A 144,179-nucleotide genomic window follows, 5' to 3' on the forward strand; every position below is an offset into this window, starting at 1 on the left:
CTGCTCTTATGTTTGTAGCAATGTCCATGATTCAGCTCTGTATCACCTCCCAATGGCTAAGTCCCGAAGCACCTACCTTATTTAATTGGAGAGCTAGGATGCTCGCTGTCTATAATTTCCAGTCTTCCGTTTTTTTACTGAGGAGGAGGAGACATGAGTTGGCCCTTAAGATCTAGGGCGCATTAGCTGAATGGTTAAAGCACTGAATTCAATTTTTTGGAAAATGCCAAAGTTTATATCACATCTGTAAATGTTGCTATTTTCTGCATTTCGCTCCCTTGCTCTTTTGTATTCATACCGTCTATTTGGATGTATCTTCTTTTTTGTGTTCTAGGTGGTATTTCCTATGTATTATGTTTCTTTTGCTCTTGTTTTATTGTTTTTTTGTTGCTTTGTATATTTTTGTATATAGTACCTTCTATGACTGGTGTTGACTCTCAAAGCAAGAAAATAAAGTTTATAAATAAAAAAAAAGGAAGGGCCCCTGGTTGCTAAGTACAGGGATCCAGAGTCACAGAGTGCTCCATGAGAGTACGATACAGAGAACAGAGGTGAGCTTCAGAGAGGACGAGAGTAGGCAACGGGAAGGATGATGGAAAGGGACCCTGGTTGCGAAGTACAGGGGTCCAGGGTCGCACAGTGCTCCATGAGAGTACGTTTACGGTGAACAGGGTTCAGCTTCAGACAGGACGAATGTATGCAACGGGAAGGATGATGGAAAGTGACCCTTGTTGCTAAGGACAGGGGTCCAAAGTCGTAGAGTGCTCCATGAGAGTATGATATGGCGAAAATAGGTCAGCATCAGAGAGGACGAGCGAAGGAGAAGGAAAGGCTGATGGAAAGTGACCCTGGTTGCGAAGTACAGGGGTCCAGAGTGGTAGAATATAAATGTTCCTTGTTTGCGCATTGCCCTATGTGCGTTAGCATTCGCTGTGCCATTTTCTTTATCCTGCATCATTTTAGGCTGTTCAAAACTGATACAGTTCAATTCTGAGAAATGTTCCACTATAAGTTTTGTTTCTACTACTTTAGACTTGTCCTGTAATGAGTACACTGTTCCTGTTAGCTCATACCTTTCTCACTAGATAGAGGCCCCCTCCCACTAGTCTGGTGACGGGCCCGAATGGAACGACCTTGGAAATTAGATGCTTTGTAAACGATAGAAGCACAAAAAACGGGTTTTGCATTTCACGGTTTAGCTGCACCTGCCTGGAAAATTCAACTGTAGGCATGTTCTGGCCCAGTTACGAAAAGTACATAATGTATCTTTATGCTTGTCGATTTCAGTCCTCTCTTCGAATGAGCAGACTGGACTCCGCTCTGAGTGTATATTAATAAACAGTTATTGGTTTGTATTCTCTACTGTCTGACCGACTCTTAATTTGGTACAGAAGGCCGAGTGGTGGTCATTAGTGACCCGGGTGACCCTAATCGGGCCACTTTCGGCAGTTGGTGCCCAAACAGGGACTCCTTCGGGTGATTGATCCATCCCCTTCCGCAGACAGGGGTGGGTCAAGTCCATGCTCGGGTCAGACTGACGGTTCAGGGATTCCTGCATGAAGAGTATCAATTGCTTGTAGCTGCCCCATCCATCGTGCCGGACGATCCCTCGCCCAGTGGTCATCGCGACTGGAGTTCTAAACAGCGAAACCCTTGGATCTAACTGTTTGGTGTGAAGAGTCAGCAGTGGTTCGTTAGTACTACGGATATCCGGAGAGTTTGTTTTGGTTCTTTGTGGATATGGTACCTTTGTGGTTTGAGTTTAGTATGGTCTGAGGACTGTTTTGCTAAAAAGAACTTGCAACTACTTTGCCAGGTAAAAGTGACAAACTTGTTTTCCTTTTAGAATGCCTGGTTTCAGCAAAATATGGAATTTGTGTTGTCATTCTGCAGAAGCTTGATTGGAAGAAGTTCAGCAAGCGCCTCCCGAAGGCAGCCCTAATTTGATATGTATGTGAAACATGGTCTTGGCCCTATTATGTTTAGTACATTATGGCACAAATATATGAGGGACAATGCCAAGTTGCAGTGGCCGTTGACGGGCACTTTTGATGTGTAAAAGATTGGATTTTTACAGGAACAGTTGTTTAAATGAGAAAGTAGGCAGTTGATGTTTGATTCTCTTCGAACATGGCAGAAGGAGGCTAGACAGAGGAGGTTAAAGATGGAAAGAGATGCAAGGAAGGGGAAAATGCTAACATTAACGCAGAAAGCTGTGGCGTATGATAGAGAAAAACAAGATTCTAGAATTGAATATAAAGATAGGAGGTTTCGGTTGCATATTGATAAGTCTTATTTGGCCAAAGAGGAAGACAATACTTTCGTAGACGAGCTGTTAGATACTCGACCCCTGCCTCATTATGCCCCGCAGAGGATATATTCCACCGTTCCCTTACAATCCCAGCAGCCTGTTGTGTCTGCTTCAGCTGTTCCTGTATCTACGGCTGTTGTTTCGACAACTTTGGCTACGGCACCTCCTGCTCCTTCTTTGTCCTCGTCATCTTTGACAACTGTGACCCCTAGTACCTCTACTGTTTCAACTCCTGTATCTTCCGTTCGTTCTCCTCCGGTACAAGCATTGACAATGATTGTGCCTGTTAACCCTGTTGCTTCTCCCTCTATGGTTTTTCATTCTTCGACGCCTCAGAATGTTGAGACGCCAGTACGTGAGTTTGAGGAGAGAGATTGGGCGAAATTCAGGGAGCAAATGGGCCTGTCAGTGCAATCTGAGGTGGGGGATAAAGAGAAACAAGTAATAGCTGACCAGGCTGCGCAGTGGGCTTGTAATGTGATTTATGGTGTTGAGGGTGTTTGGGAAGTTATGCGAGATTTTGAACCCTTTATACAGCAACATGCCCTTAAACATATGTCTGCTACATTGATTGATTGATTTTTGGCAAACACACATTGAAACAGAAGTGCCTCAAATTTTATTTGATATTAGAGATCATGTATATGTTACTGATTTGGAGCCAGGCCAAGTGTTTGGGAATGTTACAACATTAGTTGCCTATAGGTGTAGATTACATGAGAGGAGCCCTACCCCGGAAACTCACTATCTGATGCGTGAGGTCAATCTCATATATCATCCAGAAACACCTGAGATAACGGATCAGTGTGGTAATGTTACTAGACCAGCTGTAGCAGCCCGTTTCCAGGAGCAAAGGAGTGAGGTTTTGGCCCTTAAGGCTAATTTGACTGACTGTAGGAAAAATCCTAAAGCTTATTATAAAGAATTAACAGAGGCTGCCTCTTCTACTGCAATGACCCTCGCTAACATTGAAAAGATTTTGGGTATTCTCATTCCGGTTGATGTTTGGAAACAGGTTCATACTCAAGATCATGTCGTGGAGTTGGGTGGTACACTGGATTTTATTAAACAATGGGATCAGGAGAGAAAGCCAGGTGATATTACGTATTCACATTCACTTATTCCACCTAAGAAGGTAAGCTGAAACAAATTGACAGCCTGTCAACAGAAGGATGAGAGCGTGTCTGATTTCTTTACCCGGTTTGAAGATACGTTTTTGGATTATAGTGGGCTGGATCGGTCTTTTGAGGGAGGAGTTTGATTGTTTGTTGACATGTTTGTTTTTAATCTTCTTCCTGAAATTACTACTCGTTTACAGGCGTCTGAGAGTACTTGGTCCACCTCCACCCCGTCTGTTATTTTGAATATGGCTCAGTACTATGAATATCGAGACCATGAAGAAAATGATAGAACGGATAAGAAACATAAGGATTTAAAAACGAAGGTGTTGTTGCAGCAAGCGTTTAGGGGAAATAGTAGGGGACAAGGTGGTACTTCTAGACAGCTTCTACGTACCAGCAGGCAGCCTAACACAACACCTTTAGGGCCAAATCAATGTGCGTATTGTAAGGAGGGTCATTGTCCTGTGCTTTTACAGAAAGTTGCAGCCCCTAGAGGGCGAGGTTCTGGTGGGAGAGGTCGTGAGACTGACAGAGCTCAGAATGCTATGGTTTCACAGGGTCACTCTGATAATTATTTTGATGACCCTCATGATGGACAGTATTAACATGATGATTACGATATGGATGAGGAGACAGGTTAGTCTTATAGCTATGACAGCCAGGGACAGGGTGAAGGAAAAGTTCAGAAACATGTAGATCAGCATGGTCCTTATGTCACAGCGGATTTGCAAGGCTCGACTAAGGAATTTTTGGTGGACAGAGGTGTGACAAAGAGTTCTGTTTCTCGACATATGGTCCCTGGGGCGGCTCTGTCTGGCCACCGTAATGTTTCGGTAGGTTTTTCAGTTGTACCGGTTGTATGCCCCATTTCGAGCCCCCTTGCATTAACTGTAGGTCCTTTCACTGTGAAATCTCCGTTTTTGTTGATATCAAGTTTTTGTGAGAATCTATTGGTGGTGGATTTGTTCAAAAAGTTGTATGCCTCCATCTATTGCTCTCCTGCAGGTGTCTATATTAGAATGGGTCCAGAGTACTAAACAATGTTTGTCTCAGGATGCGCCTCTTCCCGCTGACTATGCCGAAGTGCCACCTACTCTATGGGCAACAGGTGACACAGATGTAGGGATGTTGCATATACCACCAGTTTGGATACAGGTTAAAGATCATGCCATTTTGCCTCGCATTCCTCAGTATAAAATACCTCAGGCGGGAGAACGGGCCCTTCTCCAGATTATTCAGGATTTAATACTGAATGGAGTAGTTGAAGAAACATCTGCTAATATTTGCAATAGTCCTATTCTTCCGATTCTTAAAAGGACACAGTCAGGTTCCTCTGAAGACACTGATAATGTTTATCGTTTTGTGATTGATTTGTGCAAGGTTAATAAAATAGTAGTTACACAGTTCCTGGTGGTTCCTGATATCACCACGCTTTGGACGACGATTCCTTCTACTGCTAAATTATTTTCTGTTATTGATTTGAAAAATGCTTTCTTTATTTTACCTATTCATCCAGACAGTAGATATTTGTTTGGGTTCATACTGGCTGGTAGGAGCTTTAAATTCTGTTGCGCTCCTCAGGGCTCTACCGACTAGTATTGATAGTCAAGCATTAAAAGGTCAGTTGGATTCCTTATCGTTTCCCTCAGGTAATGTATTAGGGCAGTATGGTGATGATCTACTTATCGCTTCTGATACAGAACGGGGTTGCAAAGATATTACAGTAAAATAGTTGTTGCATTTAGCCCATCATGGACATAAGGTTTCCCTTTCTAAATTTCAGTATTGTCGACAGGAGGTCACCTATTTAGGTCACCTACCCTTAGGAGGTTGAACCCTGAGCGCATAGGTACTATTGTTAAAATCTCCATTCCACAAACTAAAAAAGATGTGCCCGCTTTCATATCTCACTTCCTACTATCACCAGTAGATACCCAACTATTTACTACTAATCAAACCTTTGCCTCAATTAACAACAAAAGAAGTGCATGAGCCTTTGGCTTGGACATCTGAATGTCAGCAGTCTTTTGGGCAATTGAAAACTGCACTTTGTTCAGCTCCAGTGCTCGGAACATTTAACTATGGCAAACCGTTTAGGCTCTATGTCCACAAGATGGCTGGTTGTGCACATTCTGTCCTAACACAAAAGTTTGGCGAGAAGCATAGGCCTTGTTTTTATTTTTCTGCTGTGCTTGACCCAGTTGCAAGAGCCCTTCTGAGCAGTCTGAGAGCAGTTGCGATAGTGGCCATTTCAATCAGACAATCAGCTAACTTTTACTTGAAACTGACCTCACAGTTATGGTACCACATGCTGTGGATACGCTTTTGAATAAGACGAAGACACAGCTCCTCACCAGTGCACATTTTACTGGCTATGAATTGACATTGTTTGCTAAGCATATTATAATCAAAAGATGTGCCACTCTGAATCCAGCCACATTACTACCCCCCTTCTGAGAATGATGCCGTCGATAAACATGATTATATCTTCCGGGCGGTTGAAGGGTGGCTGGGATAGGCCCAGTTTAAAACTTGAGGGTGTGACTAAGTTGCTTGGGCTAATTAAGAGTTTGTTTGCATTGCTTCGTAAAGGGAATCATGTGGAAAAGGAAGACACAGGCAGAGGTTGTGAAGGTACAAGCTCATGGAGCCATGATTTGAGGGTTAAAGAATGGGGAAAAAAAATAAGGAAATTTGAAGGGTGTGAGGATGGTTGACTAATCACGGGATGGGAAGGTTTTGGAAGGCAAGATCTAAATGAAGAGGGCAGGTGGTTGAATTGATGGTTTTCTTAAGCGAGATAGCGGTAGCATAGCTCTCCGCGTTTCGAGGGAAAACGCTGAGTAAGTGTTAACTTGAGAATATTGTATTGATGTGCTTGAGTAAAAATATGTAATGTTGAACATAGCCATTTGAGGCCACATTTTAATGATAATATTCTTTCATTTGTAGTGAAACCCCTGAGGAAGGGCTAAAATTAAGGCCCGAAATGCATTGGGTAACATCAATTTCGCAACTGAGGATGTTTTATGTTTTTGGCGTGTCCAAAGGCTCAGATGGGCATATCTGTGGCATGAGAAACTGGTGAAATGTAAATAACACACGAGTGAACTGAACAACAAAAATAAATAAAATTACAAAAAGTCTTTGGATTACATGGAACAATCATTGTTGAAATTGCAATATCAGTTGAAACATTTTGTGATAATTACAATGGATGCTCTCAAGGCTGGAGCAGTAAGGTTTCGATAAACTAGACAGTCGTAGATCACAAATATCCTAAGCAATTTTGGCTAGATGGACAATCAAAGGAAAGTGGGCGGAGGCGAAGACATCAACGAGGAAGAAATTATTACGACGGTGGCATTATAGTTGCTCATGATGCTTCCGACTAATTTACTGTGCATTATATCCTCAGGGTATTGAACACTATGTAACTGTAATAAATTAATACAATTTGTTTACAAAAAAAATAATTACAATAGATGCTATGCATCTGGTAATGGAGGGAAACTCCCCTCCATCTCTAAAGATGTATTGCTAACCATATGATATCAGGGCAATCGTGCTATCCAGGGAGCACACAAATGGAAGTCCGTTGAACGCAAAAATGGCAAAATTAAGGAAGATGTCTAAAACGGTGTGCACTGCAATTCTTGGAATGTTGTATCAATATCGAAGAACCTTGTTTGTAAGGTTTTTCGCCTCGCACCTAGACTTCACCTTTGACGTACTGACGAGGGATTGGAACCAACCCAGCTCTTTGTGCTTAGTGATGTAGAATTAGGGTTCCTGCTGTGTGGCGGCTTTGGGATGCAACAACTCTTTCCTTTCAGGACATAAAGTCATGTTTGGGGCTAAGACAGACATCTGCCTAATCTGTAATACACATCTGCTGCCAGCAAGCACAGCATGGCTGGAAGAATGTCTATTTAAAGGGGGAGACATCACTGCACAATGCCAAAAATGATTTACCTAATAGAAAAAAAATCTTCGCTGCAAGACCAACATCAGTAGGAGGTGCGCTCTAGATCCACTTCGAAAGGCACAGAAGGAGTAGTTTCTGTCCTGTAACTCAAGTTCTGTAGTAGGGGTATCTCTGTTATAGTCATAATCTAGTGAATAGTCCCGCCCATGTGCGTGGACCCCGGCCATCAAAAATAATCTCTTAAATTGTCAAAAAATGCAGAACTGCAAAGACACTTAAGAGAGAATTTAAAGACAAATAATGCAGCCTATATCCACAGGCTACACTGTCCAGTACTTCAACTAGAAATTCCACCAAAAACAACCACACAAACAGCACAGCCTGCCCAGTTTTTTCTACAGAAAAACCTGCCTCTACCAGCAAAAGCCTCTGGAATGATAGAGAGGAAGGCATGCACAGACAGGCTGCCATTATGTGGCTTAAATAGGATACTGTGCCTTTAAGAGAACTTTCCAGAACTTCTCCCAGTATCCCAGAATGCACAGCAGGTCCCATTTACTTTCAGTTCTTTTTGAAGGCGTAACACGCCAGACCTGTAGCATTCCTGACATGAAAATCTTTCTCCACCGGGGAGGAGGGCGGGCGCTTATGACTATAACAGAGATACCCCTACTACAGAACTGGAGTTACAGGACAGAAACTACTCCTTCTGTAGTAGGAGATCTCTGTGTATAGTCATAATCTAGTGAATAGCATGGCAAGCCCATCCCCCCCACACCAAAGCGGCGGTGGAGAAAAGAGAAATAACACCACTATTGTGCGAACAGATTTCGCAGCGAAGCCTGCCCAACCTGAGCGTCTGCCCTGGCATCAGTGTCCAGACAGTAATGCTTAGCAAAGGTATGGACCGACTTCCAAGTGGCCGCCTTGCAGATTTCAGCAATTGGAACATTACGGAGCAAAGCAGTCGTGGTAGCTTTGCCCCTGGTGGAATGAGCCTTAGGTTTACCCCCAAAGGTCTTATTAGCTTTTTGGTAACACAGCTGTATGCAGGACACAATCCACCTAGAGATGGACTGCTTCGAGGTCGCAAGACCCGTCCTGACCGATCCATAATTGATAAACAATTGGTCTGACCTACGAATATCTTTGGTTTTATCCAGATAAAATTTCAACCCCCTCCTAACATCCAGGGAATGTAAAGACCTTTCCGCTGGAGATGAAGGATTCTGAAAAAACGTAGGCAGTTATCGTCTGGTTGACATGAAAATCAGAAATAACCTTGGGAAGAAATTTAGGGTGAGTACGCATAACAACCTTAGCAGCATGAAATACAGTATAAGGTTCTTGGCAACACAACGCCTGAATTTCACTCACCCTGCGGGCCGATGTAATGGCCACGAGGAACGCCGCCTTCCAGGACAGGTGCTGCAACGAAGCCTTATGAATAGGTTCAAAAGGCTCCTTCATCAACCTGGACAGCACCACATTCAATTCCCATGAGGGCGAATGAAGCCGGACAGGAGGGAACACTTTCTTCAAGCCTTCCAGAAAATCTTTGATCACAGGGATCTGGAAGAAGGAAGTCTGTGAAGGGCATTTCCTGTAGGCAGTCAATGCAGCGAGATAAACCTTAATGGAATGAACATTAAGGCCAGATTGCGCCAAATGTAGAAGGTAAGGAAGAATGACATCCTCCTTGCACGTCGTCGGGTCATAGTTCTTGGACTTGCACCAGATACAGAACCTCTTCCACTTGTAAGCATAGGAAGTCCGAGTGGAAGGTCGTTTAGACTCCTTCAGTATGTCCATGCAATCTTCGGGCAGATTCAAATATTGCACTATCTCAGGAGCCATGCAGCCAAACTCAAAGACGAGAGGTTGGGGTGCAGCATCTGTCCCCCAAACTTCGTGAGAAGGTCCGGCCTGCGCGGCAGCCGCATGTGAGGAAGGAGAGACCGGTGAAGCAGGTCCGTGAACCACCACTGCCTGGGCCATTACGGAGCAATAAGTATCATCCACACCCTGGACCGGGCCAGCTTGATGAGTACCGCCGGAATCAGGGGAATGGGTGGAAAAGCGTACAGAAAGCTGTTCGACCAGTCGATCCATAACGCATTCCCCAGCGTCCCCCGCTGGTAGTACCTGGAGGCGAAGTCTCGGCATTTGCTGTTTTCTGCGGTGACGAACAGATCTACGTCTGGAGTCCCCCACCTTGCGAAGACTTCTCCTAGTACTTCGTCGTTTATGACCCATTCGTGGTTTTCCTGGAGCAGTCTGCTCAGTGCGTCCGCCTGAACATTTTGCACACCTGGCAGATGGGTAGCAGTTATTGTCAGTCCTCTGGCCAGAAGCCAATGCCAGATCGCCTGCGCCTCCTGTGACAGGGTGCGCGATCTCGAACCACCCTGCTTGTTGAGGTAATACATCGTGGTCGTATTGTCCGTCTGTACAAGCAGCGAGTTGGTATGAAAGGACGGATGAAAGGCCTTCAGTGCCAAGTGAACAGCTCTGAGTTCCAGGAAATTGATGGGATACGTGGCCTCCATCGGGGACCACGTTCCCTGAATCTGTAAGTCTCCGGAGTGCGCCCCCCATCCTTGGAGAGAAGCATCCTTCACGACAGTCTGAGTGGGAATGTCCTTGTGGAAAGGGACCCCTCTGAGGAGATTCTCCGCTGAACACCACCACTTCAGAGACTGAAGAGCATGCAGAGACAGTCTTATCTTGTCGTCCCAAGATCCTTTCCTCTGATCCCACTGGTCCTCCAAGCACTCCTGCAACGGTCTCATGTGCAGCTGTGCGTGTGGCGTTAGGAAGATACAAGAGGCCATCGATCCCAGTAGAGAAGACACCGTCCTCACTGTTGTAGATGGAGTGGTCATAAGAGCCTGAGCCTTCCGAAGGAGTGATAATCGACTCTCCTCCGAAGGAGACACGCTTGCTGACAGCGTATTGATGGAGGCTCCCAAGTACTTTATGCACTGAACCGGAGTCAGGAGAGACTTGGACATGTTGATGTGCAACCCCAGCTTGTTCAAGAGAACGCACGTCTTCTGGAAGTGGGCTTGCGCTTCCGAGAAGGAGGCCTTGATCAACCAATCGTCCAGGTACGGGTAGACGAACACCTTGTTCTTTCTCAGGTGCGCCGCTACCACCGCCATGCACTTCGAGAATGTTCTCGACGCAGACTTCAGTCCGAATGGCAGTACTGTGTATTGATAATGATTGGCGCCGACTTGGAATCGCAGGAACTTCCTGTGTTTGTGTGCAATGGGCACATGGAAGTACGCATCTTGCAGGTCTATAGCACACAGCCAGTCCCCCTGTTGCAACTGAGGATAAATCTGATGCAACGACAGCATGCAAAACTTTTCTCTGCAAATCCACTTGTTTGCCTGTCGCAAGTCCAGAATGGGCCTGAACTCGTTCTTGTCCTTCTTGCGAACCAGGAAGAACCGGGAGGACAGACCTCTTCCTATTTGAGACCGAGGTACGTCTTCTATCGCCCTTTTCCTTAACAGGATATCGGCCTCCGCCTGGAGCTCGCGCAGCTGAAACTGCGAGCTGACCGGTGGAATCGATGGAGGCGGACTGGTGAACCGAAGACTGTATCCATTGCAAACAATATTCAGCACCCACTTGTCCTGAGTAATTTTTCTCCACTCTGCCAGAAAAAATTGAACGCTTCCCCCCCACCGGAGTGGGTAACAGATGTAGGGGAAGTAAGCGCTCAGGGCCTAGACCCGGCCGGGCCTTTAGTCGCTGTTGCCGACTGTTGGCTGCCTCTTCCTCTCTGGCACTTCTGGAACGGCCTTCGGAACTGCTGCTGTTGTTGTTGCTGTTGCTGTCCCGAAGCCTGGCCACGCCCTCTGCCCTGTCCACCGAACTTTCTCTGGAACGGGCGGTACGATTTCTTGGTATCCTTGGGCTTTTCCAGGCCCACCGCCGTGAGCGTTTCGGCCTCCGCTTTCATGCGGCCATTTCGTCATCGGCGTGTTTTCCAAACAGGGTTTCGCCAGAGAATGGTAGATTGGCAACCCTTTGTTGTGAGTCAGGTTTTAGTGAAGTGAGGCGGAGCCAAGCGTGTCGTCGCTGGTTAATCCCATGGCAGAAGCCATGCGCCGCCAGTAAGGAAGAATCAGCAGGAGCACTGATGACCTGATTCGAAACCAGCATCCCCTCATTCAACACCTCCTGGAAATCTTCTCTCTTGTCACGAGGCAGGAGTTCCACAAACTACTGGAGGGATTCCCAGAGGGCTCGGTCATACCGCCCCAACAAGGCCGTGGCACTCGCAGCCTTCATGGACGTCGCCGATGTTCCACAAACCTTCCTCCCAGCAGAATCCAGCCATCTAGATTCCTTATCTGGTGGGACTGTAGATGTAGTGGTGGCATGCTGTTTCCGAGCCGCCGTCACTATCACAGAGTTTGGAGGGGGTTCCACCCTTAGAAAAGCCGGATCCGAGTCGGGAGCCCAGTATTTTTTCTGCAGTCTCGAGGGGGCCGCCTTAGTCACCGCCGGGGTGAGGAAAAGGTCCATGGCCGGCTCCCCCAGGCCCGGTACCAGTGGCAGTAAGGGCTGAGACAGATGTTTCTGGTGAAGCATCTCGAATATCACCGATGTCTTGGGCGTGAGTACCGTTAACGAAATGCCCAACTTCGCTGCACCTCGTAAAAGGACATCATGAAAGGACACCAGATCGTCAACCGGTGACACCCTTGTCCCCGGTGACTCCGACAACGTCGGAGAATAGTCGCTGGTCCCCGAGGACCTTGTCTGCAAACGAGACCTGCGCCTCCTGTGGCTTCGTCCCGACCATGTGGATGACCTGTTGCGCGATCGTTCCCTTCTCCTGGAGCGAGAGCGCGATCTCCCAGTACGTGGACGCTCCGCAGGCCTCCGTGGAGGCGTCTTCCTTGGCCTATCCTGGGGTAGAGGTTTTGGAGTCCCCTTAGGAGGTGTAGGTAGCGGAGGCAGAGACACCGACCTCAGAGGAGGAAAAGGCATCTCCGACCGAGGAGCAGGCCCACGTGGCGGGAGTGGTGGTGGTGGTGGTTGCCCTGCGGGCGGAAGAGGAGGATTGATGGGAGGATCCTCTCTAGGTAAAGGAGGAGGAGGGGTCTTAGGCCGAGGTGATGTATAGACCACCGAGTACACCGAGCCCGGTGACTTCTTCGGGGGAGGGGACCGCGACTCAGCCCCTCCAGTAGGTGACCTCCGTCTCCGGCGTCCTCCACCCGACCCAGCGTGACTTCTGGCGCCAGAACTCCTGCGCCGCTTAGGAGAGCTGGAAAGCCTCGAAGACGCCGACCTCTTCTGGACGTTGAGCGTCGCTTATTCGGCGTCGAACGCCGCCTCCGCGACGTTGAGCGCTTCTTCGACGCCGAACGTCGCTTCCGCGACGTCGAACGTGCAGACCTCGACGATGAGCGTCGATTCCTCCTCGGCGCGACCGCTTGTACGAGGTCTTCGACGTCGAGGAGCCCCTGGACGCCGACCGTTCCCTCGACGGCAACCGGCGGTGTCGCTTCGACGGCGAGCGCCGGTGCCTGTCAGTCCTTCTTCGACGTGGATGTCTCGACGTCGACGGCGGCCTACCCAGGCCTTTCGACGTCGACTTCTCACGCCGTCTCGACCCGGAGCCCCGGGGAGAAGGGGAACACACCGTCGTCATCCCTCTCGACGTTGTCGAAGCAATCGACATCGACGGAGACCGGGACCGTTTGCTGGGTTTCCTGCCTCTGGGGAGCCCCCCAGAGGCCTCAGCAGAGGCAGAGGGAGTCTTCCCAGCCTGCCCAGACCCACCTGCAGCCGTCTCTCTAGGCCTTGAAGCCTAATCTTCAGCCTGTCCCTCAGGGTCCTTGATGAAAAGGTCTGACAGATGTCACATTCTTCAGGGACATGTGCTTCAGGGAGACAGAGGATGCAGACATCGTGTGGATCAGTCTTGGCCTTCTTCCTTCCACATGCTGGGCACTTGTCGAATAGAGCAGGCATTTTAGAGCCCTAAAAAGCCTGAAAAAACACACAGGAGTGAAGGGAAACACCAAGTACACAAACTGAAAACGCCTTTAAGCCAAAAGTGCACAAAATTACAATAAACCCTTGAAAAAGGGAGAGCTCAATGCACCAGGGTCCTGTTAGCAGGCGCCGGAAAAAAGAACTGAAAGTAAATGGGACCTGCTGTGCATTCTGGGATACTGGGGAAAGTTCTGGAAAGTTCTCTTAAAGGCACAGTATCCTATTTAAGCCACATAATGGCAGCCTATGGGCTTGTCTGTCCATGCCTTCCTCTCTATCATTCCAGAGGCTTTTGCTGGTAGAGGCAAGTTTTTCTGTAGAAAAAACTTGGCAGGCTGTGCTGTTTGTGTGGTTGTTTTTGGTGGAATTTCTAGTTGAAGTACTGGACAGTGTAGCCTGTGGATATAGGCTGCATTATTTGTTTTTTAAATTCTCTCTTGTGTCTTTGCAGTTCTGCATTTTTTGACAACTTAAGAGATTATTTTTGATTGCCGGGGTCCACACACATGGGCGGGACTATTCACTAGATTATGACTATACACAGAGATCCCCTACTACAGAAGTAGAGGTACTGACTTTGGCACAAATGATGGCATTCGTACATTGCTTTGTGTCAACATGTGCGGGAGAAGAGACGGAGACTAATGGAGGCACGTTATGTCACACGGGAACTTTAGCAGACATTTTCCAGATCTAGTCTGGTGCCTAGAGTGATTCAAAAGGTGAAAAATCTGCAGTTAAAAGTATCTATTAGAAAGTAAGTATCAAGAAGATGGGGTGAGGAGGGATTGGAGAAATGGAAGACCATGAAAGGAGAAATTGAGAGGATGGAAGAAGGTGCTTTGACACTTCAATCTCCTGTGTTGGACTTTATAAGAGGCATGTGAAGAGAGAAGATAGATTTGACAAGCGGTGTGAAAGCAGAGAAGGTTGGCTCGGGAAGATGGTGGGCAACAGAAATGAGGCTAAGGGGAATTGAGCGTCAGTGCCGGTGGAATAATTAAAACATGGCAGAAGTTGGATGAGGTGAAGAAACAAGAAAGATGTGGCAAGGTGTAAAGTGGGAAATAGCAGGTTTTGAATGCGTCAGAGCAAGAGTCAAAGAGGCAAAAGCTGGAGGGTAAATAAGTAGGAGTGGGAGCAGGTAAAGGAGGGAAGGAAACATGCAATGAGATAAAGGTGGTGAGGTTTGAAAAGGAATTAGTATGATTGTAGCAAGGGTAGTTTCTCCTGAGAAGTGTGAGACACTGTGCAAGTCCACCCAGCAGTGACCGTGGTACAAGCCTGGGAAGATGCAGCTGCCCAACCCCAACAGGGATGAAAAAGAGCCAACGGGTTGACCCAGGGTTGTCAAAGGTTGAACCAAAGGAAGACAGCTTCCTATGCTACCAAATATATCAAAAGCTGGGGCGGCACGGGTCAGCAACATAAAAGGAGAGATTTCTTGGATGGTATGTGAAGGGAGAAACCGACAGACACACGCATGGTACTAACAGACCCCATAGACAAGTAACCCTTAACCGTGTCCTCCTCCCGAAGCAGGGGATCCTGGGAGGATGGTTTTAAGTAGAGGATTGAGGAAGGGTGATTGAGAGGCAAAACAAATGTTCAGCAGCAAGTGAGACAGGGAACAGTTAAAGAAGAGGGGGGGGGACATCTGTTAAAAGACAGACTACAATGAACTAACAAAGCCAAATTCAAGTGTATCGAACAGGACCAGGAAATAGTTTTTTTTAGCATCCTCTATAAAAAACGGGTAAACAGACGTGCATCAGCTATGATCAGACACCTATGGAAGGGCAGGGTAGTAGTACCGGTCACTCTATGGTGTTGGTGCCAGGCTCCAGCTGGACTTGAGAAGGTAGGAAGACAGTCCTCAAGAACCTGGCAGATGCATCTCATCACAGCGAGGGTACACGCGCCCAATCTATGAGGAACAGGTGGGCACAGCCATTAGTAGCGCAGATGGCCACAGCTCACAAAGAGAAGAAAAGTCCACACAGTCCACATAACATAACACACAATCTGTAGGGAGGAAAAAGCAGAGGATCCAAACTACAAAAAAACAACTGCAAACTAAAATCCACCAAGGAAAGACCACAATTTTAGGAGTTAAGTTTCTCCAGACAAAGTGCAGGAAGTCCATCTATGTGCCTCTCCGCCAGCACACTGTTGGTGTAGTCCTGTGCCCAAGTCTTATGAATCTGACAAATGAGTACAAAGTTTATAGTGCAGGGGTGCGGCTCGAGGCTGCCTGCATCATGCATCGCACAATGTTCCACAGAGAGGTAGAGGCACCTCTTGCCAAGGCGGAAAGACTCCATTCTGATAGACTGAAGAGCAGGAGAACCTCAGAGGGCTTGCCTAGTGCAGCATCTGTTCCAATTGCTCTTCCGGCTTTCTGTTATTTTAGGAGATGCTTCAACAAACGTCCACATTGGTGTGGTGATGCTCGTGCATCGCGCCAGTCACAGTCCAGAGGAATAACTTTAAGGCTTTTCTTTCTTTTCTTGGTGTGTGTGGCTGCAGCTCCACCAGGTAGGTTCGGATGGAGGTCGCCATCTTTTGAATACCAGCCTGGGCACTTTTGAACCCTGCCCCGTCAAACCTCCACTGAGGTCACCCCATTTGCTTCTGGGCAAGGATGTCATGGTACAGCACAAAACAGATCATAATTCTTCTGTATTTGGTACATGAGATTTGACCAAGTCAGTTGCAAAGGAGGTGATGGGGTCCCGCAGAATTTCAATAACTTCACTCCCACGTAAGAGAGCACTTACATTTTTAGGGCCACCTTGAAAATCCCTCCACCAATTTAGAATATTCCGTGAAAATAAGGATTGGGGAGAAAGAACACTGGGGATCAAAAACCCACACTGGTCAGGGATTGGAGCTATGGACCTGGAAACGTCAACATTTAAAGACCGAAAAATAGCACAGTTTTAGGGGAGCAAGAGCAATCAATAAACAGGTAATAGATGTTTCACTGTGGAGAGCAAGTCTGTGGGTATCTAGTGAGTATTTATGCATTGACATCGTTGCACCAACACCAATCAAAAACTTGTACGTGAATACACACTATCAGAAAGGATATTTGCATCTGCTGCACGGAGCAATGTCTGCCAGGTGTCTCTTAGAAGAGCCTTTTAATCAGCCCCTGTGCCAGGGATTATTGAAAAGGCTCCAGCAGCAGCTGGGGGTCAAGGGAGCTGCAGCACAAAACAGCAAGATCATTAGGCCTGGCAGCTTGAAGCTGGGGTCCATCGAGAGATTCAACCAATGCCCACATGCGGCAGGGCCTCCCACAAACCCATGCACGTGCAGTGGCAGCACTGGAAACCACAGCTCGCACATGCCGTGAAGCTGCTACATCAACAACAAAAATCAAGGGTGCAAAAAGAATGGGTTTATTGACAGTAATTCACAAATAACTCATACATTCCGAAGGAGCCAGTTTCTGAAAATTAAAAGATAAAAGGTTTAATTTGTTCTCATTGGCAAATGACTTCCAAAACGAAAACAATATTTAAATGCCCTAGGTTCCCAAGTGAATGTTAAACGATTTCCTAATTCATACATCTATATTTTTCTCTTATGATACATATTTGCAGTGTCGACGTATGTAAAACTAAATAGAGAACGCTTTGCAATATTGAGTTTTAAATATTCCTTCTGTTCAAGGACGATCAGACTTCATATGTAATGGAAGCTTCTCTCTGAACACATTAGCTGCCCATTTCAAGATGGACATAGCAGACAGTCGAAAGTATAACATAGCGCAACCTGGGCTCATTTTCTCAAGTATCTACTAAGAAAACGAAAATGTTTACACTCAAAAAGTATAGAGACATAACCAATTAAAAGTAAAAAGCTACAACCTCATTTTAAACTTCAGGTATGCAAAATTAAACTTTCAAAAAAGGGGGCAACTGTTGATGTAATATTTTAATAAAAATCTGTGATATTGTAGAGTGAATATTTATTGCTTCATATGAATACTGCTCTGAAAGCCCAGACATCCACGTTCACACAAATTACATATTGATTCACTGGTGAAGTGAGCACTCTTAACAAGCTACAAAATCTACTTTACAGAAATGTATAAACTCGAATTATAAAAAAAAAATTCAAGAAACTGGTATAAATTTGGCAGCCAGTAATTGTGTATTAAGGACTGCAGAATTTGAGTTTTAATATTGGAACATATAACCGTAAGAGCTGTATTTGTGCTTGTGTTGGGTTTGAAAAGGTTAACACCAGCTGCCCTAAAAAAAAGAAAAAGAAAATGTACTTCACTTCAAAATTCCACTTAAGTAATGGTGAGGCACCGTCAAAAGTTCTGGTACATATCCAAAGTAATATTCAGTGCAGTGGTAATTGCAAACTGTATAAATAACGGTGAGGCATTCAGTCTTTTCAATGATCTGTAAAGCTTGTGAAGAGGCAGGTCCCCTCCCAAATATGCAGAGAGGTACGAAAGTTTCCAAGTATTCATCGTAGAAAAATCCAAGCAAGTGCTTGGAATACGCCATTTTCAACGCAAAGTACGCACTCGGAAATACATGGAAACCTTTGGGTGCAGGCACCTAAGCAGTGTGTTCAAAAAGGTTAGCATTTGGGTAAGTTTCCTTGGAATGTGTTTAACCTACTACTGAAACAAATTTTGGCTCCATTGGGTTTCACAAGATTTTAGGGTATCCACCGACAAATGGAAAGTTTGACGTCACATGCAACAGGAGAAGATTAGACCACTTTTAAGTGGAAATATGCCAGTTCATATTTCATAGAACCAGAAAAATAGACATTTTTAGATCAGGGTGAAGGTACGTACATGGTAATTATGAAACTGGGATTTGGTAGAATACAAATGGATGATGCCATCCGGAGACCGAGCGACAAACCCGGCTGCTCACGTGTCGAATGCAGAAACTAGGACCAGAAAATGAAACTTGCTTCCTCAGCAGCCAGAAGCAAGACACACACATCGCATAAAAACATTAAATGTGATCATTTCCAAAAAGTTTTAATAATAACCTTCCAGTTTAAAAACGTTTTTTCTAAATTAAAAAAAAAATCTATACACAGACCACTGATTTGAAGAGACTGGAGTTTCAGCGGTAAGCAGGACTGGAGCAGACCTGGAGCAGGATCGGTTCACAGTTCTCATCAGGTAAGGCTCAGTCAGGTTTTTATTTTGTTTATTTTACAACCTGCTTTTCTCTTGTAAAACTAAAGGTCCACTTTATTACATACAAAATTTATACAGTGTAAAACCAGAGTCATATGGAAAATACTGCATGGAAAGGTATCTAAATGGGCTAGTCTTGTTCCATAGGTTCTTCCGCGACCTCGGAAGCATCGTCGCTGTTTTCCATAGACTCCGGAGGAACGTCAGAAGCTTCGCTAGCGAAGGCAACAAGTTCTTCAGTTCCGGTGCACTCGCTAGCTGTGCTAACGGTCAATGCTGGGTCGTCTGAGTTGGTCGAATGTACATCTTTCTTCGCTTCAGACTGATCAGATTCCTCCATCTCATTCTCCTCGCACGTTTCTTCACTCACGGAGACAAGATCATTTGAATCTTTGTCCTGGTCACTGGTGTCGGGGGCAACGTCTGTTGAGGTCATGTAAGATTCTGGAAAAAAAATAAAACGGAGTGAAAAACTAAGCAAAAAAAGGGCTTGGAACAGCTTCAACCAAATAGCTCAGACCACCACCGAGTCAGCTTAGATGAATACATTTTCAATTTTTACTGGCTCTCGAACACCTGAAGGATCACACATTTTGGTTGCTGTAACATTACACCTGCTCAAGTGCGAGACTATATTTTACGTCCCCAGATTCCCCTTTCCTTGAACATAATGGAGTGTCCTCCAGGTACAGAAGGCCATAGCCCTTAAGCAAAGCATAAAAAAGAAGATTCGAAGCAGACCATTGGTAACATAACCATCCAGCACTCTGGCATGGTTCTGCCTAAACTGCTGCCTATGCTAAGCTCACTTCATGGATCGGTCTATACGAGACGCACAAATCTACAAGGCACGCACAATAGGCTGAGAGTCTGGAGACGCAAGGCTGTAGGAGGCTTGCAGCGGTGAACAACCTGTGCCTACACCCACATTCCTTTCCTTGAATTCACAGGATAAGACTAATAATCTTGATGCTCCATCAGTGCCTAAGATCTGTCAACACTGCCTGACCCAACTGGAGAAAGCCAAAGGCACAAACACCACTGCCTGACCCAACTGGAGAAAGCCAAAGGCACAAACAATACTGCCTGACCCAACTGGAGAAAGCCAAAGGCACAAACACCACTGCCTGGCCCAACTGGAGAAAGCCAAAGGCACAAACAACACTGCCTGACCCAACTGGAGAAAGCCAAAGGCACAAACAACACTGCCTGACCCAACTGGAGAAAGCCAAAAGGCACAAACACCACTGCCTGACCCAACTGGAGAAAGCCAAAGGCACAAACAACACTGCCTGACCCTACTGGAGAAAGCCAAACACAAGTATTGCACAAAGCGTGAGGCGTAGGCCATACCTCCTTACAGATCACATTCAGCACAAGGTGCCACTGAAAGTCCACAAATGCTGCCTTGGCTCCAAGTACATGATCAATCACTGAAGCAAAACTTCCCAAACAAAGCTCTCAAAGCCTTCCATTGCTGTTTGCCCACACTAGGACCACCGTAGGTAGTGACGGGCTTCGGACAGAACAAACTGAACAGAAGAAATCAGGAATGGTTTGAATTCTTGTGATGTGATGAACATTAAGCATTTAACCCCTTCGTTGCGCGGGTTATTCCCCCGCAGCGCTGGGGGGGAGGGGGGCGCGCACAGCGCCCGCACATGCACGGCGCTCCTGTGCTCATGACGAGCTCAGCTCGTCACAGGTGCATTACTTGCCGTGGAACGCTTGCACAGCAGGGGAATTATCCCCGCATGCGAGCGTTCCACGGCTCATGACGAGCTCAGCTAGTCATGAGCATGGGAGGGGTTAGAGACGAATTTAGGGAGCAATGATGACATAGTTGGTTTATGTTTTATGAACAGCCATCAATATCAAGCCTTTCCAAGCAATAAATGCTGCTCACGGGAACTAGGTCAACCCAATGATGCGGACTTACATTAGTTGCAAGTCACAAAGCGCTAACAATTCAAAACTTAGCTAATCAAACAAAAAATCATATTCAAACCCCAAATAGTTTGGAGGTCTCTGAATTTGGTGTCTCAGCTTTCATGGTTCCCAAGAGGGCAGAGCTCACATCCGATAGGCACCCTTCATTCTCCAATTTCAACTGCACCATTCCGACGAGGCATCTAACTTCACATGGTGGGAACTAACAAGATCAGTAACAGCAGTGCAACAAGCAATGGCAATTTATTGGTAATCAAAATGACTTCTCTCCCCCCAACGACCGTCAATGCTCCCAGAGACAACGACTGGCTAACTCTTCTAATACAAGATGGACTATCACAACTGCTCAGCCAAAAGCCATTCGAGGCGGACTTGAAGAGGTCGAAAGAACATGGGTGTAGCCAGAGAGGGAAACAGAGCTAGCCATAAGACAGAGGGGCAAATGAGAGGGCAGTCGGAGAGATTGAAATGGTCTTTAGCCATGAGCGAGAAAGGCAGAGAAACACACAGACGCAACACAACAGGTAAATCAGCAGGAAAAGCACAGGAGTAAAATGGCTTGCCTCAGCGGGACAAATCATCTATTGGAAATCTGGGAACGAATTACTTAGAAACCTTTTGTTAATCTACATCTGAAAGTTACATCCTGCAATGTCTGCATCACCAGAAACAAGCAGAAGAGGCCCTCAAAGGAGAACAGGAGGGAAGAGCGTAAACACTTCAGCCAGAGGATTAAACAGCTCTTCTAATCCAACACAAGTTGGCATTTCAAGGCTTTCCGATTCAGGAACAGGGATGGATCTCTACCAACTGGACTACAGGTCCAAGCAAGCATCAACCATTGGCAAAGAAGAGTCATCTGGAACAGTAGCTACACCCAACCCCTCTTCAGCGTCCTAAGGAAAGCTATGTCCATTACATCACTGAAAGCAAGACAGTTAAGTCAGACCAGAATTGAACAAAAACAATTTGATTCAGACATTAGCCGAGATTCGAACGAACTAGCATAAGTCCGAGGAGACCGTACAGTGCTTCGTCTGTACGATGAGCTCAATCAACCGCAGAACCCTAACTGGAGACGCTGCCAGAGTCTCAAATGTCTCAATGAGAGCCGGACAGGTTGCAGCAAGACACTGGGAAAAGATTCTCCAAACTGGTAATGAGTTGCTTCTATGAAGGCAAATCCGACCTGTAACCATGCTGAAAAGCAGAGCTAGGCCCAAAATTGAGCTTTGGAAAAGGATTCTTTGAGTTGAGAAAACTACTCAAGAAATGCATAGCAGGTGCTTCAGACATGTTCACTGACCCACCCTTGGTCATCTTACTTATCCCCACTATATTTCACCACCATCGTCAATGACCGAGACAACTTTTGATTAAGACTATCTGAAGGCCTCACTCACTAGATATTTCCAGTTCAGGTTGGAGTGCTAAACACAAAGCTATGGTCAGCCATAAATCAAATTACTCAGATAAAAACCATGAAAAAGGTGGTGTCTTCACCCATGCATCATCGCATATTGGGGTCTTCTAGCTACACTAAGGCTGGGAAAGAACTCTGGAGTGGGTGAGCTGGAAGTTACTAAACATGTAACAAGTCTTCTGCACACCAAGGGAGTTTGGTGTACACACGGACATGATGCAGCAGGAAAAGTTAGACTGATACTCCGTTTCAAATCCTCTCCTTTTCGGTTTCCCAATTTGAGGTATGTCCAAAATTGTGTTATTGGTTTGCACTTTTGACAGTTCACACACTGATCTGACTTCAGGAGTTATATATAATCTGGCCCAAAGAATGATGGGAGTAAATAGAAAAACACACAATATTTTTCAATTCAATCTTAATAGAATGCAATTACTGTGTGGATGGAAGCACAATATTTTGATGTGTTGTAACCTACACAAAGAACAGTTCTTAATGTAACAAAAGAAGTTTGACTTAGAAAGACACTGGCAGGACTGAAATTGCAAAGGCTGTTGCAGACTGTAATTGAAAATATAATGATATGAGAGAAGCTCTTTTCCAACTATCTTTACACATAGGGACACACTCATCTGTGGGTACCAGCCTGAGGCCCAGTCTGAAGTCGCTTTCAGAAATGAAAAGCCAACAGTACCAATTCCAGAGGCTAAACTGTACACTAAACAATGCCCAATACTTAAATTTATCCGGCTGTACAGACCTTCATCCTCGTCACTGCTCGATCTTGTGCAGCTGATTTCATTATCTTTTTCTGGACTTCTTGAAGACGGCGCCGCCTCTTCGGCCATTTCAGACAAAGCCTCGCCGGCGCCCGGCGGGCTGGCAGCCTCGTGGTCCTCGTCATCCTCATCGTCCTCCTCCTGGTCAAACTTAAGCCTTTTGACTTCATGGCCCTCGGCCTCCACGGGGTCTTCTTCCGGGTGCTTGTTTTTGGTGGGGCTTACTTGAGGGCTGTTTGTTTCAGATGTCAACAAGTCACTACTGGGGAAAGAAGAGTCCAAGTTAGGGGAAAAAGTGCACTATTAACAGGAAAATGGAAACTTGCAATCCCAATTCATCACGCATAACCATGAAATCTCAAAGAATATCCCTGCCTATATCCATTCCAGAGACACATTTCCATAAATAAGATCTCCATTTTTTTAAATTGATCGAATAAAGATAACACGTTGAGCTGTGGCAGTCATCAGTTTGTCTTTTTAAAAACAGCAAACTGCAAGTAAACCTTTTGCACTATAATAGGTTTGACTCCAAAATCAGTACTCAAAATAGGTATTGGCAATGCCAATAGGCCTGGCTCATAAATGAAAGTGCCTCTTCAGTCACTTACGGGTTTAGGTATTCACTAAGACATCATACATGCACCCGGTCACCCATCCTCCCACACATACCCATTCTACTTTCTAGATTTACCAGTAACACAGCCGCAAAAAACACTCAACATGTGCAGCATTCAATAAAAGTAGGAAACAAAACGAAGCTATCATGGCATAGCCAACATATGTAGGTAATACAAAACATAACTGAACATAGCTGCAGATGGCCATCTTGGAATGGTATTATTTAGAAGCAATGTCTTGGCCATTCTAGAATGAAAAAAAACAATGATACACCATTCCATGATGGTCACCTAGTTAGAGGCAGTGGTTGTGCAGAAGGTCTTGCCCCCCCCCACTCCCACCAAAAATAATACAAGAAAAATGAATAAGGAAAAAATAAAAACACTGAGTGACAGATTTTTGGGCAGATGTCTCGTGATCAGACAAATGGCACGACTCTCAGGGCAAGAGAGTTGGCGGCTGAAGTGGGCGGACCCCATTGCCCCGTGCTGTACGCCGTCATGGGTGGAAGTAGAGTGTAAATTAAGCTCCTACATATCAATGACAGAAGAGGGCAGACCCAAAGCACCCACATTATTTTATACATTTTATTATACACACACAACGATAAAACCAAAGGTTAAATGGACATAGATAGGTCAAAATGTTAATTTAAACGTACCGTTTTCAGCTAACAAAACCACTTAAATGCACCAGTTCTCTCCAGTAAGTACAACTCCTGCCCGCCAGGCACAGTGGTATCAAATTAATCCACTTTAGATATTGGAGGGCTGTTATCAATTGTGTCACAGAACATGTCATGATTAATCCATTATGTGAGGTAATTAGCAGTCCATGGGGATGGGGCAGATTTCCCCCCCCCCCTCTTTTTTTTTTTAAAGTGGAAGAGATCTGCGGGTGCCCTACACGAGGCACAAAAAGGGCCTGTCGACACCAGGCAGTTGTTTACTTTTGAAGAGGGGGCTTGCATTCTTTCCCCCCAAGACACTTAAGGTCCCAGGTGATATGATGAGTTGGAAAGAAATGGTTACCAGCAGGAGTAGTTTTGCAGCTTGAAACGTTTCAGGATTCCCACGCGGTGCTTTATTCCACCATCTTGTGGTTGGGTTCCGAGTACGGTCTTTGTCCTTTTGTGTTCGCGTTTTTTTGTTCATTTCTATGTCTAGCATTTTGGCTCCTGGTCCCACCTTGATGAAATCAGGCGCTCCTCGTAGGATCCTCTCTGCATGGTCATTATCTTCAGGTTACAGCCCCTCCCCACACCCTCCCACCACCCTCATGTCTAAACTCATCTCTGGGAGGTGGGAGGGTCACATATGAATCCAGAAACTCTTCAAGCTGCAAAAGGACTCCTCCTGGTAAGTAACCATTTAGTTCATTTCTGGAACCATGAGCTGTGCATTGACTTCGCAGCTGTTTTCCATCTTGTTTCGTGAGGCTGGGTTATGGTGAGAATGTTTGCGAACAGATGTTTTAGGGGACTCGGTCCCACCTGGGCTTCTCTGTCAGCTTGAATGTCTACACAATAGTGTTTCATGAAGGTTTGTGTAAATAACCATGTGGCTGCCTTACATATGTAATGGACTCTTAGACCTCTCTTCTAGATTAACCCCTATGGTTGCATGGCATCTCTTTGCGCACATCTAGAGTATGAGGAGTCATTTTTGCTCTGGATTTTGGTAGAAAGCGGGTAGGAGTACACTTTGGCTGACATGGATAGCGGAGACCACCTTTGGAGTACAATGGCGATTTGTGACTCCTTGTCTGTCTGGATTTGGAGATAAGGCCCTTGTACAGCGAGTGCTTGTAATTTGCCGGCCAGGTGCGGCGAGAGCTCCTAGAAAGCCCGCTTCTAGTGATCAGAACCGGAGTTCTATGCTGTGCATTGGCTCAAAGGGAGGTTTCAGGAGCCGCCCAAGTACAACATTCAAGTTCCACGCAGGTGTAGGGGCTGATCTTGGTGGTGTATTCCTTTTTGCCCCTTCTAGGAATCTTTTGATAATTGGTGTTTGGAAGAAACCTCTGCCTATTAATCCTCTGGAGTGTGCCACAACAGCCGCTAGGCGTACCTTGAGTAAAGTGCATGACAGTCCCTCATCGAAGAGTTGGTGAGATGGTCTAAGATTGTTGCGTCAAGTGTCCAGTCACGATCGTATGCTGCTGTGGCATGCCACGGTTTAAAACATCTTACATTTTTCCGTATAGCACCACTTTGTGGACGGTCTTCTGGCCTCTCGTAACACCTCCATGGCCCTCTGGACCAAGTGCAGTTGCACAAATGTTAACTCCACAGGAGCCATGCAGCCAGGTTGAGTGCGTAGGGTTCATGGTGTAGCACGTGTCCCCCCTGTGGTTAGGTCTTGTGGTGCCTGTAGGGTTAACCTCCTGCCTTGCTCCAGTTCGATCACCTTTGAGTATAGGGTTTGGCTTGACCGCTGCGGGCAGATTAGAATTAATGTCATTATTGTTTGAACTTCTCCATCACATGTTGTACCAGGGGAATAGTTGGAAAGGCATATGCAAATGTCTCTGACCAGGATATTCAGATGGCATTCCCCTGCATTTGGAGGTTTGGGAATATGGCTGCAAAGCTTTGGCGATTTGCGTACTCGTGTTGCAAAAAGGTCTAGTTTTGGTGTCCCCCCACTTTGTGAATATCATGTCCAATACTTCCTGTTTTAGCTCCCACTCGTGGGAGACACTCTCTGCTCTCCCTATATGTTCTGTACACCCGGCAAGTGTACTGTAATGGAATTTTCTTCTGGATGGCCCATGTCGATATATCCTGTGCCAGAGTGGACAGCTTGTGTGATCGTGTCCCCCTCTCTGGTAGTTGAGGTAGAACATGGCTGTTGTGTTGCCTGTTTTCAACAGTAATGTCTTCCCTGTGACTGGAGTTTGGAATGCTCTCATTGCCAGGAAATCTCTCTTGAGTTCCAATAGGTCTATAGGTTTTACCTCGTCTCCTGGGCTCCATATGCCGCGGACCCTCAGTTGGTCCCCAGCCGGAGTGTGAGGCATCTGTCATGATCAGGATTCAGGGAGTTGGGTTCTGAAATGTTCGGCACATTCGTTGTTCTGACTGCTCCACCACTGGCGTACCCTGTGTATCTGTTACAACCCGTAGCTCTTCCCAACACCCAGTCGCTAGAGACTAATGTCTCTGAATCCATTCCTGAATTGGTCTCACTTGGAATCTCACATTTGGAATGATGGGAATTCCGGAAGCGATCATGCCCAACAGCCTTCTCGCCATCAGAGCTCTCCCCTTCTAGTAGAGATGCATCTGCACGGTTAGTAAGCCGATCCTTCTCGGAGTAGGAAAAACCTCTCTTGTAAGGAGTCTAATCATGCCCCTAAAAAGATTGGTTGCCTTTTGCTACTTTGGTGCTGATTTCTATTAGTTTATGGTGAACCCGTAGTTGTGTAGGGTTTGACTTGTGGTCCTTGTGTTCTCCGGACATCTTTTGAATGATCCTGCCTTTAGGAGTCAGTCGTCTATTTTTGGTATACGTATACTTCTTTCCTCAGTTGTGCTGCTACTGCAGCGAGGTACTTTGTGAATTCTCTTGGAGCAGACTATGCTGAATGGCTGCCCCTGCCCCCTTAAGTAGGGATGCTCTTCCCCTCGCTTTCCTCCAAAGGGCTGATGTTGCATGCTTGGATAGTGCCATAGTGGTGCCGTCCCCTGCGTTGATGTTCAGTCACTGATGATGTCGAAGCGCTGCCTTGGTTCTCCCCGTTGACTGAATCTTGATGGCGTTCTGCTGAACCTTCCCTTGAATTGCAGCACCCCATTGCTTTTGCTATCTTTGACCATTTTCCTGCCCTTGTGGGCCTCATCCACTGAGCTTCCAATTAGCGCGTCCCCGGTGAAAGGCATATTGATCAAAGCCGTATAAACCTCAGGTTCAAACCCCGACACCCTCAGCCACGCATGGCTTCTCAGGGGGATACCTGTTCCAAGCTGCCTGCTGGCAGTGTCCGCTGCACCCAAAGCTCATTTCACAGCAGTCTGCAATATTTTTCCCCTCTGCAATGACAGTTTGCTTTTTTATGTATTGATCTGGTAAGTGTTGTACCAGATCTTCAAATTCATCTCATTGCTGGTGTCCATATTAGTTTAGAAGCATGCTGGAATTGGCTTTGCGCCATTGTGTTGCCACTGACATCTCTATCTTCCTACCCACCATCTCGAGGCGCATACGTTCTGTCTGGGGGGGTTCCAATGACATTGGCTCTCCTTCAGGCTATGGTGACTATGATGGAGACTGAATTGACCATGCCCTTGATGTAAGCTGGGTCTTAGAACTGCTTAGGTTTCTTCTTGAACCTGGCGGTTACCACTTTTGCCGCACCTGGTTCTCTAAAGGCTTCTCTCTCCTGGTCTGTGTGTGGTAGCATGGGAAGGCACAGGTTCTTTCTGAAGGAAAGCACTCATCTGGTGAGTCTTTCACTGCCTTACCATTCTTCTTTCATTGCCTCTTCGATGCCGAATGTTTCAGCATTGTACTGTTTTTGGTCACACTCAGTGTAGACGTACACTCCCTACTCCTGTCCTTCCGCCGGTTCCAATGCCAGCAGTGGCCCCAGTTCCAGATCTTGCTCTGGTTCTGCCTGGTGTTTCACCAGACTACGTATTCTGTATCCCTTCAGGGCTTCCTCAAACTAGTTTCCTTTGAAGCAGGACCTTAATTTGAGCCTGGAGTCTCCTTTTTCCTTTCGGCATGGATGGCCTTTTGTTAGGAGTCGATGGCAGAGGTTCCCTTTTTCGGCGCTGATTATTCAGCGTCTAGGCTGGTTTTGAGGGCATGTTGTCATTGGTGAGCTTATGTTCGGAACAGTAAGGCTCATTCTCCCTTTTTTTCCCCCTAGGCAGCTGAGGCTTTCAGCAATGAGGTGGATTTGGAGTGTTTTAACTCAGTTATCCTAGTTTTGGCGCCGTGGTGGCAGTGTTGTTACCTGGCGCTTCTGTCCTGTGTGGGCATCTTGCTGTTTCACCCTTGATGGTCTCCTCAAAGTCGGATAATTCTGCTTGTGCCAATTTGGAACCCACTTAGGCATCCTCATCACTAGAGAGCTGTTGAATGGATATAGTCCCTGAGACTGCCACGCCGCGTGGGCTCACCTCTGATTTTAGAGTCTTAGGCTGGGACTCTGCGGATGCTCCACAGGCCTCCAGTTGGAGGTCTCTTGGCAGTAAGGGGGTCGCAGACTTTGTGTTTGTCTTTCTTGGTGAATTTGTGGTGGCACTTCAGGCAGAATTGGCAAGGGTTGTGTTCCACACGCACTTATTCTTCGACCCACCTGGTCGGTGCCCCATATGTGTCCTTCGAGGAAAAAGGGAGAAAAAACACCGGCCATTGTTGATCAGTGGCATCCCTCTGCAGCAGTTGGTGGTGGTGGTGGTGTTCTTTACCTTCTTGGGGTCTTTTCAAAATTTTTGTTCCCCTATCAAGAAAAAAGGTCTTCCCTCCTCCATAGAAAAGGAGCTCCTGTCCATGCATCCATACCCAGTGGCGTAAGTAAGAATCTGAAGATGGCGAACACACACACACGATTCTAGAAGCAGCGTCTGAAGTCATCAAGGTACGACCAAAAGCTAAATTGACATAAAAAATAAATTATTCATGCTTCAAAAGAAAAGGTTCCTCAATGGCCAGCTTAGGCTCTCCTTTAGCTCAACTGTCAATCTCCTGCAAAACCCTTCACAGCATGGACTTTTAAGAGAAAATGCTAGCTAATCTATCTGAAAACCTCTTCTTTCGTGCGACATGTCTATGAAGTCACAGTGACTTGGTGTGTACAGCGGTGAGTCTTGTCGCCAGAGTGAGGTCCACTTTCATTAATCGTCACGCCTGGGGCTGTTTTGCATCTATACTGAAGTGTCCTTGAGGCAGTGCTCAATTTGAACCGGTGAACGCAGGTGGGCCCACTAGCACTCATTTTTCAGGACCAGGGATAATTTGCCCCTCAACACACTGATTGAGAGCAAGACAGAGGAAAACACATGAGGGGCAAAAAAAGGAGGAAAAACAGTAGGAAAGAACATGCACTACTAAGATAAAAAGTCACAAAGTGTCTTTCAGATTAAAGATGCATAAGGTAGAATTGTAACTACGCAGCTGTGAGATTCAGCCTGTGGATATTCAATAGTCTGGCCGCGAGCGGACAAACTTTAGGTCCCACCACTTACTATTTTACAAATTAAGTACTGCCTTGATGTAGTTGAGAACACCAGGAGCTTAAGTGCCCAAAGAATGCCTACTTCAAGAGAGGCGGCTGGCATTTGGAGGGACTCTTCGGGAACCACCGTGTGCGCTGGTGGCAGCCCTCATGCTTCTTTTCACTCAATTCCAAGATCTCCCAATCCTAGTGCCTTGGTGCTGAAGTGGAGCTCTACGTCGAGGCGCGGTTTCCTCAGAATTGTCAACAAAGGGCATCTGAGCACAAAATGGTCACCGATGGCGAATGTTTTTCCACTGAGGCTCTACACCCAATATCTCAACACTATATGAAGGACTTGAGGGACGCCTCAAATGTACTCTGCCCTCCACCAAATCCTGAGGTCGGGTTATCACCATTTTGCTGGAATAATCCCTGAAGTAAATGTTTGTACTTTTTCAGAGAAGGCGTAGCTTAGCCATCAAATTAGCTTCTGTTAAGGTATAGTAAATTGTGCTATTCAGCAAAGTTCAACAGTGCAAAAAGTTTTATTAATTTCATCATACTGCTCTCCAACTAAAAAAAAAACCATTTTTCTTGATCAGATTTTTTTAAAAATTGTGAACATTAGAGACTGACCGACAAAATACTCTGCCAAAACAAGGTTTAAATCCTGTCTGACGTTCTACTATAATTCTAAGCGATAATGCACTCAATAAAGAGGCATAATATTGCTCAGCCGCTGTCTGACGTATTACTATAGCTATAAGCGATACAGCACCAGTAATACAGAGGCGAGATATCGACCATGTTTATGACGGTGTATCCGGTCAGTCAAACTCTAAAACAAGGCCCGGTTTGATCTATAAACAAGAGTTGAGAAACCCCTCACGCAAAGGGAGATATTAAAACGTTTAGAAATGGAAACGGCCACCCTTTCAAAGAGCCTTTCAAACTCAAGGAATTAGAGCCATTGCATGCTGAATTCCTGAATACAATTTCTGAACAGCTAACACAGGAATTTCATTAGGCGAATTAAGGAAAATATCATAGGATGTGTTTTATTGGGTTGATTAAGAAAACTCATTAATATAAAGATGTCTCCCAGTGTGGTTTGAAGAATCTCCAATCTCAGATGCATAGATTACAATTTGAGTCCCAGGACAAGCTCATTTCATGAAAAGACAGGGGAGAGTGTCTCGCCTTAATACTGTTTCCGTCCAGTGCCTCCCTACGCTCCCTTATCAGAGATCACACTCTGAGGGAGGAAGTGCCCGCCGACACTGGTTGGAGCCCGTGACTCCAAGATTTAGTCTCATTTTGCCTCTTCTGGTTGCCCCTTGTGATCCAAAACCCAACAAGTGTTTTAGGGTGCAGGTGTCAATTAGGCCCTTCATGCGTCACATCAGAGAGTTCTTAAAGGAACAGCAAGGGAGACTGCGAGCGCTACAAAGAAAAGTGCCAGAGAATGGGTGCTTGCAAATACCCCCCCAACTTCTGACAATAACTTTCCGTCCTCCTTCCAACATTCAAAAGGGCTTGATAATTGCTTATGTAGTTACAGGGCAGAACGGTTTTCCTTTATGAAGCAGTCTAAGCAAAACATGCCTTCTAAAAACATTTTCACTGGTCAACGGACCCCGGCAGGCTCCCAATAAAATATATTGTGATTGGTTAATTCAGTGCCCTGAGGTGTGCGTGATTCAAGGGTGCAAATTGCAGATATTTCAAACTATCTAGGACGCTATGAAATTAAGCCGGTCTGCTAGAATGTTAATGAGTTAAAAACGGTTTTGCACAATGTTATTAAAAAATGTAAATTTAATAACTATAAAGTTTGAAACAATTTCAGCAAACATGATAAGCACTGCGAGGATAAAATGAAACAAAAAGATAGACCTGTGGGACTTTTCGTCCGTTTGTTGCAAGTTTGAGTCCTTGTTTTCAGAGCTGTCAGGTAAACCATTTGTTGTCATGGGTGTTGAAAGGGAAAGTTTTGGTCGATTCAGGGGTCTTGGCGTTCCCGGACCATTTATATTCGACCTAGGAGGATAAAAAGACGAAAAGAATCAAAAACATACATTGAACGATTAAATGAGCAATGAACGAGCATTCTTCATGCAGCAAGGTGCTATAAGCAGGCAAAGGTCTAAAGCAGAAGCTTCTATTGAGGCGGTACGATAAGACGGTCCGGTACCAGAGTAGTCAAACTAAGGTCTCAGCTCGTGAGCGGAGTTCTTGATCAGAGTTCAATCCGTTCTCTAGAAGCACAAGCCAATGGAGAACCCTCAACATATTCAACTCGGGTGGTGCAACTATCGATGCCATGCACATCACCGACATTAGAAAAAGAAAAAATGGAAGAGCAAGACATCGAAGCAATATATCTTGAACACGCAATGAAGCCAACATAAGAATCAGGATGAGAAAACAGAAAAGGAAAAAGTACTTCAAGCACATGCCCCTCCATGGCTATGGTCATAAACGACCTCTACCTTTGGAAACCACTGAGGGTCATGCTACCAGAGGAGAAACTAAAGAATGTCCCTAGATCTCGGGTCTTGACAAAAACCCAAAAGGCAAAAGGAGGAATGTGTGCAAATACTTTTATCCACCGGTATTTACTCTGGGTATCATTCCAACTCATCATTTTTCACACACTTGACATTCTAGAGAGGAATGCTGTATGCAAATCAGTAATGACCCTGCTCCTCATGCGAACTGCCAGGCCCTGGCTGTGTTCTGGTTAAGAGGCGACCTGGCCAAGCCTTTCAGGCTAGACCTTTCCTATTGGAGCAAGACTAGGTCCAATTTGCAAATGGCTGGTTCTCATCTGAGGTGGCATGGAGGGCAAAGATTGACTGGAATGCTGTCCACAGTAATTACAGTGGCTGACATTAACTTAAGCATTCCACCCTTCACTTGAAGACATCCTAACTAGTATAACTAGATGTCCGTCAGGGTAACACAAACAGTGACTGCTCTGCAGCCCCCTCCAAGCTGGCTAAGGGATGCTCAGAGTTCAGATTCACATCTGTTCAGATCTTTGGTTCAACAAAACATACCTGTCAGTGTAACTCGGAGAGTTTCCTGGAAACATAACCCCATTCATCCTGTTCAAGCTATTGGAATTGGTTTTCCTGAAAGAAAAGATTTGAGAACTTTTACAGAAGCTAATAAAGGACACATTTGCATTTCTTCCTGCTGTCCACTTTACATGCCTGAATTATGTGAACAAGGGAAAACCATTATAATTCGGTATCACGAGAAGCTACAAAGAACACAACCATCTTGAAGTGCAGTCCCATTCTGTGATATACGAGGAGCAAAGTTTGTCTTGGTTGGACTACTGTAATGCGCCAAATGTATGCACTCATCAGCGCTCTTTAAAGAACCTTCAATGCCTACAGAATGCGGCAGTTCAACTCTAAAAAAATATCCTACATTTAAGCCAGTTTTCAGAGGCTGCATCAGGGCACCATTGGCTCCTGGTGAGGAAGAGAGGAACGTTGAAGGCCTTATAAATGAGACATAAGACCCTGCACCGTGACAGTCCAGCATAACTGAAGGAAAAACAATTCTCCGGATACTCCCCAGAAAAACCTTGCGTTTAACAAATTCTAAAATTGTTAATGTCCCACATGTCAGAAGAAAGAATCTGGGTAGCAGGAGCTTCATCCACATTACCTCACAACTCTGGAATAATCTGCCTGACCAGCTCAGTGGTCAGCCTAGTTTAACCAGCTTTAGGAAACACCTTAAAACTTGGTTATTCTCTCAAACACTGCTGCGGCCGCCAGGGCTGCAGGCTGTGCTCACCGTGCCGCAGGCTGCTCCCCGCGGCAGCCAGGGCCGCAGGCTGCTCCCCGCGGCAGCCAGGGCCGCAGGCTGCGCTCCCCGCGGCAGCCAGGGCCGCAGGCTGCGCTCCCCGCGGCAGCCAGGGCCGCAGGCTGCGCTCCCCGCGGCAGCCAGGGCCGCAGGCTGCGCTCCCCGCGGCAGCCAGGGCCGCAGGCTGCGCTCCCCGCGGCAGCCAGGGCCGCAGGCTGCGCTCCCCGCGGCAGCCAGGGCCGCAGGCTGCGCTCCCCGCGGCAGCCAGGGCCGCAGGCTGCGCTCCCCGCGGCAGCCAGGGCCGCAGGCTGCGCTCCCCGCGGCAGCCAGGGCCGCAGGCTGCTCTCCCCGCGGCAGCCAGGGCCGCAGGCTGCTCTCCCCGCGGCAGCCAGGGCCGCAGGCTGCTCCCCCCGCGGCAGCCAGGGCCGCAGGCTGCTCCCCGCGGCAGCCAGGGCCGCAGGCTGCTCCCCGCGGGAGCCAGGGCCGCAGGCTGCTCCCCGCGGCAGCCAGGGCCGCAGGCTGCTCCCCGCGGCAGCCAGGGCCGCAGGCTGCTCCCCGCGGCAGCCAGGGCCGCAGGCTGCTCCCCGCGGCAGCCAGGGCCGCAGGCTGCTCCCCGCGGCCGCCAGGGCCGCAGGCTGCTCCCCGCGGCCGCCAGGGCCGCAGGCTGCGCTCCCCGCAGCAGCCAGGGCCGCAGGCTGCGCTCCCCGCAGCAGCCAGGGCCGCAGGCTGCGCTCCCCGCAGCAGCCAGGGCCGCAGGCTGCGCTCCCCGCAGCAGCCAGGGCCGCAGGCTACGCTCCCCGCAGCAGCCAGGGCCGCAGGCTGCGCTCCCCGCAGCAGCCAGGGCCGCAGGCTGCGCTCCCCGCAGCAGCCAGGGCCGCAGGCTGCGCTCCCCGCGGCAGCCAGGGCCGCAGGCTGCTCACTTTTAGCCATCAATCCCCTCACTACGAATCACCCCTCCATGCCTAAAGGCATGACGCGAGGAACAATTCCTCAGCAGAAAAGTTCAACCTTACTGCATTTCCTACCTCTATCTCTGTGTCACTTTGCTTTCCATTTCATTCAAAATATTCAACACCTGACTTTCCTTTACTCGTAGAAGTCGCCCGGGCCACCGTCTCAGCCCCATATAACTCCCTCAGGGTCCAGTTAAATCTCAGACCTGGTGTACACCCCCAAGTATCTTCAGCGAGGACAGACGACACTGCCGCTAACAGAGGGGAACCTCAAAGCTCCACCCACAACTACAAAGCACTTGTGCGCTCGAGAATGGCCAAGGCAGGAAATAATTCCAAAGACCTCTTCAAGATATTTTCTTCCCTAACCTCGACCCCATTTCTCCATCTCAAGTGCTTTGCGACAGCCACTCAAACTTTTTCATGGCAGAGGGCGCGATGAACAAACAATCCAATTTGGAGTTTGTGACTGCAGAAATGTATTATCCAATGTATCCGTCTCATTTTAGGAGCCCTAGGGGCTGCTGCAGGTGTCAATTACAAATACTGATTCAGCCTCCATGTTTTGCAACCGTAATCCAGCCACAAAACATTTAAAAGTTACCAACTCCCAACAAGGGATGGTAAACCATTCACAAAAAGGGAAGTGGTTTCTCTAATGACCTTTTCTCAGTGTAAATGCCAAAACCTTTGTTGAGAAGTAGGCAGTGGTCCAGTGGAACATTGCTAATTAAACAAAACATTTTTCTTCAAGAAAAACAGGATGTATTTAAAAAATGTTTTTAAAGTTTGCTCAAATTAACAGTGATCACCGATAAGTTGGTCTGTTAACAAGACTCACTTTGATTGGCGGCCACCAGAGAGATGGTGGCCTGTTAACTTGCGACCTAATTCATTACTATTCATGAGGCAGGCCAGATTATGACCCACTTATAGGTTGTTCATAAAATGCTTTATTGGTTGCAAAAGTATTGGTCACAAAATGTAAGTAAAACCCTGAATCCAGCGTACAACTTGTACATGTGTGTGGAAAATTGTGCCCGGCTGTTTTGTTCATATTTGTTGTCTCGATTTCGTTCTCGCTTTTCCAACTCTCAGACTCCATATCATTAGAGTCCTGATTATGATCCCTTATGGTCTCTTGGGATCGAAACGTTGTCGATATCAAGCGCAGACTCTATACAGCACTGTAGAAAGTAGGTTCGTCACTTGCACCCTTTTTCTAGATGGTAAAATGTATACCTTCATTAAATGACAAATTTTTTTATATTTGTATGCTAGTAAATTAGGGAGCTCTGGTTTAGAAAGAATCCTAACCCCAGGTCCCTGGGGATTCTTGGGTTTGCCTCGTATTTTAAAACACTCCAGTTTGTAGCCACACTGGCACTCACAGCACGCAATCACTACTCAGCACTTGGCACATGCAAGGGGCAAGTGTGCAATGCAATATCAGCAAACTTGCGAGGGCTGAGAGGAGAGAGAGTTAGCATGCCACTCATTCACATATAGCAGAAAAAGCGTTGGGACACCAAGGTAAACCTGGAAATGAATGATTGGTACTCAGCCCAGAGTTAGACTTCAGCTGAATGTTAGTCAATTCACTTTAACCAACCCAAAACATATGCTCCCAGACCACTAGAACCCCACCACTGAATCGCAGTGCACGCTTATTTTACTCTGTGTATTAACCAAATACCTTTCACCTCATCCAGTGCTGTAAGTTTCGATGCACTGTGTTGTGTGTTAACACTATGCCAATACACAAATACTTGCATAACAGATCAAAGTAGTCCAACACCAGACTATCAACGAAGCACCAAAGGCCATAAAGATTCCGACGTGCTGCAACAGAGCATCAGTAATCGCAAACCGAACACCAACAACACCATTAGAGACACTACTATCCATGCCTCGGCACTAAAATCAGCCAACACCAAGCACACATGCAACCACCACAGCTTAAAATGTAATACGGATGACAATGTGCTGTAACAACACCAACAATACCAAATCAAAATACCACAACATCTACGCCAAAGACATAAGACATCACTAAACGTGCCCGGCACAAAAAAACAGCCAGGTCTTATTATAAATACTAAAAGCACCCTCAAACAATCAGCACAGCTGAAAAGGGCAGACAGATGCCACCCTACAATGAGAGAACACAACTCCGGCTACTAAAGCAGTTGTCACAAGACGCTTGTGGCATCAGGGGTGACCCATCAGAAGAAAATACTCCCATTGACACCAGGCACCTTTGAAGCGCACACCCAATCCACAACACACCGTGGGTAGCCCAGACCTCAAGAGCATGCCCAAGCAAAAAGCCATGCCAACAATCGCAGATGCACACATGTCTACAACAACTGCTCCCAGTAACAGACCCAAAGACTTGACTCAGTGGACGACCAGCCCAGCCAGGAAGATGCCAACCACAGAAACTATGTGCAAAACGGAACCCTCCGAAGCAACACTGCCCTGTACACCTTCTGAGTACGGATTCACATCCAGCCTCTGCAAACTTAATTTCAATCAGGATGAGATGCCACATGCCGCTAAGAGACTGCAGCACTCCGAGGCCCCATCGACAGCCACGAGAAGCTGCAGATAGGAACAGCTCAACACGACCTGGTCAGAGGGGACCGTCTGAAGCATCTCTCGGGAGACGAGGGTTTGTGCCATCCGTTAGTAAACAAGAGTCTCTAGAAGGGTGAACTGTCCCATTAAAGCATGCTCACGGCCCTGTTAAACCATCCAGGGCACTCCCTAGTGGATTCATTTGTACATTTAACATTTACAGGGCAAACAGGAAAGCATTTGTAGAGTTAATATACACAAGAAACTGTGTGCCTTTGTGATCAGAGGTTTGCTCATTTCTATAACATTTCATTGACTAAATCTCTGAATAAATGAATTACAGCTTCCTACTGTGCCATGTCCCAAACTCTTAGAAACTACACAAGGCAGAATGACACTATTTAACATTAAGACTCCTAAAGACATCTTCAAGGTGGTGATCAGCATGCGTCTGTTGAAAGTTATCAACTGCTCCATTCACAGGAAATAAACGTCAATGTGCATTTTCATCAAAGGATGGTGTTTATGACCAGCAATGTTAGGATAATATTTTGTCTTAGTTAATACTTTTACTGCGTGTAGTGGAATGCAGAGAAGGCGGCAACACTGATGCAGTCATTTTACATCAGGCAGTAGGTGTCACTGCTCTACTCTCAGTTGAGATATTACCTCACAGATGCCCTTGCTTCCTTCCTGCACACCTTCCTTTGCAGCTCTTGCTTCCCCACTACCCCCTTTCACCATATGATCCCCCAACCTCTACCAACCTCCGCTGCTCGTCTGCTTCCCCAGCTCCTTCGGCTCAGCGTTGGCAGCTTGGTGCCCCACCACCCACGGCCAGCTCGCCCACCACCCACGGCCAGCTCGCTGCCCCACCACCCACGGCCAGCTCGCTGCCCCGCCACCCACGGCCAGCTCGCTGCCCCGCCACCCACGGCCAGCTCGCTGCCCCGCCACCCACGGCCAGCTCGCTGCCCCGCCACCCACGGCCAGCTCGCTGCCCCGCCACCCACGGCCAGCTCGCTGCCCCGCCACCCACGGCCAGCTCGCTGCCCCGCCACCCACGGCCAGCTCGCTGCCCCGCCACCCACGGCCAGCTCGCTGCCCCGCCACCCACGGCCAGCTCGCTGCCCCGCCACCCACGGCCAGCTCGCTGCCCCGCCACCCACTGCCAGCTCGCTGCCCCGCCACCCACTGCCAGCTCGCTGCCCCGCCACCCACTGCCAGCTCGCTGCCCCGCCACCCACTGCCAGCTCGCTGCCCCGCCACCCATGGCCAGCTCGCTGCCCCGCCACCCATAAAAATGGTTGCCAAGGCCAAAAGGTCTCATTGGCGAGACCTACTGGCTTTCCCAATACTTGTTGAAAGGTGACATTCCTATATTAAGTATTGCATCTTTCACCGCTCACTGGCTGCTGCTGTCATGATCAGAATCCTCCTATGACTCTCCCCAGATTCACATTCTCTCCTACGCTTAGCATTACAAATGTACTGCTCCCAATATGAACTCCACTGACAGGCAGCTGTAACATGCACCACTACCTCCCTCTGTGGGTCAGCTAGGGTGTGCAGCAGAAAAGTAGAACAAAGTAAAGACAACAGTTTAGGAAAACATACAAATGTTTTAGTACTTACTCCGACGTTGGATGTACACAACTGACGACCATAACGTTCTGTGAGGACAAATGAAACCAATGTCATTTAAAATTTCAGGAGGAAATGCAGATTGCTATGAATACGAAAAAAATTATTAACAGTAGGAAAAATCAATTATTCACAGTGATATACAAGACAACAATTTATCGTGGGGGGAAACTAGGGCAGCCGCTGGTCTGGAACAGATTTTTGTCTTAATGTCTCATTTAGCTAACTGTGGGGTGGGTCGCACAAGCAGACAAAAGTAATGGTCATTTAACACAGAGAGGCAGGACTCGTCAAAGGCTTGTTTATCACCATCTCCCAGCAGGGTCAGCAATCACGGCTCCAATACCACATCTCCCAGCAGGGTCAGCAATCACGGCTCCAATACCACATCTACCAGCTGCGTCAGCAATTATAGCTCCAATACCACATCTACCAGCTGTGTCAGCAATCATGGCTCCAATGCCACATCTACAAGCTGTGTCGGCAATCACGGCTCCAATACCACATCTACAAGCTGTGTCAGCAATCATGGCTCCAATACCACATCTACCAGCTGTGTCAGCAATCATGGCTCCAATACCACATCTACAAGCTGTGTCAGCAATCATGGCTCCAATACCACATCTACCAGCTGCGTCTGCAATCATGGCTCCAATACCACATCTACAAGCTGCATCGGCAATCATGGCTCCAATACCACATCTACCAGCTGTGTCAGCAATCATGGCTCCAATACCACATCTACCAGCTGTGTCAGCAATCACGGCTCCAATACCACATCTACAAGCTGTGTCAGCAATCACGGCTCCAATACCACATCTACCAGCTGCGTCAGCAATTATAGCTCCAATACCACATCTACCAGCTGTGTCAGCAATCATGGCTCCAATGCCACATCTACAAGCTGTGTCGGCAATCACGGCTCCAATACCACATCTACCAGCTGTGTCAGCAATCATGGCTCCAATACCACATCTACAAGCTGTGTCAGCAATCATGGCTCCAATACCACATCTACCAGCTGCGTCTGCAATCATGGCTCCAATACCACATCTACAAGCTGTGTCGGCAATCATGGCTCCAATACCACATCTACAAGCTGTGTCGGCAATCACGGCTCCAATACCACATCTACAAGCTGTGTCGGCAATCACGGCTCCAATACCACATCTACCAGCTGCGTCAGCAATCATGGCTCCAATACCACATCTACAAGCTGTGTTGGCAATCATGGCTCCAATACCACATCTACAAGCTGTGTCGGCAATCACGGCTCCAATACCACATCTACAAGCTGTGTCGGCAATCACGGCTCCAATACCACATCTACAAGCTGTGTCGGCAATCACGGCTCCAATACCACATCTACCAGCTGCGTCAGCAATCATGGCTCCAATACCACATCTACAAGCTGTGTCGGCAATCATGGCTCACTCGCCGCTCTCTCCTGACTGGAACAGTAACCGTGGCACATGCAGGGCACTGCCAGCTGGGTCAGCAATCACACTCACATGCCACTATCAGCAAGCTGGGGCACCAATCATGCCTACCATATTACTAGGTAACAGCTGGGTCACCTGTGACTAAAAGGAGAGGTCGAGGCAGATGGCGAGGAAATAATTACACCTTTAACTGCTTCTGTGCGTGGGACGGCCCGCGGCCAACTGATGTCACGGTGCGCGTGTGCGGAGGACGGCTGGGGGCCGTGCAAACCACGCACGCGTCGAATTCTCCCGCACAGTGGGGGAATTCCGCCCGCAGGAAAGCGGATAACCAACAGCAATGGTGGCTTCCTCGGACCATGGAATTACCCAATGCCTCCATATCATCAACCAGTGACATTTCCAACCACCACCACATTTTCACAATTCCTCTTTTTTAGAGCAAGGATGATGACGATCCAGAGGCATAAGACTACAACTGTCCCAAGTACACTGGAATCTACCTCTTTCTCCACAACTAACACGGGGCATAAGTGAGACAACTCACCAAACGGGAAAAGCGGGGAAACAGCCCGATTGTCAATTTGATCCAACGCACCCTCACTACAGAATCAAGATTTTTGAACAAAGGAATCAGCTTTGTTCCAACCCACCAAGGAGATATGTTCCAGATAAATCAGGAGCATACACAATTTTTTAGGAAGTTCCATCTTAGTTTCTTCTCTGACAAAGAAGCAGCTACATAAACAGATCAACCCACCAACACAAGTCTTGGCAAGAGATCCACGTTCATGCCCCTCCACATTCCGTACCGCCGGAGGTGATTAGAAGGCTGTAATGAAAGATCTTACTCTTGGCCGCACAACTAATTCTCCGTACCGAAATCTGTCCAAAATTGAACAAGAAGCACTCCAGAACCGGAGCATGGATGGATCCATAACAATTAAACCAGCTGATCATTGTGGGGCAATTGTCATCCTGGAGACTTCCTCTTATAGAGATTAATGCTTAAGACAACTCTCAGTTATCAGTGCTTATCCACCTTTGAAACTGGATCCCACTATGAGACTTTTGGGCCCGAATAAAACATTAGTGCGCGATGCCAAGGAGCAGGGGGGGCTCACTACTAAGGAAGCTGACTTTTTGGTTAACAAAGAGCCTATCACCCTTTATTTCTATGTGCTGCCTAAAATTCATAAGAAGCAAAGACCTCCTCCGGGTCGCCTGATCATATCAGGAATAGGACCCCTCCTTGAACCACTTTCCAAATTTGTTGACTTTTTGTGACTCATGGTTCAAGAGATGCCGACCTACCTATAGGATACTAAAGATGTTTTATGTGCCCTGAAAGACGTGGAATTCAGTACAGAAACAGACGTCCTCGTATCCTTTGAGGTGGAGTCCCTTTGTACCCTCATTCCTCAGGACCACACCCTGGCCACGATTGACGCCTTATTGAGATCCAGAGAACTTGATACTATAACACCAGTTTCCTTCCGCATGCAATGTGCACCACTTGCAATTAAAGAACATTTCTTTCAATCTGAGGACAGTCTCTACTTGCAGATTTCAGGGACTTCATGGACAGCACATTCGCCCCCATTCTGGAGAATCTATATCTATATATCTCTATATATATATATATATATATATATATATATATATATATATATATATATATCTATCTCTATCTCTCTATATATTTATATATGAGAAACCATATATATATATATATATATATATATATATATATATATATATATATATATATATATATATATATATATATATATATATATATATATATTATTTTTTTTTTTTTTAGAGAGACAGACAATCCTAACTTCCACCAACCATTTTCGATCTAACATTGTCCTTTGGAAGCATTATATCGAGGATATTCTGGTAATATGGCGTGGCACTGCAAGAAAGAACTATTTTTCATCAGTGGCTCAATACTTGCAATGCTTATCTGAAATTCACCTACCAGTACAAGTAAGTCTCCCTTTCTTAGACCTTTTGATCTATGCTTCCCAAGGAACACCTGAGGGATGATAATCTGCCATTTGGCCAAATTTAACGGTTTAGACGTAATTGTACAGATCTGGACAAATACAAAAGTCATGCAGCAACCCTAGAACGCCAACTGACGGACCGTCAATATCCACGGACCCGGATTAAGAAATCTGCAAAAAGAGCCAGCAATAACAACCGTGAAGCTCTACTAGACGCTCGCCCTCAAAGAATTGATACAGACTGATTTCTGTCAGCACCTTTAGCAATTTGGTCCAGAAATCCATTACCAAAAACGGAAAAAGTTCTGAACAAAGGTTCGCGCTCGCTGCTCGAACCGATGTTTGCTTTCAAATGCAGTGCTAATTTGAAAGACAAGATGGTGCACACGAGAGCTCGGATACAATCCACCAGACAACCAAACACTCTCTGGGGTCTCCTGCCTGTAAAAGGACATTTCCCACGTGGTACATGTAGTGTCTGTGCCCAAACTTCGCATACAACACACATTGATATAGGCACAGATGGACCATGGGAGCAAAAGCAGCACGCTAACTAATTCTGAATACCTGATTTATCTGATCACTTGCCCATGTGGTTTGAGATGTGTGTATGACAACTAGAAAGATCAAAACCCGCATTCCGCAGCACTAGAGTACAATCCATTGGAAAAAACAGGTCACAAAACTTACTACACACTCAAGAGATGGGACATGACGCTAATGAACTTAAATGGACAGTGCTAGATAAACCGATCACTTCCCAACCGATTTCAAACAGGTCATAATATTGGTTTAGCAAAGAACAATGTTGGGTATACAGATTACGCAGTGATTGCTCAGGCCTTAATGATGCGATTCCTTGGTTGAGTCTATCCCGTCCGTAACCGTAGAATACAATTCGTCCTCACATAGGGTCGAATCTGAGCCTATCTCGACCTGAAACTATGAACATCGTTCTGACTGAGGGCCTAACATCAAGACAATACCAGACTGTATGCCCGTCAGTCCAGGTTATAACAAAATTATATATATGGGTTTTTATCTCCCATTTAGACACTAAGACATCACGCCAAAAGAGCATTACTGATTGATCTGCTCCATGAACCACAACACAGTATGCATTAAAATGGTTGTAACTAAACCTGCTTAGTGCAAGTAAAAACAGTTTGTGTTCCATATAATCTACTTCACACCCATATATTAAATACCCTGCATGCCCTCCTTGAGCAGCCATAGGACCCACATGGTGCAATAGGTATACATTTAGACTAAGATTAGTCTGCATATTTTTAACTCCGTCACTACACTTTAGTTGAGGCTATTTTCCTAGCCTATATATGATTTCTGACAGACATACAGAGAGGTTAAACTACATCTCCCAGAACTCCTTTGTTGAGCACAACCGCGTGCTAACAAAATTTGCTGCAGAGGTAGACAGTCTGTTTTCCTGACAGGTCTACGTCGGTGGTACCTGCTCGCAAACAGGAAAAGAAAAGATGGAACGCCGTCAGAGCGAGCCACCCTTCCGAGGCGCGAATCTACGCTCTGGGCATCTGTTCGCACAGGTATTTGTTATGCTCTTTTTGTTTTGTGTTTGGAAGTTCTTTCTAACTAGTCTCACTTTCTGTACTAGGTTATCGCTACGTTCCCCTCGCAGCAGCCTAGACCATATTATACTGTGCGAGGGAACCATTTGCCTCAAGAGTTTTGTAGCAAACCTATCTCCCGACTTAGGGACCTTTCCTGATATTCACATCTCATCTGTCGTCAACTTTGATAGGAGGGAGAATCCGCTTTCTCTGCATTCGTGTTCAGGCCCTTGTTTTTTGCCTGCCGTAACCTACATGGTTTATTGTCTGGCTTATTTTATATGTTGGCTGAATCATTGTTTCTGCCACCTTTATGAACATGACTTACCTTCCCTGAAGGGTCGTAACCGACGTTTGCAGCAGTTTATCTGAATTTACAAACAAGTCAATACTCCTGTTATTTTTTTATAAATGTACACCACGTTTTTTCTTAAATTTACACAGCATCTGCCCAGATAGAAATTTTTCTGAGCAGGTTCACCAACAGAGTATGTTTCTGCGTTTTAAGTAAACTGTGTACATTGTACCATTTTAGGACTGAGCAATACAGTCAAACCTTTAGCACCACTTATGTTTCCAAACAGGAATTGGATGCCACCTCGAGTTTCTGCGCCGAGGTTTAGGCGTCTTTGGTTCACCCGATACACAGGTAAGCTATAGTCACAAAATCATTTTATGGGTTGATTAAGCACATGGTCTAATAATGGGTTCAGTACTGACTCAGTTGTGAACGCTTTATGCTGAAGTCTTTTCTTTTGTCCTATGAGTGCGATAAGTTGATGTGTGAACAAAAGTAACACTGACTCTTTTTACGGCGCACCCTCACCAGTGGATACTACGCCAGAGTGACAAACCACTCCAGCCACTGGTTGTATAAACCTTTCCACTTACGGAGCCTGGTTTGGGTGGACATTTTTTACCTTTTTGCTAGTTTCATGTCGTTCCTGAAGAAAGCCGCTACACCTCTATGGAGGGTAAAAGGCTGAAACATGTCAACCCCCACGGTTCTATTACAGGTTGAATACCCTCCTGTCATAGCCATAATTACTTTTTAATCCTGACCTCTGGATGCCCTAATAAAGATTTTTCAGCAGACCAGAGAGTTAGTTTTAGCTCACATACACTCTTCTTTCCTTCTGCACACCACACCCTGCTCATCTATCTACAGGTTTTAGGATACCTCTACTTTCTTATAAATAAAACATCCCTGAGCTCCTCCCACTCAGTGCTGGGGTTGTAGCCAGCACTGTGACTAGGTTCGCAGTGCGAGAATACCCGATGATGAAGCATGTCACCTACGGGAGGGTGAGGGAAACCGTCCAACAAAACTCCAGCGCTCTCCTCTTCGCTATCTAGACCCAGGGGAGTCATCCCCTGCTGGTCTTAAAACCTCCTCAGGTCCTCCCCATTTTGTGTGTTGGTCACCAATCACGGCTACCATATCACTAGGTACCAGCTGTGTCAGCAATCAGACTCACATACCACTAACAGCCAAGCTGGGTCACAAATCATGCCTACCATATTACTAGGTGGCCGCTGGGTCAGCAATCAGACTCACATACCACTAACAGCCAAGCTGGGTCAGCAATCATGGCTAAATCTTAATCCAGAATTTGTAAAGCGCAAACTACTCACCCCTAAGGGTTTCGAGGTGCTGGGGGTCAACGGGGAGATTAAGTGAGCCATTTCCCAGAGCAAGAATAGTCCTGGCAGTGACCCAGACATTACTAATGCCGCTAGTAATTATTTGCTAAACGTCAAGTTGCAGTGCACTGGGGACGTAGGAGGGTGCCTTCGGTGAAGGAGTGGATCAGGGAACTTATGCCCCCTACTTCGAGGCCAGGTGATATCTGGGAACCGTTTATTGTTTGGGCTTGGGAGAAGCAGAGAACAGATGGGGGGAACATAGACGAGTGCAGATTCAGCTGAGGGGTTGTTGTGAACTGGCAATGTTTTTTATCATTCACTGGAGGTCGGCCTGAACGGTCTGCCACATCTAACGGGTTTCGGACTCTGAATGTACCTTCCTGAAATGTTTATTCCTACTGGACATCGTAAAGTGGTTATGAATGGCAATACTTTTTCTGAGTACAGACCGGTGGGACGCATGTTGAACAATGTCTTTTAATGTAATAACTCTGCTGATTTCAATCCTGGACAGGTACTGCCAATATGCTGGCTTGGTGTGTTGTAGGTTTTGAATTTTTCAAAATACCAATAATAAAATTGCCTTTAGTGATTTGTTCAATTGGATAGACTCCGCCGTGAAACAGCTGGAAACTGAAAAACAAGTGGCTATACACGGTCACCAACCCTCTGCTCCATGGTTTACCCCAGAACTAAAATGCCTTAAGCAAAAATGTCATCTAGAAGAACGAGTAAGGAGAAAGGAGTACAATCAAGCCGATAAAGACCAGTATGCTAGGACCTGTAAGGAGTATTACACCCTGATAAATAGTCCACTATTCTTCTCTTCTAAAATAAAATCAGAACTATTTAAAATGATCAAATCTCACATTTTAAGCAGGAACACCTCCCACCCTTACAGACTGGACCAAGATAGCTGTAATAATATGCAGACTTCTTTCAGAACAAAATACAGTATATTTATGACGGAACTGCGACGACCCCTTTGGTAATGGACAAGGGAGTTTCTGACCACGCCATGAATCTGTTTCAGATGGCCAATCCGGACAACACAGTTTCAGTGAGTGTATGCCATCAGGAACGTTTGTACAACTTCTTCCCTTTATCGGAGGAGGCAGATGAGCATCTTATAAGGACCACAAAGTCGGGTTCTCCAAATGATCCATGCCCCCGTTCATTTGCCATCTGGTACCTAATATATTGGGTTTACATCCTACAAAACTCTTGAACCAGATCTTAGAATCAGGAACTTTCCTAATAGCTTGGAAGGTGGGATCGGTTTTACCCAAAATGAAAACTTAATCTTGATCCAACCAATACTAAGAATTATCAACTGATTTCTCAATTGCCTTTTCCGGCTATAATCCTTGAAAAGGCACTGAATAAAGAGCTCACTATTTTTAGGAAACAAATAAAATCCTTAATCAGGTCCAACTTGGCTTCAGAGCTCAGCGCTCCACAGAACCTGCCTTAATGGAGGCCTCTGAAGAAATTTGTAGAGTCTAATGGCGTAGCAGCTCTGACCCTCCTCTGTTCATTCCTGAAAGATAGGGTTCAGAGTGGAAGTAAATGGATTTAAATCTGAACCATTCTCCCTGCCATCGGGGTTCCGCAGGGATCATCTCTATCGCGGGCTATGTTTAACATCTACATATTGCCTCTGCTAAAACTTATTGAGGCCTGTGGTCAGTACGCGGTCTCTTACGCCGACAACACACAAATTATCGTTGTTATTCCGGAAGAGGGTCCAACGGCCTCAAAGCTTAGAAACTGCTTAACCCAAGTATTAACCTGGATGCAAAATAATCTAAAACTGAACACCCAAAAAAAGGAAGCGATCCTTTTTTGGGGAAAAACACCAATTTATGGAATGCTATCTTGTGGCCAACCAATTTAGGCCCACTACCCACCCGTTCTTAAGGGTAAAAATCTTGGGGTGATTTTCGATGACCAACTTCGGGTTACTGAGCAAATTAATCACACCACATCCACATGCTATTTTATTATTAGACTACTCGAAGTGTTCCCTTTTATCCCACATGATCCTCAAAAAACTGTTGTCGTAGCACGCATCCTCTCTGGGATAGATTATTGTAACGCCCTGTTTCTAGGCGGTACGAAAGTTGCCATACAAAAGTTGCAATTGTTACAAAATGCGGCAGCGCTGCTCCTGTTGAAAGTGCCCAGATTTTGTTCAGTCAATAAACCTATACGGGACTGGCTTTGGTTACCAGTAGCAAACAGGATTAGGTTTATTTAAAGCTTTGTGTATTATTCAAAACGGCCATAAGACCATTGGAGAGGTGTGGTGCAGCGGCCAGGGCAGCTGACTTCGGAGCACAGGGTTCACGGTTCGATCCCTGGCTCCGGCAGCAGATCAGCTCAGCACCATGTGACTCTGGGCAATAGCTCACTTAATTTCCACAACGGCCCCCAGCGTCTTGAGACCCGTAAGGGTGAGTAGTTTGCGCTTTACAAATCCGGATTTACATTTTTACCATCTTTCGTAGATATTGCCCGCAACGGATGCTACGGTCGATAACAGCCCACTTGGTGAAAACTGCCAGGTTAAGAAAAACTAAATGGGGTGGAAGGAGCCTAGAACATCTGGGAGGTAGACTTTGGCACTTACGCTCTGGCCCAGAGAGTACAGTCAAATCTACAGCTTTTTAGAAAACAGATTAAGACTTGGCTTTTCAGATCCCAATTAGAGTAGATGACTTGAGCCTTATTAGTCTGTACCGCCTTTCTGGAGTTTTCCACTGTCAGCACCAATACACTGCGGTATTTGCACGCCTTGTAAACGTATTGTTTATTATTATTGAGCCTGGCTTCTCTTTCTGCCCATGGCCATAGTACTGTGGCGCAAGCGGCCCAGGATTAAAGCTGTTCCTGACACCGGAGCTCACCCACAACGGATCCGGCCACAAAGCCACCGGGGGTGGGGAGGGTGTGATGCACTGGGGGGTGGGGGTTATAAAATCCCAGCAATTCTGGCCACTTCCAAGACTGACAAGTTCACGGTGACCACCAGTGGTCAGAAGGGTGCAACGAGTAGAGTTCCCCAGGGGTGAGGGCACACCTCTATGATCCTGCAAACTATATAAGACTCTTGTTCAGCACTCAAATCTAAGATCGGAGAGGTCTTGGTAAATATGCCCTTTCTATGGCAAGAATTATGCAATACAACAGCCCGAGTTTCCAAAGCTGAAGGTTGCATCTCGCACTGGAGGATACTGTCAAATCTCAAGAAGTGTCCTGCCTGACTGAACTCCAAGACCTTTACTGAGCAGGCAGAAGACACCGAAAACTGAGCCCGTAGGAGTAATCTCCATTTTGTTGGCTTTAACAAGGGGGCAGAAGAATCTACACCTGAACTGTGTTTGGAGCAACAGGTTAAGTCACGGCTCAATACTGCCTTACTATCCCCTTGCTTTATCATTGAACGATCACATAGGTTGCCGGCCCAGAGGTCCCTCCCTCCCCCGGGCCCCACCTTGCCCCATGACTGTTAAAATACTAAACTATTGTGATAGGGACGTTATCCTCCGTGGGGCACAGACATAAGGACATCTAATGTACCAATCCGTACGTGTGATGTTATTCCTGGACTACACGCGAAAAGTTCCAAGTTCAGCGGAAACTTCAGGCCCTACACCTCCCAATATAAAGTATGGTTACCAACATAATTACTCACGAACCAAGGAGGAGGGGGGGGGGGGGGGGAGGAGGAGGGGGGGGGGGGGGAAACATTCTTTTTTTAATATTGCACTTCTGTGAGACACTGGTAGAGGCCTGGGACTGGCCGACTGTGCAAAGGCCACACTGATTAAATGAACAGCCTCCTGGCCCGAGACAAGGACAGGGTCCGATGCAAGGTGAAACCAAAGGCCTCCGGTGCAGGAAGAGATCCTGTAGGGGAAATGAAGACCGCCAAGAACATCCAGTCACACCAGACTCAGAGAAAGAGGAGAGAGAGGAGGCTGTCGCACCACATATGTCAGACACTGGGACAACAGGGGGGGGACACCTCACTTCTTGTTGCAATGGTATACTAACCCATGATGAGAGCCAGCTAAACCGGTCATGATGTTTCTTTGCACACCAGCACCAGTGTATCCTCACTAAAGTCCTCTGAAGCTGAGAGAGCCAGGAGGGGAGCCGGGGAAGTTTGTTTTTTTATACCGCCTAATTTGGAGTTCAATCAATCAATCAATCAAAGCATTTATATAGCGCACTACTCACCCGGAGGGTCTCAAGGCGCTGGGGGAGGGGGTGTCCGCTACTGCTCGAACAGCCAGGTCTTGAGTTGCTTCCTGAAGGCGAGGTGGTCATGGGTCAGGCAGAGGTGAGTCGGGAGGGAGTTCCATGTCTTGGCGGCGAGGTAGGAGAAGGACCGTCCCCCTGTGGTGGCTCTTAGGATGCGGGGGACGGCGGCAAGGGCGTGGCCGGTCGATCGAAGCTGGCGTTTGGGAGCGTAGAAGTTGAGGCGGCTGTTGAGGTATCCTGGGCCTTGGTTGTGTAGGGCTTTGTGTGCGTGGGTGAGGAGTCGGAAGGTGATTCTCTTGTTGACCGGGAGCCAGTGCAGGTCTCTCAGGTGTCCGGAGATGTGGCTGCGACGGGGGATGTCCAGGATGAGACGTGCTGAGGCGTTCTGGATCCGCTGGAGTTTCTTCTGGAGCTTGGCGGTGGTTCCGGCGTAGAGGGAGTTGCCGTAGTCCAGACGGCTGGTGACGAGGGCCTGGGTGACCGTCTTCCTGGTCTCGGTGGGGATCCACCGGAAGATCTTACGTAGCATGCGCAGGATGTTGAAGCACGACGAGGAGACGGCGTTGACTTGTCTGGTCATGGAGAGGGAGGAGTCCAGGATGAAGCCTAGGTTGCGTGCGTGGTCTGTTGGTTTGGGTGCGCTGCCTAGGGCGGGGGGGCACCAGGAGTCGTCCCAGGCGGAGGGTGAGGATCCCAGGATGAGGACTTCCGTCTTGTCAGAGTTCAGTTTCAGGCGGCTGTTCTTCATCCATTCGGATACCTCTTTCATCCCTTCGTGAAGGTTGGCTCTGGCGGTGGCGGGGTCGTTGGTGAGGGAGAGAATCAGCTGGGTGTCGTCGGCGTAGGAGATGATGTTGAGGTTGTGCTGGCGTGCGATGTCTGCGAGGGGGCTCATGTAGACGTTGAAGAGGGTAGGACTGAGCGAGGAGCCTTGAGGAACGCCGCAGATGACTTCGCTGGCTTCAGATCTGAACCGGGGGAGGCGGACTCTCTGTGTCCTTCCGGCGAGGAAGGAGATGATCCACTCCAGTGCCTTCTCCTGGATTCCGACGTTGCTGAGTCGTTGCACTAGTGTACGGTGGCAGACAGTGTCGAAGGCCGCGGAGAGGTCTAGGAGGATGAGGGCTGCTGTTTCTCCGCTGTCAAGTAGTGCTCGGATGTCATTGGTGGCTGCGATCAGGGCGGTCTCGGTGCTGTGGTTGGCCCGGAAGCCGGACTGCGAGGGGTCGAGGGATCCGTTCGTCTCGAGGAAGGCGGCCAGCTGCTTGTTGACGGTCTTCTCGGCGACTTTAGCAGGGAACGGGAGCAGCGAGATGGGGCGGTAGTTCTTGAGGTCGGTGGGGTCGGCTGATGGTTTCTTTAGTAGAGCGCTGAGTTCGGCGTGCTTCCAGCTCTCCGGGAAGGTAGCGGTGTCGAAGGAGGTGTTGATGATGTCCCGCAGGTGGGGTGCGATGACAGCGTCGGCCTTGTTGAAGACGTGGTGAGGGCAAGGGTCGGTCGGAGATCCGGAGTGGATGGAGTTCATCGTGCGGACGGTGTCTTCGATGCTGATCGGGGTCCAGGCGCGGAGGGTGGTGGTGGGGGGCGGTGGTTCGGTCGTGGCGTGCGTCGGTTGGGTGCTGAAGCTGTTGTGTATGTCCGCGATCTTGTTGTGAAAGTAGGAGGCGAGGGAGTTGCAGAGGTCTTGCGAAGGGGTGATGTCGTTGTTTCCGGCGTTGGGGTTGGAGAGCTCTTTAACAATGTTGAAGAGTTCCTTGCTGTTGTGTGCGTTGTTGTCCAGTCGTTCCTTGAATGCGGTTTTCTTGGTGGCGTGGATGAGTTGGTGGTGTTTTCGGGTGGCGAGCTTGAGGGCAGTCATGTTGTCCGGTGTAGGGTCTCTGCGCCATGTTCTCTCGAGGGCTCGGCAGTTCTTCTTGGAGCTCTTGAGTTCGTCGGTGAACCATGGGGCTTTCTTGCTACCGGGTCTGCTAGGCGGGGTCTTCAGAGGGGCGAGGTCGTCTGCGCAGTTGCTGATCCACGAGGTTGGTGGCCGCCTGGCTTGGGTTCGTTGCGCTGGTGGGTGGGTTCTTGCTCAGGGAAGTCGCGAGCTGGTCGGCTGTGATCTTGTTCCAGCTTCTGCGTGCGGCCTGTTGCTGGTGGTGGTAGATCGTGGTCCTTCTGAAGCTGAAGTGGACGCAGCTGTGGTCCGTCCAGTTGAGTCCGGTGGCGTGGCTGAAGGCGATGTCCTTGCAGGATGAGAAGACGGGGTCGAGTGTGTGTCCGGCGTAGTGGGTGGGGGTGTTAACCAGTTGCTTGAGTCCGAGGTTGGCGAGGTTGTCCAGCAGGGTGGTGGTGTTGCGGTCGTTGTTGTTCTCCAGGTGGAAGTTGAGGTCCCCGAGGAGGATGTAGTCGGCGGAGAGGAGGGCGTGCGGGCTTCGCTGAATTGTGTGCGTGGTCCCGGGGGTCTGTAGATGAGGGTGCCTCTGAGGGTGGTCTTGGGGTTGATGTGGACCTGGAAGTGCAGGTGCTCGGCGGGTGCAAGGGTGTCGTCGGTGTTGGTCGTGATGCGGATGGTGTTCCTGTGGATGATGGCGATGCCTCCTCCGGTTTGGTTGATGCGGTCCCTTCGGATGATCTTGTAGCCGTCTGGGATGGCGATGGCGATGTCGGGTGCTGAAGAGGCGTTCATCCAGGTTTCCGTGAGGAAGGCGACGTCTGGTGAGGTTGTGTCGAGCAGGTTCCAGAGCTCGATGGCGTGTCTGTGGATGGAGCGGGTGTTGAGCAGGATGCATTTCAGGTGGCTGCTGCTGTTGCTCGTCTTGGTTGGTGCAGGAGTATTGCTGGTCCGGATGCAGGTGAACTTGCAGACGTTGCAGCAGAAGGGTCCGTGGGTGCGTCTCGGGGTGGCTCGGTAGCATCCTGGGATTCGTCCGGCGTTGAGGGTGGCGGCGTCGTACGTCCGGCGGGTGGGCTGGGGTCCAGGGGTTCAGGGGTCCTGGCGCTGGGCGCGGTCCAGGCACGGACGGGCGTAGACGGGCTTACCTTTGGCGCACCTTCGGCGCTCAATCGGTGCTCCCGCTGCGCGCGTCCGCTGCGCGGTCGCTCTGGGGGCGTCATAAGAAGGGGGACGAGAGGGCGGGTCAGCTGGGCGGCGGGAGCGGCTCGGCCAATGGGCCGGTGGTGGGCGGGGCCTGTGGCGAGCTGCGGCGGGAAACTGGCGAGCGGGCGGCTCTGCTGAGGCTGGGCCGCTCGGGGGGACAGGGGGGCGTCTGCGGCGAAAAAAGGCGGCAAGGCTGGCAAGGCTGGCAGGCAGGAGCAGGAGGCGGCAGGAGGAGCAAGGGGGTGACCAGGCCTGGTGAGAGGCGCAGTGGTCACTCCCGAGCACTCCTTGCTGTCCCCTTAAGAAGGGGGACGAGAGGGCGGGTCAGCTGGGCGGCGGGAGCGGCTCGGCCAATGGGCCGGTGGTGGGCGGGGCCTGTGGCGAGCTGCGGCGGGAAACTGGCGAGCGGGCGGCTCTGCTGAGGCTGGGCCGCTCGGGGGGACGGGGGGCGTCTGCGGCGAAAAAAGGCGGCAAGGCTGGCAGGCAGGAGCAGGAGGCGGCAGGAGGAGCAAGGGGGTGACCAGGCCTGGTGAGAGGTGCAGTGGTGACTCCCGAGCACTCCTTGCTGTCCCCTTAAGAAGGGGGACGAGAGGGCGGGTCAGCTGGGCGGCGGGAGCGGCTCGGCCAATGGGCCGGTGGTGGGCGGGGCCTGTGGCGAGCTGCGGCGGGAAACTGGCGAGCGGGCGGCTTTGCTGAGGCTGGGCCGCTCGGGGGGACAGGGGGGCGTCTGTGGCGAAAAAAGGCAGCAAGGCTGGCAAGGCTGGCAGGCAGGAGCAGGAGGCGGCAGGAGGAGCAAGGGGGTGACCAGGCCTGGTGAGAGGCGCAGTGGTATTAGGGAGACAGATGCTTCCAAGGGGGAGGGGTGTTTGGAGGGGATGGAAAGTTGATTGTTTGGTTGACTTTTGTTTTTGTTTTACTTGGCACATTTTACAGCATACACATCTTGCATTAGCTCATGCACTCGGCTCCTCTCAGCTGAGAACATGCTCCCCAGGTGCCCAATGAAAACGACCCACTGGCTGGGTGCGTGCTTGAGACACATCCTACCCTTCATACCACATAAAATCGCTATGGCTAAAAGTACAGCTTTGACATGGAATGTCAGTGGCCTTGTAGATCACAAACGTGGGGCAGTCCTACAATTCATCCATCGTCATGCTCCCTAGATTGGGGACCAATTGTGCTTTCTTGGCCAGGTATGGCTACAATATAATTTGCCATACAGGATTTACCAGAGGATCTAGGTGAGTGGCTGTCATGCTTCATAAATCCCTGCCATTAGTGGGCTCGAAGATCCATTGGGTGGGTGCGGGGGGGGAGAGCGAGATGAAAGTCGGCGGAAAATTCTATGGAGATCACTCACTACAATTTACTTAGTGCATAGGTCTCTTTCCAAATGGCCTCATCCACACTGCAGACAATCAGGGACGAACATTGTCCCTCCACCGTGGCACGATGCTCATGGGGGGGTGGGATTTTAATGACATCCTGAGCTGTAGAGACTCCGAAATTAATTCAGGGGCCATCTACAGGGCTGGGAAGGGATTGGTTACTTGGGCCTAGAGCTATGTGATGTTTGGAGGGTGTTGAATATACACTGGCCTCGGCAGCCCACAGTTCCATATGGACTTTCTTGTTACCATCTGCTGACTTCTTACACACACGGGACTCCCACATTCTTGCGAGGGGTATCTCCGACCATGCTCCCGTCATGATCCACTTAGGAATCTGGGGTCAGAAAAGGGTGAAATACATGTGGCAACTCAATGCCTGGCTTCTATCTGATCAATTGTTCACCTGGATATTAGAGGCCCAGCTGAAGGCTTTTTGTGATGTCAATTAGGGGACATCGCCTGGGACACTCGGAGGCTTGTGAGGCTACTATGAAAGGGGAAGTATAGTCCTATATTAGTAGCAAATCTTTACTACATGACCCACCAGCTGCACCCCCACAATCAGCAGCATGCAACACCTCACAACTTCACTTCTCCACATCTACTGCACAACAATGTTGTAATTCAAAAATAACAGCGCACCAACTCACTCTCAACCACGTATTACAAACCACGCCCCCACCACCTACACATGCAGACTCATCAAAATGCCTTCTTAGCTGGATGAGGAACACGATACAGAACAGCTATACGATTCCTATTCGCATACAGCTAATGCCAACACTAAAGACGGACCTGCTACAAGCCCACAAGAAAATGCTCTTCTACAAAACAGTCACACTATCACCAAAGCACATTCTTTAAACTGTCTACTAATAAATGCTTCATCTCTCTCTAAAAACAACATCACATGCATGACCTCACTGACACAAAACCTGACAGTTCATAACTGAATCATGGTTGGGAGATATGGCTCCAGTGCTGCATGAAGCAGTTCCTCTAAGCTATCAAATTATCACACATAATCATATAGGCAAAAGAGGAGGTGGCCTAGCTGTGTGTTCAGACAAACATTACATATCACTAAAATGACAACGTCTCCATAAAAGATTGTGAGGCCCTTTTAACCTGATGCAATCCCATACAGTCTTCCTCCTGTAACTTCCTGCTCCTTTATAGACCTCCACCTAGCAATGCAACTTGCCCACACACTTCTAGACACAGTTTCAAACCGAATAACAAAATACTCCAACCTATGCGTTCTGGGTGACCTCAACATTTGGTATGCTAAACTCAATGTGCCCCATACGAAAACAATCATCGCTGACCCAGGCGCACTGAACCTGCATCAGATCGACCACAAACATCGCTGGACACATCCTACATGTAATTTTTGCAAAGACATAACTAGTTACCTTTCAAACAATGAATCCGGTCATATGGTCAGACCACGATTTGCTTGCTTTCCAACATAAAATAACACAAAGCCAGCGAACATAACAGATCACCACATGGGTATTTTAAGAATTTCAAGAAGATGTATGAAGATGGAGACTTCTTCCACTGACAATAATGGGCAGCGCAGCCACGTAAAAAATGATCACTCTTCCAAAGCTGCTATACAGGTTACAAAATATATACAGTAAGACACCTGAGACAATCTTCACACTTAATAATGAACTGCGCACACTTCTATGGGACGAAGCACACCCAAGAGTGGCATTGAAAACATTACAGCGTACCCAATACAACGGGGGCCTTGCACTACTAGACATGCGAGTGTAGTACAGGGCGGGCCACCTCATAGTCCTTAATGATTGGAGACGCGCGGCAGGAGACCACCCCACATATGCATTGGAACGGCTTCAATTTAACAATCACACCCACCTACACTATCTATAAGGAGGCAGGGGAGGCAGCCAACTGATGCCAGCCACGCAGAGAGTAATAGAAGCCTCAAAAGGGGCGGAAAGACAAATGAGGTGGGATGCCAACATTTTGAGGAAGACTCCCCTGTGGGAAGGAAGTAGGCTTCGAGAATTTAGTAAACTCCAGGGTTTCAGAAAATGGGACAGGATTGGAATCTCCAAATTGGGAGATCTCCTAGAAGGGGGCACCCTCGCCTCCTTTGAAGTGCCACAGGCTACATACCAGCTTCATAATAAATCAGCGCTATGCATACCTCAGGCTGAAACATGCATGGAGGGTAGAGGGACTAGAGGCGGCAAATATTCCAGAATTTGCCCCTCTTGAGGGCAGGGTTCTACAAGACGAGATCTCTAACAAGGCCATCTCCTGGACATATAAAACACTACTGAACAATATTCCAAATAAACTGGGACCTCTCAGAGCCAAATGGGAGGACACCACAGGGCCACTGGAGGACATCGACTGGGAGGCGGCCCTGATGCACCCAAGGGAGGTAGATATAAAATAGAGACTCCGACTAATACAGTTTGAAATCCTTCATAGGGTCTACTAGGATAGATCACGACTTTGTAATATGGGAAGAGCGAACACACCCAATTGCCTGCACTGTAAAACCTCCCATGGCACGTACATACGCTCTGGGAATGTAGCCACATTAGAGAATATTGGTCGCGGATAATGAGAGAACTGAATGCAATACTTGATGTGCAGTTCGCATTAGACCCCCGATATGTTTTACTGGGTATCCTCACTGAAATTTACTTGCCATGTAGCAAACTCCTCCTTTGTAACCTGGGACCAGTAGTGGTGAAAAGAGACATAGCCAACCATTGGGGAGCCCCAACACTCCCCCCCTCCCTCTTGCAAAGTGGAAAGTCAGTATGGACATGTACATGGGGGCAGAAAGAGTGACCTACAAAGCAAGAGGCTGTCCTCAGAAGTTCAATAAGATCTGGTCCCCCTGGATGGCCTATTATGGGTTGGAAATGGGAGATGATGAAGATGTAACAGAGGGTAGGGTGGGACCAAAGGGCAGACAGAAATCGGATCTCCCCTCCTTTTTGTTCAGATCCTTCATGACCCGCCTTCAAACTACGGTTCCTTTCCTCATTGATGATAATTTTACATTGATCAAACAGACTGTGATTGCCACTGGTGTTAAGGCTGCTTCACCCTGTACTATGTGTAATTTTATAATGTTGAGTACTACTCCTCACAATTCGTGTATCCATGCTATATGTTGTAATAAATCAATAAAAACAGTTTTAAAAAACCCACACACACACAAAGCAACGCACCTAAAACCCCCTTACGTGCATCCACCTATTGAGCATGGAACAAACTCAATTTGGAACACTTGGAAATACAACTAACATCCACTAGAGATCTAGACACAAATTATGTTCAAATACTATAAGAGTGGCTATAGGAAGCTTTAGATATCCTAATACCACTAAGAACGACAACAGAACAAAAGAAGCAAGCAACTTGGAGAAACACAGAGATAAGAGAGATAAAACAAATTAGAAAGCTGCAACGTGCCTGGCTCAAAACAAACACCAATAAAGACAAACTTCACCTACAGAAACTTAACAGATTATGTAGGTCAACTATCACATAAAAGCTAAGAAAAAGAACAATTCGGACAAAATTCAAAATGCTAAATGTGCAAAAAAAGAATTCTATAAAATTCTCAATACATTTCGTAAACCAACTTGTCTAGAATGAGCTCATCCCGTTACTCAAGACAAACTGGCAAATCATTACACTGACAAAGCAGACACGTTGGACTAATTTAAGACAAAGCACGAGCACGGACCCTTTTACAAAACAATCCAAGAATACCCTAACTCAGCCTCTCCGTTCCTTCCAACACATTTCACACAATGAATTTATGGAGCTGGTCAAAGTACGCAGTCCTGCTGGCAGCCCTTAAGACCTGTGTCCAATGCAAACCTTCAAGACAATTCTTTTAACAACCACTGCTGCCACGCTAGTAAGCAGAATCCTAAACAAGCATTAGAAATGCAATCGGGCTCGGATTTGTTTGAGCTAATGGCATTGTAAATGCCAATGTATTGTTGCTATGTGTTATGGAGTGTGTTCATGTGGTGTGTACTGCCAGTGATTTCATTGTGAGTGTGAGAATATTGCACCGTTACTGCCTGTGTTGTCCTTCTTGTGAGTGTGAGAAGCTTGCACCTCTGCTGCCTGTGGTCTCCTTGTGAGTGTGAGAAGCTTGCACCACTGCTGTTTGTGATGTCCTTTTTGTGACTGGGAGAAGATTGCACCTCAGCTGGCTGTGGTCTCCTTGTGATCGTGAGAAGATTGCACTGCTGCTGCCTGTGATGTCCTTCTTGTGACTGTGAGAAGCTTGCACCACTGCTGCTTGTGATGTGTTTTTTGTGAGTGGGAGAAGATGGCATCTCAGCTGCCTGTGGTCTCCTAGTGGATGTGAGAATTTTGCACTGCTGCTGCCTGATCTATTCTGCAGTGCACTCCCTTGCACCACTGCTGTTTTTTATGTCTTTCTTGCGAGTGTGAGAAGCTTGCACCTCTGCTGCCTGTGAGTATGAGAATATAGCATTGTGCATCTCTGTGCTATTCCTGTTTTTCATTGTTGCAAATGTGGAAGTTTGCACCTCTGCTGCCTGTAGTCTCCTTGTGATTGTGAAAAGCTAGCACTGCTGCTGTTTGTAATGTCGTTCTTGTGAGTGTGAGAAGATTGCACCTCAGCTGCCTGTGGTCTCCTTGTGAGTGTAAGAAGCTTGCACAGCTGCTGCCTGTGATGTCCTACTCACTACTCTGCACTCACTACTCACTACTCTGCACTCACTACTCTGCACTCACTACTCACTACTCTGCACTCACTACTCTGCACTCACTACTCTGCACTCACTACTCTGCACTCACTACTCTGCACTCACTACTCTGCACTCACTACTCTGCACTCACTACTCTGCACTCACTACTCTGCACTCACTACTCTGCACTCACTACTCTGCACTCACTACTCTGCACTCACTACTCTGCACTCACTACTCTGCACTCACTACTCTGCACTCACTACTCTGCACTCACTACTCACTACTCTGCACTCACTACTCACTACTCTGCACTCACTACTCACTACTCTGCACTCACTACTCTGCACTCACTACTCACTACTCTACTCACTACTCACTACTCTACTCACTACTCACTACTCTACTCACTACTCACTACTCACTACTCTACTCACTACTCTACTCACTACTCTACTCACTACTCTACTCACTACTCTACTCACTACTCTACTCACTACTCTACTCACTACTCTACTCACTACTCTACTCACTACTCTACTCACTACTCTACTCACTACTCTACTCACTACTCTACTCACTACTCTACTCACTACTCTACTCACTACTCTACTCACTACTCTACTCACTACTCTACTCACTACTCTACTCACTACTCTACTCACTACTCTACTCACTACTCTACTCACTACTCTACTCACTACTCTACTCACTACTCTACTCACTACTCTACTCACTACTCTACTCACTACTCTACTCACTACTCTACTCACTACTCTACTCACTACTCTACTCACTACTCTACTCACTACTCTACTCACTACTCTACTCACTACTCTACTCACTACTCTACTCACTACTCTACTCACTACTCTACTCACTACTCTACTCACTACTCTACTCGAAATACCACACACACACACACTCAGCAGCAAGCAGAGCGTGGACATAAAATTAAAAACTAACGGCAGGCCCAATAAACAAATCGTCACACACTCCAACACGCTAAATGTCACATACATATTAAATGGTATAAAGGACAACTGGCACAAACACACACACATGTACCGTCTGTAATATAAAGATAAGCAGCAAACACAATAAATGCTATACGTACAAACGAAACTGTACACATCTACCCAAATGACAACACCCATGCACCAAAAACTCAAACGTACTACATAAAACCAAAGAGGAGACAGAAACTAGTTAACAGATATACAAGTAAATTAAATAAACTCCAAAGAGCACAAAATAAGTGCAAGACATACAAACCAAAAGGCACACAAGCGACACAATTAGCAAATGAACCTACCAACAGAGATTTGTTAAAAGTCGCCTAAATGCACATTATATGTACATAATCAAATGGTATTCAAATGCAGCTGAAATGCCCACTCCGATCATTAATCTGTGAATGAAGCACAAATGATGAAACACACAGGGCCTGGGTAACTATCTGCCCACCAGCTCTGAAACGTTTACTTTGTTCCAGGCAGAAGGGATTTATTCAGTTTTCAATGTGAACAAGGCCCGAATTCTATTCCTCTCAGAAAAGTGCAGCTACCTCTGTCACATTACAAGGTAAAAATCTGTTTCTCATTAGAATATAAATGCAAATAAAAATTCCTGTTGTCAAGAAATATTTTCCAACTGGGTGGGCCTGCCCACTTCCCTCCGGCTCGATTTCACACTTCTGTTTCTGCAAAGAACTTGATAAATCTTCTTTCCAATTGGTGATGGAAAAACGTAAAACCCCCAAATACTAATTTAAACATACAAACGTTCGAAATGTGCAGCAAAAACGAAACTAGACCGAGAGAGCGGAACTAAAGTGAAAAAAAAAAAACATGTCTGCAAGAGCCAAACATACACATGGGCCGCTTGAAGTCACATTATTATGTCAGTCACATCATAGCGCTTTAGGGCTTTCACCTTATTCACAACCACTTTCACTTCCCTTACTTTTCTGAGGCACATTCAGGTTCTCTATCTATTCTAGACTCTCTGTATTTCTCTCTATCCCATCTCTCTGTGTCTCTCCCGCTCCTGCAAATACTGGGCAAATACTGGTATTAGGCGCTACAAACTACTCCTGCCCTTCCCTCCTAGACATTTTGCACCTCGAGGCACTGTCCCTGGGCCAGTCTTTGGGGTACTCGTTTGCTGAGAACCTTGACCTTCTGCGCTTAAAGGCTCTGTGTCCAGGACCTGTGGCTCACTATGCAGCCTACTGCACCCCCCTCATGCTCCGGCACACTCGGGCTGATGACTCTTCTAAACTAGCGTTCATGGGCAGCTGAGAGTGCCTCGAGGCGCACCGCGCGTGGCATGGACAGTAATCCCTAGTGCCCTGTGCAGGTGGTGGTCAGTAGGCTGGAGGAAGTGGTCTGCGTGGAGAATGGCATCCAAGCTCTGGGGTACAGCTATCAATACAGGGGCCTGTTCTCAGTCTTTGGCTCCTTTCTGATAAGGCAGCTCAGTTGGCTTATGCAATGCCTGAAGCGATCTGCTTTTAAAGTGAGAGTCACGATATCAGTTTAGCAGGGCCCCCCAATCCTGCTAACCTGACTGCCTCGGGTTCAGCAGCTTAGGGAGAACTGGTGATGCGTGCAATAAAGGAACGGTCGTTGCTCATACACTTAACTATCCCTGAATAGGAGATATAAACACATGTAGGACTTAGAGGGGGATTTTCTTGCACTGTCAGTGACCTAGTCAAAGAGGTCACAAACGAGCCGAAACTATCAGAACTCCAACTTTCCGCACAAGGACCCCATAAATACATTTGCCCAGGGCGCCCCAAATGCATGAAACTACCGGCATGTTATTAAAGCGTTACAGCGTAACAAGGTTCTATAAAATTAATTACCTTGGCCCCGGGGAGGAATGCACGCCTCGAGTCATTAGAGAATACTGCATTTAGTAGATTCTTGCTGCGCTGTAATGGAACCCCAAGAGGTACGACACTCTCGGTTGGCACGAGTTCGGGGAATAATAGAGGTAGAGATAGCGCTGCAATGGATTTCATTCGGCCCCTCGAAATATAGGAGTTGGCCGTGCTCACTTCACTCGCTCCACACGGCGAGCACACAACTGACACCGAACCTCACAGGAACCTTTAAAAATTGCTGTAAACAACGCATTCCACAGAAACTGTATTACCCTATTATACAAGGCGGCAAAACCCAACATGCATTTAGAGGTAACTCCGCAGCATCAGCGTGGGGGCAGGTTTAGGTCCCTTGACAGATGAAATATTGGCCCATTGCTGTCCACAAACGGATGAGCTCCCGCCCAAGCAGTCAGTGGCGTCTAATCTACTACGGCCACACTCAGTGTATATTGGACTCCCTAATACATAGACTGGGGCTGAAGGAAGACCGGGTGTGTCTGTTGTGGGGAGGAGGGTGCAGAGTTTCTCCACCAGGACTGGAGTTCTGCAGTGGCTTGTAGGTTTTCGTGTGAAGTCTTCGCTTCTCTACAAGAAATCACGGAGGTCCGTTTTTTTTTTGCCGAGTTTTATATAGCGCTAACTTGACCCAAATCGGGTATCAGAGCACTTTACAGAGCACCAGTTACGTTACATGAGGAGTCAGGACACAACACTCACCTTTAAAGTTGCTGGGGACGGCCGCCGGTGCAATCTGCAGACTCCAGAGTTCACAGGAGAGGAGGGGCTGGGGCCGGGAGGAGCAGCTCAGGCTCGCAGTCCGCAGTCGCAGGCTCCGCTCAGCTCAGCTCGAAAGGAATTTGAAAAGGAGGAAGTGGCAATGGCTGCATTTTAGGAACGTACTTGCAGTGATCCGGATGAGTGAGGCTGATGAAGCCCTTTCCCGGCCTGGCATGCAGCAGCTGCGCGCTGAGCGCTGCTGAATGGTGAACGCGCCCGGCCATCTGGATTCACTTACGGAGGCACCCTGACAGCTCCTAATTATAATTAATGTACTTCTTTGCGCGAGCACGAACGAAATATGCCCAAGATGGCGGAACAAAACTAAATTTACCCTATCACTTCAAGCCTATTAAAACGACAACACAACGAAGACGAATCACTGGATGATGACAGAACACGCTAAGGAATGTGTGGAATTTGTCTCGGCCAAAGCCCTAGGAGATACTTCTTTTTTTTCTTCTTTAACATTAGGATCTCGAAACTCCTCCCCCACTTACAGTGGGGAGGAGTCCGAGCCCTAAAAATACCGTAACTACTGGAATATTTCCATAAGAACTCAAAACATAATCCATACACCCATTACTGAAGACAACTACAGACCAATTACAAATGGATCTTTCCTGGGTAAACTGAAAGAAATGGGAGCATTCGCCCAGATGTCACAATTCATTGAAGATGTCATACATTCAGACTTCCAAACAGGATTCAATCAGGGAAGAGGCACAGAATCTGTCCTTCATGCCATCTCGGATGACCTGAAGAACACAGTTGACCGCAACGGGATTGATGCACTACTTCGCTTGAACCTATCGGCTGCCTTTTTACACAGTTGACCATAACACTCTGATACAAAGACAAGCTGGCATAAAGGGGACTGCTCTAGACTGGATCACATCCTACCTTCGCCACAGAACTCACGTCATCCATACCCCCTCCTTCTCGTCCCAACCGTACTTCACGAAACAGAGGTTCCTCAACCCTATCATCTCACCCATGCTTTTCAACATCTACATGAAGTTATTACCAACACTGATCAAATTCACCTCACATGCTATAACTATGCAGTTGACACGCAAATACTCCTTCAACTGGAATGCCCTAAAGACATTGAAAAGTTGCCAATTTTCAGTCGTCTCAGGCCCCCCCTCCCCTAATGATATGAACCAAAAAGAAAAAAAGATTCTAGACCCTTCCTTCTGCTATCCATCCACTGTTTCTTTCAAAATCCGCAAACCAGAAGAGGTCTACCACTCAAAGTAATTTCATATGCTCCTATACTAACTCCCCCTTTCTCAACCCAAACCCCCTTCTACGGCTATAAACTCTAAAAAAAAAAAAAAATAATTCTAGAGCCTTTCCTCTTCCTTCTTTATCCAAATAACTAACATATCCACATCCACCACTCAAATCACTTTCGCATTTCACTATACTAATTCACCACTAATCCTTTATGGGTTCAGGAGTAGCGTGCTACTTGCCGAAAATGCACTTGGACTTCTAGTTAGGGGGTAGTAATTGCTATATAAATGCAATTACTATACAATATGAAAAAACCATCATCTTGCCTCTCCCTTGCATTTATCATCTGCATAAATCTTTAAACGTCAGGGCTGGCCCAGTGTGAAGAGGGACGTCTTAGTATTCAAGGACCTGCAGCCATGGAATAAACGTTGATGTTGGTCTTTTCTTGCCCATTCTACCCAAACAACCAAAGAGATCCTCAAGAAGCTGAAAGGGGAGAAATCCAGGGAATAGGTAGAAAATATTTTTTTTACCCAATCATTAGCAGCAAAAGTCAAACAAAGTAAGACAATATTCTAAAAAGCTGGAATCTCAAGAGGATTCCTTTCGCACAATGCGACATAGAAAATCTGAGGGTATGTTGGCATCTGTTGCAGGATTGATTGAACACATTAGTTGCTAAACAGACCTTCCACTGAGGTGGATGGGCCACAAGACATTTGACAGATTGTGCTAACGTGCATTAATTCCCCTTTGTTTAATAGTTTACCAGGACACTTAACCGAACAGTGAATTATTCATGCATAATAATAATAATCATCCACATTTGTAAAGCGCACAATCACCCGTAAGGGTCTCTAGGCGCTGGGGGCCGTCGGGAAGATTAAGCGAGCTATTGCCCAGAGTCACACGGTGCTGGGCTAACCTGCCGCCGGAGCCGGGGATCGAACCGTGAGCCCCAGATTCCGGAGTCAGTCACCCTGGCCGCGGCACCACACCTCTTGCATGTGAAAGACAGTCCAATGCCAGACAAATATTTGCAAAAATTTAAAATAGGAAAAAAAATTGTGGTCAAACATTAAATCAGTATCAATTTATTTTGCACAATACATTCAGAATATCAATACCTTTTCAACGCCTCTCAGAAACTTGTCTGTTCCACTATAGTTTCGTCTGGGTTCCGTAAGTAACTCGCAAAGTCGCTGAATGGTGAAGGGAATACTGTAAAAGCAACCAAAACATGGCAGAAGGTGAGTGGCACTACAGAAACAGACAAACTTTCAGAAGCTACCACACCTTGCGCAACACAATCAGAATTTCGAATTCAAAGTACCTCATTTTAGGTGAGCAGACATTAGTGCCTTTGGATATATTGGACCATATTACGCACTGAAACAGAAATGCACAAACCCACTGGGGAACTCCTACAAAAGAGGACTCGCCTAAAGCGTAAGCTCATCAGGGACTAGGTCGCAATCAAGTCTCCGGACAATTCCACAAAATACGTTTTTAAGATAGTCCAAGGTTTTATGAAACCACAAGCCCTGAAGAGTACTTTTCCCCCCATCAATGGCTCTCAGTGAAGACCCAGCTACTTTCTTCCAGAATAAAATTTTAATCATCATCTACTCCTTCCCATCATTGGAATGACCCGATTTGGTAACTCATTCCCCACTGACTACATGGTCGGCTTTCCACCCTTCTGGGCTTTAAGCGTCACTGGGGGAATTAAATTAAATAAAATCAGGCTCTCCGCTGGATCCATGCCAGGCCTGATTTTTTAAGTGATGAGCCCCCTGGCTCAACTCTACATTGAACCCAATCTAGAAATCCTCGCCAGAGACTGGGGTTTATCCAACCAGCTGGAAAAAAGCTTATGTCCAGCCTATCCTCACGAAAGAGGACGCTGACGCAGCAGAGCAAAAAAATGTAGGCCCATATCTCTTCTCCCAGCCCCGGCCAAAATTCTTAGCAAGAGTGTGTGTAGCTGCCTTACATGTGTCAGCTAAGGGAATGTTGCACAAAAAGGCCTTAGATCATCCAATTTTGTGAGTAGAATGTGCACTAGGAGGTATAGTTAAGTTCTTTTAGCTTTAACATAGCAAGGTTGAATACATTTAACAATCCATCTAGAAATACTGGATTTGGATCTAGGATTTCTTTCATGTGATGGAGAAAATACAACAAAAATTTATTTAAAGTATAATACTGCTCTTTTGACATCAAGTGTGTGTAGAGCTCTTTCTGCTACTGAATTTGGATATAGAAGGAGAATACAGGTAACAACTCATTGGTTAATATGAAAAGCAGAAACTACTTTTTGAAGAAATTTTGTGTTTGTACGAAGAACCACTCTGTCTTTATGAAGTTGAAAGAAAGGTTCTCTATGGCTAATGCCTGTAGCTCGCCAACACATCTTAGTGAAGTGATAGCAATTAAAAAGGCAACCTTCCATGAAAGAGACTGTAATGAACAATTATAAAATGGCTCAAAAGGTGGACTCAAAAGCAATGTTCCCTCTGTGTGCGGCAGAGTAAGGTCTCTCTGTTCTGCAACCAAGGCTATGTGCACCAAGAACCCGACCGCACGAGTAGACCAGGGCATTAGTGGGATGTAAAAACTAGGGAGTCTCTCAAAGGTGCGTTTCCGATGCATTTAAGGGCGTGGCTTATAAGCAAGTAATCTAAACATCTGTGCTTGGCATAGTGTGCCACCCAAATTATATTTTGCGTCTTCTGTCATTGCATTCAGATATACAACACAAGTAACATTGCACCTACAAGAAGCCAGGATTATTGGCTTTGTCAATGGTTGTTTGTTGCATAAAGTTGTATATTATACTGAAAATGCTTCCGCTCGTGTTAGAGGATCTGGCTTAATGCTGGAGCGGTCGACTTAGGAGATGGGTTTTGAGTCTCGGGTCAGGTTAACATCCTGTGATTCTCGGCAAATCAATGAATCTCCCCATGCATACAAAAAAATAATCAATAAATAAATCATGTAAATCGCTCCAATACTTTTGAAAGAATTTATGTTCATGCAGCCCATGACTGATGCTGTGATCAGGGGAGCAACTAGACCCGAACTTTGGGGGTTGGGTGACTAACACTCCCAGCCAGGGCTGGCCCTAGCCCTGGCCGCACACTGTGCAACAGTCTTTTTTGGCACCCCTACCCCATTTCTTCCTTCTCGGTGAATTCCCTCACTACCACTTTCCAACAATGCAACTCATCTCTCTATACCACCTTTCTGACAAACATTTCATTTTTAGGTCTCGCCTGTCGATGCGCATGCGCATCGAGCAAGCGAGACTATAGGGGCTCATCGACTATCTAACTTGCAAGGAATCGTGGCGATTCCTTGCAGTGCCCGTGACTTTTAAGCTCAATGCGCATGTGCATTGAGCTTAAAAGCGCGTGCACAGCCGCCCGCATTCCTCCGACACCTTTGAAGTGAAGCTTAGCTTCACTTCAAAGGCCCGGCTTCTTCACACCCACATGCCGCTCTGCCCCGCTCCGCCCCCTCCCCTGAGTCATCCTGCCTGCCCAGACTTCTCCTCCCCCCTACTTACATCCCGCTTTCACTTGTTTTTTTGACTCGACGTTCCCCCCGCCCCCTCCCGCCACGCAATGCCGAGAGCTTGTTGACAATGAAAACAGTTTTAGTGATAGTCCCGTGGCATTGTCGTGTGTAATCTGACACTGAACTTTACCGGACCAGAAAGTATGCTTGTCTTTCATTGCAGCTTTGCTTTTTCTGACTGCCTCGGCAAGCTCCCATCCTATCGTGGCTCCTATCTTTCTAACATGATTTGGCCATGCCAATCTGCCTCATTTGTTTGTAATAGGAAGGAGGGGTTTGGTGTATATACTGTGATATATAACGAAGGCATTTCTATTCCCGGCCGTACTTTTTTTTCTACTCCCCCCCTAATTATTCACGGCCGCGTTGCCAAGAGCTGCCACTTCTCTTTTTTTGTGCACACCTTTTTTCTTTTTTTTCTTCTTCTTTTTGCTTGCATTTTTTATCACCTCTCTCTTTCCACTCACCATCTACCTCCCTCCGCGATCTTTCTCGCTCTCTCCCTCCCTGTCTCACCCCCTCTCTTCTTCTCCACCGAGTCCTCCCCTGCCCCCCCCTGCCCTCCCCACTGCCTCTTTTCACGCCGCTCTCTTCTCTTTCTCCCCTCCGTTATGTCACAGGTTGTTACCCGCGGAGTGAGACCGGCCGGGTGAGACCCGGTTGAATCAGCGTCTCTCGCCTGTCAGCCTCTCACCCCATCCCTCCCACCCCTCCGGTCCCTTCCCAGCTTCTCCCCGTCTCTCCCTTTCATCGTCCCCGCAGCATCTTCCCCATGGACCCCACACTTCCGGTCCGATTCCGCTCCACATCTACCTTTCCTCCCCTTCCTGCCCCCCTATTCCCTTTCAGTATTTCTCTTTTCATCCCCTCTCTTGCGTTCCCTCGTGCCGCCCTTCCACCCCCTCTCTCCCCACCTCTCCAATTATGCTTCTGCCACTGTTCTCCCTTCCTGTCTCGTCTTCTCTCCCTTCGCTTCTTCCCAGTCTTTCCCACCCTCTTTCCCTCCAGCTCCCATTTTACCATTATCTTTCTTCCTATCTTCCCCTCTCGCTCTCTTTCACTGCCCTTCCACTCTCTCTCATTTTCCTCTCTTACCATCTCTCTCTTCTCCGTTCCCGTGGACTCTTTATTTTTCCCCCCTCTTTATTCACTTTCCTTTTCCCATCCACCCCTGCTCTCTGCCACTCCTCTCTCCCATGCCACCAGCCTTGTGGAGTGCTGGTACGCTCCCATTCAATGTAATATTACACCTCTACTGAGAAATTAAGGTACTCTCCCTCATGAGTTCTAGAGTCGCAGGCACTGAGTACCGGACAGTACCTGTCCACTCATGTCACTATGCTCAACCGGAAGCTATATGGAAATGCACGTGCGTGTGTTCTTTCACATATGAAGAAGAGCTTTGGTGACTGTAGCGCCTCGCCTTCTTCTCGGTATCAACTTTAAAATGGGTGCAATATTGTGATTTCGCCTCTCTCTCTCCCCACCTCTCCACTGACGCTGCTTCTGCCACTGTTCTCCCTCCCTGTCTCGTCTTCTCTCCCTTCGCTTCTTCCCAGTCTTTCCCGCCCTCTTTCCCTCCAGCTCCAATTTTACCATTATCTTTCTTCCTATCTTCCCCTCTCGCTCTCTTTCACTGCCCTTCCACTCTCTCTCATTTTCCTCTCTTACCATCTCTCTCTTCTCCGTTCCCGTGCACTCTTTATTTTTCCCCCTCTTTATTCACTTTCCTTTTCCCATCCACCCCTGCATTCTGCCACTCCTCTCTCCCATGCCACCAGCCATGTTGAGTGCTGGTAAGCTTCCATTCAAAGTATTATTACACCTCTACTGAGAAATTAAGGTACTCTCCCTTATGAGTTCTAGAGTCGCAGGCACTGAGTACCGGACAGTACCTGTCCACTCATGTCACTATGCTCAACCGGAAGCTATATGGAAATGCACGTGCGTGTGTTCTTTCACATATGAAGCAGAGCTTTGGTGACTGTAGCGCCTCGCCTTCTTCTCGGTATCAACTTTAAAATGGGTGCAATATTGTGATTTCGTTATTTTGTGTTTAATGGCTGAAACAGAAATGTCGAAAACGGCAATGGATTAATGTGTACTACAGCGCACTTCGCCAACATAGTGGCATATATATTTTTTCGGTTTACACATTGTCATGTCCGTTGACAAGAATTTGACCGAAATTACAAAAACATACAGAGGGATTTGCATGCAGACCGCTTTCAAATTAACTCTTTCAACAGAGTGTTTATGATTTTCTACACATTTTTTTTAGCGTGAACTTGACCCGAATGCACTGGAGCAGTGTACAGGAGCACCAGTTACATTACACAAGGGCACACATTCATGTGTTTTTTTTGTTAAGTATCGAGACTTTAAGTGATTTGCCCAGAATCACAGGATGTTGAGCTGCGGAGAATCGAGCCTATCTCACCACTTCTAAAATCAGCACCGCTGGCCGTAAGCCCACATTTCTGGCCATTTTCTACAAACTTTTTTTTGGGCCAGTGAACTATATCGAAATATTCCATTTCAGCAGACTTTGCACTTATCCTCCCATAGTAATCAAAAACGTAAATAAGTGTGATTAAAAACTCACTTCTACACTTTATATCAATGGTTTCCAGCCACCATAAATGATTGTCAATAAATGGCCGACATTGAGAATACAAAGATATTGTGTCTGGTGAACAAAGGGACTTTTTTGCCCCGTTTTTTCTAGGTGCCCTCACCTATCTATCTATCTATCTCCCTCACTCTATCTCTCTATCGCCCTCACTCTATCTCTCTATCGCCCTCACTCTATCTCTCTATCGCCCTCACTCTATCTATCTATCGCCCTCACTCTATCTATCTATCGCCCTCACTCTATCTATCTATCGCCCTCACTCACCCTCACTCACCCTCACTCACCCTCACTCACCCTCACTCACCCTCACTCACCCTCACTCACCCTCACTCACCCTCACTCACCCTCACTCACCCTCACTCACCCTCACTCACCCTCACTCACCCTCACTCACCCTCACTCACCCTCACTCACCCTCACTCACCCTCAACCCCTCACCCTCACTCACCCTCAACCCCTCACTCACCCACCCTCAACCCCTCACTCACCCTCACTCACCCTCAACCCCTCACCCTCACACAGTGCAATAGGTCTCGGAGCATTTGAGTTAGAGCTTTTAGAAATGTTTATGGCTTTTTTTTTTTTAATTCTTTAGCATTGGCTACAGGAAACAAAAATGCTAAAGATTTACAAAAAAACCCATAAACAATTCTAAAAGCACTAACTCTAATGCTGCGAGACCTATTGCATTTCCAATGCTTGTTTAATAGCGCTGCTCATAGTTTACTCACACTCAGTTCTGTGATCTACATGGTACACGTTCTTTGTAGCAGGCACATTAACCCTCTGTGCTGCGTGGGTGGCAGGAGTGCCCATTTGAGTGCACGGCGAGCGATGCAACAGTGTGAGAGTAGAGAGTGTGAGAGTAGGGTAAGAGGAGTGACTGCAGGGTGAGTGAGGTGACCATATGAATTTGGGTGCGGATGTAAGTGCAGAGAGGGACGAATGAACGCATGGTTAGTGATGGGCTTGTTTGAGTGAGATGGCAGATTGAGCAGTGGGGGGACAGGTGAGTATCACATGAGTGCAGGGTGAGTGGGAAAGCGAAGGGCGAGAATGAGGAGTGAGTTGTCTGAATGCAGGGTGCATTCCCAGACACTTGAAGTAACTCAGCTTGCTATTGACTGCGGCGTAGGGTTTCACATAGAACTTAAACTATTGCTATTATGGCATTAATCTGGGATAAAGGGTGGAGGAAATAAATAATGTACAGAGCCTGCTACAAACTTCCAGTCTTATGATTAGGGTTGCCAGCTCTTTATTTTGATGTCCCAGATGATACAGAATAAGCAACACCTCAGCTAGGCAACATACTGATCACTTAGGGGCACATGGGAGCTTATCGCGCATAGACTCTTTGGTACGGCGGAACAACTTCCCACGTTCGACGAGGTGGCACACCTCCCATGGGGCATCTCCGATCACTCACCGGTCGTGGCGTTTTATGGGAGAAACTACCATTTGAAATGCAATAGGCCTCACATTCACAGGAGGTTGAGCTATTGGCATTGTAAAGGACAATGCCTTTTATTTATGTTTTCATTTTTAAAACAAAGAAAAGGCATTGTCATTTACAATGCCAATAGCTTAAACTTGCATAAATAAAAAGACCTATTGCATTGCACATGCTTGTTATAGCTTTGGGGACCTGGAATTGTCACAGGTTCAACGGAGTGATGATTAGTAGTGTATACGTGCTGTCACTGTCCCAGCAAGAAACTCTAAGATCTTAAAACTGCTGCATAGCACCAGAAACGGATGGCCACTGTGGCATCAGACTCTACCTAACAGGGTTTGATGAATTGCTTAATAGTTTACAATATTTTCTTACATGGCAGCAGTGGAGTACAGCTGTGAGCTTGAAGTAGAAGAAGCTCTTGACCATATGTGCTAATAGGCTCGACCTCAAACACATTCACAAAGGAAGCATTGGTAAAGGCAAAAGATCCACAGCCAACACCAGACCCATTGGCTTGGTCAGTGCTTGCTTTACAGCCTTGACATTAGGTTACACAGCTGCCCTGTAAGGTATGAGCTCAAGTCCGCTAGGTATGCACGTCTGAATTCATAAAATACATTTGTGGGTACACTTCTGAAGCCTGGGAGCGCACCCGGCTCCTACTTGTTTATTTGGGAGCTGGCCACACTTAGCTGACCCATTACAGTGCGCAGGACACCTTTATGAACCAGGGACCTGAGCACTAATAGTCAAAGGAAGCAGACAGGCACAGCACAGATCTGTGCATCTCTTCAATTCTGTTTTGTAAATGACCGCTCACAGAAATATTACGTCACAGAATCAAAGAATTTAAGCTATTTAGGGATTTATAAGATGCCTTTAAAGAGAAGCAAGATGAACCGTTGATTAAGAGAACTACAGAATGAGAACTGCTCACTTGCTTTTCTTTAGTCAGTGGAAGCCTGAGACTTGAAGTAGTTCTGTAACTTGAAATGGCATTAGGGGCCTTTTGATATAAATCACTTCTTAGCTCCTATGCTAATGAGAAACACAAAACAAACAGTGCTTGCCACTCGCTCTGCAAGCACCACGACACTTTAGAGTGGAAAACCAGGTACAGCAGACCTAGAGCACAGTGGGCAAAATGAACTCCTCGACCTTGCCCGTTCACGATGTCCAGCCTGAAATACATTTAATGTTGACTAAAAACAATGCTGGGTGCTAGATGGAAATATTTTAAAGGGGCCAGCCCAATTACCTGAAGGGCTTTAATGGACACTTATTAATGCCACATTAGAGATCAGTATTATAAATATATTAAACATGTACCTAAAAGACGCCATGTGTGACTCGCTGAGTTACAGTGGAAAATTCTCAGTTCCTCATCGTCTTCACCCCAGGCTTATGGTGTTACTTGAGCCACGTCCTAACTCTTTCAGTGAAGGCAACCTAATATGAAAGAAGACTATGGACTACTTCGGAGCCACCATAGAAATAGAAAACGGTGCTGCAGCGAGCGGTATGTAAAGTGAACGTCATATTGTAATATGCAAATTCAAATAGTTAACCAAGCTCACAGCCTGGGCAGGTGAACAACAGAAGCTAAAAATGTGCGACAATGCATTTTACTGCAGTGATGAGGACCACCACATTAAAATGCATGTATAACGCTTGATGAATGGTACTTGACAGAGCTGAGCACTTAACCCTTTGTAATGCTGCGACAGCAGCGTGTTGTCCTGCTCGCTCTTCAACCACAGAAACAAGTATGCAAGCGATTGGGATTAAATGAATTAAAGTCAAGGAAGCCCACTCTCCTCTTGTCTCTGGCACCACTGCGAATGTGGAATCCAGGAGCAGTATAATGCGACTGGGTGGGAACGTTCAGCTTGCAAAAAATCGGTTGTGTGTCTCCTGTCCGAGCAGGCACAGAACTTCGGGCTCTGAGCAGCACTGGAACACAATGGAAGAAGGAGGGGCCCAATGAGGGAGGGAGGGAGAGAAAGCTAAAGCGCGCGTTGTGCTGAAACGCCGTAACCTGTACGCGAGCACATCTCCTGTCCTTCATGCGTGCACATCTCCTGTCCGTCATGCGTGCACATCTCCTGTCCGTCATGCGTGCACATCTCCTGTCCCCCTTCGGAAGAAAAAAAAAAATCGACAATAGATCTCATCAAGCGAGGAGCCCATGCGCTGCGTTGCTAGGTGAGACCTAAAAAGGGCGAGATGGCACTTAACCACTGGTACTTAAAAATACAGTCCATACGGGATGACCTAATTGAGGCCACTATCAACTATTGCGCTGAAAATAAAGGGTCAGTGGACTCTGCCCAACGCTCTGGGAAGCATACAAAACGGTGGTCAGAGGACAGAGTCTCTCAGCAATAGCAGGTCACAAGAAGGAAAAGAAAAGACAAATACAAGAAGTAGAAATCAAAATCAGCCAACTAGAAAATGGTTTAGCAACCTCAGCCGCCCCAGATATTCAACACAGACTAACATTAAAACAAAAACAGTATAGCGATCTGGATGAAGATGCAGTAACAGCCCATTATCGGGCTACTCAGCATTGTATATACGAGATAGGGGATAAGACAAGCACACTGCTAGCATGGTTAGATACGCGGAAAAAAAGCTTCTAGATGAGTATTCAAGATTGAGGCGAGGGATGTCGCACAGCTTTAAGATAGGCGGAGTATAGCGGAAGCGTTTGGAGAGCACTTTAAGCAGGTTTATACATCCACAGGGGCTTCCACTTCTAAAGAAGCACAAGAGTTGCTGGCCACACTTAACATTCCTACACTTGACAGTGCTGATATTGAGGAACTGGATACAGCCTTAACAAAAGAAGAGGTGACCAAGGCGATAGGAGCGCTGCAATCCGGAAAAGCGATTGGCCACAGTGGTTTGCCAATTGAACTACATAGAGCGTGCGCTTCCACAATTACTCCCTACTTGACATACGTGTATGACGAGCGCGTTGTTGATGGGATACTACTGGACTCAAAGATTAGCTAACATTGTAGTGATCCACAAAAAGGGATAACCACATGAACAGTGTGGCTCGGACCGACCCATCTCCCTCGTAATCAAGAGTTTAAAATATTAGCCAAAATACTGGCCGTACGGTTGACACCTTTACTACGTAAATTGATCCACCCTGACCAATCCGGCTTTGTGCCTGGCAGAAATACTGCCCTAAACTTAAGGCGACTTAATGGTGTCTTGGGCAGAGCAGGGACTGTATGGGAGGCGGTGGTGATAGTGTCCCTCAACGCCAAAATAGCATTCGATATGATTGAGTGGCCCTTATTTGCGGTGCTTGAAAGATACAAATTTGGAGAATAAAATTCTGTCATGGGTGTGGCTACTCTATGCAGAGCCCCTGGAGCGTGTGACGGTCAATGGAGGCAGATCTAAGACTTTTCAGTTGCAAAAAGGGAAGAGGCAGGGCTGTCTGTGGTCTCCGTTGATATTCGGACTGGTACCCGAACTGGTGGCAATCTGGATCAGAGGTGACCCTTTGATAAGGGGCTTAAATTGGACGGCAGAGTGGGAAGACAGAATCTCCCTCTACGCCGATGATATCCTGCTTTACTTGGCTAAACCATATTCCTCATTGCTCAGAAGTTTGCATATATTCACACTCTTCCAAAAATACTCTGGTTACATCATTACCTGGGATAATTTGTTGATCTATGTTTTATATGGAGGGAGCCCCAGACTGCCCAACCATTGTGAATTCAATATTGTGACAGAAGGCTTCCGGTATTTAGAGATATAGGTGACAAAAAACCCCGCTGTATTCTACAAGAGCAATCTGGTCCCCCGGCTTCGTAGTTTGCAAACCGACATGCAGCACTGGAAGATCCTGCCCCTTACACTGCTACGGAGAGCCTCTCTATACAAAATGATGGCACTACCTCATTTTGTTTATGCACTACAAAATACACCATCCCTGGTCCCAGATAAGTATTTGAAGGATTTAGAGTCAGAAGTCCTGGCACTTCTCTGGAAGGATGGTATTCCACGTATAGCCCTGACCAAGCTGGTAAAAGCTGGTATGACGGAGGAATTGCCCTCCCAGCAATCAAAAGTTATTATTGGGCCTCAATTGATCGTCACCAATCACTGGACGCATTGGTCAGGTACAGAACCTGCCTATAGAATGGATATGGTATGAGAAAAAGGGTAAACCCAAAAGAGTCACTGGGACCTGGGTATTTAGCGTTGAAAGGAAGGGGTCCCAGTAAGAAGGACGTATGAATAAGGAGATTTTAGGACAAAGTAAAAAAAGAGATAAATACATCTATAATGTTTTATTCACATTATAGGGAAAGAAGTTGACCAAATCAAATATACAATACAAAGTCGTATTAGTGCCCCTGGGGGAAAGGGAGACGTGCAGTCGTGAGGGTAGTGTGAGGGGGGGAATTAGTGACAATAAAAGCACGTATTATTCAAACATTATCATAGGTTCAGTGTCAATTGGACAGCATACAGATATTGAATCAGCTTGAAAGTTCATAATACACATGCCCCTAAATCTGTATTTATACAAAATTGGGGTAGGAGGAGGCTGTGTCGGAGCTGAGAAAGTCGACGTTTCGACCCAAGGGAAGCAGGATGCATTACAATCCTTGCAGGAGGGTCTTCATCAGGACGGGAGGAGGGTGGCGGGGCAAACAACCTGAATTCAAGTAAATATTTAGGATTTAGTGAATAATCGGGTACTCGTTGAGTTACATAAAGGTATGCACAAAAGGCCGGACTAACCTGTATGAATCAGTGTTGCTGGGTTAAATTAATTTGTTAGGGTCGATAAGTATTTCATCCTAAGTAAAGAAATAAATTAAAAAAGCCCATTAGTATTAAAAGGGCGTTCTCATGGCAAGAGCTAGTGAGGAGAAAATATCTCGGGACTTACTTGGAAGAGTAAAATACATATCCCACATGGGTAATGAGGAACGAAACGATCCGGGCGCTGGGTTGGGGACCACTCCAAAAATCTGAATAGAGGAGGACATATTTCAGGTTTGAAATGGGACCGTTATAAAATTAAAAAATTACAACTAAGGTCAAAAATTACATAATGGCGGAAATCGGTAATGCTTACCGATTTAGAGGGAGTTCGATCTCGTGTCCCCGTGGAAAGGCTGGATTAGTCAGGGGCGGGCGGGAAGAGACATGCAATTATTTTCTTAAATTCAATTAGACCGTGGTGGATTAACAGATACACCTGCCAATAATCCTGTCGTCAATATTTCAAATTACACACTGAATGAACATGAGATACGGGCTTTGAGCAAAGGGCTATCCTATGTCCCTACCAGCAGACCCGACCCCTTTACAGTGAAGAATATTTCAGCACTGCTCTGACAAACCTGCATGTCATCAATGTTAATACGCGAAATGTATACCTGGTCCAATTTACAAATGAGATCACCGTTTGGTACGTGATTATGTTGACACGTTGAAATCTTCCGGAACATGTACTTTACTATTCCTACAATACGGCTTATATTAAATCCACCACGGTCTAATTGAATTTAAGAAAATAATTGCATGTCTCTTCCCGCCCGCCCCTCGCCACGCTAATCGGTTACCTAGACGACCAAGGACTCCTCAGTCTTTCCTTGTTGTCGACTATCACGTGACCTCCCCGCTGTCATGACAACGGAGAAACCAGGAAGCCCGGCGTTCTCCTCGAGACAGCCGAGGTAGAGGTTTCGCTCCGAGTGAACTGCGCTAGACCGGTAAGCCTTTCCTCTCTCACTTAGCTCTGGATACAGTCTCCCTGATCTATGCGAGCCTGCCCTTCTAACAACCGGTTAATTAACACGCTCCCCGTTCTCTGTGCATTAGGTTACGGATTCTGACTAATCCAGCCTTTCCACGGGGACACGAGATCGAACTCCCTCTAAATCGGTAAGCATTACCGATTTCCGCCATTATGTAATTTTTGACCTTAGTTGTAATTTTTTAATTTTATAACGGTCCCATTTCAAACCTGAAATATGTCCTCCTCTATTCAGATTTTTGGAGTGGTCCCCAACCCAGCGCCCGGATCGTTTCATTACCCATGTGGGATATGTATTTTACTCTTCCAAGTAAGTCCCGAGATATTTTCTCCTCACTAGCTCTTGCCATGAGAACGCCCTTTTAATACTAATGGGCTTTTTTAATTTATTTCTTTACTTAGGATGAAATACTTATCGACCCTAACAAATTAATTTAACCCAGCAACACTGATTCATACAGGTTAGTCCGGCCTTTTGTGCATACCTTTATGTAACTCAACGAGTACCCGATTATTCACTAAATCCTAAATATTTACTTGAATTCAGGTTGTTTGCCCCGCCACCCTCCTCCCGTCCTGATGAAGACCCTCCTGCAAGGATTGTAATGCATCCTGCTTCCCTTGGGTCGAAACGTCGACTTTCTCAGCTCCGACACAGCCTCCTCCTACCCCAATTTTGTATAAATACGGATTTAGGGGCATGTGTATTATGAACTTTCAAGCTGATTCAATATCTGTATGCTGTCCAATTGACACTGAACCTATGATAATGTTTGAATAATACGTGCTTTTATTGTCACCAATTCCCCCCTCACACTACCCTCACGACTGCACGTCTCCCTTTCCCCCAGGGGCACTAATACGACTTCGTATTGTATATTTGATTTGGTCAACTTCTTTCCCTATAATGTGAATAAAACATTATAGATGTATTTATCTCTTTTTACTTTGTCCTAAAATCTCCTTATTCATACGTCCTTCTTACTGGGACCCCTTCCTATAGAATGGATAGGCATAATACATCCCCAGGGACCTACTTAAGAGCTATTTATGGAGGGAGAAAACACAGGCAGACTTGCATACATCAGTGGTGGGAGTGCCCTATCGTCCAGGCATACTGGGAAAGAACAACCCTATAAATGTTGGTAACCTGTGGAAGACAATGGAGATCTCTCCCCGATGGCGTCTCCTTAATATATGGGACACAACAGATTTGACGATTAGTGAGAAAACCTGGGTCACTCTGGGATGTGTGGTGGCAAAGCGCAATACAGCTAGAACCTGGAGAGGTGAATCTAGGCCCAAGGTGCGAGTGGGAAGCAGATATGGCCCAAAATTTGGGGGGGGGGGGGCATGGAATAGAATTAGGGTATGATTTGCACACCGTTTGGTGATTCTTCCCTGCAGGCTCTTGCAGATTCGAGCGCTCTACGTTCACATCAGGATTGAAATTGTTACCACCAATCTAGCTATGTTGACTTACTGCAAATATAGTATTATGCGTGCACACATGCACTGTGCCCGCCTACTGCTGTATGTTATTTGTATTTATTATTTCATTAAAAAAATGCAAAAAAAAATCTTCAGTTACACTCACAACACAGAGCAACCAAGTAAAAGAATTGCTTATAAGGCCCCAAAAAAAAAAAACACTTCCCAAAACGCCTTGGTTACTTGATAGGCTCACAGGGCCACAGTCGGTGTCTGGGTCACTGGACACTGGAAGGGGGATACCTACTGGTGCTGAAGCTGGACTACTACCCAAAAATTACCCCGGAATACTACCACACATTGGATGACTATCCCCAACCAATATGGCCTTACTTTCACTACAACAAAGAAAACGAGCATTTGCAATGCAATAGGTCTCACATTTACGCAAGTTTAACCTAATGGCATTGTAAATGACACTGGCTTTTTTTTTTTAAACAAAAACAAAAAGGCATTCTTATTTGCTATGTCAATAGCTCAAACTTCTGTAAATGAGACACCTATTGCATTGTAAATGCTTGTTGGAAAGTGTTTTTTCCCGCAAGCTCAAGTTGCGAGGAGGACTGAAAGGGGGAAGGATTGGATAGGGGATGGTTTTAGCATGTAGCGAAATTGAAACAGCCTTTTATTCTCAAGTTCCCCTGTTGCACACATGAAACATCACTACCAGAACTGACATTGTGCCGTACATTAGTGAACGATGTTATTTGAATATTTTGCCATAAGTAGGCAATATGTCAGCCTGCTGTATCAGCAATGAAGTAGGAACATGCGTATCACCCGTATGCAGTAAGTTAAATGAAACAATGAAAAAAAACACTTTTCCAGGAACTTTCCATCAGTGGAGGCGTGACTTGTGTACATTTTCGATGTTAAATTTAACCCCTTCAGTGCTGCGCGAATTTCGATGCAGTGCTGAAGGGTTTAAAACGCTATTGACTCATGACGGAAATGTTCCGTCATCAGCACCGGAGCACCGACGCTGATGACGGAACCATTCCGTCATGAGCATGCAAGGGGTTAACAAGCGATTGCGCAAAAGCAGCCGCTTGTTTAGATTTGCATCGCGATGCAAAAAGTAAACATACGGTCGCCCTTGCCAAAGTTGACTAAAATAACATAGTACTCCACTAATAAAAGAGACTGTGTTACACTGCAAATAATTGATCGAGTCCGGATGGGCCGTCCAAAAAGGAGACAGGGCGGTAACAAAGAAGCCTTATTTTCAATTACAAGCCAGCGTTTACCATAAACAATGACGCCAGACAATAAAAAGATGGGCAGGGCTTAAACTTCACTTCTGAAATGTCCTCCAAGACAATGCGTCTCGCAGAGCAAGCAGCACCTGCGTGCTGCAATGCTAGGCGAGACCTAAAAAAGCAAGCCTCTCTAAAATCTAGAATGGGTTGACACAAAGCTCTTTGTGATGCAGGGTGGAGCAGAGGCAATGGATGCTCACCAACTCTTTCCAGGATTCTGGAGTCAAATTTATGTGAGTGTTCTTTGTAGAGCGCAAACGCAGCCAATAGACAGTGGCGAGCTGCAGAGTGTAAAGGGCAAAGATACAGTCAGCAGTAGCTGGGTTCTAGGAGCAGAAGTGGGCAGGTGCTGCATTGCGATGTAGTGCTCTTTAAAGAAGAGTTTTCCGCTCTGTCCTAATTTGGAGCAGGACTGGGGCAGTCTTGAATGCTATAAGGATATTGTACTGTTCGGCCATGGACAGCTGGATTGCAAACCCATCTGGCTCACTTCCTTGAGACCATCTCCAGGCACTGTTCAGACCAGTAGGCCTTGCTTTGTCCTTTGGCAGCTATAAAACGAGATTACCAGCCGTCTACAAAATGCTAAATCAGATACCACGGCGCCATCTACAGGACAAACCCGGACCACAACAGTGCCACACCTGATTAGGAACAGGCCTGCAGGTCCACAGTTCACTCTGCCACATAACTAGCTCCTCATAAATAAAAAGGTTTCCAAACATTACCCAACACACATGGAAATCTCGTCCAAACCAACCGCCATACCACTTTTAGACATGATCTTACCTTTAGGTCACAACATAGCAAATAATGCAGGTGACGAGGACTCCTTACACAGAAGGAGTCGCTCACAATATAAACCCATTCAACTTCCCAGTCTTCCAGTGCCTCAGGGTGGAATTTACTAACAATGCCAAAGCCTCATTTACTAAGCACTCCATGTGGCCCACCTGGCAAACACACTTCACCAAGGACATCCTTGATTACAGCCAGAATCATCTCTTCTTAAGTGACCAGAGATACCATCCTCTGCTGGGAAGGGACAAACAGGATTTTCTCTCGACATCCTTTAGCTCCTGATCTCACAGAAACAATCAGATCCCACAGAAAACGGAATGGGATACTCTTGCCCACCAAGTCTTTAACAAAGTCATGGGAATCAGGGGGAATATCCAACATACAATTTTAAGGTAAAATACCTTGATTTCAAACTCTACAATCTTTCATTTAAAAAGTAACTAACCTCAAGTCCTTTCTTCTGAAGCAAGATGTAAACTGGCCATTTCGCCTTTATTGATTGCACATGTATGATATGATAATGCTCAGACTGTTACGTCCGGGTGTAACCTAGCTCGCCTCAAAGGAGCAGCTCACCTGGTCCCAAACACACAAAGATTTCAGTGCGTTATACCTAGGCTTACTTTGCTGGGTTGGACTCCCTTGTTATGTTGCTCAGCATGAGATTCCATGCATCACCTATGATCGATTCAAAGAAACTAATATCCAACAAGATTATCCAAAGAAGCCGATCTCTGGTCAAAGTGGACACTCCCAGGTTTGGAAAAACGTCCAAGCTCAATCTTTCGTTGGCAATGCACAAAATATTTGGACTGCATTCGTTGCACACATCAGTCACACAATACATCTGTGTCTACTAAAGGGACATCAAACAGTACTTTCTAAATTAACTTTCACAAATCGCATTCCATTGCCTTAACTGAACTACTGAAACAAGAGTTATGGATGCCTCGTCATCCTGTAGGACTGTACTGTAATTCCAGTTTATAATGTGTGCCTTGTGCCACTTTTGCCTGCTGGCCACTCTGTAAACTGCCGTCACCCTGTGCTCAAGGTCTTAATAAATAAATCTACAAGACCCTTGCCAAATGGCCATTGACAGGGTGACATTGCATTCCATTGATTTATCTGTAAAATACTACCTCGCACTCTAATCAGGCATCATTAAAATACCACATCGAAACCTGATCAAATATATAATTAAGTATCGAAGCCAGTAATGGGGGTCTGGTGGCCGGGCACCTGTTCCTTGTGGAGGCCAGTAATGGGGGTCTGGTGGCCGGGCACCTGTTCCTTGTGGAGGGATTTTGCTTACCTGGCTTAAACATGGAGAAACATCAATCAAGATAAGATTAAACGATTATGAAGAGACGCTAACCAACATTCGAGTTAAAATATCTTCTTAAAAAAATAAATAAAATCACCTGAAGCTAGACAAGCAATACATTTTAAAAACAAGTGATACATACCCGTTAAACCCGCCGACAATCTTCAAAATCCGCTCCTTCATTTCTTCATACGGAATGTACTCCACATTTGGATTTGTGGGGCCCCGGGCGTCAGGAGCCGAGGACTTGAAATCTTCCATCACTTTTTCAAGTTTGAAAATAAAGTAGGCTTTAATCTGAGACCACTGAAACCTAAGGAGAATAAGTAAAATAATAGGTTAAAATATGAACGCAAAAACAATATTCATACTGAATTGAACAAACAAGTGCCACATCCACTACACACTGGCATGGCATTCTTGCCGGTCTAAATGAAAGACAAGCATTGGCAACCCCAATAGGTTTCGCCTATGCAAGAGATATTGGCTTTGCCAATGTGTTTCAGCCATGTTGGCGCAGAACGGTGGTACAGGGGAGTAGCGTGGCATACAGTAAAGTATCCGTAGAGTGGTGCATAGAATGGCATTGAGCAGAGTGGCTTACAGTAGAGTGTTTTTGTGACGTGTGGGGGAAAAAAAAAAAAGGTTACAGGGACGAGATTGTTAGGAAATAGATTTTTTTTAAAACCATAGAAAATTCACAGACAAAACCATAGGTTATAGGGGCGATATAGTTAGGCTGACATTTCACTCATACAAAACCAGAGAAATTCAGCAATTATAGTTAGCTGAGCTAACTAACTCACACCTCCACAATGCACTGCTTATGACCTCTCATATTACATCACTCATGACATGGTCAGTGACATCACTGATGACATCACTGATGGCGGAGTGTTTTAAAAAGGTTTATGAGTGTTAAATATATGTACCACGCACGGTGTATTGAGGAATCTGTGGGTGTAGGAGTGCCTGTATGGATGATTCAGTGGGTGTGTGGCTCCTTCCCTGGATCCCTCACAGAACGGCTTTCGAGCCAAACACAGCACCGAAACCGCCCTCATTGCGGCGACCGACGACATCCGAGCACTCCTGGACAACGGAGAAACAGTGGCCCTCATCCTACTCGACCTCTCCGCCGCCTTCGACACGGTCTGTCATAACACCCTCATACAACGCCTCAACAACATCGGCATTCAAGGTAAAGCCTTGGACTGGATCATCTCATTCCTAGCCGGGAGAACCCAGAGAGTCAGACTCCCCCCTTTCTACTCAGAGCCCACCGAAGTCATCTGCGGCGTACCTCAAGGCTCCTCACTCAGTCCCACCCTCTTCAACGTCTACATGAGTCCCCTCGCCTCCATCGCACGTCAACACAACCTCAACATCATCTCCTACGCCGACGACACCCAGCTAATCCTTTCCCCCACCAAAGACCCCAACACCGCCAAAAACAACCTTCACGAAGGTATGAAAGAAGTAGCCGAATGGATGAAACAGAGCCGCTTAAAACTCAACTCAGACAAAACGGAGGTGCTCATCCTAGGATCCTTCCCCTCAGCTTGGGACGACTCCTGGTGGCCTTCCGCTTTGGGATCAGCGCCCTCACCCACAGACCATGCACGTAACCGTGGCTTCATTCTAGACTCCTCTCTCTCAATGTCCAGACAAGTCAACGCTGTATCGTCCTCCTGCTTTAACGTCCTTCGCAGTCTCAAAAAGATCTTCCGCTGGATCCCCATCGAAACGAGAAAAACTGTCACCCATGCACTGGTCACGAGCCGACTGGACTATGGCAACACACTACGCCGGAATCACAACAAAATTGCAGAAAAAGCTCCAGCGCATCCAAAACGCATCAGCGAGACTCATATTAGACATCCCGCGCCAAGAGCACATCACCGGTCACTTAAAAAACCTCCACTGGCTTCCCGTCAACAAAAGAATTACTTTCCGCCTTCTTACCCACGCACACAAGGCCCTTTATAATCTAGGACCCGAATGCCTCAACTCCCGACTGTCCTTCTACCGGACGACAAGGGCAGCATCTGCCAACTTCACATAATATACCACCCTCCGAGTGACAATCTGAAGTTCATTGATGAGCTAATGGAAGTCATTACAGCCAACGCCAACTCACAAGTGCCGCAGATCTTTCTGGGAGACTTCAATCTCCATTGGAACTATAGCAGCGATCATGATGTAAGCGGTCTCAATTCTGTGACAGCCCAACCCATAACAAGGGGGAGACATTAGACCTCATCATAGCAGAAAGAAACACAATATCTCTAGAATCCAACTCCCCATGTGACTGGACTGATCATTACAGCATCTTCTTTTCCATCAACAATGAGGTAACTCCAAAACGATACCAACCTACAACAAGCATTTGCAATGCAATAGGTCTCGCATTTACACGAGTTTTAAATATTGGCATAGTACATGACTGCCTTTTATTTAAGTTTTAAAAACAAAGAAAAGGCAGTCATTTACAATGTCAATAGCTCAAACTTGCATAAATGCGAGACCTATTGCATTGCAAATGCTTGTTATAGGTGCTTCTGGGATGAGTTTACATTACAGGACACCCTCTTTGTTGCAGCTCATATCTTTTTCTCATCTTGTAAAGAAAACACCGACCACTCGTCGGAAAAGCGGAACATTTTGCGGACTACATGGCAGACTTTCAAAAAGTGTCACAATTGATGGAGCACGATTTTAGTAAATAAAATAAAATCTGCTCAGAGAAAATCCACCCGTGTGTGTTTTAATAAAGTACTATTGTGTGTGAAATCCCAAGAATACTAAAAACGTGTAAATTCTGGAAATACAACTGGAAAATGTGCAAATGTTCACGAATTTAAAAGTCAGAAAAACACATGTAGTGCAGATGACAGAGAATACTATCCTGTCTGTTCATTTGTTTTTATGTTTCCCGAAATGCAGGAATAAACAACTGCAAACACGAGAGAACTTTTATTCTTCTTGAAAGTTATGGAGGCCTTAGAAAATGACTTTTCTAAGAAGAAGAAGGGAGGGGAGGCAAAGCGGCGGGTAGAAGAGAGAGGGCATGAAGGGATCGAAGGCAAGGGAAAGAAAGGGAAGATGGACGAGATTAAGAGGAGCCACAGATGGACTTTAGAACAAAGCAGCGCTGGGAGGGGGGCTGGGCACGAAGGAAGGAGAAATGCGACTGATGGCCTGGCGGCCGTGAAGTGTGAAGTGTGAAGCAGTGGGCGGGGAAGCAGATCCCTTTGAAGCTCTTGGAGGCAGGAGCAAATGGTAAGGGGAGGAGAAATGCTGCTGGAAGGCTCGGGCAAGCTCGTGCACGAGGACGTGCACTTGATGAAAACGCTTTGCTTTAGTTTAGCTCTTGGTTTCACCCCAATAGGGCTCGCCTATTATATCCCTGCGGGATATTAATAGGCGAGCCCTAAAAACAAAACAATGGAAAAGGAATATCCAGAATATCGATCCCAATGCCTTGGTGTCCCAATGCAACTCCGCCCTGCCACTATCAGCAGACATGGCCGACATCCATGACCTTACGGACTTCTACAACGCCACTATGCTTGAAATCATGGATTCCACAGCGCCCCTTCAAGAAAAAAATGTCTCCACCAAAATCTCCAAACCTTGGTTCAACAAGAATCTTCATTCAGACCGGCGCAAATTAAGACTAGCTGATCGAGCATGGAAATCAGCTCCCTCTACTGATCTATACCAACTTAGGGCACTGAAAAACACTTACAACAGAAAAATCCTAAAAGCTAAAGCAGACTTCTTCAAAGCACAGCTGAACCAAGCCATCAACCGCCTTAAAAAACTATTCGAAATCGTAAAACAACAATCACATAACTACAAACGTAGTGGAGCTAGGCAACCCGGCTACCCCTAACTGCGATGAGCTTGCCAAATTCTTCCTTGAAAAGACTAGAACCATTGAAAATAACATTCAGTTCAAGAAAAAAAACCAACTATCTACTGACCAAGAAAAAACTATTCACAGATCAAGGACCTTTTCACCCTACCGAACGGAGTTCCAAAGAACAATGCCAACTGGCACTCCTCCTCGCCCATCACTGAACACGAAATATATAGCACCCTGCTAGCGATCAACCCTGCCAAGCATTTCTCCGACCCTCTACCCCCATCTGTATTCAAAATGATAAAAGTCCTCTATTCTCCCATCCTGGGCAAAAATTGTCAACGCCTCTCTGAGGAAAGGTTCCATAACGGACTGTCTGAAAATAGGACAGGTCACAACTATACTAAAGAAAGCCAACTCCCTCCCCACAGACCTCAACAACTGTCGCCCCATATCCAGCATCCCCACTCTGGCAAAGTTATTGGAAAATGTGTACAAATTAAACTTTGCCATCACATCGAGAACTTCAACCTCCTAGATAAGCACCAATCCGGTTTCCTTCAAGTTCACAGTACTGAATCAGCCCTCACTCATAATGGATGACATTGTAAAAATGTTAGATCACAACGAATCGTGCCTATTGATACTTCTTGACCTATCTTCCGCTTTCGATACGGTTAAACACGACAATCTACTGTCCCTACTTGAACGGAGGATGGGCTTAACCGATCCAGTGTTACAATGGTTTACCTCCTTCCTAAGCAACAGAACCCAAAGAATCAAGTTGAAGCAATCATTCTCTCAACCTTCCATGGTCACACTAGGAGTTCCACAGGGATCAGTACTATCACCTATACTGTGTAATCTACTCATGGAACCCCTTGCTAATGCGCTTAGTTCTGCAAACATTCTATATCACCTATACGTGGACGACAACTATATATGAAAATCTCCTCACCAGATGACTTCATCTCCCTCAACGCCATTCTTCATAATACCCAAAGTTGGCTCAACGGCAACCACCTCATGCTTAATACCAAGAAAACTGAGTTCCTCCTCATCTCCCCTCCCAATCACACACCCAAGATAGACTTATGGCTGAAGCATCTTACTTCCTTTGATTGCACCCCCCACATCATTGACTCCGCAAAATCCCTGGGAGTTACCCGTGACAAACATTCAAATATGCAGGAACAAATCTACAATGCCACCAAGGGAGCCAACTTTCAGCTGAGTATCTTAAGGAAACTTAAACCCTTCCTCCCACAGTCTGATCTAAAAATGGCGGTCCAAGCTCTAGTACTGCCAAGACTGGACTATGAAAGTACCACTTTTTGCGATCTTCCAAAATATTAAGTAGCACTGATCAGAACATAACTTAAAGCTGCGGCCAGGCCGGTCTCCGGAATAAAAAGACATAACCACATCACCCCGGCCCTGAAGGCTTTGAACTGGCTACCATATGAGTCGAGAATACAACTAAAGATAGCCTGCATGACACATAAAGCCCTACATAGAAACACCCCCAGCTACTTAGCACAAAAAAGCTAGAGCGATCGGGAGGTTGTAGACATTCGCAAAGTGCAAGCTCACTACTACTAAAACCTCAATCCTTCCACAAAACGAGAACTGGGTGCAGAGCTTTCTCGGGTATCGCTCTGAAGAATTGCAACAACCTTCCCCCAGACGTACGCAGAATCTCATCTTTTACAGTCTTCAAAAAAGAAGCGAAAATGTTTTCATGAACAAATTATCATCCTAAACCATTAACTCTCTGATTCCTACTTGCCACCGATTTCACTCAAACAGCAATGTGTACCTTATTTGTATTATATGTGATTCCCGATTGTATGTATAATATGTGAAAATGTACTGTAAAGCGCTCTGATACCCCGTGGGTCATGTTCGGGCAATATATAAAACTTTATAAATAAATACTAAAAATATTTTTCCACTATTCACGATGGCGTATGTAGTCGTGACATCCCTACGACGGTACATGGGGGCATCACTATTGGCACTGTTCTGAACATCGCACAAGATTTTAAAAATCCATTTTGGACACAACTTGTGTTACTAAAACACCCATTTCTCAAACATGGGGTCAGAGTATCTCCACCCTGACCCCTTATGTTAGATTCACACAAAGTTTCAGCCCCGGGAACCGTTCCCTTATGATGAAATAGCGTCTGCCACTTTCTGTTCAAGTTGTATCCAGCCAATCAGAGCATTCATGTTGGTGCGTGCATTCGCGATTAATTTCAAAACCACTTCGAAATATCAGCGGCCAGAGATACAACTATCATTTTTGACAAATTACTCAAAAACTACTGGACGGATTTGCACCAAATACCAAAATTTGCGTAACATCTAACTTTCTACCAAATTTGGTGCAATTCCGTCCAGCGGTTCAGGCTGTAGGTTCGACAACGCACTCCTACTCGCTACTGTCAATCAATCAATCAGGTCATTTATAGAGCGCACTACTCACCCGTAGGGTCTCAAGGCGCTAGGAGGGGGGGGTGCCGTTACTGCTCGAACAGCCAGGTCTTGAGCTTCTTCCTGAAGGAGAGGTGGTCTTGGGTCAGGCGCAGGTCGGTCGGGAGTGAGTTCCAGGTCTTGGCGGCCAGGTAGGAGAAGGACCTTCCTCCTGTTGTCGCTCTTCGGATGCGGGGGACGGCGGCGAGGGCGTGGCTGGTTGATCTGAGGTGGCGCTTGGGAGCGTAGAAGTTGATTCGGTTGTTGAGGTAGCTCGGGCCTTGGTCGTGTAGGGCTTTGTGTGCGTGGGTGAGGAGACGGAAGGTGATTCTTTTGTTGACGGGGAGCCAGTGCAGGTCTCTCAGATGTCCGGAGATGTGGCTGTTTCGTGGGATGTCGAGGATGAGTCTGGCTGAGGCGTTCTGGATCCGCTGGAGTCTCTGTCCGCTGGAGTCTCTGTCAGGGGGGCAGCACTCCTACTCGCTACTGTCAGGGGGGCAGCACTCCTACTCGCTACTGTCAGGGGGGCAGCACTCCTACTGGCTACTGTCAGGGGGGCAGCACTCCTACTGGCTACTGTCAGGGGGGCAGCACTCCTACTGGCTACTGTCAGGGGGGCAGCACTCCTACTGGCTACTGTCAGGGGGGCAGCACTCCTACTGGCTACTGTCAGGAGGGTTGAAACCTAGAGGTAACATCTGAGGATTTTGTGCCATCTGAGCCACAAATGAATCATGAGGCTCGCATTTTCTGGTGCCCTCTACTGTATTAACTGCTTTAAACTGCTAATGCCAACTGGTGAAGCTGGGCTAGATCAAGAACCGACACCTACGTTTAGAGCCAGAAAACTACAGCCTTGCTCTATTCACACTTGCGGTACAGAAGTCCTGAAACACGTGAAAACAAGTTAGTGGGAGTAATCCTGGAACTGTTAAGAGAACCTGCAAGCATCTATAAGCTGGTGTTATGTTTGACGCACTTTGTCGATTTAACTAACGAGTTTCTGGAACCGGGATAGAGACCTTCGCTGACGCTTCTGAAACTTAAATGTTCAAAGACACCCTCCTCTTGAAAACAGCATTCTCATCAAACTAAACATTTTGTAGTCAGTGGAATATAAACATGTCCCATGCCATTGATGGAGTCAAGGAAACAAGATTGGTGGAAACATCCATAGAACCGTCACCCTCTCCCTTCCAGACACCCCTCCCCCGTATCCGCTGAAGCAACAGCGGAGGATGCTCCTTCTCACACTTGGGGGCCAACGCTTGAACAACCACCCTCTGCACCTCATCACTCAGGCAATTCAGGAAGACTCAGGGCCTGGGTGTTCGAATGAGCAGAGGTCCACCGGCAGTCAACTACTTCAGCGCCTTGAGATCCTCATGGGTAATTTGCTGCACTTTACAAATTCTCGACTGAAATTTGTGTGGCAGAAAAAAAAGGAGTGCTGATGACAGTTACACAAGTAAACAGCAAAAGGAGTGGCAATCTCAGGGAGGCGGTATCAGGAAAACCAGACAGCTGAGTATTGCAACCATATAATTAGTCAAGAGATACTACAAGTTCTGACAAAGTCGTCCACATAGAACGAGAGACGTGGGTACAACCAAACCTCTTCTCTGATATGGTATTTTGGGAAACCTTGTCTGGGAACCGTTCTAATCTTTCTCCAGAATGCAAATATGTAAGGGTTCCCAGTATAAGGCTATAAAGCCTCTTTTTCGCTGAATCATTCCTTACGTACCCAGCCCAATTATAAACAAATTACTAGCCGACATCAGAGCGCACGCAGCTTATACATTCTGGGTTTAGCTCTCACAATCTTGACTCAAGGAGTGAGGCTAGAACTATGGTTGACACTGTGGCTTTACCAACCTGGGTTTAAGAAAGGGATGCACCTAAAATGAATGACCAGGTTGTGGAAATTCAGTCCTGAGCAAAATGAAATTTGTTAGCCGTAAATATCAATTAGAAACTGAGTCAATGCAAAGTATCAAGCACTAACTAAAAGCGTTTCAGAGCCGGGCAGCATTCAGACTTGAAGCCACATTGACTATTCAAATCAGAGCTTGATAATGCCAGGTTGAAAATTACTCGCTGTACTAGCAGCGTTTTTCGATTTTCTTCCAAGCTCGGTTCGAGAAGCATCCGTGATATGATTAACATCTATAATATTCGCTGTGTTCCCTCGGCATTGCACGGGGCTGGGGTGTGGGGCCACACAGACGGCACCTCTCTCCAAAAAGAGGAGAACAAGTTCCTAAGAAAAGTGCTATGTGTTCCCCACTCCGCTTCCATTCAATTAATTCATGACGAGGTTGGGGTCGAGTTTATCTCGGACTTAGCAGCCGTTCGTCCACTCTTATTGTGGCGTTCTATTTGGGCTAAGCCAGAAACTCGATTCACTCTTGAAATTATTCTTGACTGTATAGGCCTGGATTTTTCTTTACGTATTCTTTGGCAGAAATATATTAGTTTTTGGTTTAAGACTTTGTTTGATATTGATGTTCTTACCGACCCCGAACTCGCGGTAGAAATACCCAAAAAAGAGATCAAACAAACTTTTCTGATGTACAAAAAGAAAGGGCGAGTTGAGGTATATGGTAAGCTAACTACTGTGAAGTTCTATAGAGAACTTAACTTACCATCGGGGTTCCAAGCCTATCTCCTATATGTCTGCCGCCCATCTCATCAATATGTTTTAACCCGCGTCAGGTTGGGTATTGTACACCATCTAGTTGCGTTCCCAGTACAGAAACAGAAATCTGAAACCCCCTGCCCTTGTGACAATGTTTCACGCCAGAGTTGCTGCCATTTCTTACTTTTTTGTAAATTTTATCACTTTTTAAGATTAAGGTATTTAAAACCTATATTTATTAAATATAATATACGGTCTTTTAAGAAAGCCCTTGTGTTACTATCAGCTTTAGAAAATGCGGACATATGTTTTTTTGTTGCCACTTATATTTTGAAATGTACAGCTGCCAGGAAAAGTATTGTATTGCTATGATTTCTATATTCCTGTCTGTACTTCCTCAAAATGTACAGCTGCCAGGGTGAGCACTTGTTTAGCAGTGTTCAACTTATTTTCAATCCTGTCTGTACATGCTTTCTTCCTTTTTGATTTTTCATACTTTTATTTATACAGCTGCCAGGAAATGTTTAGTGCTGCTATATTTCCATACTTTCCTGTCTGTATCAAAATTTTAAATCAAAAATTTTCTTGTCCCATGATTTAGGCAGGGGCTTGTTATTCAACGTACAGCTGCCAGGATAAGCATTTTGTGCCAATTTATTTATTCCTGTCTGTACGATTTTAACTTCTATACCTTTTTGTCATCTTCATGTTTTTTAATTGAGATCCAATGTTTAAACGCTTGTTAGTATGTGTCCTATTCCTATATGAACTATTTTGGATTCCCCTGTAGAAACTTTGTAACAATTTTTTATTGCAATGGATTGATTTCATGTTTTGCTTGTATGATTTGTTTGCAAATCGAATAAAAGCTTTGAAATTGAATTGAATTGACTATTCAAATGTATCATTCTTGCCAGATGCCTAGAACTTGCATCCATATATTACCAAGATGAAAGTGCCAAGATTGATGGATGCCACTTTCCAGACAACAAACGCTGGCCAAGTGGCAGCTTTTTTTTTCTTCAATATTTAAATCAGGTAAGCAGCTCTTAGCCATCTCACCAGATTATGCATTAAAACCGGAGGCCTGGCAAGCTCTCCGAGCTAAACATGGGTACCACCCACCACCATTAAGTTCACTGCGAACACCGTTACATTTCTGCATAGATCTTCTCATGAGAGTGGTCAAAGTAAGGGGATCAAATGAGTCCGGGTCGTCTATAGAAATTTCCCAATTTGTGTGAATTAGGAAGCTGCCCTTGTTCATGTATTTTGTTATACAGTTACTTTTCTACTATACTTAGGTACGTCATGGTCCCAATTTTCCCCAACTTTCTGGGGCACCCTCTCGCTTTATAGACCACTTCCTCTGCCACCAGTCAATACCAGCTTTCCACTCTGCCATCGACAGGGGACCCCCTTGCTATCTTTTGTTTTGCCACCCCTGTCACCAATACCAAACAGATTTCTTTATGTCGAGGCCTGTCTTAATCACCCTGGCTCATCAGAAGCAACCACTTTGCATTCATGGGTACCCTCACCCCACGGGCCCAGGCCATCACAGCGGTTACCTCCCACCAGAACTTGTGGATCACGGGGCTCAGAGGATATGGTAAAAAGACCCTTCCTGTGTACATCCTCTTGCACATCGGGATGTCTCCACTGCCCCAGTCAGTGAAGCAGGGTTTGTGCATAGTACGAGCGGTGTAGGACTTTCAGCTGTATTAACCGGAATCTGGCTCAGATCGCTATGTCTCGGAGACTCACAATAACATGGTTATCAAATTCATTTACTAATAGGTTCTAATTGGAGTGTCTCCTAGAACTGACTTTTTAATTCTCTTCCCCAACTTAAATTGATGTAACAATTTTTTCAGCTACTCTCCCACCCCCCCCCCCTCCAAAATTAGGCCTTTCCAGTAAATATTAATAAACGCCTAAATGGTGAATTTATTAGGTTCGTTAAAAAAACCTTAGTGCAATAGTGACAGGCATATAATACAGATCATAAACGAAGTGCACTACAAACACAGAAATTTGCTTTAAAAGAAAATGTACACAGATAATAAAGACGATTAAAATATAGGTTAAAAATAAGAAATACCCAGATAACTATAATTAACAGATTAAAAGGGATAATCAATATATCTCATATGACATGCATACACAAGCATTCAAGCGTATGTCAACTACTGTAAATTTCATACATATCTTAGGTCCTCTAAACCTACTACAATAAAACTATAACAAATCTCCCCTCCCCCCCGATGACCCCAATGGTTTGTTTTTGAAATCATGGGGATAGACTGGACAATCAGGAATTTCTGTGGTTCCAGGCATGGTGTGTTGGTGGTTTAGTTCAAATTTGTCAAAGCTTAACTCCCAGAAATACATAACTCAGTTACATTTCAACATTCCCAATTGTTGGGACTCTAGTTACTGGGATCTTGACCTGCTCCTGTAATCATAGTAAGAAACTTAAATATTCAATTAAATTCCAACGCATTGCTCCAATTTCCCAGATTGCAAAACCTTGTTCTTTGTATCCTGCCTCCTGTTCCCTTTTAACATGCAGTGCATTATTCCCCAATCCAGGGCCTGAAGAACATTTACATAATTTTTTGGGTGTCGACCAGAAGCCTGCGTAATGACTATGTTTAGATTTGATTTTCCTAGAGGGTCATATGTTGGAACGAGGCGTCACAATAGGTTTTATATTTGATGTGTCTGCACCACTCTTATTCACCAGTGATTTGCCATGTCAATCTATCCTCACAAATTGCACAATTACAGTTAGAAGCAAGTACTGTTTTCCTTTTCCGTGTGAACCTACTCTAGACTCATCAGTCGTGCCCCAGCTGGAAAGCAGTAGCTATTCCTCTTGGGTGGGTCAGACGTTTGAAATGTTGAAAACCTTGGTCTACATTGGTATGAACTCAAGGTTGTGATGCACTTGCATACATTGCTCTTCAACAGCAAGGGCCCGCACTTCAATATTGTGAAATGAGAAGTGAATAGCTGCTAAACAGGCCACTTTCAACCCCCACAAAATGTAAAAGAAGCATTCGCATAGGTTTGCTTTAAATTAATGCGAACTCTGATACAACATAGTCAAAATGCTTTACAGATCCCATCAACCAATCCTGCTAGATGCAATAGGAGAGGTGTATATAAATTATTCAACACGTTTACAAGGTGTGTCATTGAGTGAAGACAAAGAAAAACCGTATGTTAATCACAAGATTCCCTACGTGTCACAACCAAATGTGTCAAAGCCCATCACAACAATGCACATTTGTATCCAATGGACTACCTGAAATAATTCAGTATTACATATTTGGACTCCACAAATTATTTCCAAAACGTTCCAAGAAACCATGAAGCAGCTCTAATAAACCATATAACGCTGAAATGGTAAATAACCACACCATCCTGTTTAAACTGTTTAGAATCATACGCTCTAGGTATTACTGTCCCCTAAACACAGGCAAACACGAGAGCCCTACAGGTTGTCCACCAATGGTAACACAAATCCAATATGTTAAAGAAGCTCAACTTCACAAACCCCGCACATTTCTGAAGTAGATGATGTTAGAGGTGAAATATAATGAATCTCTCTGCCTCCAAGAAACAAGCAGTTTAAGGTAGGAACACCCATGAGAAGGCATGAAAACTCACATGGTCTCTCCCGTCTTGGCAACATGACAAAGGAATTCGTCCAGCACAGGACACACTTCCTTCTTCACCCGCTTGTCAAAATCTAAGAGAAAAGAAAATGATTTCAGAACACAAAACAAGAGGCACACAGGCTGAGAAGCAGTTTCAGCAACAGCTATTGCAAACAACATGCAATTAATTTGGGATGGGTGGGGGCAACCGGGAGGGGAGTACAGAAATCCAGATCGTCCATTGTCCATTAAATAAATAAAAAGACAAATGCAGATGGTAACATGCCCATGTTTGTGTTGGATCAAAAAAGGGCCTGCATAATCTGTTGCACTTTCTGCCCCCAGCACAAATGTTTAGCAGAGGCTTGAGAGAGTGGTGAACTTTGATACAGTCAGAGTATGTGGGGACAAAGTGACCTTTATTTGCACTGCAGTCACCAATGGTTTCCAGCAGATGCCAATGCACGCAAACAGTAAATGAAATGATTGAAAATAATAAACCTTCAAGGTAGATAGTACATGAAGAGCCCCTCCATTCCAAGAACCACTGTTGCTAACCCCCATGTGCACAGCAATCAAAACACCTGGAAGCCTTTACTCCACCTGAACCACCATTGGCCCCACCCAAGTTTATTTGTGATTTTATACGGCACACATGTGGCTTAAAGAGCAGTGTACAGTAAGTACATAAACAACTTTATGACAGACATTGAACTATGCGAAAAGAGGATATGTAATATTTAATTACATTTAAAAAAAATCCGAACAGTAAAAAGTCATGGACTGGAAAATAAGAACATTTTACATAATTAGAAAGTAACATCTAAAAGGAGACAGTTTAATGTTAAGGATTTGTGAGAAAGAAAGGTAAGTCAAAACGTCACCTGCCATGGCCCTGCCCAAACCAGAACATACACTCTTCATCGTAGTGCAAGTCTTGTGATGAACAAGAAGCGAATTGAAGGGAAAGAAAGATGGGGCACCTGTAGAGGGCCACATGAATGTTGTGATCATGAGAACAGAAGATAAAGAGAAAGGAAATAAAAACGTCTCCCAACTCTTATAAAGGTGGCGGTAACACTTTCCCCGCCTCAAAAGGGGGAGCCAAGCTGCCCACCCCACTGTTCTCTACGGAACAGGGACGGCAATCACCCACAATGGAGAAGTAAAGCTACCTGCATCACGCCTCCACAGGCAGGGCCAGTTTCTGCGCGGACAAAATTGCCCCATTATTGGCAGATGCATGACAAGGACTTCCGAAAGCCTGAGATTTGTGAAAATGTGCAGCATCCCGAATAACCACATCGAGATTTCAGACCATCTAACAATATTTCTAACATTATTAACTACAGTTAACCAAGAAGGACAATGGAGCGTCTGGACAGCGCGAACTAGGGTTCCCATCATCATAAATAGTGTTACTATCGCTCTGCAATTGGAATCCCGGATTGAGGAGCAATGTTATCGTATTTAGTAGCAAAAGCCACTGCGACTACTCCAACAAACTTCAGAAATGACAGATGAGAGTCCAGAGCCAGCGGCAGCCTTTTCAGGAGAGCTCAATCAGGCTAGGACACTTGATCTCCAGTGTATCGGCTTTTCTGTATTTCTTTGCCTTCCTCTTTGTTCATTTATAGTAGTGTATTAACAAAAAAGATTACTTGGCCAAACATACTTTAAAAATCCATCAGATCAATAATACTGAAATAAAACGAGCCTATATTCCAGAACGAGTTGCAACGACCAGACTCCTAAGCAACAGCTAATTAATTCATCAAAGGGTGATCAGAAGACCATTTCCGCCCAGTTGAAGATCTACCTTAACTGAACGATTCTGGATAGGCACATTTACAATGCGGATTATGATCATGCATTAGCAATGTTGATAGTTCTTGCTTTTGATCGTGATAAATCAATAGTTGAGGAACGTGCTATTTGCCCACGACTGTCCTAGAAAGAAAATCTAATAAAGCAGCAATTTCTTAAACTAGAAAAATATTGAAGCTGCGAGTAGGACCCCTCTTCTGAACACAATGTATTAGAGTTCCCTGAAAAACAAGTGATGAATAGAATTACATTTGCACTGTCCTCAAAAGTCATGAGCAGCAAAATGCTGCCCAGTAGATACTTTTGAAAAGTTCTAGCATTCTCATTACAACCTTAAGAAAGAATCAATCGTTAACAGGGTCTGCGGTGATCTGATTGGCAGGTTATACAAAAGCCAGACGATCAAAAAAGCAACTACTCAACATCAAGGGCAATATTGCCATAGGTCAGCAAGTTAGCGGAGGAAATTTATAGAGACGTTCGGATCACTTCCAGTTAGCAACCCAAGTTAGAGGCATATAGGGTGAAATTCATGGGCCACTATTCCAGCAATCCTCACCTTAAGACCAGAATATATGGCAGGGATGAACATCATGCCTTAGGAAGGACCCCACAGAAGAAGAGCACCTCCACAAAAAAATCCTAGGTCATACTTCATCAAGGTGCAGAAGAGAAAGTGGAGTCACTGGACCCCAGTCCCCACAATCCCTGAATCAGCTCCAAGTAGGTGTGCACTGCAAGTCATTGGCTACCGACCCATGAGTGTATTGAGGACATCGAGTAGGATCCAATTTGACAGCCAAAGGGGCAGGACTTGCTCACAAAACATAGTCCACACACACTGCCACAAGGCTCACGCTTTACATTCAGGAATTTAAAGTCTTGCCGGTAAGGTGGACCTAGCGGACGGGCCTAAAAGCTACTGATGACCGACAATTTCTTACGCTGCCTTTCCAGAACAAGCTTAGGTCACCACTGGGTAGTGGGTACCAAAGAAGGGAGGAGGTGCACCCAGCCCATAATGGAAAAGTGAGGGTACATAACCTCACATGTCTAAGACAGGGCCGCGAGAGCGTGTGTGGGAGAGGCACTGGGTGATTACATGGTGATCTGACTAATGCAGAACAATAGCCGGCCTTAAGGTGATGCAGGGTCGGTCAATAGATGGGTCTGACCAGCTGTTCAATGATACTTGTAAACAAGCTTCAAAAGTAGGATCCACAATCATCCCTGAACGTGATCGAGTTAGCAATGTAATGTGATGGTCTTCAATAAAATAAAAAATAAAAAAAGGACACCTCATGGGGTATGTAATCAGTTACACGAACCACACAGTGACCTTTGGTAAGATGCAGGTTTAAAATATGAAGGGTTTACCGCTAGGGCGCTCTTTGCAATTAAAGTTCCGTAACAGATGTGTAATTCTAAAAGACATAACAAATGGCGGATATCAAGCCAAAGATAATTTTTACCTGGTGAGTGTTGCCCAGTAGATGCATACGGTTAGTGTTTTCCTAACAGTAAGTGCAGAACGTATTTGCAATCCGCATTGAGAGGTTTAACACCCCAACCAACTCATTTTTAGGTCTCGGCTAGCGTAGGCTGTGCACATTCGCAGTCTCGCTGGCGAGATTTAATGACCGAGTAGCGAGGTTAAGCCCTGCCCCTCTTCTCCATTTGCTGGCCTCCTAAACGGCAGCCAGCCGTTAGAGAAGAGGGCTCAGTGACGTTCTCTTTTCGCTCTAAGCCCCGTCTTTTTCGGATTGGGGGCGTGTTTTTGACATTCTTTCTACCTAGTGACGTTTTCAGTCAAAAACATGCTCCCCAGTTTGAAAAGGACGGCGCTTTGAGAGAAAGAAATACGTCCTCGCAGTGCAGGCATCCACCGATTAGCGCCGGTCGGAGGTAATCAGAGGTAGGCGCCAAGACATGGCGTGCGGCGTTTCCCAACCGTTGTTGATGTTTTACGGCACTTTCCGATGGCGAATTAGTAAATTGAAGTGTAGGTTTACCCTTTTAATTCTTTCTCACTCAAACCCCGAGAAGTGGAACTACGAAGTGGAACTCCCGTAAAAAGTCTGGAAACCTTGAAGGGCTGATTTTGTACACTATAAAGGACTCTGCCCCTGATTGGTTCGCACATGTGACACTGACTTTTTCCTAAATCCGATAGAGTCATAATGTCCTTTTGGTGAAAATCCATTAAAAAAATGTATCATAAAGTAGCGCGCGCAGGCACGCACTCGCTGTAACCAATTTAAACACACAGAAGCAAACGCGCTCATAGCTAGCACAGGCTCCTTGGCAGAATGCCACGCGGACACTTGTCGAGCATGCAGCTTTTGCAACACCTGATATGCTTCTTACTTGCAGTGACTTGTGCTGCTGGCAGTAGGGTTTTGTTCCCCGGGAGATAAAGCCCACATTCGGGGCAGGGGTGTCACTCAGGGCACTTGCTTATCTTTGCTCAAACGCTTTATCGGCCCCCTCAGCCCATGACCGAGTCTCCTCGGCCCGGAGCGCTCGTGAGGTCATTTCACGGCGCTCGCTCCCCACGCTGTGTAATTCCCTCAGCGCAGTGATGGGACAGCATCTGAACAACCAAGATGACGGATATGGGGGTGAACCATGATGGACTGGCGTCCTTGGGGTGGGGCGGACATCACCGACTGCCCCCCCCCCTCGCGGATGTCCAACGCCTCAATGCCCTCTCTTACGAGTATGTGCGATTTCCCTCACCCCCCTCCTCTCACTCCTGCGTCTCGCATTGGAGGAGAGGTGTTGAGTGGAGGCTTTTATTCATATCTGGGCTGCGGCCCCCCCGTTGCTCGCACCGAGGGCTGCCTGGCGGTGCTGCGGGGGCGGGAGGAGGATGGCAGTGAAGCAAGGCGGAGCAGGCTGACACCGGGCAGCGAGAGATCCGGGGAGGGAGCAAGGCTGGAGACGGAGGGTGGGGGACAAGAGCGGAGAGTCGTGTGTGAGACACTGTGCGTGTGGGGGGCTCTGTGCGTGTGTGTGGCATTTGCGAGAGATTAAGCTATTGGCATTGTAAATGACAATGCCATTTATTTATCTGTTTTCAAAATCAACACAAATTAAAATGTTGTCATTTACAATGCCAATAGCTCTAACTTTTGCAAAGGCGAGACCGTTGCATTGTAAATGCTTGTTACATTTTTCTTGAAAGGATGCCATTTGTGGCTAGTTCTTATTTATAGAGAAAAGGCTAACTTCTGAGTTAGTTTAGTTCGTCTGAGACTGAACCAAACAACCGAAAAACGGAGTCCTACACTTACATATCAGAATGAGTCATTCTTACTAAGAAAGTCTAATCCAGATGCTGAAAAATACCTGTTTGGGATACCACAGAAGGAACAGTTTAAGTACAGGCCGACTTCTATTATGGTAGTTCAGTACTCTGCGGGCATGACATCACCCGATGGGGACAGGGTGTCTGCCCTGCCCCTTCTCTTCATGGAGCAAAACTATTGAGCATCCTTTCGAAGTGTCGACCATCAATACACCCTACTCGTCGCCTTCTGTCCCCTCAAAGTAACAAACTGTCAGCCCCCTCGTTGGGCAGCAGTAGCCCCTCCTCTCTTTACTGATGGGGTCAATTACCCATCCTCCAATCACTGGACAGGACTGTAAGCCCACCCACAAACAACTAGATCAGTATGTCAACACTCCCCTCCCACCATGGATCAGTACCGTCACTCTACTACTCAAAAGTAGTCATCGGTGTCATGGGCAGCAGCAGTCGCCCCCCCCCCCCCATGCAATGTCAATCCATCAAAATAGTTGAACTGTCGCAGATGCATCCCTCCCACCCCGACAGGGCAGTGTTGGTGGCGCCCCTTATTGATCAACAAGGCCAGCTCCACCTGTCCACTCACAGGGCAGTAGCATCAAACTTCTGATTGCCCCCCTAACCCTAAGCACTATTCAGCGATGTTGACCCTCTATAAAGGAGCAGTGCCCCCCACCCCTGGGCCAGTGGTTTCACTACCTCTCCCCTGGCAGACCTGTCACACCCCAATCTTAACCATGGGACAGTGGTGTCAGACCCCCGCACACACACTAATTCACAGGGTGTCAGCCCCCTCCCATATACACACATTCACAGGGTGTCAGCCCCCCCATATACACACTCATTTACAGGGTGTCAGCCCCCCCCATATACACACATTCACAGGGTGTCAGCCCCCCCCCCATATACACACTCATTTACAGGGTGTCAGCCCCCCCATATACACACTCATTCACAGGGTGTCAGCACCCCCATACACACTCATTCACAGGGTGTCACCCCCCCCATACACACTCATTCACAGGGTGTCAGCCCCCCATATACACACTCATTCACAGGGTGCCAGCCCCCCCCCCATATACACACTCATTCACAGGGTGTCAGACCCCCCCCCATATACACACTCATTTACAGGGTGTCACCACCCCCCATATACACACATTCACAGGGTGTCAGCCCCCCCATATACACACTCATTCACAGGGTGCCAGCCCCCCCCCCCCCATATACACACTCATTCACAGGGTGTCAGACGCCCCCCCCCATATACACACTCATTTACAGGGTGTCACCACCCCCCATATACACACATTCACAGGGTGTCAGCCCCCCCATATACACACTCATTCACAGGGTGCCAGCCCCCCCCCCCATATACACACTCATTCACAGGGTGTCAGACCCCCCCCCCCCCATATACACACTCATTCACAGGGTGTCAGCCCCCCCATATACACACTCATTTACAGGGTGTCACCACCCCCCATATACACACATTCACAGGGTGTCAGCCCCCCCATATACACACTCATTCACAGGGTGCCAGCCCCCCCCCCCCATATACACACTCATTCACAGGGTGTCAGACGCCCCCCCCCATATACACACTCATTTACAGGGTGTCACCACCCCCCATATACACACATTCACAGGGTGTCAGACCCCCCCCCCCCCATATACACACTCATTCACAGGGTGCCAGCCCCCCCCCCCCCCCCATATACACACTCATTCACAGGGTGTCAGACGCCCCCCCCCCATATACACACTCATTTACAGGGTGTCACCACCCCCCATATACACACATTCACAGGGTGTCAGCCCCCCCATATACACACTCATTCACAGGGTGCCAGCCCCCCCCCCCCATATACACACTCATTCACAGGGTGTCAGACCCCCCCCCCCATATACACACTCATTCACAGGGTGTCAGCCCCCCCATATACACACTCATTTACAGGGTGTCACCACCCCCCATATACACACATTCACAGGGTGTCAGCCCCCCCATATACACACTCATTCACAGGGTGCCAGCCCCCCCCCCCCCATATACACACTCATTCACAGGGTGTCAGACGCCCCCCCCCCCCATATACACACTCATTTACAGGGTGTCACCACCCCCCATATACACACATTCACAGGGTGTCAGCCCCCCCATATACACACTCATTCACAGGGTGCCAGCCCCCCCCCCCCATATACACACTCATTCACAGGGTGTCAGACCCCCCCCCCCCCATATACACACTCATTCACAGGGTGTCAGCCCCCCCATATACACACTCATTTACAGGGTGTCACCACCCCCCATATACACACACATTCACAGGGTGTCAGACCCCCCCCCCCCATATACACACTCATTTACAGGGTGTCACCACCCCCCATATACACACTCATTCACAGGGTGTCAGCCCCCCCATACACACTCATTTACAGGGTGTCACCACCCCCCATATACACACACATTCACAGGGTGTCAGCGCCCCCCCCATATAGACACTAATTCACAGGTGTCAGTCCCCCCCCCTAATCTCCTTAATTCACCCTGTCACTGATCACTAGTCAGCTTCGCCCCCTCTCATGAGGGGGGGGCCTTTGACACCCCGACCCCCCCTCTCTCCTGGGGCAATAGCCCCCCTGCCCCTCCCACACATTGACAGGGTGTCAGAGCCCACCCATCTCCACGGGGCACCCTGTCAATGATCACTAGTGTCACCCACGGGGGGGGGGGGCATTTACACCCGCCCCCCCCTTTACCCTCTCCTGGGGCAGGATGTCACCCCCCCCCCCTCCAGGGGGCAGTAGTATCGCAGCCCCCTCCCAGCAGGACAGCTGCCCCCTCCACCCCCCCATGGGACAGCTGGGGGACACCCCCCCCCAGAGATCATCATCGCCCCCTCCCCCAGATCAGCCCCCCCGCGCGCCTGAGACCTTTGAGCGCCTCCTGCAGCCGGTCCAGGTCCATGGTCATCGCTGGGGGGGCGGCGCCGGGCTCCTCTCGTCACCCTCACCGGACGCACCGACACCGGGACAAGCTCAGCCCCGCCGCCGCCGAGGCCCTTCACAATAACCAGCCCCCAACATGGCGGCCGTGACGTCACGCAGGGGGAGGGCCATAGAGAGGCGGGGGACGGGCCAGCGCGCCGCGGCTCCGCCCACCAGACGAACGCGACACTGGAGCCGGAAGTGGGGGAGATGGCCTAGCCCCGCCCATGTCTCCACCCACTGGGCCGTCTTCACTGGTAGACAGTGGAGAGGGGCACGGCCCCTGACGTCATCTACGGAGGAACGAGAAAAACAGAGCCAATGACGCCACGCCCGTCTAGAACTAGAGCGCCAACCACGCTAAGTCAGGTACCCTGAACCAGGGACGGCTGCACAGCGGCCATGTTGGAACCCTCCAGCTTCAGACCAATCAAATGTCTCATTTGTATGACGTCAGCTTGGGTGCAATAGTATAGTTAAACCCCAGGACACCAATGCTAAACGGCTCTGACTCCACAATATGGGACTAATAACCCAGATCCATGTCAGCTTTGTCTCTGACACCTGTGCAACAGCAGCCTCTATTCCTGGGTCTGCACCTGGATGGATATATGCATCTGCCCTACGGTCCTCCTATAAGTTTCTGGCATATATGTCCATCAATGCAACACACTGGTATAATGTTCCTCTTTATCCCCACATCAGACACTGTGAGTCGCTTTGGTTGCAGAACCATTTATTCAAGGTAAGTTAAGTTATAAGTAAGCATAAAGCGCCGAGCGTCTTAACAGGTAGAGCTCCGGTCGCCAACTGTCATTTCCCCGCTTCGCGCCTTCAATCTCTCCTCACTGCGCATGCGTGCGCACTCCGCTCTTGCCTACGGCGTGACGCGTCATCGCGTTCACGCTCGTAGACTAGAGCGCACACCACAACTGGGAGTGGCAACACTCGATATCAGCCAACTTATCAAAGACTCAGGGGCATATTTACAATAACTGGCGCATCCCTGCATATCAGCAGGGATGCGCCAGTTATTGTGCGTCACGGCTCTGCCACACTCAATGCGCCGCATTTACAATGCGGCGCACCATGGAGCAAAAAGGGACAGATGCGTGACGCATCTGCTACCGTAAAGGTGGCGCATTGCTGGAGTTGCGTCGCAAGCACAACGCAGCTCCAGCAATGCTCTGGGGTGTCCTATCGTTACAATGCTGCGTCAATCCTTACGCCTGCTTCAAGCAGGCACAGGGTTTTGACGCAGCATGGGTTTAAAAGTGACTGAGTGAAATCTTGTAGATTTCACTCAGGCACTTTTAGGAGGCGTTCCTGCGCCAGAAAGCCCCCCCTGCGCAGGAACGCCTACATGTGGCGCAGGGCTTTACAATGTGACACATCTCCCAGATGCGTCACGTTGTAAGTACCCCACACCATGGTGCAGGATTTCCGTCGCCGCTGCGTCACAAAAGTGATGCAACAGTGGCGTAAAAGAGGCGCAACGGGCTTGTAAATCTGCCCAAAAGTGTCACGTCTAGTCTGTTTCTATGATAACTCTTTCAGTGAGTTTGTTTTTCAGTGTAGGTGATGTAGTGTCTGGTAAATATGATGTATAGCGGGATCCTTCTGGTTCCTGACGGACTCCGTAGAAGAATGACATGATCATTTGAGTGTGTCTGGGTGTGGTTAAAGTTCATGACGCAATGCATAAAGTTAGTTAACGGTTGCACTCTAAAGAATACAATCGTGCACTACAGAGCTTTGTGTGCGGCTTGGTCATTTCATGCTACCGGGCTGGGGAGGACACTACAACTGGCGACGAGGATCGAATCTGCAACCCGAAATAATGAGATTGCTCTCCCTGAGAGTTTGCGAGGTCCAATAAACTGCTTGTGTGTGCCACGTGAGCCTCAGTAGAAGACAGTCAACGCTTGGCATATGTGGAGTCAAAGCGCCACTCCAACCAGTGCTGGACTTTCAAAGAAGGTGAAAGCCCTATGGAAAGTTCAGTTACAGAGGGCCTGGAAACTGCTGGTAAGGCTAAAAGAAGAGGTACTCTGCCGCAACATAACACATATCCAGACTACATAAAGTACATTAGCGCTAAAAGCAGCGACAACCAGGTAAGGCAGTAAGGGCTGGCATGGATCGGGGTGGGGGCAGGAAGGGGGGGAGTAAGGAGGTTTAAAAAAGAAAAAATAGCCCTCCTGATTGCCGTGTCTCTTCTCCACAGTCTCTCCTCCGCCGTCTCTCCCCTGGGGCCGGAACAGGAAGCAGGCAGGCTTTCCAGAGCCAATCACAACGCTGCAATGCCACTTTTTGCCTGATACCTGATGCACTTTTCCTTGGTGTGCCCTGGGTCCCTGCCAATCAGGTACCCAGGGCCTGTGTTCCTTCCCTAAAAACTATATAAAAGCCTAAACTCAATTGGCATCTCTGGCCACATGTCAGCCCCTAGTAAATGGTACCCTAGGTACCCAGGGCATTGTGACCAGAGAAGACCCCTAAGGGGTGCAGCACTTATTGTGCCACCCTTAGGGGCCCTCTACCTTGACACACACACACTGCCTTTGCAGGCTGAGTGTCCTGGTGCAGAACTAAACAAAGAGTCAACATGGCACATATCCCTGTGTGCCATGCCCACAAACCTACAGCCCTGGCATACATCAGTCACCCCTCTAGCTGGGTGCTCTATGCCAGTGGTGTGGGCACAGGTGCATGAGCCCTGTGCCCCTACAGTACCCAGGGCCATTCCTGGGCACTGTAAGTGCATTGATGCCATTAAGAGTATATGGTGCTGGGAGGTTGTCATTACGAACTCCACAGCATCATAATGGCTACACTGAACACTTACACATTAGCACATTAAACCCACACTGATGCCAGTGTGGGATTTAATGTAAAATGCACTACAGCGGGCATCTTAGAGATGCCCCTGAAAACCTAACCTACAATCCACGTCTTGTCTGAGAGGCTGCCTAGGCTGCCACCCAGCAGACATGTTGCTGGACCCCTGGGTGGAGAGCCCCCCGCTCTCCTGGGCCTGCAACAATGCACATCCTGGGACGAGATGCCAAGCCTCCGCCCCCAGGATGGGCAGGGGAAGCTTCAAAGGCATTCCACCTTTGTGAGCTTCACCAGACCACTTGCTGTACTCAGCAACTGCCCCCACCAGTTCTGACCCCCACTCTGGTGAGAGGACTGGCAGGAAACCCTACGTCAGAAAAGGGTGTGTGCCAGCCTGTGGCCAACTCGACCCCTCAGGTGGGAGAGGCGATGCACGACCCCGGGCTCCGGCCATCTTGAAGATGGGGAGCCCTGCCCAATCACAGCTAGGCTCCCGCCCCCCTCCCACAGGAGAGGAGCAGGCTAGGGGGTGTAACCAGGCGGGCAACTAGAGCCAAATTTCGGGAGGAGGGCTGAAAAACATTTCGGGGGGATAATTCTTCCAACCATAGACACAGTGGCTGTAAGAAGGGGTGAACACACAACAAAACTCTCATTTACAAGTAAATGGTCTTTTAAAGACCTGTTAAGTACTCCGATGCGGCTGCAATTAGATGCCCGCCAGCCAGCGAAGCTGTCTCCGCCCGGGCTGACACACACGACGGGGGGGCTGAAGCCCCGTGAGCCCAATGGGTGTTGCTCGCCTGGGTGTACCCACCCCAGGACAGGGACCCCTTGGTCCCTGCCCTTGCCCTACCTGTAATGCCCCTGCATTTAGTATTTAGGGGCACCCTGAACCGTTTCCCACAGATCCGGATTCCAAACAAGAAAGAAGAACAAGGAGCAAGAAGACCTGCCGTGCAGCTGCTAAGAAGAGGAAGACACCAACTGATTTGTCCCCAGCCCTACCGGCCTCTCGACCCTCGAATTTGCTCCTGCTCAACCCCAGCGTCTCCAGTGGTCAGCAACCTCACAAACCCCGGAGGACCTGACTACTTTGTGACTCTGACTACCTGGGTTTCCCACGAGCAGTGGTACTGCTCAAAGCAAGTAACAAGCCCTGGCATCAGCCCGGAACCGCAAACCTTGCACACTCTGCACCCGCCAAGCCTGGCCTGTGCTGAAGTGAATAAAGACCTGAGGACGTTCCCCTGGCAATTCTGACCTGGAATCCAGTGCCCAAGGACCCTCCTCGACAACCCAGACAACGCCTGCAGCCTCAGGACAAGGGACCCCTCCAGCCGCGACCAGCAGGGGGTAAGATTTCCCGACCTCAAAAGACACCCCTGCACCCGGCACCCCACGGCCCCCTGTGCCCAACTCTGGGGTGCCTACCTACCCTCCAAGATCCCAACTTACCCGTCGAAGTGTTGGTCGCACCAGAGGATCCTCCGTCCCCGAGCCTGCAGCCTTTGTTCCCTTTTCCAGATCTCCATTGAATAACATCGAGCGCCCAAAAGCACCCAGCCGCCCGAGTGCCCCTGGCAGTGCAACCTTTGTCCTATTCTACTTCCCCATTTGCCCTGAGCAAGTGACCAGGAGCTCAGCTCCCACAGCCGTGTGGCCTGCTAGCCAGCAGCCACCAACCGAAGGCCCCCTGCCTCTCATTGGATAACCTGGGCCTAACTACCTCTGCACTCGGCTGCCCCTGTGCCGCTGAGGGTATACCAACTGTACCTACCTGACCCTGGGGGACCCCTGAGTCTATGCCCAGAACCTTAACTTCACCAGTCGAGTACTCACCTGGAAACCGATAACTCACTTACCTGCCATAGGATAACATTGACTGGTTTGACTCGAAAATTCTTCTAACGGTGAAGTTTTGAAACTCTGAAATATTCCGATAAAATCAGTCGAATACCGAATTACGAAGTACTCACCTGTGATCAGAAGAGAAGCCAGTACTGTACCTTGTAGCCCAGTACTGAACCGCAAAAGTAATCCTAACAGGGTTTACTAGTAACCTGAATTTTCTCCATAGGAATCCATTGTCTGCTTTTCTATGAAATTTCTTCTGTCTACTTTTGAAAACTTGAAATATTCCTTAAAAATCGTACCAACTACTGAAACGTAATTACTTATCTGTCTTAAGTAGAGATCCCAGTGCTGGACCAAGGAGCCCTGTACTGAATTACAAAAGTAACGAGAACGTACTGTACCTGTAACCTGAATTTTCTCCCATTGGATAACATTGCTAGATTTTCACTGAAAAGTTTCTAAGTGTGAACTTTTAAAATACCTTTTTATTCTTTAAAAATCATTGCAATAACGAAAAAATTGTACTAAACTGTTTTCAGCTTAGACCCCAGGACTGAATCTAGGATCCAGTCCTGGAGTTACAAAAGTAATCGATAAAGTAATCAGCTGCATTGATGTAGAGAAACCCATTGAGCTCAATGTTAAACTGTGTTTAGAATTGTGTTGCCTACTGCAACCATTGCACCTATTGTGTTTACAAAGTTTATTGCTTGCAAAGTAATTACATGAGAGTACTCATATCGAGAAAAGTATATTTTGATGCCTGTTGGTTCTAAAAATAAAACAACTATTTCTTGGATATAAAAACAACTGGCCCGGAGTTTAGTCTTTGAGTGTGTGAAACCTTTTGCTGACTGAGTGTGTACAACTAATGCTTTACACTGTCCTCTGGTACTGCCTTACTGCTCGACCAAGCTACCACTTTGGAGAGCAAGGTCAGTTCTGACTTTAACCTCTGTTATACCTCTGGGGATTGTGGACTCTATACACACTGTACCTTACTTTGGTCCAGTATATATAGAGCCACCTTCTCACAGACACTGGTGCCAAACAATGGCACTTTTCGCTACATGAACAACATGTCACAGATCATTACGTTTCTTTCCTTCTTCAAATATAACCTATATCCCCTTGAACTCTACATCCCAGTGGATTCCTAAAAAACATCTTTCTAGTCTAGAAGTAGAGATCGCCAAAGTCTTTTGGCATTGTTGCTCAACCCACCAAACATCGGTGCTAGCCCTTCACTTGCCAGGCAAACAGAACTCAGTCGTGGAATGGAATTCCTGATGTATGAGGGGTTCCAGCAAATGGAAACTAAACACTGCATTGTTCTCCTAGATTCTGACAAAATGGGGTCCATGTCATATGGCCCTTTTTGCATCATGTCTGACTTCCCAATTACCATTGTTCAACAGTTGAAAACAAGGCCCTCTGGACTAGGAAAAGGACACCTTTGTGCAGACCTGGCCAGGCCTTAACTACGCCTTTCCTCCCGTTCCCATGATATTGAAGGTAACCCTCCAAGTCAGGACACAAGCAGCAGAACTCATTTTGATGTCACCCTTCTTGAGGAAGCCAGTTGGTTCCCAATTCTCCTGGTACTGTCTTGCGACATTCCCATCTTATTTCACCTGTTCCCCAATCTACTACTGGAGCCTCGAACCAACACCATCCTTTGGTGTTGCTCCTACAGCTAAGATCAATGGCCTGGAGACTTTCTGGAGAAGCTGGAAAGTTCCAGGACTTTTGAAGAAAGCTTTTGACCTCTTCGATAACGCCTGGTCCAACTCAACTCACAAAAGATACAAATCGTCCGGGAAACAATGGTTATGCTGATGCGTGGAACATATTTTAGATCCTGTGGCAGCAGATTTAAACTCTTTCATTGACTTCTTGGCCTCCTTGATGTGAACTGCCTGTCATACAGAACAATAAACTCTTACCAATATGCAATTTGCTCTGGTCACATTCCCGTTGATAACAGGCCTATCGCCGCACATCCTCTTACTTCCAAACTGTTGAGGGGCATCAGGTTTTCTGTTCTTCCTAGACCCAGATTTCCAACCATAAGGGACTTTCCTTTAGCTCTTTGGTTTCTTCAATCCTGGCCAGACAATGACTCCTTCTCCAAGAAACAACTTTCTGCTAAGCTAGCTTTGCTCCTTAGTCCTGTTTCATGCAAGGGAGTTTCAGACATTCCAGCTCTTAATCTAGCATGTAGGTGTTTTACCTCTGAGAGTGTCCTTTTTGACGGCCAAAATAATCAAAACAGCAACTAGGCGTGCTTCCTTTCCAGAGCTTTCGGGGGATGAGAAGTTGTGTGTGGTTCACTGACTTCAAGAAACGAAAGAATCACTTCTTCCCTCAGGAGCACCCCTTCCAATCAAGTCCTAATTTCTCTAGTTCATCCACAAGCACCTGTGCCTTGCTCCATGGCGTCCTGTTGTGTTAAATGGGTTTTATCAAACGTGAGCATTGCCACTACCATTTTCGATGCCGATTCGGTCAGAGGAGCTATGGCTTCAAAATATTTTAAGGTAGGAGCAGCACATTTGGAAACAATCCTCCATATGGTGGTTTGGTCATCAGATTCCATGTTTAAGGAGATTTATTAGCAACCAGTAAGTATTTTGTTTTCATTGACTTTTGATAAGTATTAAACTTGTATTATCTGAGGCCTACGGTCCTGCCAAAGAATTGAACATTTAATAAAAGTGATGAACAAGAATTTTCAATTTTATTAGGACACAGAGGTACAGATTATCTCACCTGTATTGTACTCTGCGTATAGTGAAGTGATTTTGATTTAATGTGTTATATTTGACTGCCACCCTGCTATAATTGTTCTATGGTGGAATGGACTGCTAAGGTGTTTTTTCTAGTTTCAGACCAGGTTCCAGTGAGTTCCAGGTGATCTTTAATCAATGGAAGGTTCCTCGCAGCAAAAAAGGCGATTTACATGTTTCTACGTCAGTTTATAGGACTATCGATGTTGTGATTGGCTAATCGACTTACTACTGTTGGAAATATATTTTTTCCTTTGGAACTATGGGCCTTATTTATGAGGCCGTGCATCACATTTACGCCGCCGGTGCGTCACTTTTTGTGACGCACCGGCGGTGTAAAAAATGTGCCTTGTTGCACCATATTTACAAAGTGACGCATCTAAGCAGATGCGTCACTTTGTAAACCCCTGCGCTACATTATAACTCTGCCAGGTATAATGTATACAGGGGGGGCGTTCTGACGCAGGAAAGGGTCGTAGAAGTGATGCAGTGAAATCTATAAGATTTCACTGCGCCACTTCTAGTGTGCAAATGTGTCAATTTCTTACGCCTGCCTCACAGCAGGCGTAAGACTGACGCAGGCCCTTTCACATGGGGCTTGCCCCTTGTGAAAGGACGCATTGCTGGAGTTGCGTCACTTTTGTGACACACCACAGCAATGCGTCACTTTTGCGCTTACAGATACGTCAGAAATACTGACGTATCTGTAACTCCTTGCACCATGATGCGGCATACCGTAAATATGACGCATCCAGCATGTCGCAAGGAGTGCGCATCGCTGCTTTCACGCAGCGATGCATCACTTCTCATAAATGAGGCCCTGAGTGTTTTGTAGCTTTTTGTTTATACTGCTTCTGTAATAAAGCAGAGAAGAGAATGCATAATCTTAGCCTCTGTGTCTTTAATACAATTTGAAATTCTTTTCCATGACTGTTATAAATGTTCAGTTCCCCAATTTGTTTTCAAAATCTCTCTTTCCATGTTAAAAATGTTGGCGTGTATGTCAATGGGAGAGACAGGAGGGTGAGGATAATCAAGGTGGCGGATTGAGACTTCGAACATCTGTCATATGATCCAACTTCTGCAACATGTAACACGCTTGCTACACAGGCAAAGTGTTTAATACAAGGGCGTGGGATACGATTTAATGCTCCCTTTTTATGTATATTCTTTCACAGGCTGCTTCCTTGCTTTTTCAGTATTTTTCTCTGTATTTCTCTGCATTTTATGTTTTATTCTGTGTAGGGAGAGGAATGTGACGTGCATGGGTAGTAGGCGGATCGCTGTTCAATGTGGCACGTTCGGTCTTTCTTGTCTTAATAAGGCAGGCTTTTTCCTAGTGGGATTTAAAAAACATACCTGAAACTCTAAAAAGCAAACCCACGTGTTGCAGAATGCAAAGTGCAGTTATCTAAAAAGCGAGGAATGGCGTGATGCCCCCCCAAGCCCCCAAGATATGGGGCCACGTGACAACTAGACACATGAATCTCAAATGGAAGTTACTTGCTTTCCTTCCATATGGAAGGAAAACACATTATCCAGGGCTGTGGCTGCTTCAAAGTCAGTAGATGCACAGGGATGGATAGGTATGTGGATTTTAAACCACTGGGCTCTTAAACCTGTAACTTGAGTGTTTTTTTCTTATGACAATAGGAAAGGAGAGAGAGTGTCACTGGGTTGCTAGAACTGCTGTTGAAACCAGATGTAAAAGAGTCCTGGCAGCTTGAGGCCTCTTTCCTGGCTATCTTCTGTGGAGCCTTCACGCAGGGCAGTCGCGGTGGGAGGAAGGGAACATCGCCCATAAACCAGGTCCAAGCCACCGCTTGAAGCACACTCAGGATTATCAACTACAAATGTGAAGTGAGAATTGCAGCCCCTGCTGCTACCCCCCCTCTCTTCAAAACAGGGACATGCATTTCATTTAGAAAAGTGTTAGGGCACTGAACAGTGGTTCAAAATCCAGGCCTATCTGTCAAACCCAGGCTGTGTGGGCACCTTTGGCTGCGGTGTAATTTTGAATTATGTTTGTTATAAGCTCACAAGTAAAAAGTACCAGCTGATGGTTTATCACAGTTAATGGAGTTTTGTGTTGTTGATTATAACTAACGATCAAAGTTTGATTTTGTATATGTGAAATTGATAAAATGTGACCACCAAAGGGTGGATTAGAAACAGTGCGCACAGGCCAAGTGGTTTCACTTGAGTTTACTTACACCTTTGGCTGGCCCAATTACTCCGACAATGCATAACAAAACTTGAGAACCGCTCTTCAAGGACCACACATCAACCCTTGGTAGGTCTTCCTCAACTAGAAAACCTCGTCTATGGTCCAACAGCTAACTCCCCACCCAAACCCTTTCTCAACATTGGACCTCATGTTGAAGCGTTGCACCCATGCCCAAGGACAGTGGCAGCGCCCGCTCCGTTACATGCAGTGCTCAGTATCCCGTCAGCTCAAGACACACCTTAGACTCGACAACACTTATGTACACCATTGCTACACAAAGCGCAGAAGGTAGCTGTGCTGCCACAACCTAGCGGAGTTGTGAAGACGCACAGCATTCCTTCCACTGCTGGTTTACACTTGCACAAAGCAGCCACTGCTCCCATCCAGTCTCACTCAATGGAAGTGCCATGTCTTATCTCCATGGAAAGAGCGTCACACTTGACCCCACAAATGAAGCTCCGCTCTCACTTATGAAGTATAAGTAAGTTCTCCGGTAGACTATGGGAAAGAGAGGCTCTTGATGAACAAGTTACTTACCTGCAGTAATGCTCTTTCTGGTGGATACAGTAAACGAAGATTCTCCGTCTGGCCCGGAGATTGTTCGGCATCGCCCCTGCATGCTTGAAGGTGGCACCGTGCTGCTCATCGTCGACTTGCTCAACACAAAAAGCGACAGTCCTGACGTCATTTTCTTTCTGGACACAACCAGTGCCTCAGACACAGATCTGAAAGAACTGAGGGGCATATGAACAAGGAACAGGAAAAATGAACGGTAAGGGCGCCTAGCGTTAATTTTTTTAACGCCCGCTATCGCTGGATCATATCGCCTGGTTATCGCGTTATTAACAATGCTAACCTCCTAGGCGATAAAAAATCCAGCGATAGCGGCATTTTGGGAGGTTATCGCTGGTAAAGCAGCGATAAAACTATAAAGATAGGGATATCCTTGTTGATAGCCCATGGTGGACTTAGCCATGTAATCCACCTCCCATTGGACTACATGGCTAAATCTGAAAATTAGCAGACGTAAAAAAGCAGCGTTAACCGTGGTTAGCGCTGCTTTTTTTGTCTCTAACAGGGTTGGCGTGAAGCTTGATAATAGGAGAAATGTCGCTTAGCGACATTTCTCCTATTATTTTGCTCTGGAATGCCCACTTTGCATCTCATTAGAGATGCAAAGGGAAGCGTAGTGAAAAAGGGTGCTAACATGCGATTTTGCATGTTAGCACCCTGTTGTTGACAGGGTGATTATCTCCGGTTCTTTGGTTTTTAAAGCCCAAAAAGCGGAGATAAAGCCCTTGTTAATATGCCCCTGATTATTTGTGGCAGTGAGCAGATCTCCAATTTGTGACCTTTTTATATAGAAAGATTCCAGTGAATGAGGAGGCGGGAAGTTGGTCAGGAATCTGTCGGGCATATTAGCAAGGGTGGCGATAGGCAATTATCGCCGGTTTAGAAACCGTTTTCGGGCGCTATGCTGCGATAATTCTATCGCTCTATTAGCAAGCTGTCTCTAACTGATGTTAGCGACAGCTTTTAGGCGATAGCGAGCGGTTTGGGGCCCGCTTTGCATGTCAGCGATATTTATCGCTAATGACATGCAAAGTGGGCGTACCCAACCTGTTAGCGACTGAAAGCAGCCGCTAACGTCGCTATCGTCTATTAGCAAGGCAGGCGTAGCGATGGAAATACTCCCGCTATCGCCAAAAACCAACGCCTGCTCAGACCAGTTCTTAGCCATGTTATCCAATGGGAGGTGGATAACATGGCTAAGAGCATTTCGTCGCTAATACGTGAATATCGCTGTATTCTCAGCTATATTCACGCATTTCGCCTGATTTTTATCGCTTTTGAGATAAACCTTGCTAATAGCAAGTTATCTCAGCGATAAAAACTGGTGATGCGCGGTGATAAAAATATTGCCGCTAACCCTACTTAGCGATAAATATTGCTATTTATTGGTAATATGCCCCTGTGTTCTATAGAATCTACGTTAGATGGAATATCCTTCACAAACAGCATTATTGAAGGGAAGTGAGTAGTTTTTTTGGTGGATACCTATACCCACAGATTATTCACCTGTAGAACAGATACCAAAGCAGTAACTCCCCTGGTGATGGGTCTGTGGAATGTCTCAGACCAAAATGTCCAGCAGCATCAAACACGCAAAATGCATGAGTGAATGAGTACCTACCGAGGGTTGATGCGTGGTCCTTGAAGAGCGGTTCGCAAGTTTTGTACAAATTGTTGGAGTAATTGGGCAAGCCAACGTTGGCCATACATTCTGGATTTGCCAGATAGTCCTGGATTTTGAACAACTGTTCAGTACCCTAACACTTTTCTAGTTGCCAAGTCAATAATGCTTTGTGCACGCGTGCACTGATGTCCATGCTGCAGACAGACATAAATGCTGGATATGTAATCTGCGTGCCAGCACAGTGGAAGCAGCCTTGCCCCTGTGAATTGGCCCTCAACGCACCTGAATAAAATACTATTCTGCACCGTCTTGCATTCTTTGTCCCAGAGAACGCGCTCATCGTCCTACCGATGGTCTTTGTTATGATCGAATAAAACTCAGTGCTCTTTGACATCCAAATGATAGAGCCTCTCCTCTTTCTTAAAACATCAGAAGTGAGTGTGTGGCCGATTCACAGAACTAACTTAAGACAAAATCCTAAACTTACTACTTTTAGTATTCACAGAAGTTAGGATTTTATCTTAAGTTTGTCTTAAGACATACTTAAGACAGACTTAAGACAAACTTAAGACAAAATCCTAACTTAAGTCTGTCTTAAGTCTGTCTAAAGATAAACTTAAGACAAAATCCTAACTAAGTCTGTCTTAACCCTTTCGATGCTGAAGACGGAACCGCTCCGTCATCAGCTGCGGGTGCGCTGTGCTGATGACGGAGCGGTTCCGTCATGGCCCGGCCGCCGCGCCTGCGCTGGGCGGATTCCGCGCCTGCGCTGGGCATTCTATTGAGCGGGCGGGGCCATGATGGAACCGCCCCGTCATGAGCACAGCCCAACCGCGGCTGATGACGGAGCGGTTCCGTCACCAGCATGCGGCCGCCACGCGGCCACCCCGCCCCCTTAGCGCTGCGGCGGAATAGCCGCCGCAGCGATGCGGTTAAGACAAACTTAAGACAAAATCCTAACTTCTATGAATATCAAAAGGAGTAAGTTTAAGATTTTGTCTTAAGTTAGTTCTGTGAATCGGGCCGTGTTAGACCTGGCACCTTGGCGTGGGTTTCCCTTCCACTTTTTGCTGTTGTGCCTCAAATGTTTTGCTGGTGTCTGCTACTCAGGGCACTGCGCCACGGCCAACCCGTGCCGCAGTGCAAGTGCTCCCTACTGTAAAGTGTACATGTGATTGATGTCCATGATTGGTTCATTGGATTTACTGTTAGTCCCTAGTAAAGTGCACCAGGAGTGCCAGGGCTTGTGAATGCCAATACTGCTAGTGGGCCTGCAGCGCTGGTTGCGCCACCCACAGAAGCAGCCTTAAAATGTGTCTAAGGGTCTGCCATTGCAGAACCTACGTGCAGTCTGGTACTGTCATGCTGGCTGGGCAAGTGCACACACTTGCCAGCCCCTAAACCTTCCCTTAACTTCATATTAGTCACCCCTATGGTAGGCCTGAGGGCAGGGTGCATTGTAAGTGTAAGGTAGAACATGCCCTGATGTGTGTGGCATGTTCTAATAGTGAATTACTGCCAAATTCGTTTTTCACTATTGTAAGGCTACCTGTTCCCTTCTAGGCCAGATGGGCTGCTGGAATTATTACACTCTATAATCCCAGCAGGCTCAGGGAACATGGTAGAAATTCATGTTTAGTATGCCTGAACTCAGAATAATAAAATACTTCTTTTAGTAAAGTTTATTTTAATATCCTGTGTTTGCAAATGCTACTTTTAGAAAGTTAGCATTTGCTTGCCTAACCATTTCAGCCCGCCTCTGCTTGGATGTGGATCTGACTGGCTGGTGTGTGTGAGTGACAGGGCTGGGAGTTGACAGGTAGTGATTAGCAGGAGGACCCCTTAGTGGGTGGTGGGAGTTTCCCCTGAATGATGCATCAGGCTGTGCCCCTGCCTCCACAATGCTGGCTCCGCCCTCCTGGGGAGCGACTGATGACTCAGCCTGCACCTGGCCCAGGAAGGGCCGAAGCTTGTCAACAAAGTGCTCAGGACACTGTCCTCACAAAGCCGGCTCCGCCCCCCTGGGGAGCGGCTGATGTGCCTGCCCTCACACTGAATACAGAAGTCATAAGTACCCACAACAAGTGCTCAGAGACTGGAGCAGTGATGCAGAGGCCCCCCTGGCTTGCTAGAACAAAAGAAACTGGGTATAAAAGTAGGAGCCCTGCTCCTTGTAAATTAGATCCTGATCCTGTTTGTGCCACAAGAGAAACTCTGCCCGAAGAGAAGGACCGGGAAGGACTACAAGGAGGAGTGCTGACTCTGGCCTGTGTCCGGTGCCTTGCTGCCAAAGGAGAGGAAGACAAAAGACTTTTGCTTTTATTTTGAACTTTGTGCCAAACTCTGCTGAAAGATCTCCAAGGGCTTGCTGTTGAACTTGCCCCCTGACCAGCGCTCCAGGAACAGTGAGCGCTACCCCCTGACAGAGGAACCCCTGTGGACCGCTGCTTTCCCTCTGCACGCCTATCCAGGAAAAGCGGAGCGCGCTGTGACCATCGCGCTCTTCAGCAACGCTCTGGGTGTGCCCCCGTTCTGAACACCGTGACTGCTGCCTGCCAGGCCCAGAAGCATCGCAAAGATTAGCCCAGCTGATCTGAGCACCGTGACTGACCCCGAGCCGCAGCTCGCAGCGTAAAGAAAGGTTGTGCCCGGTGCCTGCTTGCACCCCTCCGTGACTGGTGCCCCTGAACGCGCCGCCGCTGTCCGAGAAACAGCTGCTGCGTGGGGTACCAGAACGCCGCCTGGATTGTTGGTGGTGTGCTCTGTGGATTGCCGCCCCCTGCGGGTGCCCCTCTGTGGAAACCCCGAGGCTCTCTGTCCCTGTGGCCCGGCCCGCGCCGCAACGCCAACCTCCGAGCTCGAGCCGAGCCGCCGCTCGCTCCAACCCCGGGAGGAAGACACCGCGACGCGGATCACCGCGCTGACCTGCGCTCGGACTGCCTCGATCCTGCTCAAGAAAGACAAAGGTACTGTTGTTGCCCCCGCGGTGCGAGCATCTGGCCTGCCCGCTTGCACCGCCCTCTGATCCGCCAAGTCCTCGGAGCCGCGTGAAGAGCGCTCCCAGGGCCCCCGCCCTCTCCCCCGCCAGCCGCGCACAGCCGTGCGGCTCGCACAGAGAGGCGGACTCGGACCAACCTGCCGCCGCTCCCGCTAGACGCGTGAGCCCGGGCCGGTCGGGCCCAGTCAGTCATCGGAGGTGCACCAAGGCCCCCAGCAGGCAACGCCGCCTTTGGTTTTGCTAAACTTGAACAGGAAAGCCTCACCCAATATCGTATGTGAGGAATGAGAAAGACAAGCTGAGAAAGAACTGTGACATTTACAAAAAGTAACTGGAACCTGACATTTTCAAAGTAACCAAACTGTATTTACAAGCCTGCTTGAAACTTATATAAAGAAGATATATTTTTACAAATAACAGTTTGGTGTCATTGTGTGGTGGGTTGGTTGTGATGGTATAATGTTGCAAATGTTTAACCCTACATGCCCCAGAGATTAGCCTAAGACTGCTTAAGCCACACTACCTAGAGGGTAAGCAGAGGTTGTCTTGGAGGTAACCCTCAGCCCTGACGAGGAAGAGAGAGGCCCTGATTGTCGCCAGTGTTGCACTGCGCCAACCAGAGACTCCCCCTTCCTACATTGGACGCAGCGGTGAGGATTCGCGAATTTACATTTGCAGTGTTTTACCTTAGCTACTGACCATTGCATAGTGATTACAGTCCAGTAACTTAGCCACAGACTTTTGGATTTTTTAATTTTGCTAAAGAAGAAGATCCCTAGTGTTGCAAACATGCCTGGCACAAACAGCATTGATGGAGGAGAGTCCATAGCCTCTAGTGCGCAGGGGCTAGAATGGGACGCATCAAAGCTGGATGACTACACAAAGAAGCAGTTGAGTTATTTTTGCAGGAAACTCAAGGTTCCACACGCAGGATGCAGAAACAAACCTGAGTTCTACAAGGCCATGAGAGCCTGGCTTGAATCTAGGAAGACACCTGAGGATCAGGATGCACCTGTGGATCCTGTGAGTCTGGAAAAACCAGACAGCGTTCTTAGCTTTGGCAGAGGCCTGTCGCCAGAGGAGCTGGCAGACAGACAGGCAACCAGGGATCATGAGATAAAGATGGCAGAATTAAAGTTGAAGGGCCAAATGGAGCTTGAAAGCAAAAAAATGGCTCTGGAAGAAAGAAAACTCCAATTGGAGTATGATGTGAAAATGAGGGAGATGAGTCTAAAAGAGAAAACCTTGGATCATCCTCCCTCTGGTGGCAGCACAACGCCGGTGCAGGTAGTGTCAAGAGTGCACATCCCCAAAGATGTAGTTAAAGAGTTCTTTAAGGGGGATGACATAGGACAGTGGTTTAGGGCATATGAGGTAGCCATGCTTTCCCACCGGGTCCCTGAGAAGGATTGGGGAGCGGGGTTATGGGGAAGGTTCCTTAGCGAAGGGCGGGACACCCTGCTAGATTTGCCCTCTGAAGACCAGAGATCCTATCCCCATATGAAAGAAGCTTTAATGACCAGGTATGGGCTTACCCCTGAAATGTATAGACAGAAGTTTAGGGGTGTAATAAGCGGCCTGGGAATACGTATGTGGAGTTTGTGACTTTTTTTTGCAGAGCACTGGATGGTTGGGTGAAGGGTAACAAAGTGAATGATTTTCAAGGTCTCTTTGATTTAATTGCATGGGAGCACTTGTCTGATCAATGTTTTCCTGAGTTACGCCAGCACCTGATTGATAGCAAGTTGTCCAACCCGAGGAAACTTGCTGAGGAGGCGGACCGCTGGCTCAGCACCAGGGTCCACAAGGGTCCAGTGGGAGACTCCGCCAAGGGTGGGCAGGGTCCCCAGCAGAAGAGTGGGGGGGACAAGGGAAAACAGAAAGGGTTCCAAAAAGGCCCCCAAAGTAATCCCCAAGGGGACCAGCAGAAAGGTTCTCAGCCTCCCCCACCCCCTAAGCAGAATGGGGCCCCGACAGGTCGACCTGTTCCAAAGGGGCCCTTCAATTGTTACAAATGTGGTGACCCGGGGCACATAGCCAGTGACCCCAAGTGTCGCCTGTTTGGAAAACCAGCACCCACTGGTGCTCCGCCCCGACAAGTGACCAGTGTTCACCTAGGAGAAGAAGTGATGGTCCCGGGGGGTGGAGATCCTGTTCAGATGACCCTAGTCTCACTAGGAGACAGTGAGATGGTCCCTACAAGCTACCTGCCCTCTAACACTAAAAAATATGGGCAGGTGGTTACCATCAATGGTAAGAAAGCTGAGGCTCTTAGAGACACAGGAGCCAGTGTGACTGCAGTGAGGCATCACCTGGTGTCTCAAGAGCAGGTTGTACCCCATGCCTACTGTAGGGTTGTCAACGCTGACAATTCAGAGAGTCAGTGTCCGATGGCTCAAGTTCCCTTCGAGTGGGGGGGGGTCTCTGGTACTCTGCAGGTCTGTGTGAGGAAAGCCATGCCTGTTGACTGTTTGCTGGGGAACGACTTGGAGGACTCCCCTTGGGAAAAGGTGGAGAAGACGACTCACCTGAAGATGGTGGGTCTACCTGACTGGGCGTGCGTGACCACCCGGTCAATGGCAGCCAGTAGGGGTGATCAAGAGGTCCTGGGGCCTGAGAGAGAGGCCCAGGAACCGGCCATAGGGAGAAGGCGCAGGGTGCGCGGGAAACCGGCCCCTGAAGTTCCCACGGTCCAGGAGGAAGCAGACCTTGAGGGGGATGCCCTGGAGCCTACTGGGGAACAGATTGCCGAACTGGGGGACCTGCCTGAGCTGACCCATTGGCAGCAAGAAGGAGGCCCCTCCAGGGAGGAATTCTGCAGGGAGCAGAAAGAATGCCCTTCTCTCGTGGGTATGCGGCAGCAGGCTGCAGACCAGGCCAATGGTGTTCAGGCCAAAACACATTATGTGTACTGGGAGAATGACCTCCTGTACTCAGAGCCCAAGGCTGCTGAACCTGGGTCAGCCCGTGTGCTGGTGGTACCCCAGAAGTTCAGAGCCTTCCTACTGGGACTGGCTCATGATGTGCCTTTAGCAGGACATTTGGGGATGGACAAGACCTATGACAGGCTTGTCACCCACTTCTACTGGCCCCAAATGCACAAGAGCTCAGATGCTCATTGTAGGACCTGTCCAACTTGCCAGGCAAGTGGGAAGAGCGGAGGGAAGAACAAGGCTCCCCTCCAACCCTTCCCTGTGGTCAGTACGCCATTCCAACGAGTGGGTATTGACATTGTTGGGCCTCTGGACCCCAAGACAGCCATGGGCAACAGGTTCATCCTGGTCTTGGTGGATCATGCCACCCGGTACCCTGAAGCCATCCCTCTGAGGACAGTGACGGCCCCCGTGGTGGGCCGTGCACTGATGGGAATTTTCTCCAGAGTGGGATTCCCTCTAGAGGTGGTGAGTGACAGGGGGACCAACTTCATATCCAAGTATATGAAGTCCCTTTGGCAAGAGTGTGGTGTAACCTACAAGTTCACCACACCTTACCATCCCCAAGGAAATGGGTTGGTTGAAAGATTCAACCGAACCCTGAAGGGCATGATCATGGGCCTGGAAGGTCCAATGAGGCGTAAGTGGGACGTCCTCTTACCATGCCTGCTCTTTGCATACCGCGAGGTGCCACAGAAGTCTCTAGGGTTCAGCCCCTTTGAGCTGCTGTATGGTCACCCCGTGAGAGGACCACTGAGTTTGGTAAAGGAAGGCTGGGAGCAATCTCCCAGGAAACCTCCCCAGAATGTATATAGCTACATGCTGGCCTTCAGAAACCAAACCAGGCGCTTCAGACAACTTGCTGAGGCAAATCTGGAAGCTAGCCAGGAGGAGATGAAGCGGTGGTACGACCAGAATGCCACTCTGGTAGAGCTTCAGCCTGGACAGGAGGTGTATGTCTTGGCCCCAGTGGAACCCTGTGCACTTCAGGATAAGTGGACAGGCCCATTTGAGGTTGTGGAGCGCAAGAGCTCAGTGACATACTTGGTGGACATGAAGACGCCCAGGAATCCTTTAAGGGTCTTACATGTCAACCGCCTCAAGCCCCACTTGAAAAGGTCCGAAGTGGGCATGCTGTTGGCCACTGATGATGGAATGGAAGAGGAGTCAGAGCCTCTTCCTGACCTCTTAGTGGCCTGTGAGAAAGATGGGTCAGTGGATGGAGTTAACCTCTCACCCACCCTGACCCCTGAGCAACAGGAAGACTGCCGCCAATTGCTGGGGCAGTTTCCAGATCTGTTCTCCCTGGTTCCTAGTGTCACAGATTGGTGCGTCCATGATGTGGACACAGGAGACAGCTTACCTGTGAAGCATAAGGCTTACAGAGTGACTGACAGGGTCAGGGCCTGCATCAAGGAGGAGGTCTCCAAGATGCTTGCTCTTAGGGTGGTTGAGTCTTCCAGCAGTCCTTGGTCCAGCCCCGTGGTCTTGGTCCCAAAGGCTGCTGCGCCGGGAGCCACACCTGAACTCCGGTTCTGTGTGGACTACAGAGGACTCAATTCAGTCACCAAGACTGACGCGCACCCTATCCCCAGAGCTGATGAGCTCATTGATCGGCTAGGGGCTGCCCGGTTCCTCAGCACGTTTGATTTAACGTCTGGGTACTGGCAGATCGCCTTGACCGATGGGGCAAAGGAGAGGTCAGCATTCTCCACACCAGATGGGCATTTCCAGTTCCGGGTTATGCCATTTGGGATGAAGAATGCCCCTGCCACCTTTCAGAGGTTGGTCAACCAGGTGTTGGTTGGGCTGGATGAGTTCAGTGCCGCCTACCTGGATGACATCGCAGTGTTCAGTGGCACCTGGCCAGAACACCTGCGACACCTCTGGGAAGTGTTGATGGCGCTGCGCAAGGCAGGCCTCACAATCAAGGCAAGCAAGTGCCAGATTGGGCAGGGTTCAGTGGTGTACTTGGGACACCAAGTGGGGAGTGGCAAGGTGGCACCCTTGCAACCCAAAATTGAGACCATCCTGGCTTGGGAACCCCCCAAGACCCAGACTGCAGTGAGAGCCTTCCTGGGGCTCACTGGGTATTACAGGAGGTTTGTCAAGGGCTATGGCACTATTGTGACCCCCTTGACAGAGCTGATTTCTAAGAAGCAGCCCAGGAATGTGATTTGGACTGACACCTGTCAGAAGGCTTTTGACACCCTGAAGACTGCCATGTGCACGGCGCCCGTGCTCCTGGCTCCTGATTTCTCCAAGGAATTCATAGTGCAAACAGACGCTTCAGAGCATGGTGTAGGGGCTGTTCTCTCACAGATGACTGAGGAGGGCTGGGACCAACCCGTAGCCTTCATCAGTAGGAGGTTACTTCCACGGGAAAGTAGGTGGAGTGCAATAGAGCGAGAAGCATTTGCTGTGGTCTGGGCGCTGAAGAAGCTAAGACCCTACTTGTTTGGGTCTCACTTCCGGGTTCAGACGGACCACAGGCCCCTCAGATGGTTGATGCAAATGAGGGGGGAGAACCCAAAACTGTTGAGGTGGTCCATCTCCCTACAGGGTATGGACTTCACGGTGGAACACCGCCCTGGCACAGATCACGCCAACGCTGATGGTCTGTCCAGATTTTTCCGCCTTAGTGATGAGGAACTCCCTGGGGAAGGGTAGTTCCCCCCACATTTCAGCTGGAGGGGACACGTGTTAGACCTGGCACCTTGGCGTGGGTTTCCCTTCCACTTTTTGCTGTTGTGCCTCAAATGTTTTGCTGGTGTCTGCTACTCAGGGCACTGCGCCACGGCCAACCCGTGCCGCAGTGCAAGTGCTCCCTACTGTAAAGTGTACATGTGATTGATGTCCATGATTGGTTCATTGGATTTACTGTTAGTCCCTAGTAAAGTGCACCAGGAGTGCCAGGGCTTGTGAATGCCAATACTGCTAGTGGGCCTGCAGCGCTGGTTGCGCCACCCACAGAAGCAGCCTTAAAATGTGTCTAAGGGTCTGCCATTGCAGAACCTACGTGCAGTCTGGTACTGTCATGCTGGCTGGGCAAGTGCACACACTTGCCAGCCCCTAAACCTTCCCTTAACTTCATATTAGTCACCCCTATGGTAGGCCTGAGGGCAGGGTGCATTGTAAGTGTAAGGTAGAACATGCCCTGATGTGTGTGGCATGTTCTAATAGTGAATTACTGCCAAATTCGTTTTTCACTATTGTAAGGCTACCTGTTCCCTTCTAGGCCAGATGGGCTGCTGGAATTATTACACTCTATAATCCCAGCAGGCTCAGGGAACATGGTAGAAATTCATGTTTAGTATGCCTGAACTCAGAATAATAAAATACTTCTTTTAGTAAAGTTTATTTTAATATCCTGTGTTTGCAAATGCTACTTTTAGAAAGTTAACATTTGCTTGCCTAACCATTTCAGCCCGCCTCTGCTTGGATGTGGATCTGACTGGCTGGTGTGTGTGAGTGACAGGGCTGGGAGTTGACAGGTAGTGATTAGCAGGAGGACCCCTTAGTGGGTGGTGGGAGTTTCCCCTGAATGATGCATCAGGCTGTGCCCCTGCCTCCACAATGCTGGCTCCGCCCTCCTGGGGAGCGACTGATGACTCAGCCTGCACCTGGCCCAGGAAGGGCCGAAGCTTGTCAACAAAGTGCTCAGGCCACTCCTGTCCTCACAAAGCCGGCTCCGCCCCCCTGGGGAGCGGCTGATGTGCCTGCCCTCACACTGAATACAGAAGTCATAAGTACCCACAACAAGTGCTCAGAGACTGGAGCAGTGATGCAGAGGCCCCCCTGGCTTGCTAGAACAAAAGAAACTGGGTATAAAAGTAGGAGCCCTGCTCCTTGTAAATTAGATCCTGATCCTGTTTGTGCCACAAGAGAAACTCTGCCCGAAGAGAAGGACCGGGAAGGACTACAAGGAGGAGTGCTGACTCTGGCCTGTGTCCGGTGCCTTGCTGCCAAAGGAGAGGAAGACAAAAGACTTTTGCTTTTATTTTGAACTTTGTGCCAAACTCTGCTGAAAGATCTCCAAGGGCTTGCTGTTGAACTTGCCCCCTGACCAGCGCTCCAGGAACAGTGAGCGCTACCCCCTGACAGAGGAACCCCTGTGGACCGCTGCTTTCCCTCTGCACGCCTATCCAGGAAAAGCGGAGCGCGCTGTGACCATCGCGCTCTTCAGCAACGCTCTGGGTGTGCCCCCGTTCTGAACACCGTGACTGCTGCCTGCCAGGCCCAGAAGCATCGCAAAGATTAGCCCAGCTGATCTGAGCACCGTGACTGACCCCGAGCCGCAGCTCGCAGCGTAAAGAAAGGTTGTGCCCGGTGCCTGCTTGCACCCCTCCGTGACTGGTGCCCCTGAACGCGCCGCCGCTGTCCGAGAAACAGCTGCTGCGTGGGGTACCAGAACGCCGCCTGGATTGTTGGTGGTGTGCTCTGTGGATTGCCGCCCCCTGCGGGTGCCCCTCTGTGGAAACCCCGAGGCTCTCTGTCCCTGTGGCCTGGCCCGCGCCGCAACGCCAACCTCCGAGCTCGAGCCGAGCCGCCGCTCGCTCCAACCCCGGGAGGAAGACACCGCGACGCGGATCACCGCGCTGACCTGCGCTCGGACTGCCTCGATCCTGCTCAAGAAAGACAAAGGTACTGTTGTTGCCCCCGCGGTGCGAGCATCTGGCCTGCCCGCTCGCACCGCCCTCTGATCCGCCAAGTCCTCGGAGCCGCGTGAAGAGCGCTCCCAGGGCCCCCGCCCTCTCCCCCGCCAGCCGCGCACAGCCGTGCGGCTCGCACAGAGAGGCGGACTCGGACCAACCTGCCGCCGCTCCCGCTAGACGCGTGAGCCCGGGCCGGTCGGGCCCAGTCAGTCATCGGAGGTGCACCAAGGCCCCCAGCAGGCAACGCCGCCTTTGGTTTTGCTAAACTTGAACAGGAAAGCCTCACCCAATATCGTATGTGAGGAATGAGAAAGACAAGCTGAGAAAGAACTGTGACATTTACAAAAAGTAACTGGAACCTGACATTTTCAAAGTAACCAAACTGTATTTACAAGCCTGCTTGAAACTTATATAAAGAAGATATATTTTTACAAATAACAGTTTGGTGTCATTGTGTGGTGGGTTGGTTGTGATGGTATAATGTTGCAAATGTTTAACCCTACATGCCCCAGAGATTAGCCTAAGACTGCTTAAGCCACACTACCTAGAGGGTAAGCAGAGGTTGTCTTGGAGGTAACCCTCAGCCCTGACGAGGAAGAGAGAGGCCCTGATTGTCGCCAGTGTTGCACTGCGCCAACCAGAGACTCCCCCTTCCTACAGGCCCATAGACTGTCCGGCATGAAAGGGGGTCACTGGCTTTGGTAGAAACGCAGCTCTACTACTCAGCAAAGGTGGTGTAGAGCAACTGGACTGACAGAGCTTGAAGCTCGCTAATGAGACAAGCTGAGGTTATTGAAGTGAGAAAGAATGTCTTCAGAGTCAGGAGATGTAGAGGACAACTGTGCTGTGGCTCAAAAGGGGTACACATAAGAAAAGTGAGAATCAAATTAAGGCCCCACTGTGGCATCACAAAGCGAAGGATTTAGGTAGAAATGTGAAATAAACCTTTGAGAAATCGTATCACAATAGGTGATTTGATAAAGGTGGGTTGGACCGGTAAATGCAGAAAGCGACACTAGATAACCTTTAACAGTGCCCACTAAGTCCTTGCTGGCATACAAAGATAGAGCAGATAACACGATTTCCAACAGGTTGGTCTGTAACAATAAGAGCCAAGACACAAACTTGCGTCCAGTTTAAACAGACTTTGTAGAAGGACACTTGGCACCAAAGATGGCATCCACTGCTTCAGGAGGAAGAACGGATGTAGTCTTTTGCCACCGCTTAATCTTCTATCATGGAAGTGTTATTCATTCAGGCCTGGGTGCAAGACCCAGGTCCAATGTCCATCAGACGATCCTCCCTCCTGAAGCAGCAGCCTCATCAGCGGACAGATGCTCATGCCCAGATGTTCTATGGACCACACTGTTCGGGCCCCATCTGGAGCCACTTGCGTGACTTGGGCCCAGTTGTTACTGATCTTCTTCAGAACTCAGAACAGGAACGGCAGTGGCGAGAGAGCGTACAGGATTAATGTGCTCCACTCTAGGTGGAATGCGTCTGCGAGAGGGAGTCGTCTTGGGAACTCCAGCGTGCAAAAGTCTTGACATTGCTCATTCTCAGCGGTGGTGAACACATCAAGCCAGAGTTCTGTCAATTGCTATTAGACGCCTTATTTCACCTCCAGGCGTAACTGCATTCATGATCCATTAGGTGTCATCGCTGAGTTCAGCTGCTGGCATTTAGGGACCCCGCCAGGTACCGTACAATCAGGGAAATGTCTTAACGTTCCAACAGGTTTGAGGGATGCAAGGCCTCTTGGCTCAGGGCCCAGGACCCCACTCTGCCCTGCTTTGTTGCAATATGGCCAATAAATGGCGGTGGTGTTCTCCATGAGGATCTGAACCAGCCTCCCCTTGATGGACAGTAGGAAGGCCTTCAACGCTCAGCAGACGTCCCCCAAATCCAGGCTGATGTGTAGACGGGTCTCCTCCGGAGACCGGAGTCCTCTTTCTCCCAGATGATGAAAGTCTCCCAGACGGAGGAACTTTCCAACCCAGCAGCGATGCATCTGTCACCAAAATCAGTTCCCTGTGGGACAGGGAGAGGGGTCTGTCTCTGATCCAACAGCGGGCTGTCACCACTCAAGGGGGCATATTACCAAGGAGGGCGATAGGCGAATATCACCGCGTTAGCGGCCGTTTTCAGCCGCTAAGTGGCGATAATTCTATCGCCCTATTAGCAAGCTGCCGCTAACTGATGTTAGTGACAGCTTTTAGGCGATAGCGAGCGGTTTGGGGCCTGCTTTGCATGTCAGCGATATTTATCACTAATGACATGCAAAGTGGGCGTACCCAACCCGTTAGCAACTGAAAGCAGTCGATAACGCCGCTATCGCCTATTAGCAAGGCAGGCGTAGCGATGGAAATATTCGCGCTAAGTTTGAATATCTCCAAATACTAACACCTGCCTGGACCAGTTCTTAGGCATGTTATCCAATGGGAGGTGAATAACATGGCTAAGAGCATTTCATCGCTAATGCGTGAATATCGCTTTATTCTCAGTGATATTCACGCATTTCGCTGTTTTCGCCTGCATTTTTATAGCTTTTGAGATAAACCTTGCTAATAGCAAGTTATCTCAGCGATAAAAAACGGTGATGCGCGGCGATAAAAATATTGCTGCTAACCCTACTTAGCGATAAATATCACTATTTGTTGGTAATATGCCCCACGATCTTTTGCAGTCTTTTCTGAAACCTGGAAGCAATCTGACAGGTACCCTCAGTGCTGGGTCCAGCGAGACTTCAGATCTCACAGGCAGGCATCCCTATGCCACCTAGCATTGTCAATGAGTAGGATGCAGGAGGCCAAAAGGTCAAGAAGCATCAGAGCCATCCTTACTGACACCCAGAACCGAGGCTGAAACGCGAACAACAGAACCCAAATGTCCAGGACTCTGTGAATCAGAGGGGGAACCCGGCAATTCACGGAAACCAGGATGGCTCCAATGCAAGGGAACCTCTGCAAAGGATTCAGATGTGACATCTGTTTGTTCACAATGAACCCCAGAGGTGTCACGAGCTTCAGTGTCATCTGGAGGTTCTCCACAATGGATGTATGACGGTACCACGCGTACTTTTACAACGCGTACCGTTACAACGCTACTTTTACCACGCAAGTCGTTACAACGACTTGCGTGGAGGGGCGCTGGATAGTAAATTTTTTAATTTACTATTCCAACTCCAGTCCCCGTGGACTCTAGGGAAAGGATTTGGATAGTAAATTAAACTATTTACTATCCTGGAGCGCCCCCCAGCGCAAGTCGTGGTAACGACTTGCGTGGTAGAAGTAGCGTGGTAACGGTACCGCGTTGTAAAAAATGCGTGGTTACCGTTGTATACCGTCCAGGATTGACTGTGGCACCCCGCCGTCAACAGCCAGGGGTCAAGGTAGGGGACGCTGGTGTAACCAACCCCGAAAGGTATGCTGAGACCGAAGCCATCCCCTTCATGACACCCGAGTGGCCTTGTACCTTGAACCGCAGTTAATGCCTGTGGGCCGGCAAGACGAGAACCTGGAAATAGGCGCCCAGCAGGTCCAGTGCCACCACCCATCACCCGCCTCCGGGGCAGATGGGACCTGGGCCAACACGAGCATCTTGAATGTGTCTTGACACAAAGCGAAACTGAGAGTTTGAAGATCTAAAATAGGACAAAGGTCACTGAAGTAACGTCCAGCTCCGATATCTCAGGATGGCTCTCTCTCTATAGTTCCGTTCGCCAAAGAAACCGGAACTTTCTGAAGCAAAATGGACAAGTGGCCCTCTGAAAGCCACTCTGATGTAAGTGGAAGAGGTGGCGGGTTGAAAAGGAATGGCAAGGCATAGCCCCATTGACCTCTCTGCAGGACCCACCCGTGGGATGTTATGGCCTACCACCCGTGGGAGAAAATGACTGATTCTGCCTCCCACAGGGTGGCCGCGCATAGTCAAGAGGAAAGTAAAGTGGCTAGAGGCCATTGCACAAGAAGTGGGGGGTGGGAAGGTTTCCTGTCCCTGCGGGCCTGGACGTCGTTTAGCAGATCCCATACCCAACCCCAAAAGGGTGCCTGTAGCTGGGATGATGAGGCTTGGCATTGACCATATGAGAAATTTCTGGAAGTGCCTCAAAAGGACAAAACTGTAGGGGCTACAGCTTGCATTGATGGTGTGGAGAGACCAACGGAGCCAGCTGTGGCTCGGTTTTCTTTAAAGCGCTCTAGAGCAGAGTTGGCCTTCTCACCAAAGAGCCAAGATTCTTCAAAAGGCAAATCCATTAATAACGCCTGAACACCACCTGATACACCCGTGGATCTCACCCATGCGTGGCACCTGAGCATGCTAGCCCCGGCTGCTCCGCGTAAACAATCGATCATGCCCAGGCCGGGCTGTATGACATATCTGGGCCCACCCTGGCCATCCTGAATGGTCTGTGTCAAGTCGGTGCAGAATTCCTCGGGCACTGCTGGCAAGATCTCTGCAACTGAGTCCCATAAAGATTGGCAGTACATAATAGGCCTGGGCGATGAACTTCGCTCCGTTCACGGAGTTTTCTGCACTCCGCAGTCCGCGGAGCTCGCGGAGTGCAGAAAACTCCTCTTCGCGATGTGCAGCAGAGTTTTTTCACCGTTCGTGAACAGTAAGTTTGCGAGCGTGAGCTGCCGCTCGGGTAGAATTTCTATCCGAGCGGCAGTACTACCAGCACAAACTGCAGTTCGCACTGCACTCTGCCACTCGTGGAACTTTGCAGAGTTTTTTTGTAACTTCGCGGAGTTCTGTGTAGCAAAACTCTGAAAACTACGCCCAGGCCTTACATAACCAGCAAATAGCTGGCGTTGGCTAACCGAATGACGAGACTCGTTAGAAGAGAAGACTAATTTCCCAAATACTTTCAGTCTTTTCAACTTCCTATCTGGAGGGGTCATAGGAAAAGAGTTTGGATTTCTCCTGTTATTGGCAGCCTGACCGACCAGTCTGTCTGGGGTAGGGTGGTGCATCAAAAAAGCAGGGTTGCCAGGAGCAGGTCTGTGGGGTTGTGCTACCTGTCCATTTTCGGTCAGACTGGAGCAATGTTTATCCCTGGTGTTGGTGAAGGTGTCAGTCAGGGCTTCGGTGAATGGCAACGAGGGCTCCGATGAGCTTTGCCTTGGCTTCAAAACTTCAGTGGACATTGGTTTCACTTCAACAAATGGCAATTGTGAGTCCAGGACCTGAGCTGCCAGTCTGATGACCACAGCACACAAGGCTGTCTCTTCCCTTGAGGGACCAGTGGGAGAACCATGTCAGGGGAAGGGTGCAGTCCACTGGCCTCTTGTATGTCCAGATAGAACTTGTTGGCATCACACTGTGGGAGAAACTCACCCTCATCATTGCCATGGCTGGTTATCTGACATTGATCAGAAGCTGATCCAAAATGTTTTTGGAGTTGTGGAGGACGGCTCTCAGGCAAATGAGCTGTTTTATCTGAGTCAGAGTGATCAGGGATTGGGTGTGTCAGAAGGACGTCAGAAAGCAACCTCCCTCGAGGTGAAGGCTCAGCTCGTTTAAGTTCAGAGTCATGGCATTGCAATAGGGTTGGCGTCCTCTGGCGGCGTCATTGCCGGCGTTGACGTGGTAGGGGCTGCATGGATCATGGTTCCAAACATGGAGGGCCCGATTCACAGAATGAACTTAAGACTGAATCCTAAACTTACTACTATTTTGGCATTCACAGAATGCACTTACTACTTTTGGTATTCATAGAAGTTAGGATTTTGTCTTACATTTGTCTTAAGACAAACTTAAGACAGACCTAAGACAGACTTAAGACAGACTTAAGACAGACTTAAGACAGACTTAAGACAAACTTAAGACAAACTTAAGACAGACTTAAGACAGACTTAAGACAAAATCCTAACTTCTGTGAATGCCAAAAGTAGTAAGTGCATTCTGTGAAAACCAAAATAGTAGTAAGTTTAGGATTGAGTCTTAAGTTCATTCTGTGAATCGGGCCCACTGTCAGCTCTGAAGTCGGAACTGAAACCTAAGTGGGTTCAGGAGCCAGAGACGGAGCAGAGTGTGCACCAGCCGGCGGTGACCCCACTCCTGACCCCTGCAGATCCTTGGAGCCTGAGGGGTGCCCGAGAGAGCTGGGGGGAGGCCAAAGATTCGCAACATGGGTTCCTTGAAAGCCTCAAACTGTTGCAGTGTCATGGATGACCCTGGAGATTCAGGGGGCATCAGAACCTGCTGCAGAATCAGATCCTGAGCAGGGGACCAGGAACAAGACAGAGGGGCTCCTGGATGTCCCCTCAATATCTCAGAAGTAGAGTGGCGAGGCTGGGACGAGGCCCGCTTGGACTTCTTATGCTTCTGTTTGGACTCTCACTTACCTGAAAACTTGGAACCTGGTAAAGGCCTGCAATGTCGTGGCACCGAGGACAGGAAGGGGTCTGTACTCTGGACTTCAAGAGGGAACGAACTCACGCAAAATCCTATGATGTTCTGCGAGGTACAGCTTCACTTCAAACTCCAGAATCGCCTATGAGTGGATAAGCAGTGGTGTAGCTGGGGGGTGGGGGCGGGGGGTGGGGGGGGCCTTCCACAGGTTTCTAGTTTAGTGTACTCAATTTATTTATTTATTTATTTATTTGCGGGTTTGTATAGCGCTAGGAATAAACTCCCGGAGGAGTATCTCCGCGCTCAAAGACAGCCGGCAAGCATACACCAGGACAATGACACTGATACTCTAAGAGCATATGGGTCAATTAAATATTTTTAACTTTAAGAGGACAGGCTTCAGCTAATTTTGCTTGAACAGAAAAGTTTTCAATTGTTTTCTAAAGAGGAGATGGTCAGAACACTGTCTCAATAAGAGTGGAAGAGTGTTCTATAAGATAGGACCCACCACTGACAGAGCCTTACCACCCAGTCTAGTCCTGCTGATCCTGGGTACCCTCAGCAGCAACTGCTCACTTGACCTGAGTGTGCGTGTAGGGACGTATGGTACAAATTTATTTGCCAAATAGGCCGGTCCCAAGTCATGTAAACCTTTATGTATAATACAACAGGTCTTAAAATTTACCTTTCCCTCATCGGATCAGGCCTTCAGTCTGGGAGTTTCGGCGATTGTGGCCAGTCGACCCCAGCTGAGTGGCTCTCCTCTTTCCATTTTGGACCAGGCTCTCAGTCTGGGAGCTCCGGCGAGTGAGGCCAGTCGACACCAGCTGAGTAGCTCTTCCTTCCCCTCCTCGGATCAGGCCTTCAGTCTGGGAGCTCCGGCGATTGTGGCCAGTCGACCCCAGCTGAGGAGCTTTCCCCTTCCCTCCTTGGAGGAGTTTGGCAGCCTTGCCCTTACGATCTCATCTGGCTCGCCTCTTGTTGGACTTTGGCCCTTAGGGCAGGTTCACCCCTAGACTTTTTGCTAGAAATGGTGACCTGGCAATGGTGATTTTAGGGATTCTGCGCACTTTCACTGTGTCCCAGTGGAAAGTGCGTGCGCACTCTGAGTGCATGTGCTGAGCTAGGCCTGCCCGCCCATAGGAATGCATGGGGAATGTATGTGTCCCTGGTAGTTCCTGATGCGTGGGGTGTACAGGCTTGAGTCTGGTATGTGTGAACTCGTGTGAGTGAATGCTGCGCAACGGTGTATGCAGCATGTATGTGTCTAGTAGCGAAGCGCCATTTCTAGACATGGCTGTACGTGTGCTGTGAGGGTGCTGGCGTGTGATTGGCTGGAGCTGGCTGGCATGCCAGGCTCCAGGAAGTCTGGATGGGTCTGCCCGGTGGTGAGTGGGAGATTAGCATGAGTGATGTGTGGGAGGAGTGTACCTGTGTCCTGGATGGGCTGGGTTTTCCCCACACAATACTGGCTCCGCCCCCCTGTGGTGTGTCTAATGACCCAAGCCCTGCCAGTGAATAGAGAGGGTGGTTGAGGTAAACAGAGTACTCAAGAACCAGCTGCGACTGGTTCCGCCCCCACTCTGCACCCTTGAACAAAGGAATGCACTGTATAAAAATGGGGCTGTGTCCCCACTGAAGTTGTTCTCTTCCAGGATCCTGAGGGGGCTGTTGCTGCTGGGCCAGAGGACCGCCACTTGGGGTGTCTCCCTGCCTGGAGACCCAGTGTGCTGGCTCTGGGCCCAGCTTTGCCCCTTTGCCTGCCTACAAGGACTTTGCTGGGTCTTTTCCTGATTTATAGCGCTAGGAGCGCTTGGCTTTTCCTCCTAGCGCTTGGAAGCGCTTTGTTTCGTCCTAGAGCTGGGGGAGCGCTTTGTTGGGCATCTAGCGCAGGAAGCGCCGTATTGGTACCTCCCTAGCGCTTGGAAGCGCTTTATGGTGTGCTAGCGCTTGAGAGCGCGATCTATTTCCTGCGAGCGCCTCGGGGCGCTTTATTGTTCAGAGCCGGTGCCCACCCGGCATTTGCCCCGATCGCTACCTCATTTGCGAGTGCCCACCTCGACTTCGTACCTGGGAGCGTCACCGCCGCAGCCCGGAGTGTTTTCAAAACGTTGCCGGGCCGCTGCCAAGTGCGACCCGGAAGTGGTTGGACGGCCAACCAATCGCTGCGCGGCCCGAGGGAGGGTGACCCGGAAGTCCCGCCCCCGCAGCCGAGCAGCAAGAAGTGACGAGGCTCCCCGAGTGGAGAGAGGAGCCCCGGGAGAAGGAGCAGAGCCTGCCACGTCTGGTCGCGGCCCCGGAGAAGAGCTGCAGTCCCGAGGAGCCTCACCGGGAGCAAAGAGGAGTGCTGCGGAGAGAGCCCCGAGGAGCGGGAGCTCTCGTGTAGCCCCCGCCAGCCAAGCCCGGTGAGTGTTGCCAGGTGGGGGGGAGAGAGAGCTCCGGACCTTGCCACAGTGTCACGAGCGGCCCCCCCTGGTCAGCAGGGCCGCTCCAAAGAAGGGGGCATTGTTTGTTTTGAGCCCTGAAGGCTCCACCAGTGGCCGCATTCTTACAGAGAGCCTAGCGAGGCTCAGAGGGGCCAGTGTGTTTCAGAGCCACGAGGGCTCCAGGCGGCATTCCTCTGTTTTGTGAGCCTGAGAGGCTCAAGGGGGCACTTATTTCACGAGCCCTGAGAGGCTCAAGGCGCCCCAGTGTTTAGAGCCCAGTGAGGCTCTTTTGGTGCCATGTGTGTTTAGAGCCCAGAGGAGGCTCCAGGGGGCATTTCCTTTCGCCCCACCAGTGTTCTGAGAGCCCAGCGAGGTTCCCACATTGGCCCCCTTGTTGTTCTTGAGCCCTGGAAGGCTCAAACCTCAATTGCACCAGTTGCCCAGCACTTTGTGGGCAACTGCCACGTTTAGGACCCTGACACTTGGGACACAGGGACAGTCACAGGTGGTGACTTACGTGAGTTTGGCGCAGTTGTACTTTCTATACACCTCTGAATGGGTAGTTTATTCATCATGTGTTCTCTTGTGCTGCACCTCTGAATGTGTTTTTATGCGTCATGTGCTTTGCTTTTACACCGCTGAATGTAGGTTCTGCATCATGTGTTTCCTTCCCCTGCACCTCTGAATGTGTTTTTATGCGTCATGTGCCTTTACACCTCTGAATGAATGTTATGCATTGCATCATGTGTTTTCCTCTTACACCCCTACAGGTATTGTAATACATAGGTGGTTGTTTTCTCCCTAGTACAGGTGGTGCTAGTGAGGTCCTGTTACCAGTAGTGACTGGTTGTGTGCTCTATTTTCATTGTGTGCTACAGTGATTTTACATGCAAAAGTATTATTTCTGAAAGTGTTACTTCTGATTCCTGACAGTGGTCCAGGTGGCCCTGTCTTGTACATATCCCTTGTAAATTCTGCCCGTGCCTCTGGCACATTGTAAAGTGTGTGTTTTATCTAATGTGTTTTGGTGTAATACAAAGGCTATTTTTATATAACCTTGTGTGGAGTTTCCTTTGTGGTGGGCCCTGGGAGTTGTTGCTGGGGTGCATGCGCAAGTACTTAACTTACATCGCCTACAAGTTTAGCCTTGCTGCTCGCGCCACGTTACCTAGAGGGTGAGTAGGGGTTATCTTGGTGTGTAACTCCCTTGCCCTGACTTGGGTGTGGTGGTCTCTGACTGACTTTGGCGAAAGCCCTGGCCAGCCGGGGATCCCATTTCCAACATTGGCGGCAAGCGGTGAGGATAAGGATTTGTGTTTGCCTTGTACCTTAGTAGCAGCTGGCTGCACCACAAAACTCTGCATTTTAGATGACCACATTTTTAGGGGATTGTATTGTTTTTGAAATTCCATTATTTTCTTCTCCTGAAGAGTGTCATTTGATTGTGTTCAGTACATTTGTCCCCCGCCCTGCTTCCAGAGTTTGGTACCTGTGTCGCTTTTGGTCAGGTTGAGAAGTCAGGGGTGGTAGAAACTGCCTTACCGATCCGAGGGGAGGGTGTGTGTGGATGAATGGTGTGTTTTCCTGGACGCATGAGTATGAGTTCTCTTTGATAAGGAGATTGTTGAAGTTTTGGAATTGTGTACTCTTACTTCAGATTGTTAAGTCCCCTGTGTTGCACGTGTCTGTGAGCATCTTGCCAAGATGGAGTCTGCTTTTAATGTCTGGGGTCTGTTTTTGCATGAACTGAGAGAGTTTTGCGAAGAGAGAGACATTGCAGTGAATGAGTCAGACACCCAGTCCCAACTTAGGGGTAACCTGATCCAATGGCAGAAGGATGACTGGGAGCGTGAGCACAGTGCGGAGAGGGCCCGGGTCTCACACCATGAGGGTGGTGGGTCAGAGGGGAGCCCTGAAGAGTCTGAGGAGGAAGAAGATGATAGCACAGGGACGCCAGCAGAGAGTGAGGACCCCATAGATAGGGAGTCCCTTGCTGGGTCCAGTTTAGGAGGCAGCGCCTCATCCCTTTCCCTGTCCCCAGAGGAGCTGGAAGATAGGAGGAGAGAAAGGGAGCACCAGCTGGCTTTAGAGAGGCTCAGGTTGGAGCATGCCCAGGCTATGGCACAGCTGGGCATTAGAAAGCAACAGCTGGAGGTTAAGAAGCAACAGCTAGAGACCGAGAGGGTCTTAGCGCAGGACAGGATAGAGGAGGCTGAGAGGGCCGCCACCAGAGGCAAAGTAGCTCTGGAGGGTAGACTATCCCCTGCGCGCAGTGTTGAGTGTCTGGATCCCCCAGGGAGGGTTGGGTCCAGTGGTGGCAGCTATTTAAATCTCAGTCTAGAAAGTCCCAGTTCCCAGAGCATGGTTCCTGTTTCCCCAGAGGAGGAGAATAGGTTGAGGTTTAGGAACCTTAGGAAACCGTCTCATCAGTCTTGGGAAGACTTTGAGGATGACTGTTGTGAAGCCCTGTGTGATTGGGTACGGGAGCCCACGAAATGTGATTGGGACCTATTGTTCGATATGTTACTCAGAGAGCAGTTGCTCAGTTGTTGTTCACCAGGGTTGCGCCAACACCTGTTAGGGTGTGGATTGTCTGAACCATGTGAGCTGGCAGAGGAAGCAGACCGCTGGGAAGGGACCAGAGGTTCTGTAGAGTCATTGGTGAGTGACTCCAAAAGTAGTGGATCAGGGATCTTCCAGCCCAGCGTGGTGGAAGAGGCTCAGTGTAGCCCAGCTAGGTCCCTGGTTAGTGAGAAGGGTGTAGGGGCTGACTGCCTGGCTCAGTGGAGCAGGAGTCAGTGGGTGGCTGAGAGCCCCCAGAGGCCCGAAGCCCTGTCTCAGAACCTGGGTGGTTTCTTGAGGGAACACCAGGTTGGGGACCTAGGCTGTCCTGTTAGCCCATTTGAGGAGGATCTCCTAGTGAGTAGAGGACCTGGAGCGTCTGTAACCAGAGCTCCTATGGTTCTAGAGTCTGGCAGTACCGCTCCGGTAGGGAGGGTACAGGAGTCCAGAGTGAGGAGTGATTGGGGGAGTTCCCCAGTGGAAGGACCAGTGGGTCAGGGACTACCCAGTTGGGCTAGGTTCCCGTGTAGTGACCATGGTAACAACACTTCTGGTCTGGGGGATCGTCACGCACTGTCAGGTGGACAGAGGGCGGGAGATCTGCGCCAGACAGACAGTCACACAACAGATGTGACATTTGTTAGCCTCAGGGGGATTGCGTGTGAATCCCCAGAAGTCCTGGAGTGCCAGGCAATTGTTCCACCGAAGGTTCTAGACCAGAGGTTGGGAGGCCAGGTTCAGGATCAGCCTGACCTGAAGGGTAGGACGACTGTAACCAGTGTCCTGACCGGTTCTCCTTCCAGAGGAACTTCTCCAGGTGGGAGAGGGCAGACCTCTGGAAGGGGGTGCAGAGGGTGGGAGAGCCCACCTCTGACCCCGGTGCAACCTGAGTGGATAAGTCCTGGGTTGGAATGGCGTTCTAGGGGTACCCCTCGCAGAGGGAGGAGGAACCCTAGAAGAAGAGGTAAGGGGAGGAGAGCCTTCCCTGAGACTCCTGGTCCGCCTGAGGTTGTAGGCCTTAGGCTGGAGAACCAGTGGCAGTCTAGTCCTGTCTTGCAGACAGGAAGAGTGGAGAATGGCTCCTATGTGCCAGGGGTTACTACCCCCCGCTCTGCGAATTGGCATGGACCAGTGGCACCTGGGTGGCCCAGGGCCTGGTCCTGGCCGCGGACAACTTGGGAGTACCAGTGGGGTAGCCCAGTTGGTCCAGACAGTGTGTTTAGAAGGAATCCCCTGGGTTCACCATGGCGTAGAACAGGAGGGTGTCCCTGCAGTTGTGGGCCCGCGTCCGTGTTCTATCGCCCCAAGCAGGGAAGTCCATCACGGTGGTGATTGGTCTCCCCTGCGTTTTGGCTGGAAGGGGGTTATGTTGGACTTTGGCCCTTAGGGCAGGTTCACCCCTAGACTTTTTGCTAGAAATGGTGACCTGGCAATGGTGATTTTAGGGATTCTGCGCACTTTCACTGTGTCCCAGTGGAAAGTGCGTGCGCACTCTGAGTGCATGTGCTGAGCTAGGCCTGCCCGCCCATAGGAATGCATGGGGAATGTATGTGTCCCTGGTAGTTCCTGATGCGTGGGGTGTACAGGCTTGAGTCTGGTATGTGTGAACTCGTGTGAGTGAATGCTGCGCAACGGTGTATGCAGCATGTATGTGTCTAGTAGCGAAGCGCCATTTCTAGACATGGCTGTACGTGTGCTGTGAGGGTGCTGGCGTGTGATTGGCTGGAGCTGGCTGGCATGCCAGGCTCCAGGAAGTCTGGATGGGTCTGCCCGGTGGTGAGTGGGAGATTAGCATGAGTGATGTGTGGGAGGAGTGTACCTGTGTCCTGGATGGGCTGGGTTTTCCCCACACAATGCTGGCTCCGCCCCCCTGTGGTGTGTCTAATGACCCAAGCCCTGCCAGTGAATAGAGAGGGTGGTTGAGGTAAACAGAGTACTCAAGAACCAGCTGCGACTGGTTCCGCCCCCACTCTGCACCCTTGAACAAAGGAATGCACTGTATAAAAATGGGGCTGTGTCCCCACTGAAGTTGTTCTCTTCCAGGATCCTGAGGGGGCTGTTGCTGCTGGGCCAGAGGACCGCCACTTGGGGTGTCTCCCTGCCTGGAGACCCAGTGTGCTGGCTCTGGGCCCAGCTTTGCCCCTTTGCCTGCCTACAAGGACTTTGCTGGGTCTTTTCCTGATTTATAGCGCTAGGAGCGCTTGGCTTTTCCTCCTAGCGCTTGGAAGCGCTTTGTTTCGTCCTAGAGCTGGGGGAGCGCTTTGTTGGGCATCTAGCGCAGGAAGCGCCGTATTGGTACCTCCCTAGCGCTTGGAAGCGCTTTATGGTGTGCTAGCGCTTGAGAGCGCGATCTATTTCCTGCGAGCGCCTCGGGGCGCTTTATTGTTCAGAGCCGGTGCCCACCCGGCATTTGCCCCGATCGCTACCTCATTTGCGAGTGCCCACCTCGACTTCGTACCTGGGAGCGTCACCGCCGCAGCCCGGAGTGTTTTCAAAACGTTGCCGGGCCGCTGCCAAGTGCGACCCGGAAGTGGTTGGACGGCCAACCAATCGCTGCGCGGCCCGAGGGAGGGTGACCCGGAAGTCCCGCCCCCGCAGCCGAGCAGCAAGAAGTGACGAGGCTCCCCGAGTGGAGAGAGGAGCCCCGGGAGAAGGAGCAGAGCCTGCCACGTCTGGTCGCGGCCCCGGAGAAGAGCTGCAGTCCCGAGGAGCCTCACCGGGAGCAAAGAGGAGTGCTGCGGAGAGAGCCCCGAGGAGCGGGAGCTCTCGTGTAGCCCCCGCCAGCCAAGCCCGGTGAGTGTTGCCAGGTGGGGGGGAGAGAGAGCTCCGGACCTTGCCACAGTGTCACGAGCGGCCCCCCCTGGTCAGCAGGGCCGCTCCAAAGAAGGGGGCATTGTTTGTTTTGAGCCCTGAAGGCTCCACCAGTGGCCGCATTCTTACAGAGAGCCTAGCGAGGCTCAGAGGGGCCAGTGTGTTTCAGAGCCACGAGGGCTCCAGGCGGCATTCCTCTGTTTTGTGAGCCTGAGAGGCTCAAGGGGGCACTTATTTCACGAGCCCTGAGAGGCTCAAGGCGCCCCAGTGTTTAGAGCCCAGTGAGGCTCTTTTGGTGCCATGTGTGTTTAGAGCCCAGAGGAGGCTCCAGGGGGCATTTCCTTTCGCCCCACCAGTGTTCTGAGAGCCCAGCGAGGTTCCCACATTGGCCCCCTTGTTGTTCTTGAGCCCTGGAAGGCTCAAACCTCAATTGCACCAGTTGCCCAGCACTTTGTGGGCAACTGCCACGTTTAGGACCCTGACACTTGGGACACAGGGACAGTCACAGGTGGTGACTTACGTGAGTTTGGCGCAGTTGTACTTTCTATACACCTCTGAATGGGTAGTTTATTCATCATGTGTTCTCTTGTGCTGCACCTCTGAAGGTGTTTTTATGCGTCATGTGCTTTGCTTTTACACCGCTGAATGTAGGTTCTGCATCATGTGTTTCCTTCCCCTGCACCTCTGAATGTGTTTTGATGCGTCATGTGCCTTTACACCTCTGAATGAATGTTATGCATTGCATCATGTGTTTTCCTCTTACACCCCTACAGGTATTGTAATACATAGGTGGTTGTTTTCTCCCTAGTACAGGTGGTGCTAGTGAGGTCCTGTTACCAGTAGTGACTGGTTGTGTGCTCTATTTTCATTGTGTGCTACAGTGATTTTACATGCAAAAGTATTATTTCTGAAAGTGTTACTTCTGATTCCTGACAGTGGTCCAGGTGGCCCTGTCTTGTACATATCCCTTGTAAATTCTGCCCGTGCCTCTGGCACATTGTAAAGTGTGTGTTTTATCTAATGTGTTTTGGTGTAATACAAAGGCTATTTTTATATAACCTTGTGTGGAGTTTCCTTTGTGGTGGGCCCTGGGAGTTGTTGCTGGGGTGCATGCGCAAATACTTAACTTACATCGCCTCCAAGTTTAGCCTTGCTGCTCGCGCCACGTTACCTAGAGGGTGAGTAGGGGTTATCTTGGTGTGTAACTCCCTTGCCCTGACTTGGGTGTGGTGGTCTCTGACTGACTTTGGCGAAAGCCCTGGCCAGCCGGGGATCCCATTTCCAACACCTCTCGATCCTCTCCCTCCAAAATTTTGGAGGCTGTTCCAGGAGGAACTGTTTCAGCCTTTGCACTCTATCTGCTGCCAGTCGTTCGAATCAGGAACTGTACCGGGTTGTTGGAAGAAGGCAGTGGTATCTCCGCTCTTAAAAAAATCTACGCTTGACCCTACTTCAAAGTCAAAAGTTTATTATGATTTTGGCTCATCGTGAGGGCCACATGAAAATAAACACACAATTTATACAGTATTAACAACGAATGAATCACCAAACAAGACAAAAGGAACACTACATATCTACTGGTTAAGCGATCATCAAGCGTCTCCCTGTACATCATTAATAAATATCTAAAAACCCTTTAAAAAAATTAAAAACTCTAAAACAGAACATTTCATTAGGAGGACAGTAAAGTGCATGGAAGAACATTCTTACATTTAGAATTCCTAGTTGTAGACAAATTGGCTTTAACCATTTATAGCGCAATGGGCGCAATACGGGACAGATAAACAAGACATGGTTACGATCCTGTACAGCATTATTACAGAAATTACATATTGGGGATACCCCATACCATTTTGCTAAAAGGAGATTTAATGGAAGCAAATCATGTCTTAGAAGGTACCATAATCTACGGACTCTATGTGGGATATTCCAGGTAAGGTACTGTTGGGCCAGCTTTGGGATATATGTTTTTACCAATGTTTCCCTTTCTTTATGTCTGGGTTGGGCAAGTATATCCAATTTATAACAGAGTTCCCAAGATGCACATTTTAATGTAGACTTTAGCTCAGAAGGTGAGAGTAGAAATAAAGTGCTTTCATCCACTTCTAGCAAAAGTACTGCTTTTCTGAAGTTTTTTACTAACAAGGAAAACTCATTAAAATTGCCCAAGAGTTCCTTTTTGATGGCTTCTCGTAGGGAACCCGGTTTACCTCTAGCCAGACAGGTGACCCATCTTACGAGGGCTACCAACCCCTGTACCCAACAACTTCGGAGTCCGAATTCCAGCCTGCATGAGGATGTAGAACATGCTGTATTAAGGGAAGAAATTTTCCTTAGTACCTTTCCTTCCATCTTTTGCAAAAATCCCCATTGTTTCAACTCCACTAATTCAATTCCATATAGTAGAGTTGCAGGAATTTTTGCTCTAAATACTTCCAGAAAAAGTGAGAAATGCCTCTTCCCTGTAGCATTGTACAAGGAACATAACCCCATACCTTGGGCCCGCGCTTTTCGTGAGTTATGTTCAATATGGGGATTCTCACTAAGATTTGCTGAGATTATTTTGCGTAAGAAGGTGTAGGTTTTAACCACCTCGAGTTTTTGTCCACCAATAGCCCAATTATAATTTCCAGACCTACATTTTTTCTTACCAAAGATGCACATGATTTTACTTTTCGATATATTAATTTTCATGTAATGTGCTTCAGCGAATTGATTCAATGCATGTAGACGACTAGATAAACCCTTCGGGGTCAAATCTAAAACCAGTATGTCATCCGCATACATTAGGATCGATATGGATGACCCTCCGATAGTCGGGGCTAATCCCTCACATGCTGCTATGGAAGATGGTAGGTCTGCCGTGTATAATGAAAACAATATAGGGGCCAATATACACCCTTGTTTTAACCCATTCTGAGAAGGGATAGATTGAGAAAGACCCCTTTCTCCGCCTTGTAGCACCTTGCACCACGTGTTCGAGTGGAGAGACCTAACCAATTCAAGTAAATGCACTGGCATACCCAATACAGCCAGCTTTCTCCACAGCGTTGGACGGTCCACCTTGTCAAACGCTGTGGAGAAATCTATGAAAGCTGCATATATGCCGCCACCTCGAACACGTACATGCTTGTCCACAATCACCTGTAATAATGTCAAGTTATCTAAGGTTCCATGCTCTTTACGAAACCCCGTTTGTTCCATCGGTAAAATACTATTTAATTCTACCCATTCTGTTATTAACATTAAAAGACATTTAGCGAAAAATTTTCCTATTGCGTCCAATAGAGCTATTAGACGATAGTTTGCAGGTTTATCGCGGTCACCCTTTTTAAATAAGGGGATTAATATACTTCCCCTCCAGGAGTCGGGGACTGTTCTTGATATAAAGCATGCTTGAAACACTGGAAGAAGAATCCTGCTCCAGGTAGTAACATCTTGCTTAATTATAGACATGGGCAGTTCGTCCGGCCCCATTGCACCGGAAGAGCGCATACTCTTTATCACGGTAGCGATGGATTGCTCGGTAGGGAGTTCTATTGTGTGCTCTCTATTTGGGCCTGGATCCCACGTATCCCCCACTGTACCGTTGGGTGCATATAGGTTAGTTACAAATAGTATCCAGACATCTTCCGCAATAGAGATTGGGATGGGGGTTGTTATTGATCCACATCCTTTCCCTATTATGGACCAGAAATCTCTAAATTTGTTATAGGTCGAAGCCTCTCTTAGCCTAATCCAGAGAGAATCTTCTTTTTCTCTTTTTAGCTTAGATCTCAATCTGACCCTCCTTCTTTTTAATAAGGCTAACTTACGCTCATTTGCCCTAGATCTATTGAGATACTGTTGCCTCACAAGTTTATTGATCTCCTTATTTAAAGTTAGTAATATGCTAGGAGAGAAGTGTAACTTTTTGGGAGTTCCACTTTTCTTTGCTATCTTGGTGATTTTCTTTATAAGATTTTCAAGATGAAGAAATTCCATACCTTGCCAATCATCTAATTCTAATAAAGCTTGGTCAAGAATATTTTGTACATCCTTCATACAGATAGATTCCCAGAAACATCTTCCAGACTTACAGTTAATAGAAATTCCTTTATTCTCTAAGGACCAAGAGTTAGCTTCTGGAGGGCTTATTGAGACATTTATGTTAATCATTTTATGATCACTCAAGGAGGAGTGAGAGATTATCATATCCTGGATAAAAGAGAACGTATCATAGTCCGTAATTACATAATCCAAAATAGATTCACCCCTGAATGATCCATGTGTATAATTAGCGGGAGTGTCAGAAGGCATCCTACCGTTTACGATAAGTGACTAAGTTCCTTAAGCAATATCTTTCCTCTTTTATTAGTTTTTATTTTAATCGGAAAGAGAGCTTGAGGTATATTATGTGCTTCTTCCTTAAATTTGTTTCTAAACGTGTCTAGACTCAAATTAGACACTTTGCTATTTAAGTCACCCACAAGTAAAATATAGGGGGGGTGATCGAGCTCTAATATTGTTTAACATAGGTAAACATTCGCTTTAAAACTATATTAAATTTATCTTCAGGGGGGATATATGCATTTAAAATTATAAATGAAGACCGTCTACCCACTGACGCTAGATTATTGATAGTTATTGATTGGAAAAGATTACTAGTGTCCGTGTGGTGGGAGAATTGCCATTGTAAAGAAGTAGATAACAAACAGGCAATTCCACCTTTTGCATGGCCTTTTTTAGTAGGAGTAGCAGGGGCCTCTAGGACAAAATAATCTTTCCCTCCATATAGGA

The 144,179-nt window shown here is 47.7% G+C and overlaps 1 protein-coding gene across 2 annotated transcripts; it reads right to left on the reverse strand.

The window, feature by feature from the left end:
* Positions 1-16,773: 16,773 nt before the first annotated feature.
* Positions 16,774-102,879, reverse strand: PPP4R2 (protein phosphatase 4 regulatory subunit 2). 2 transcript variants are annotated; one of them, XM_078661876.1, is made up of 9 exons: positions 102,694-102,879; positions 94,624-94,705; positions 82,101-82,271; positions 64,732-64,825; positions 38,510-38,547; positions 32,579-32,653; positions 31,413-31,556; positions 22,709-22,986; positions 16,774-19,019 (listed from the first exon to the last, which is right to left on the reverse strand). In XM_078661876.1, exons 1-9 carry the CDS (start codon positions 102,731-102,733, stop codon positions 18,706-18,708), a joined length of 1,236 nt encoding a protein of 411 aa, XP_078518002.1. In that variant the 5' UTR covers positions 102,734-102,879; the 3' UTR covers positions 16,774-18,705. The 2 variants fall into 2 exon arrangements, with proteins under 2 accessions (XP_078518002.1, XP_078518001.1); XM_078661875.1 differs by having other exon boundaries at positions 22,709-22,989; positions 102,694-102,864.
* Between the last annotated feature and the right edge of the window lie 41,300 nt (positions 102,880-144,179).

Source organism: Lissotriton helveticus, chromosome 9 (assembly GCF_964261635.1).
Source record: "Lissotriton helveticus chromosome 9, aLisHel1.1, whole genome shotgun sequence".
Lineage (NCBI taxonomy): Eukaryota > Metazoa > Chordata > Amphibia > Caudata > Salamandridae > Lissotriton > Lissotriton helveticus.

What these genes read in the sequence shown, in the direction of transcription:
- PPP4R2 (XM_078661875.1), bottom strand. Translation starts at nt 102,733, where the DNA reads ATGACCATGGACCTGGACCGGCTGCAGGAGGCGCTCAAAG. An exon ending in ATTGTCGGCGGGTTTAACGG is followed by an intron (nt 64,826 to 82,100) that starts GTATGTATCACT and finishes TTGCTTTTACAG; the next exon opens with TATTCCCTTCACCATTCAGC. An exon ending in TTCTGAGAGGCGTTGAAAAG is followed by an intron (nt 38,548 to 64,731) that starts GTATTGATATTC and finishes TTGTCCTCACAG; the next exon opens with AACGTTATGGTCGTCAGTTG.